The sequence below is a fragment of the Neodiprion lecontei genome, chromosome 2 (assembly GCF_021901455.1).
Source record: "Neodiprion lecontei isolate iyNeoLeco1 chromosome 2, iyNeoLeco1.1, whole genome shotgun sequence".
Taxonomy (NCBI): Eukaryota; Metazoa; Arthropoda; class Insecta; order Hymenoptera; family Diprionidae; genus Neodiprion; species Neodiprion lecontei.
In genome coordinates this window covers 25,018,198-25,162,376 of record NC_060261.1, presented here as the reverse complement: position 1 = coordinate 25,162,376, position 144,179 = coordinate 25,018,198, and the positions used below count along the sequence as shown (strand labels likewise).

The 144,179-nt window shown below is 37.5% G+C and overlaps 3 protein-coding genes and 1 long non-coding RNA gene across 16 annotated transcripts in view; 1 reads left to right on the top strand and 3 right to left on the bottom strand.

Annotated features, from left to right (window-relative positions):
- The window catches only part of LOC124292776, a 4,153-nt gene extending 961 nt beyond the window's left edge, over window positions 1-3,192 (bottom strand). Inside the window, exons 1-3 of one of the 2 annotated variants that reach the window (XR_006902688.1) lie at window positions 3,054-3,176; window positions 1,489-1,569; window positions 991-1,086 (exon numbers count right to left, since the gene is read on the bottom strand). This is a non-coding gene — a long non-coding RNA (uncharacterized LOC124292776). Of the gene's footprint in view, window positions 1-990; window positions 1,087-1,488; window positions 1,570-3,053 lie in introns of both variants that reach the window. The other variant, XR_006902687.1, reaches the window with a different exon arrangement.
- LOC107223797 (BRCA1-associated protein) overlaps window positions 1-4,761 on the top strand; it is a 7,215-nt gene extending 2,454 nt beyond the window's left edge. For both annotated transcript variants that reach the window (XM_015663604.2, XM_046730657.1), the window contains 2 exons: window positions 2,324-2,742; window positions 2,834-4,761. In XM_015663604.2, the coding sequence (XP_015519090.2) occupies window positions 2,324-2,742; window positions 2,834-3,223 (809 nt within the window). In that variant the 3' untranslated portion in view covers window positions 3,224-4,761. The remainder of the gene's footprint in view (window positions 1-2,323; window positions 2,743-2,833) is intronic.
- Window positions 4,762-8,902: 4,141 nt separating this feature from the next.
- On the bottom strand, window positions 8,903-11,505 carry LOC107223795. 2 transcript variants are annotated; one of them, XM_046730656.1, is made up of 5 exons: window positions 11,230-11,505; window positions 10,934-11,140; window positions 10,620-10,859; window positions 10,444-10,539; window positions 8,903-10,274 (listed from the first exon to the last, which is right to left on the bottom strand). In XM_046730656.1, the coding sequence occupies exons 1-5, from the start codon at window positions 11,304-11,306 to the stop codon at window positions 10,049-10,051; spliced, it is 846 nt and encodes a 281-aa protein (XP_046586612.1). In that variant the 5' UTR covers window positions 11,307-11,505; the 3' UTR covers window positions 8,903-10,048. The 2 variants fall into 2 exon arrangements, with proteins under 2 accessions (XP_046586612.1, XP_015519088.2); XM_015663602.2 differs by having other exon boundaries at window positions 8,904-10,274; window positions 10,620-10,847; window positions 11,230-11,499.
- A 17,590-nt stretch (window positions 11,506-29,095) lies between these two features.
- LOC107223796 (potassium voltage-gated channel subfamily B member 2) lies at window positions 29,096-143,105 on the bottom strand. 10 transcript variants are annotated; one of them, XR_006902691.1, is made up of 10 exons: window positions 142,564-143,105; window positions 123,964-124,936; window positions 93,443-94,289; window positions 91,254-91,549; window positions 57,104-57,187; window positions 54,668-55,174; window positions 42,498-42,723; window positions 41,104-41,496; window positions 32,951-33,680; window positions 29,098-32,768 (listed from the first exon to the last, which is right to left on the bottom strand). XR_006902691.1 is itself a non-coding variant. In XM_046730659.1 (10 exons), the coding sequence occupies exons 3-10, from the start codon at window positions 124,807-124,809 to the stop codon at window positions 33,412-33,414; spliced, it is 3,468 nt and encodes a 1,155-aa protein (XP_046586615.1). In that variant the 5' UTR covers window positions 124,810-124,936; window positions 142,564-142,853; window positions 142,975-143,105; the 3' UTR covers window positions 29,098-33,411. The 10 variants fall into 10 exon arrangements, 5 of the variants coding, with proteins under 5 accessions (XP_046586618.1, XP_046586615.1, XP_046586614.1 ...); XM_046730659.1 differs by having other exon boundaries at window positions 29,098-33,680; window positions 142,564-142,853; window positions 142,975-143,105; XR_006902692.1 differs by having other exon boundaries at window positions 29,104-29,997; window positions 32,500-33,680.
- Window positions 143,106-144,179: the final 1,074 nt, after the last annotated feature.

Sequence of the window (144,179 nt, the reverse complement as noted above, 5' to 3'; positions counted from 1 at the left end):
GAAATGGTTTCCAAGAATTTCACGTAGAGGTTAATTATTAAAGATGTGTGAAAAGTAAACTCAAGTCAAAGATGTGTCGAATCAAAAGTTTAAAAAGCGTTTCATATGGCTTATCTTGATAGGACAGCCTACGAACTTCCTACTCGAACGCGTTTTGAGCTCACAAAATATTAGTTATTATACACGGACACTAACACCCTGTTACAAAGATGGCAAAATCATAAAATTGCCACAACAACAAAGAAAGACTTCAGAATTACGACAAGTGGCACAGAATAGGTCTAGTAATAATAGAATGCATACTGGATTAATGGAAAGTCAAAGGTGCTTTTTGCACCAACTATTTAAAGGCAGATGTGCAAACAATATTGAGGAAATGCAAATTGTCATATGCCAGCATACCTAAGGGAGAACATGGAAATAGACCGCCAGAAAAATGAGAAATATGTGGATTTCGGGAATTTTTATCTCCAAAACTGTTTTAAATCGATTTTCGATTAAATTAAATTAAAATTAAATCGTTTATTTTTTCCCGATTAATCTAGTATAATCGATTATTTGTCAAAAAAAGATTAGTCGACCAACTCGATTATTTTTCCTCACGATCGGTTATTGTATTTTACTTCCATGAACAATCGAATACAATATTATTTTATGTGATTAAAGTATCAATTATTATCATTGTCTTACTTACTAAGTACCTATCTGATATAATAAATGAAAGATAAATGAAAATTTTCACCCAAAATTGAAAAGTATTTTGAATGAAATTACAAATTATCAAAAAACTTTTCTGCTATTAAGACTACATACTGAAATTTACAAAATTTCGGTTTGAAATGCAACGTTTGAAAAAATACGAAATAATTGATTAATCTATTAATTTTTACCAATTCAGTCGAGTCGTATTCGATTATTTTTTTGAACTTGATTAATCGATGCATTTTCTTTAGCATAGTGGCCATTACTAGTATATATATGCACATTTACCATTTTTTTCATGGGGATTAAATCTGTCGAAGCGTTGTTGTTCTGACTGGTGTAAAACGTGTTCCTCGCAGACATGGTTTGTGGTTCCCAGAATATCTGTAAAATGGCTAGAGCCATGAGCTTCACATTTTCACGAAATGTTTTTAGACAGTTTTTTCTCGTGGTGTCAGAGCCTGTTTTTAGACATTTTTTTGAAGTTGATGTACGTTTTTTGTCTAAAATTTTCGACCTTTCTCAATCAATTAATAGAAAACTAGTTCAATAAAAAAAAAACCCCGTCATGTGAACGAGGATAACTAACCAAAAACATTTCATGGAAATTTTTAGCAAGTCGGATGTGTCGTTTTCAAAATATTTTGTAAACCACAAATTGTACACAAAGCACACCTTTAACTCCGGTCATGAATAACAATGTTTCATTAGAATGAATCATCATCAAAAAAATTTCTACACATGCCTGAATGTATACATAAAAAAATACTATTCTGATCGAATTACAAAATTGTTCCAGTATAAGTCAACTCCTAATTCTGCGACAGTATTTCAAGGTGTATAAGACGAGGATGAGTTTGGTAGGTGCTGTGAACAACAAAAAAATACCTCTGCTTATATTCTGAACAATACGGTAATAGTTTTTGAAATAAAAATTCCCAACATTCACCTATTTTACTTGCTGTCTAAGTATGTGTTCCCCCCTTAGTGATTTATAACTGAGGGGGTTGAATTCAATCCCCCCACTAATCCCTTGGCATCAACTAGGTTGCTAAAACTATTAAACAAGCGAAATAAATCCTGGTAATCCCTAAAGGACTTCAGTGGGCACACATTGAATGCCCTTGCGTCTTTCTGATAGTTGCGGTCAAAATGCCATATGTGAGGACTAAATCTAAATGCCAGATATCGTATATATCAGTGCTGAATAGCTGCAATCTACTTAAACGGCAATTGCTGATTAGGTGACCAAATTACTGAAGCACAAATTAGTTTGGACCTACCCAGCATATGATATAAAATGCATAGCGATTCAAGGAGCTTGTTTGTACAATAATTTTGGATAGGATGGGTTTGTGTAGTATCGGTGCATACTTCATAAAATGAACTAATTCATTAGAATCAGGCAAGCAGTATAGATTTTTCAATGAAAAAATTGTAGAATAACGTTATTTCTCTAATATTGGTAATATAATGAGATGCTTACAGTTCACATACAATGTTTTTAAATTTTTTCCTGTGCCACAGAGATGTTTTTAATTCAAACCTTTGTATTATCACGTCGACTACAGATATTTCCTGCACAAATTTATCAAAGGGTATTAGCCTGTACGTTTTTTAGGTGCGTGCAGTGATGCTCTTTGGATTTGCCTGATATGCGGCCACGTTGGCTGTTCTCGATATCACCAAGGACATGCTTTCGAACATTACCGAGATACGCACCATTGCTATGCAATGCAGTTGGGAAACAATCGCGTCTGGGACTACGTAGGAGATAATTTTGTCCACCGATTGCTGCAGGATAAAGATGGTAAAATGGTTGAAGGTAGTCGTGAAGGAGCCAAAAGTGAAGGAGCTGCCGTAGATGAGAAAGTTGACTCTGTTCAACTAGAATTCACGTATTTACTCACATCCCAGTTGGAAAGCCAGCGACAGTTCTTTGAGGAAAAACTCGGCCGACTGGAGCAACGCACAGTGAGCGAGAATTCAGAACTGCGCGAGAAGCTGGGTCAAATGTCTGACGAGAATGTCAAGTTCAAGGTAAAAGACAGGAATTTTTGCGTTATTTGTATAGGTTATCATTGCAATATTTTTGCTAAATTACTTCGTATTACTTGGCATTGCATTCCAGGAACAACTGAGTCTCGCAATCAAAGAAAAGCAATCATTGGAAAAACGTCTGCACCATTCGAGTACGAAGTTAACTCAGGCACTTTCTGAGCTGTCGGAAGAAAAGCAACTGAGCAAAGCACTTCAAACAAATCTTTCCTCGTGGCAAACCAAGCATAAGCAGTTACAATTGGAGTTTAACCAATACAAAGGAGCTCAGGAATTAGAAATGACTGATTTACGAGAGCAGCTTAGAGATGTGATGTTCTTCTTTGAAGCTCAGAAACAGATTGAAAACTCCGCTGACAAAGAGGAAATTGCCAGTGGACGTATAATCATTGGTCAAACTTCGAGTGCTCCAACCCCAGCCGCTAACACTCGAACCACGCGAAGACAACAGAAGAAACATTAATGTGGTCTTTACTGTGGCCAGTGGGATACCGATGACAAATTAAACTCCTAGGATAAACAAATGTTTCAATTATTGCGTTTTGAACGTAAAAATATCACAATTAACGAATCACACTGTCACGGTAAAATAATAACAAACATTAAATGGAAAAAACATTATCAGGAAATGAAATAGGAAAAAGCACGGTGTAAGAATAATAGGTGGTCCGACTGCCCTATCCCCACAATGCTAAGGCTTGTGATTATTTTAGCATAATTCGTTGCACGCCCACCAGACGGCTACGGAGCTGTAAGACCATTGTAAACACTAATGGCGGAACACAGTGTTCGAAACAAATCAATAACATAATATCTATAAAGTATAAAAAGAAACATTATTTAAATATGAGCAGGAGTTGTGTTTGTCACTGATGGTCACAAGACGAATGTGCGGAAAATATATCTTTTCACCGTTCCCAAAACAATTGATCTATACAGTAAATGGAGAGATACAATTGCTCTTACTGGGATAGTTTTAGAAAAGAATCAATACGTTTGCCAAAAAAATTTCAACTCTGATCAAATACTGCTGTAAGCACATAGAATCTGAGAATCGCTTTGTATACGAATCTACTGTGTCTGATATGATACAGAACTACAGCTTTTCATTTCCTTGCGAACAGCACAATGATGAAATTGTATCATACATCATGCACTACTATATGACTATGAGAATGCGACAATGGGCGAAAATTTATTCTCAGGATGTTCTGAAGCAGAGCTGTGAGGAGAGAAAATTATCTAGGTTGATGAAAACTTAACGTTTAGCAGCTTGAAATTCATAGTGTTGATGCAATAGGATACTCGGAAAAAGCAGTTTTTTTTACCCGAATATTGTTAGAATTGCAAAATAAGCGAAACACAATGTTTTAACCAACCTCGAAAATTACGTAGTGTGGTTTACTGTTTTTGAAAGGTTCGACTCCTCAAAATTGAAACTTTTTTTGATTATTCTGTTGCGTCAATGTGATGAACCTCAACCTCATAGGTTTATTATGACTTCTATTTATTTTATATTGCTTTATATGTTTCATGTATTTCATAATTTGATATTATATTCGTATTTTATGTTTTAGACTGCAACTTCTCATATTTTTGTAAATATGACACGCTCATCTCATGATTAACCTTAAATTACCCTCCTCTCTTTCGAACACTGCATGCCGCCATTATTGTTTACACTGGTCTTACAGACCCGTAGCTGTCTGGTAGAGAAGTATGGAATTGCGCAAAAATAATCACAGCCTCCGAGCCGCAGCCGAACCACCTATTATTCTTAAACCGTGGGAAGAAGCAATGCCAATAGTCAAGAGATGGAATAATACGAGTGACATAGTACTATGCATAATAAATCGTACAAAATAAGTATAAAGTATTTGATATATAGACATCAACATTATTTTCTTATATTCAACACTACGCAGTTTTATTTTTAAATTCTAATTACCCAGCTTGTATAGACTGTACCCCCTATAAATAAATTATTTGTTTTTTAAAGTAGTTTGCATCGTTGATTTATTTTAGTTGATTTTCTTTTTCATTTATAAAATACCGATAATGTAATGGGGATATACATAAATAATAGGAAGAAGTCAATAAGAAATTTAAACATAACACTTGAATTTTCTAGTCGCTATTATAACGTTTTTGCAAAAGAAAAGGTCAGATAGAGACATTGAATTATTGAATATCTCATCATCATGCTTTTATCGAGCCAATAACGATAAGTTTTTTACTTAACCGTTGCTGCCAATCCATTCTACCGAGGAATCATTCTGCGCACCATTGTAATTCAAGCATTATTATTGACCAGCATTGTTTTTCAAACTTTATACCATTTAATTTGGTATCTTATTTTGAAGCTTACTTTTACTCTCTTTGGCATTAAATTCAGATAAATAGTTTTTCAAGTCCTCAATTAGATTGTAGGGTTGAATTTCGCTAGGCAAACTGAATTAATCTAAATCTAGAATTGTTAAATAACTTCAGTTAAAAATGTCTTTAAATTTAATTTTAGTTGACGGTGTCATCTGGCTAGCTAGTTGCACGATAACTTAAAACCAAATTCTATTTTACACTGTTTATAGGGTCCTACGCTAAGACTGAAAGCTTGTGAATCTCCATTTACCTCAATTATTTCTGCATTTCATAATAGCATTGTCTGGAGCAAAAAAAATCTCATTTTGAAATTGGAAAATTATTTGGAAAAAAATCTTCATGAACTTGATTAAAAATTAGATATTCAGTTATTTTGATGGAACAAGGGACACAATCTTGAATCCAATCAGTCAATGACATTACTCTAAAACATGATTGTCCTTGAAGCTAATTGTGACGTTAAGGCGCATTTTGAGAAAGTTGATTTTCAACTTGTGTCTACGTTCCTGAGTTCTACGCTTCTGATTAGATTTTCTTTGTTTCGAACCGCACTAACATGAAATACAGAAATCATTTTAACAAATCTAATATTACTTGAATTTTCAATTTGAGTATTAGGTTCCTTTCATTTATTTAATCGATCATCATTGAAAATTTGTGAAATGAACTCTGATAATCATTGAAAAATTTTTAATAGTAGTAGCAATAACTTATTGATCGGAAAAAATACATTGACTGTCAACTATTTGTAAACTTTGTTGAACTATATTCGAGAAAAAAAAGATTCACAGTTCTATTACAGATATTGAGATATTTAAATTTCTTGAACGCTCGGTTTAATGTCTCATTTTCAAAAGTGATAAAATTTAATATTATTGCCTTAAATCACAAGAGAGTGAGTTGCTTAGATGCTTGAAAGTGGCAATGATCTTTGTACGTGTGATAAATTGAATAGGCAGATAACAGTGAATATTAGAGATGTAATTATTTTGTCTGTATCACCTGTTGATGGAAAAAAATTTCATTGTTATTTCTAATGTACGAAATAATAAAAGTGATCAAATAAAGTGTTCCCATCTACCTGCTGCGTTTCTTCCAAGCACCCAACATTTAAACAGATTTCTCATTTCAGTCGAATAAAGCCAATTTTCAAAGAGTATTAGCATCAACTTTCCGAGTCACTACCTCGACTGTTTGAGATTCTAACCTCAAAAGTTCGTACGAACTACACATGTGACTTATAAAGATAGACTGATTGTGAGCGCTCTTATGAGCTGCTTGAACAAACATTGAAAGGACAGAAATATGCCGCGAGTACTCCTTTCTCTGACGATATTTGTGGCGGGGATTGAGGCGGTAGAGGAGAATGAGGCGAAATTATGCGCCTATATCTATAGCTGTTCCACTTCCACTGCTCCGTTGTCTCCCACCATGAGGCCGATTGAAAAGAGAGCAGTACTCCCGCTATATTTCTGTCCTTTATAGGTATGTAATTCTCTGTGCCTCTTATGGGAGCGCTCAGTCTATCTTTATAAGTCTATGGAACACCTATGGAACTACATCGCCGCCAGAAACAGAGTTTGACAGCTGAAACTCGGAGTGGCCAGTCTGCCCGAGCAGCCGATAAAACTCGCGCATGCGCATTGTATGTATAGTTTCAAGGTCTATGTGACGTCGGAACGGTACCTAGTGGAAATCTCCAGATGTTAGACACCGGAAACATTCACACACAGCTACTGCTAGACTCACATCAGTAGTTTGGGTCACCAATTACCGATTAAGTATTGAAATACACTGGACAACGGGCATTCTGTCGCTCTAGTCGAACGAACCGAAGAGGGAGAAATTGTTGGATAAAAGATTTAATTTGGCTTACCTTTTTGAGAGTATTCTGGATGCGATGACTTGTAGATTGGTGAGAGGTTTTAGCGGAATAACTGACTTTAATATATTTGGATATTTTGACTAAGTATGGTTTATTTTATAAGTTTTGATATTTAAAAGTCACAAACGCAAAGTTACACAGTGTAAGATCTTAGACTTAGTAAAAATGGAGTTGAAGCTCGCTGAACTTTTGGGCAGAGTAACGTTGTATGAAAGTTTTAATGCAAAAGGCTAAAGGATTTTACCGCGAGACTGTACCGGAACTAGATGACGAATCTGGAGGTAGAAACACAAGAGAGCGATCGAGTGATCGGTCGCCCTTTTTATAGGGGTCGATCGTTGCGCAGAACGATCCCCCTCTCTAGTTTTTTGGTCGCCTTTGCGCACCTCCCCTCTTTTCTAGGAATTCTAATTAGGGCACGACATCTTCGCCGCATGCACGCCTGTGATCTTAGTTCTTTAGCTATTACTATATTGTAGGTTTTTACGTATGGTATATCGCTGCTTGGTGCGGTGGTGTAGGTGCGTGGACTTGGTTCCGTAGTTCTCCGAACTGCGTGAGCTTTTCGTTGTGTCGCCAGCCCCCTTTGTGGCGCCAGCCCCCTTTGTGGCGCCAGCCCCCTTTCTGGCGCCCCTCAGCCACTTAACTACCTGTCTATCTCTTAATGTTTTTGCTATCTTGCTCGTTACAAAAGCCCATATTTCATTTTGGTTACCTGTCGTTTGTTAGTTTTATAGTTATATCTATATAGAATTGTATATGTATTAAAGTCGACTACTGTCGTTGTTAACCTGGAGTACAATAGCAATTGTTTATGAACATAGTTTGTTATTTGTTTAACATTATTAGAATCACGCTGCTGCGAATATCTTTAGTTGTTTGTGTTATAACTATCTTAACAGATTTAGAGTACTTAGTAATTTGATGATTCATAGCTTTAGAGCAGGTTTACATGTGTGCTTTTGTATATGATTCCCTTCTGTAGTTGTTAATTCTTATATTGATATAAATCGGCTTGGAAGCTTCTAGAACGTTTTCGTTTCGTCGGTAAGTTTCCTAATGTATTCTCTAGGTAAGGCTCTGTATGGCTCCACATTGGAGATCTGCATTGCCTTCAAAACGTTGCGCGTGTTGCCTACAATACGGCGTTGCGGAAGAAGGTATAGTTCATGCTGGGTAATTAGCATTCACGGTTTGATGGTTTTGCAGTCTCCGGTTTTATGGGTTATTGCAGCAGTGCTATCTTTACATTATATTGGTTATGCATTTATCTATGGTTTTACAGTCTTCTATACTCCAGGCTATATAGTAAAGCGTATGTTGCTTAAGTATAGCTCTCAGCTCCGAATGCACAAATGGCATTGCTGAGTGCTATATAATAATTGGGTATAATTGTGTTAATTAATTATAGTGTTAATGTGATAGTGATATATAATAACGCATAATAGTATTATAGTTCTCTGTGGTACGAAGATCTCGTAACATGGTTTTTAAGCCTTGGCTAGTGAATTTCATAGTTATTTCCATCTAGGGATATTCCAAATAGTTAGACAGTTGTTTTTATTTCTTATGGTTACAAGATTCTCGTACTTCGAGTTTGGTTAGTTGATAAAAGTGACATGCAGTAATAATAGTCGATAAAACATACGGACGTTCCGGTCGGATGTTACAGTCTATTACATTGGTTGATTGGCATGGAGGCAATGATTGGAGACAATATATTATCCATATATTATCATAGCCCAAGTCCTGAGAAGGTTAATGTGATGAGTGGTTTTTACGCAGTCGATACAAATTGTTAGCAGTAAATTGTTAAGTCTGAGAATGTAGATTTATAATAAATACCAACTATTGAAGACAAACGACTATGATTGAATAGGTGAAGTGAAAATAGTTTATTCACGTTTATTTGAAGTATTACTCAACGCTATTAAATATCAATATGGGATATAATTATTATGACTAGGAGAATAAGAAAATGGGGAAGCTTTAGTTATAAGCTCTGCTTCGTTAAAAACGTGCTGCATATTAGAGTCAACGGATATTAGTAAATAAAATATTAAATAAATCATATTCCACTCATTCTTATTCAGAATCGGCATTGTTAAGATCCTTCTCATACTTTTTCTAGATTGTCTCTTCTCATTCTTTTGGTGCTTAGCTCTTATACGTAAATAAATCTTAACAATCATCTGTAGTAACTCTGCTCTATGTTTCTTAGAGTTTGAAGTATGATTGAAAGGCAGCAGATTATCTAGTATTTGTAATAAACTATTCATGTATATTTTAATAATAATACCTCTAGTCGAAGTGTACAAACTTCTGAAGTTCCTTTTAACAATTTTACAAATGTCAACGACATCTTCGCAAGCTTTGACTAGAGATAGACTATCTCTGTCTTTTTTCAGTAGTAAAGTAGATTTACTAACTGTGTGTGTCAACAGTACAAGGCAATTGTAATATTTGTACCTTTTTAGCAATAATCTGGTTAAGAAACCAGTCAAATATTCATCAATGTCTTCAATATATTTCTTATTAGTTCCTGTACCATAAAAATTCATTTATTGACAAATTGTAATCCGTATTTCTAATAATACCTTCAGCCTTCCATTGTAAATTAGTTTCATCGTTTGATTGACTAGATAAGTTCTCAGGAGGTATATGAACAAGTTCAGTTTTATGCAAACAAGTACAATAATGCCTTTTGTGACTTTTATTGCAAGATTTCCCAAAACCTACTCTATTTGAGTATTCGTTGAAATAGAAAATAAACATTCAAATGTTTTCATTCATTTGGTATAACTGAAAATTCAATTAAGAATAATTACATGATTTTAACTTCTGTTGACTTACAGAGTTTATATTAAGAAAAATATATAGAATAATGTACAGTTTCAAAGTAGGTATACAGAGTAAAATCCACATATTTGACAGACATTTTTCAAGTTTCATCACTTTTCACATACAAAGATACAATCACTTACTTCCAAAATATTTGACACTTTTTGTGTGATATACTTCTTGTTAGTCATACTTATGAGCAAAGTCTTTAAATTTTTTTTTACTCCTACAATAACGAGCATTTTTCAATCTCAGATTCCTATTCTTCTTGTGTAATTGTCTTATCTCTAATTGAGCTTTCAACACCAGTTGTTGTAGAAGAAAATTATTCGAAGTATTTATTGCACCAAGGTCAATGTTAGCTACTGACCTCTTTAGTACAGTGTTTGCGATGAGAGTCGCATCATTTCTGAAATGGCAAGTAATTTTTATGTAAGAAATATACATCAATGAAATTCATGTTAATTCTCTCAAGATATTAAGTTAAAATGCAAGAATCTTGAAAATCTTTTCTTAGTTACTGCAGATACACTATCCTACAAACATCTACTAATTGACTATCATATCAGAGCACTTACTTTCCAATAATGAATGAGTCACATTCATATTGTGTGCATTTCGAACATTTTGGTAGAGGCTCAGTTTGTTTATTCACATTTTCATTGGAACTGGTACTGAAAATAATTTAGATCATATGTGTATTTTTAAGCATCGTATAAAACTTCATAATAATTACAAAAAATTTTATACTTACTTCATACAATTCATAGCTTGTGGACATTCATTGCCACTTTCAGAATCTCCTGCATTTATTGGTTCTTGTTGTTCTTCGTCATTAATTGAACTGACTGGATTGGGTCGAGATGTGGTTAAACGATGTGATGAATTATGTGAGATTTGCAAGTTAGCACTCCAATCGATTGAGTTGCCAGGTACATCATTTTGCTGTTCCGTTTGACAGTCTTGATGGTTTGGTAGATTTCTAGAAAAATTCCTTACATTGACATTTAATTTTTTATGAATACTTCTTTGTATCAACAGAAAGGATGTAACCAATGTAAAATATACCTTGCATGCTTCTTCACTGTGTCAAATATACTTGGATAATGATCTTTTTTAATTCTCTTCAGTTTGCATAAACCACTGTAATAGAAAGCTTCTAGTTTGAAGTGCAAACTACAAACATACATAAATTTCTTTGGGTCTAATTTTACATTCTCAGCATTATTTATACTTTCTAACCATTTTCTTTGAATATCCTGATCCTTAGGCAATCTGGAACAAATTAAAGTAAAATTTTTTTTCTACAATGTGAATTAACCTCAAACTGTCATCATTCTATACATAATGTTGGTCGTATTTACTTATGAAAACTAGCTTGGAACCCTTCTGGGTCATCACTCTGCAATTTACAACTAGGAACACAACATTTATGTGGCATTGTTAATAAATTTCTATTCTCACGAGTGCCAAAGATTCAAACCGGACGGGCAATTTATGTCTGAAAACAATCTGCTACTCAACGTATCAACAGCTGATTCGGTAGGAAAGGGAATCAGCCAATAAAATGCAGAGTGAGAGAGACAGAGTAGACCTAATATCACTGAGACTAGAGACAGGAGCACGAACTGCTACGCTAAATGGAAAGTGAAATACGTCATTAAAGATTGGGCGCTGGATGACGCTGGAGGGCGCAAAAGGCTACAGTCGAGTGCTCGTCTATGGCGTCGTCCCAGCCGCCGGCATCGTCTAAATCATGGAGACTAGAGTAAAGGAGTCCGAACGGATATGGCTACCACTGCGGGCTCCGTCAGCGCGGTGATTTTGAATCGTCGATCCTCCCGTATGTATCCTATTCGTAACCGGGCGCTGGTATCGCTTGCGGATACATCCCGAACTACAAGATCTTTCATCGCTTTCACGATCCACTTTTCGACGATACCCCCATATGATTTCGGCCTCCTTTCCTCCAGTCTCCATGGCTACGGCGCTAGACGTCCGGATAGTTTTGCCCTCGTGCCTTTGTGAATTGTGCCTTGTCACGGTCCGCTCCCACCTCACACCAGCTCGAACTGGAGCTGTTTGAGCCCACTGGCGCTGCCTCGTGACCACGGTCTGACATACAGGTCCTAAAACTCATCGAAATTTACGTGGTGGGGGAAATACGCTTATGCTGCATTTTTTGTTTTTCGACGCTGCCGCTAGTTCGCACTGTCGTAAAGTAATGTTTGCAAACACAACCTCTAAATTTCCCAAATTTTTCGAATGTACGTAAAAATGGTGAAAATCGCATAAATCGTAATAAGACAATAAGTGGTGTGCGACGACGAATTATGCCAAAGCCATGTGTTATCCCGAAATGTAGAATGGGTTACAAGAGCGAAAAAGCCGAATGCTTAGTTTTCTGGGTTGTTTCATCAAAATCTTATTCAAATTCATTTGAACCGATAATACGGTTAGACAGAGATGATAGACCTGTTTCTACCTCTTTCCCAAACAACCTTACTCTACCGTCCCGCCTCTAGCGGCCCTAACGGGAATTAAATGCTATTTCATAAGCGTTCAGCCCACACCACTAGAGTTTCCAGACCTGCATGTATGACCGTGCTCGTGACTATACATTTATGTTCACTCAACTGAACCGCAGTTCGTGCTCCTGTCTCTAGTCTCCATGCCTAATATATATTTCTCTTTCTTTCGTCAGTTCGCTTTACATTCGTGTGACGTCGAGCGGCCATTCTTGAAATTTCCAGAAGTTAGTCAGTGGAGTTCGTTGACAAAAATATAGCTAGACGCACAATCAGTAGTTTTGGTTCACCAAATTCCGATTAAGCATTGAAATAGACTGAGCAACTCGATTCAATCGCCCGATTCAGATAAACCAAGATTAATTCCTAATAGGTGATTAATAATTGGGATTACTTACTTTTGAAACGTCGATTTCCGCTGAGGTGTAGCTCCGTCGCGATCAGAACGCGAGAGGAAATAGGAGCTTGAATGCAACTAATTTTATTTAGAATTATTTGAAACATATTTTAAGGTATTTATTCTCTCAATAAACCGTTTACAGTGTACTAAATGTTGGATAATAATTATTTAAAAGTTACGATGGAGAAACGCTGGTTGTTCGGCCAGAACTAAGTCCTAAACAAAATGGAATATCTAATTGCTGGACAAAGAATAGTGGTTCAGAATTTCTAAAATGGCTTTTGAAAACGTAGCGTTATATACAAATGCTGGGTACCGAAAGACTAGGTACAGGAGGAGTCTACAGGTGGGACCTGTGGCACAAACTAAGAGAGCGTTATACAAAATCGAAGTTTATAAGTCGTTAGAAAGGAATGTTAAATCCAGAAAAGCAACCGGATTATATCACGAGACTGAATCGAGAACAAGATGTCAAGTCTGGGGGTACGATCCAAGAGAGCGTTATGACGCGTGGAGGCCTTATTTATTATATGTTCTTCTAATCCTCGTTTTTTTGTGGTACAGTAATGCTTCTTCTGTCGACTCCAATACCTAAGGCTAGAGCAGATCTACAGGGTTGTAGTGGTGTAGCCGTCGGAATGTGTGTGAGTTTCGATATTCATACTATGTTGTGTTAGTCTTATTTTGTAGCGTAGGCTTTCTCAAGGTCGCTGGGCTTCAATACGTTTTAAGTCTAGAATAAACTAGTTTACTTAGGTGTAATTGAATATTTGTATGTTTCATCAACTAACTGGAAAGACAATGACTTATCTATTGAATGTAATTGTTGCGTAATTAATATTTATATCAATTCTAAAATTGCATTATTGTAATTTTTACAAAGCTATTTTACTTATAATTCTCATCGGAATCAATATTGCCAGATGGCTAGAAGAATTAGGTGTTAAATATTTAATGGTTGTTGTTCTAGGATTTATTCGTGTGTGCACAGGCATTTGGAATAGTTCTCTTTTACAATCAGTATTTCTTGTTGGAATTATTGACCTTGGGGGATTTCTGAGGATCATTCTAGCGAGTTGGTTGCTGGTTATTCAGCGTTGCTACGTATGCAATTTAGATTCCTTTTTTGGAATTCTTACTGGTTTTGTAAAGAGTTGACCTTTTTGTACGTTGTTATGTTTAGTTCCCAAAATTGGTACAGATGCTATTGACCTAAAGGGTTTAAAGTTATTATAATGATGTATTCATCATCATACCTTTTGGATCAATGTTCAATTGCTTCCCGATACAGACTCACCCGGTGAATTCGTTTATATTCAGTGGTTTCGGTGTTGTGTCCCTGATATACTCTGTAGGCGTTCTGTGTGGTTCCATACGTTCCACATTAGAGATCTACATTGCATTCCAAACGTTACGTGTGCGATGCCCACAATACGGCGTTTCGGAAAGGATTCTATAGTTCATGCTAGATGGTTTGTATTCACGGTTCTGGAGGTTGTGTAGTCACAGGTTGTATAGATTATTCAGCAATGCGTTTAGCTTTACATTATATCGATTATATATCTATTGTAACGTGCAATATGTATATTGTATTGTAGAGTCTCATCTGCTACCAAAGCTATATGATGTAGCGTGAGTTGCCTGTAGTGCGGCTCAAAACTGGGTGTTCACGAATGGTATTGTCAAGTATTATATAATGGTTGGATGTAATGGGGCTAGTCAATTATAGTACCAAAAAGATGATATTATAGTTTTGGGTAGTGCGAGGATCTCGTAATATGGTTTTACACTCGTATTAATGGTTATTATTGTTACATACCATCTAGGGGCATTTTGGATAGTTAGACGGTTCTTCAAATGATCTGGTTACAGGATTCTCACACTTGGAGTTGAGTTAGCTGGATTAGTGATATAGAACAGTAATAAGGAATAAAATATATGAGCGTTTCAATCGGATGTTACATTCGGTTGCATTAGGCTGCGTTTCCATGACACGGAATTCACGGTGACGGAACGCTCAGTCGCGAATCAGAGCGTTTCTGTTTCTACCAGGAAATTTAAAAACTATCATTCTGGTTGGCTGCTGCTCCTTCCGCTCTTAATAATTCCGGTCCATGGGAACCAAGGACTTAACAGCAACGGAATCCGCGTACTCACACAACTGTGCAGTTAACTTATAAACACTATGCAAACAAATATTTTATTAGTACCGGAAGATAAGATATTCATAAAGCTGAAGCTGGAAGCCAAAATTAGCAGCCAAACATGCTTAATTTCTCTCGAATAGGGTTATGCAATACAAATTTATATCCATAATTGTAGAAAAGTGTTACCTCTTTCTATGACATTAATCAATTTTCTCGATTTTTGGGCTTTAATGCCTCATTTTCATCAATGTCAGCACGCTTGGCTGCTAGTTTTTGCCTCATAAAATATTTTTGTATTCGATAATAATCAGTTGTAATAATGGATTCTCAAACGACTTTAATATCCATCTCCATATTAATTGTGAAATGGAAAAGAACAGGCCGAATATAGGTTATCAGTTGTAAACAAGTACAATTAATTAAATTTAATTGTGTACATAAAGACAGAATAATTGATGGACCGATAAGGGATTATCTCAATACCCAGTAAATCTGTGAATATTATCAATTTATTCAATTGTTAAATATGTACATACTTACGGGATCAACAGGACGACTTATTGTCCGCTACAAATTGTTTATAATACTTGATAATAATCATCAATACTGTCCTCGCTTGGTTTTACACACAGATACACAAATAAGGTAATCCGTTGGTATTGTTGACATATGACAAATGCCCGCAATGCACACGGAACGAAGGCCTATGCATGGAAATCTGAATATTGCACTTACGAAAATACGTCACACCTGAGATGGGCATCGTAATAGTAAAAGGTGAAATAACACAATGAACTACATGCAATTTTGATGAGTATAGGAAAAGGAATTGTACTCACGGCACAGTGGTGTTATTTATTACGAAAAATCAATAATCAATACCGCAATTATTGATAGTGAATAACCTATGTGAAGTTGGCTTGCGACCTTCGAATTTTTCAAAATTTTGACGCTAAAAATTGCTTCCGAATTAAGCTTAATTGCTCTCTATTTTTTATTTCTTGCTTCCACACAGTTTTCGAGAAAATCCGAAAGCACCTTTCGGGTACTTGAGGCCCGCGAAATGGTGCCAAGTTCAACCAAATATTCGATCATTCAATTTTTTTTTATATTACTTCCGCATAGTTTTTAACTAAATCGAGAAAAAAAATACACCAAGGGGGTTTTCGCGAGGCGCACTGTGATCGAATTCAAATTGATATGTCGCTTAGACTGATGAAGATATGGAAAATCGAATAATTGCTACTAATTGCTCCTGAGTCGCTGTTAATTGCTTCATGAATCTCGTAATTTACTCTCTCATAGTTTTCGAGAAAACTGGGAAAACCCGGAATATCTCATTTTTAGGTTATGTCAACGAGAGGTAAATTTGAAATTGCATCCGAAACAAAAAAGTGGCGATTCGGTCCAAGTGACAATCGCTCCCAATCGCTCTTCGATTCTTGATAAGCACTTTTGCAATTTAAATATTTTCTTCTGCCTAATTATCAAAAAAATTGGAAAAAAGTAAAGCGTCTGCTCTGTAGGTCATATAGACGAGCGGTGAATTCGAAATTGTATCAGAAACAAAAAATATCAATTCAGTGCAAATGAAACAGCTTTTGTTCGCTCCTCGATTTCTTTTCAATTATCTACCGATTTTGACATTTGCCCCCTTGTAGTTTCTGAGAAAATTGGGAAAAATGACACGAACTCGCTGCGTAGCGGAAGGTTGAGTATCGGTAATTTGAACTCTTAAACCTGATGGAAAAATTATAATTCGGTACAAGTGCACATTGCTTTGACTTACTCTTCGATTTCTTAGCAATTATCCACAAGTTTCGTCATTTGCTAGCACATAGTTTCCGAGAAAACTGGGAAAAACGACACCACCATTTCGTTGCGTAGCAGAGGTTCGAGCAGCCGCAGATCCGAACTCGTATTGGTATCAAAAAATTATATTTCAGCCCAACTGCTGTATGCTCGCAGTTGCTTCTCGAATGGTTACGAGCATTCTTTCGATTTAGTGATTAGCTCCTACCTAATTATCGAGAAAACTGGAAAATCAACCAGGGCGTCTGATTTGTAGGTTATGTCGATGAGTGGCGAAACAAAAAAGTGTCCATTAGGTCCAAGTGACAATTGCTTTTCATCGCTCCTCGATCTCTTTTCGATTATCCAACGAATTCGCAATTTGCGTTGTCTTAGTTTTTAACAAAATTGGGAAAAACGAAACGAACTCGGTGCTAGGTGCAGGGTCCGACACATTGAACACATGTTCCTCATGAAAAAATGGTGATTCGACACAAAAGCTTACCGCTTCTAAATCCTCGTGGATTTCTTGACAACTGTCTAGCTACCAACTTTGAAATTTGCTTCATCATACTTAGAAATTTGTAAAGAAATTGAGGCGTAATCAGAAGCAATTTTCATTTCGACTGAACTGACATTTTTCAATTTCGAATCCAATTTCGAATTCGCTGCTTGTCGACATAACCTACAAATCAGATGCTCTCATGTTTTCCTCGATTGTATTCTCGATAATTAGTCAGGTGAAAATGACTAAATCTAAAAAACGCTCATATACAATTGACAAGTAATTACGAGCATATTGAAGTTGGACGGAATAATCATTTCTTCAATACCGACACGAGTTCGAATCTGCGTCTCCTTGAACCGCTGCCACGCAACAAGTTCGGGTCGTTTTTCCCAGTGTTTTTAATAACTTTGACGGAACAAATGACGACTTAGATGAACGATCGAATAGAGATCGAGGAGCAATGAGAAGCAATTGTCACTAGGATCAAATTGAGATTTTTTCGTTTCCGATACAATTTCGAATTTGCCACTCGCGGACATAATCTAATGACTATACGCTTTTATTTTTTCCAGTTTTTTCTATAATTAGGCAGGAGAAAATTTTTAAATTGTATGAATGCTCTTAAACAATCGAGGAGCAATTAGAAGCGATTGTTAGGTCTAAAGATGGAGCCTTATGGGGCTTTTCGTAATCGAAAATAGACGAGATGAATTCATAGTCTAACGGCGCCCTCTGCGTCCCTGCTTAAACGCGCAAGCTCCATTTACTCAGCCCCTCATTCATACCCGGGTGAGTTGAATTTTTTTTCGTTCGTTAGTTGGTCATTTGTTGGTGTTTGATAGTGAGTTCCCGACGTTTGATAGTCAATATTTAAGTCGTTATTGATAAAACAACATCGGTTAGGGAATTCAAGTGACATTAGCTCCTCGTAGTTGTATTTTGGGATCGAATTGAGTTTTGCTCATGCGGAATCGTAGTTGGTCGATTGTCAGCGTTTATTAGTAAAAATTGAAAAACATAGATCTCCCCCCGAACCCGCCAAAAAAAAAAAAAAAGATTCTAGTTTGGCAATAGTTCCGGGAGTTGGTCCAATCCAGCACGTCTAACTTACGACAGCTCGTCGTTAAAATAAATTGCAGTAAAGTTCAATTTCCCATACGGGAAATCTTTTGCTGGTCGTTTGCTGGTGTTTGGTAACGAAATCCCGTAAAACATTGGTAAAGAATCATCACACAATCACCTGTACAGAAAATCAAATTTTAATGCAATTTATGGTTAATGACGAGCATCTCATAATGGTTAAAAGGCCCGTGTCCGGTTAGGGCTTGCGGGAGTTGATAGCTACCTTCTTCATGCTTCCGCTTCAACCATGGTTCCAGGTTTCCTATTAGTCGCTTCGTCCACTGGCTGGTGGTAGTGATGCTTGCCCATCCGTTCTTCCATTGTTGCAAGGTCCATGTCGCAGCGTTCTTTCCCTCATGTTTGTGAATAGCTTTACGCTCTGTCCTTGGTAGGTCGTTGCCCGCAGTTGCCCGCCTTCAAGATCCTCCTCTCGCACTCCCATTGCCGGCTCCTCTGTTGCGCGGTTAGCTCCAGGGGCTGTATTCTTGCAACCACCGCCAAGGCTGTGTTTGACACCGTCCTGTAGGCTGAGGACACTCTCTTCGCGCAGACCCTGTGTACGTCACGGAGTTTTTTGGCCCTCGCATCCTTGATCGTCTCTTTGCCCCATATCTGTGCGCCATAAAAGGCGATTGACTCCCCTACCCGCGCCAAGAGTCGTCTCCTGGTCTGTCGTGGTTCGCCGATGTTAGGCATTATTCTTCCGATTTTTTTCATGGTCCCTATGGTCTTGTTCGTACTCTTCTCCAGATGTGTCGAGAAACTCAGCTTGCTATCGAGATATATTCCTAATTAACGAAATACTTTACTCGTGTGTATGTCGTGTCCTTTAATGTTTACGGTTTCCGGTGCTGAGGTTTTTTTCCTCGTGAAAAATATGATTTCCGTTTTTTCGATCGCTATTTCCAAACCAAGTGACTCAATTTGATCGATCACCTCCTTCGCCGCCCGTGTTACCTTCCTTGCGGTTTCCTGGGCCGTTTTGCCCTCTACCAGGATAAGTGTATCGTCCGCATAGCAGGCCAGCGTCATGTCCGTTGTCTCGTATTTCTTCGTCAGTAATTCGTTGAATGTTAAGTGCCATAAGGTCGGGCCTAGAATGGAACCCTGTGGGACGCCTCTGGTTAAATTGGCGATGGTAGTTTCCCCGCTGGCACTGATATTAATTAACTAGTCTTTCGCTCAAATATGACTGAATTAGCCTAATTATGTGCTCGGGTAGTTCAGCCAGCCTTGCTGCTCTGATGATTTCAGGCCACGGGACTGTGCCAAAAGCGTTTTTTATATCTATACGCATACCCCTGGGACCCACCTCTTACCTTCCGTGCCCTGCCTGATGCAGTTCGTTACCTTGTCAACCGCATCTATTGTGAAGAGACCTTCTCTAAATAAATGAAGAAGACTTTTTTAAAGAAGATATCTAATTATTGCGAAAAAATTAATATATCGATTAATATGAGCTCGTTGGCGCAAATATGATTTTCTTTACAACGAAAAACTCGTATAGGTGATCTGAGAGATGTGATTGACTGTTCTTTTTTTTTTGCATTAAAAAGCAAGTTCAAAAACATCGAGTTTTTTCGTTCTAATACTTTGTCTAAAATCTGATAGTTTTCGAGACACAACAACTCAACCCTCACGGAAAAAAACCCCAAATTGGGTGTAAATTCGTACCCCTAACTTTTTTCTTATGGGAAATTAGGATTATCTATGAGTTGGAGGTACGAATATACACCCAAGTGGGGTTTTTTTTCCGTGAGGGAACTAACGTCGATTCTCCAAATTCTAACCAAGGAAATTGCCCCTCCACTCACCAGAATCCCGACCTATATTTATAAAAATTCTTTTTATTTCATAAATATAATTCCAACTCCTCCAGTGTAAATCTATGCAACTTTTTACGCTCTTGACATTTTCTTTGAACCCCCCTAGTTATTGAATTACAGCTTTTTTTTTTAAACATGTATTTTTTAGCTAAAAATACAATATTGGGGCGAAAAAAAATCGTAACAAGCTATCTAAAAAACGAAAATTTAGGTTTTGATATCCTTTTTACGTTTACCACAGAAAAAAGTGAGGAAAATTTTTTCTTTATGATTCGGAGTTAATTTCTGGCGGCTAAAAAATAGCCGAAAAACGGTCATATTCAAAAATACGTACCAGGGCAAAAAAAAACTTTTAGAAAATTTACCAAAATAGTAAAATAAAGGTAGATATGTCTTCTTTAATGTGCTGTTTGGAACGTTGAATTATCTTTATTTTTGAGTCCGTTATCTAACTTTTAGTGCGGCAAGAAATTTCGCCTGGTGTACCCAAACTTTTGGCTGGCAGTGTATACATACTCATATAGGTATCTCCAAATATCGAAGTCGACGTATCTCAAACGCGAAAAAGAACTAGACAGCCCCATTGTACACGCAACTCGGAATCAAACCACCCTAAAATATTTTCATTTGACACAGAAATAAAGAAATGGCATGAATTCTTTGATTTACTATTGCGATTTCGTAGAATCCGTGCCATTTCTGTTTGTCTGCCTTACATAAAAATGCATTAGAGTATTTGTGTTCAAAATTGTGTATAAATTAACGCTACTGAGCCCGTTTTGGCGTTTGAGATGCATCGACTTTGATATTTGGAGATATATACGTCAACGTCGAAATTGACCAGGTCACCTCCTTAAATCAGTGCTGACTAACCCAATTTTATCAGGCTTTGATCCGACTCGGTGTCCTTAGTCAGTTGGTTGGCGTGGTTGTGCGGTAAATGACGGTAGTAATTATTATTACATGATATATTATGTTTTTTATTACATAATTATATTATATTATTTATTATGTTATATATTATACTAATACCTAATGACGAATATACGGAACTGATGATGTCAGAGACTCAGGTACTTCCGCCAAAGCGATGAAACATCTGCTAGGTATTTTACATTGACAGCATCTCGGCACACAATTGAGCTTTGTGCCCCGTTTTTAAGCTGAATATAGACGCTACGGTAGTAAGACCAGTGCAACAGCGCACAGATAATCGTAGTATCTCAGCCTTTCTTCCTCTTTTGGCGACGTTGACTTCTTGCAGAATGCTCGTGGAAAACTTTGGTTGGATGGAATACAGGAACAAATATATATAGAACTAAGAGATGTGAAATATTCTTTATAAGTTTAGTTTTGACCGTACAGTGAGTCCTTACCTCTCCATGCTACCACTCGGGATTTGCGATAGGATGGAGGTATTGGTCCATAACACAGATGCTTAAATAAAACGTAACGTTAAAACCGACACTTTGATAATCGGAAGGTGGAGTTTTGTTTAGATATATGTATATTGAAATTATTCTCATGGTTTTTAACGTTTTATTGAACAATTTTCAGTAGAATCACAACTAACAATATACGCAACTATTGCTAGCGAAATTATTGAAAATTTCTTCTACTCATCTATACAAGAATGCTGTGAAACATGTGGGTGGCTAGCCTATTTTAATTACCACCATTGGCAAATATCCCAAAGACTGGTAGAAACAACAGTTTTGTGCACAATTTGGAGGGTTTCAATGGGAGAAGATAATGTTTTAAGGCGGTGCATCAGTCCAATTGGGATTTAGAAGGGCTAGCTTCATACCTAAAATACCGGTCCAATTGAATTATCCTTCAACATATGTATTCGTTTAGTTTAGCGGAAGACCGCTCTTCTTCAAAAATGGTTAAAATCGCTTAATAATAATAACTTTATTTCGACATTTCGCTTACGTATAAAAATCGAAACCGCTGATGCGCTGAGCGAGTGCCCGGCCGGCACATGTTTGGAGGATATCCTGCGAGAAAAGTTTCCGAAACGGCTGGCTTACTTACAATATATTATTGCAAAAAAGTCGTATTTTAAATAGCTAGTGCCATATGATACAAAACAGTATACGGACTTTTAAATAAACAAATAATCTCATCTGGTTTATGAGATATTCACCTATGGCAATTAAGATGGACCACCCTGTATGTCATATTTGTATATTCAACTATATTTTTTCAGATTGATTTACTGATTAGTTTTGAATGCCCAATGATATTAAACTCTGCGATATTTATTTATTCCTTAGCCAATACTTTAGAACAGTGTGCAAGAGCGTGAAAGAATAACTGAAGTCAAATTCAACACTGTGTCCGCACCCAACACGCGATTGGTGTAAAATTTGAACAGCCTGCCTCTTAGAACTATACATATACCCTACCTATTTACATACATGATAAATCTGCCAAAATTCCAAACGTAAAACTAACCTGTAGAATTTCAACCATGTGTCCCTGCTCTATCTTTAGTTAAAAGTTTACAAATTACGTAAGCCAATTGTTAAGGCTTCTGAGCAACGGATTACTTGACTGATTCAAGAGTACTCATGAGAATCGGTTTAATTTTTCCTCAAATCTTCAAATCAGTTTGGAATTGCTTGCAGAATGATTGTGCTATCGTCAAAAAGTATGCTCTGTTCAGCATGGACTGGATAAATATCGGACAGGTTCTTAATCTATTTACTTCGTACCGAGACGAGATTTCAGGTTATATTTCGCAATTTAATAGGTTTTTAATTCATGTGATAATTCATTGGCGCTGGCTGACCAGAGCGCACTCCTTAAAATTTGAATGACCTTCACCAAAAATTTCAGCTCAACCGATGTTTTATGGTGAAATGATATCGAATCTCATAAAGACTCTTAAATCGGTTAAGTGACTCCGTGTTTAACCCTAGTCATATATGAGGTCTAGTTGGCCCCAACACCGATTTTAACGTATAATTTTAAAGTTAGCACGCTTGAATCAGGGTTGTTTGTGCAAGTAATATAAAAAGTTATTTAAAAAATGGGGTCTTAGAGACCCCTGGCATGTACAGTAGAATCTTGCTTATCCGACCTTCGATTAACCGAGTTTCCGTATAATCCGAGACGCCCATCTCATCCGAGCACTCTGCGTTAGAACTTTGGAATATGCATAAATTTGTAAAAGTTTCTTGCGATGTTTGCGAGTTATCAACGCGACAGTTCCGATTTTGGAATCAAGGGTAAAACGTCGTAATCGCTTGGATTGTATATGTTTTCCGTATTATCTGAGATTTCACTCATCCGAGGTATACTCTCCTCATATGTCTTCAGATAAACGAGGTTCTACTGTATTGCGTATTTTATCACTTCTTTTTCCTTGAAGAATTTTTCCCACATCCTCGATCGTTTTTTTTTACTATAAATAACATTGTAGTCTATTTTGAGTTATTACATGTAGTCTCAGAATTTTCTTCGAGTTGTAACTGTGCATACCGTAATGTTTTCTAAGGTAATAACGTTTCAAAGTTGGCTGGGTCTGAGTGACCCTGTGTAAGCAACGTGAAAATTTCCATAGGTGTATGTGACTAGGGTTAAAACAGCTTACTGGGATGCGATAGCTAAATTATACGAAACAATTTTTTTTTCAAGAATTATTCCGAAATGATGTTAATGAATCAATTTATCCTGTGGAATTTGATGATTTACGGAGAATAGGTTCGCGCTAGCCTGTGATATTCACCGATATTGAGAATAATTTACTTTTTGTACATCCTGTAGCCAAGTGATTTATTCTTACTATTATCAAAGCCTACCCAGATAGCCCACTTATTAGAATGTCGACTATGGGTTAACAAAATTAAAGTGGTATAATGTGGTCGACTGGAAACTTGACTTGGAGTTGTCAGGACGTCGGCAAGTTCGCCTGAGGTATGGTAGTAACTGTCAATAAACCAAAAGTCGAAGCTGTGCCACCCATACGTCAAAGAATGCTCTGAAAAATATCCAGATCAAGACAAACCCAAAACGAAAATTAAACATTGTATAAAACACGTCACGTCACAGTGAATGTAATGGAATCAAAAATTCTGGTAAGTATCGAAACTTCGCAGTTTTGCTTGACTACTTTTCTTGACGACAATTCAATTTACAGTCGATTTGTACACCATTAACTGTAAATTCACAACCTACCGAACATTCCTGGAGATATGGTTGATACGTAGTACATTACTGGATTCAAATACGCCTTTTTTATCGTTCTCCAATTAGATGACCTCATTTTGTACTGGATTTTTCGTCATAGTACCGGAGTACAAGTTCAATATTTTTCTCTTATAGCATTTTCAAAGTCCGTATAAAATCGATAAGTGACCCCGGACCCCAAAATGCGAGTATCAGGTACTTTGTACGCAGTGTCTGACCTGATCGCTTTTTCGAAGTGTACTTGAATGATGGCCTTAAAAGATATTGAAAACGCGTGTTTGAGACACCGATAGCGCAGTGTCTACCCAGGACACCGTGTTGAAAAAAATTTGTTCAGAAAATTATAGTGTTCCGTGTGAAAAATAGATGCAGAAAAAATTGATATCAAACAAATGGAGTGCAATATCACTTTTTACCAGTATTTTGGTAATCTTGTCTACGATAAATCTTTAGTGTAATCTAGGGCTTAAAGGATTAAAGGAAAACGTCGGTATGTTCACTCCATGTTTGTGAGCTCTACTACGGCTGGACAGCACTACGCAAAGCAGCACTGGCTTCCGCCACTGATATCTATACTAACAGGATGCGGTATCCCGAGTTATTTTCTTGTGAAGGATTGAAGCTACGAGGCGGTCATGCTGCTTGTTTTCAATTTGTCAAATGTCGCGGGAAATTCAATTGATTATTGAAATAGTTTCGTGGGAATCGGTGAAAATTGCTTTAAAAGTAGATAGTATTAGAACAATTTTCTGTCTCAAATATTTTACTCAAGTTTTAATTTTATTTCCTATGAATTTTCAATAGAAAAAAAAGGAAATGTGAAAGATTCAACTGTTGAGTGAACGTATCACTATAAGTCGTTTTAAAATTTGTAACTAGAATAACTACAAAATAATGTAATTTTCACCAGATTTGTAAAATTTACGTATGATCGATATATAACTGTAAATATTGGCTCTGTTTCGGATGTTCATTTGGTATAAGTGTAAATATACCTACTTCATACTTCTTTGGTGTAAATTGATTCATTAAATATCGAAGGTGAGTATTCCAAATGGATGTTCAATTGATACTCGTATTCTATGTTTTCTTGGACGTATTATGAGGCTTATTCTGATCTAATATACTTTTAATCCGGTGGATTTGCGACAAGTTACATTTATTTTTGTAGTTTACTGTAGATTGAGATTGGGGGGGGGGGGGGGGGGGGATAACTCAAATGGCTTGTTGCGTACCAGTTAGGGCATATTTCAGTGATTCACGCACTGAACGCTCTGTCAAGTATGCGAGAACCGCCGATTAGCACGGTTTCTGAGCTATACGCAATCACCTATTTTCATGAATTGCAATTTTTCACATTTCGATGTTACTTTAGCATAAAACTAAGATATTTTCAGTCGGCTCTATTTGAAATTCTTTGCAGGACACGACTGTTAAATGTTTATTTAACATCAATGGGGTGTAACTTTGATAATAGTTAAAACGAGTCACATGGCTACTGTTTGCGGTGGATGAAAAAATAATTTTTGCAGATTTGGCGAATTTCGTGTGCCACTTTGCGTCTATTCCATATAAATTATCAAATGACGAAAGGACAATTGGTTCAGCAGATCTCTTTCGCCGAATTTCGAAGAAATCATTCCTGTTAGTAAACATGGACAATATCGTTCCTCAAGGGAGGACCCTGGTGAAACTGGGGTATTTCATAGACTTTTCAGAAATTCAAATGATTTTTCAGGTTTTATTTGAGTGATGTCTGTAAAGAAAAAAGTCACAGGTTATATCGACAATACGTAGATAAGACCACTTTTAAGTCTTAGGAGTTAAAAGTGGTCTTCCTCTACTGCGCGCATGCGTTGTCGCGAACAAATCTGACATTGTGTGACCGTAACCTCAATTTTGTGCTTCGTGAAAAAACCCGTGACATACTCTTGTTCACGGTCTTACATACAGGTCTGGAAACTCTTATTGAAGCACCGGCCGTTTCGCCTAGTGACCACGAGTGTCGCTGCGATAGAGGGATTCAGGCTGTGCGAGAGAGATGGAAACATTGTTGACCGTCCGTGGCATGGAGACTAGAGTACAGGAGTCCGGTCTTCGTACCATGGAGACTAGAGACAGGAACACGAACTGCGGTTCAGTTGAGTGAACATAAATGTATAGTCACGAGGCAGCGCTAGTGGGCTCAAACGGTTCCAGTTCGAGCAGGTGTGAGATGGGAGCGGACCGGGACGAGGCACAATTCACAAAGCCACGAGGGGGGAACCACGGGGGGAACCATGGAGACTAGGTATATAAAGTATACACAAGCAATATGGCGGCGAGAATTTAGATGACGCCGGCGACCGGGACGACGCCAGAGACGAGCACTCGACTGAAGCTTTTTGAGCCCTCCAGCGCCATCGAGCGACTAATTTTTAATGACGTATTTCACTTTCCATTTAGCATAGCAGTTCGGGCTTCTATCTCTGGTCTCCATGCTTCGTACGTTTGATCTAGCATCAAAAATCCGTACAATAAGTCTTGCGCTGGCTGACGCTGAACGCCCCTGATATCGCAAAGATCCGACGAGTGGTGGGGAGACCAGACCCAAGAATATTCCCTTTCAGTTAAGGGGCAATTTCATTTTGGTCACGATCGATGTTTATATACACATATATAGTCAATTGTTACCAACTTCACTTCGGAACTTTACAATGACAGCGATGCTTTGGATTAAATCTAGAACTACTAAACGACAAATTTTCGAGGACGATTTTTTCGTATGCTTCCCAATGGAGATCGGACTCCTGTACTCTAGTCTCCATAGTCCGTGGTTTTGAAATCTGTTTCCGTCTCTCCCACACATCCTGAATCCCTCAATAGCAACGACACTCGTGGTCACTACGCGGAACGGCCGGTGCTTCAATAAGAGGACACCCTCACCACTGAAATTTTGAGCGAGTTTCCAGACTTGTATGTAAAACGGTGCTCTTGTTTTGTAAAGAATCGTGTGCAACAAAGAAGAAACGGTCTTTTCGCCTCGCGTATTTGCAATATTTGTCTTTAGCCACTTACGACTCATATTGTACACCATAGTTCGGCCCGAAAAGATCAAGTTTGTCTCCTTGTTACACAATATACTATTGTCTGTCAAAAGTTCTCGTCTTTGTTTATCTGTATTATAGTTGACGCGGGATATCACTCCGTTGCTACCTTGTGCAGACTCGGGTGTATTGGCTTGTCGTCCGTGTCTCTATGCAGATGAAGGCGGTTACTCCGCTGCTGTCCAGAAAATGAGTTTTGACTTGCCGTGACCGTCGCGTCGCCAACCTAAGGCTAGAGCGCATGAAATGCAGTAAGTTGTGTACCGTCGCGGCGTCGACAGATGAGCTGGGAACGCGCTGTTCGTGCACCAATACATAGCGCCAGTTAATCACAGCGATGTAGTGGTGCACGGACGGCGCGTCTCCGGCTTGTGTGTGTGTAACGGCACAGGGCTTACTGCATTTCCTGTGCTCTGGGCTTAACACTACGTTCACGGACGTAGATTATCAAAACGTTGCCGTAGTCCCTCCGCTAATAGCGGCTTTTTATACCCGTAACGTGTCTAGTTCTTGATTTTACTTCCTGCCTTGTAGACGCGAGATGTAGTCCGTTGCTGCTCCCTGCTCAATTGTTTGATTCTAATGCAATTCACAAAATGTTAGCAAATAAACAAGCAAGCTAGTGTAAAGCAATAAATAATCAAAACAAAAGTTATTCAGATATTTACAAAGTTGTGGCAACAGGGGTGCCGCACGCACATGTAAGAACATAAGGAGAAAAAAATTGATAAAGCAAATCATAAAATACGTAATTTTTCAATTACGCTGCTAAATTCTTATACGACGTTAAATTTTCTACCAAATTATTCATCATCACACGAAGAGACCAATTGATTCAAGTCCTATACTTACTGGAATTTTAGGGATATATCAGCATTTTTTGCAATATTTCTTATGGTGAAAGGAAAAGCTGATATCCGAATACGTCGTTTTACTAGTCGACCAGAGCAACATGTAATGAACGAGCGCTAATGTTTGTAATCCGTAAATAGTAAAAATGAAAGTAGTAGAAGGAAGTACCCGTATTATTAAGTGATACTGAAGAAATGGGAATAATGAACCCGCAATTTAATACTTCTTCGGTAAAATACTGGTGAATTTCCCATACCAAACAGGAATGTAGAGTAGATGCGTTGACTGAAGAATATTCGTCAACGGTATATGTAATACATCTTGGACTGACTGCATCAAAATATAATATAAGTCGAGAACTTGTATTACAAAGATTCCCAGCGAGAATAGCAAATTCATCGCCGAAAATTTTCAAGTACATCCGATAATCGTCGAGCATCGCAGCTTAATCCATGACAACCATTGTTTTTTTTATGAGATTTAAATTTCGCGGGGTTCACTTCGCCTGCGCCGATACAGACTGATACATGGATTCTCGCTAGCGCTGCAAGTTATCATCAGGTAATACCTAACCACATTTATAACATGAATATGTAACTAGAATACGTAAGGTTAAGTTCAGTAAGTCGAAGAACTGAATACGTAACCCAGCCCCCTGACACTCATCACTGCTCGTATACTAAAAAATTGTACGCTTTTTTTCCCCGTTTTTCAGTTCCTCTACGTGGCGCTAGTAGACTTCTGACACGCTTGCTGCCCTCGCTGACCGCGCGCAAGCTTGTCAGACAACTACTAGCGCCACTAGTGGTGGAGATTGGCGGCAGAATCGAGGGAAATTTTGCGAACCACTTTTAGCAGCGTGTGTCAGGGGGCTGACGTAACCCTCTAATTATCAAATGTGATGTAAATATAATATCTACCGTGTAATCCCCATAATATATATATATATAGAAATGAAAAGTTTTGTAGGTTAGATTCCTATAACAATTGGCAACCTTGAGAATTACCACGCAACATAGGAGTTTATGATAAAATGCCGATATGTCCCCAGACTGTGAGAAAGAATAGTAAAATCTGGTCGTGATTTTAATAAATCTTTCTATAAAATGTCTCTCCGTGTATGCATTACTCCCTTTTTATTATTTCTATTGTTACTTCGAAAAGGGGGTTCGCCTATGTATAAATTAAGCTAAATTAGGCTGCAGATTCAGGATGAGCTTTATATAGTTTAACGACGTGAAATAAGTCGAAGAGGCGCTATGCCATCCTACTACTGCACGCCGTTCAAGGTTCAAAGGTTTTTATTGTTTTAAATTCTTGGTTGTTTTACAACGGGTTCTACGTAATTTAGATGCCTGTCCTTTGAACATAACTCAATTTTTGTGAACATGGTATTATTTGTTAAAGTAAGTATAGTTCGTTTTTTTAAAATATCATATACTTAGTATTATATGATATATTGGTTTTTCAGAGAACATGTTTTACAAAAACCCAATTACGTTTGTATCTGCCGGCCGTGTTCGAGGCTTTCCTATTTATACCGATGTCCTGCGGCAGTGGACGATGCCGGAACGACAAAAGGATTAGTCTCGGTGTTGGTTCGTCCGTCATGGGTGTGATCTGTCCTTTGTATGCATTCGTTGCGTTGCGTCGGTTAGTGCGTCGGTGTGGTTAGCTGTAATGTTGATTGCTCAACCAGCCGGTGGAGCGGTCGAACACGTTACAATATATGTGTCCCAACATAGATGAACAAGTAACTCAATACATGAGAACACTTTTCCATAGATAAGAGATACTTCAATTAAATAAAAATGTAAAGTTAACCATTATTTCAATACCAAGTATCACTTTTGAAGATAGGAGTATTTTCTGGCCATATTTTATTATATACCTTTATATATATATATATATATATGCGGAGTTCCATACGAAATATGCAATTAATTGTCCACACCCCTTCCGATTTGTCTCAAACTTGGTCTAGTCCATTTATGGGTTGTAAAAAAAATTCCTCTATATAATAAAAATTCTACCTTTTACAAGTTGCGAGTTACACCAAATCCAAAATTTGTAATTATTTTTTTCACATCGCTGTAGCTCCCAAACTGTATGTCCGGGCCAAAAATTGCACATTTCGTATGGAACTCCCCACATATATATCGGGCATTTACCCTTCATTAGGCGCATCAACTTTCGTAAATCCAGTAAACGTGCGGGGTCTTCGAAGACCCCATTTAACTAATGCAATATGTTCATCTCCAATACTGTTTGGAGAGATAGATAGAGGTTGTAGATTATCGACGTAGGATCCGCGAATTAACGATAAAGAACTGTAGCGAATGAACCGGGTTGATAATTAACGATAAATGGTGATTATTAACTTCGTTGGGAACTCTGGGTCATTTTAACCTGGACGAATTTTTCATTGAATGCTCACTTTTTCATAAACTAAAATCCCACGAAAGGGTTGTTAATGACAGGTGGATGAAGCACCATCCGAGGCAAATTGATCCGGCGTGTCAAAATCGTGGCCAGAAGTAAGTGCGCCAAAGAAGAGTTAAAATAATGATACAAAGTACTTTATTCGATACAGCGATACGATCTGTATCCCGAGATATCAGTACAACAACGGAGGGTTTACAAAATCGAGATAATACACATAGATAATATACAGACATGATTTTACGAAAGTAAATACACATGCGACCAACTGATCTGTGTGAAGTGCGACATGGGCAAGCAGGATTCGAGGTAGAGACAGGCAGGCAAATACTGCACGCGACTGTGCGAACTACATTAGGACCATTTGAACTAGCAAGTGAAATAAGAACGCAATGAGTACGAACTACAAATTCTCACCCGATTGTCGCGATTTTGCTACTTTGCCGAAACAAATAAATAAAAACGTTTTATTCTGGAAATTGTGCCTGTGAGGATTGACGGGTTGCACGTTTCAAATTCATTGATAATTATAAATAAACAATATTTCATCTCAGAAGTCAAAAAACCCGAAAATTCGACTACTATGGACGATAACGCAAAAAGATACTATTCCTTTGCACAAAACTGCTTCTTTATAAGCTTGCTGACTGAAATGAAGATATAAATAATCAAAATAGTTCATGGCGTACCATATTTAATAAATGTTTACAGTTTTTATTAATTTAGAAAAAGCACTTTTTTGGCCAACGAAAAAGTACACGTACTGAGAAAATAAATATTTATAATTCCCCAATTTTATAATAACATAATCTTCAACTTTTGTTAAAATTCAAGCTGACATAGACAAAGACATTGTTGTGTGTTTAGTTCTGTGTCACAAATAATACTTACTCCTGTTATACACCCCGATCAGTAATGCCGGTGCGAGAAGGTATCGTTTCTACAAGTGAACAGTTCTGCAAGTTCGTTTTTACATGTGGCGATCCTATTAGTTCGTTCTCCTGTTTGGTTCCAAAAGGTTGGTTCCTACAAGTGGTGGTCCTACAAGTTCATTTCTACAAGTGGCGATCCTACAAATTCGTTTTTATAAGTTGCAGTCCTACAAGTTCGTTTCTCATACATTAGACGCCACTTGTAGGAATGAACTTGTAGGACCACCATTTGTTGAAACGCACTTATAGGATCACCATTTGTAGAAACGAACTTGTAGGATCGGCATTTATAGAAACGATTTTGTTCAACCGCCACTTGTAGAAACGATTTTGTTCAACCGCCACTTGTAGAAACGAACTTGTAGGTCCGTGGAGACCCTGACGGAGTTTAATGACTTATTGTTGCGGAATAAACGGCGAAAACAGGACGCTAACATAGAGAATGGCTTTATTGAAAGGTTTCTGAAAGGTACTGAAAATAGCAACACCGTAAATTTTTTTTTGTAGCAGCGGAAACAAGTAATATACCTGGGATTTCTACGTCCCCATGCGCCTAATGAAGGGTTAACTATACGAATCACCGTTAACCCTAGCAATATTTTTCGTGTAAAGATTAAGAAAATGAACTCAACATTTAAAATTGAGTAGAAGTTTCAAGAATTGACATTCTCAGAAAAATATAATTGAATTTACCATATTTTAACTCTGAAATAGGGTGATTGGAGGTGACTGCTACATTTTATTGTTGAAAATCATTATGGTATCATAGTACAGATAACCGTAACATTATTGTTGGAACCTACGATTTGTATATTGTAGAGGCAACTAGGTGCCAACGGATGGTCCGTTGAACGATAAAAGACCCCGCAGAATCCTTACGCAAATTGGATCCCGGTCGAATTGGCTGGATTTTCAGTATGTTATAGGACATATCCTCCCAATCAAAAGTTCTCATGGACACAATTCCCAAAAATCAGTAGTTTCTGAGATACAGGCTTCGAAAGAAAGGTGTCGAGATTTTTTGATATCTATGGATTTCGTGATTTCTTTGAATGATAAAGTTTCACGGGGACTGGAAATCAAACAAATCATTTAAAAAACTATACGGTTGATTCTCAATTATTCACAACCCTCTTATATGAAGCTCTTTAATTATGTCAGTAATATTGTTATTATTATGATTTATTGCAGTGTAGCTTTGAATGTTACTGGGATTATTTATACACGAATTCACTAATGAATAATTATGAGTACCTGCACACACTTGATACTGCAACTGTGAAGTTGTGGATAATGGAATTACATTTATAGGTCTCATACGATGATGATGTTACAGTTGACCTGTCAAGGATGCCTAGTTAATCTTACTATGTGTGGATAGTTTCGTGTAAAACAATATATATAGTAATCTTGATCTTGTTCCAAGTTATCTTACTATAAATTTACAACCACGCGAAAATCATTTGCATTTCTCTCTTTTACTTTTACTTGACTTTTATTCTGAATCTTTGAAGATAATAATAATAATAATAATAATAACTGGTGACGCCACAACCATATTTTACCAAAGTGCTCCGGATTTACCCATCCAAAATGTTAGAAAGTCGAATTTTCAAATTTCACTAGGGTCTTGCCTTAAGGAGATATCAGAACTTCCAGTCTCCCTTGTAGATTAATTCCATTCTTTATTACACATATACGTAACGACTTCTCTGCTACGTAGCGAAGCTACAACAGTTTGAATTTGTGTTCAAACGAATAGCGGTGGTTTGATTCGTGTTCGGTTTATTCGGTGTCGGCTTCTTCCTTTCACGATGGATGCTATTTTCCCTAATATTTTCATCGTTTGACTGCGGCGGACAAATCAGCAGAGTATTGTGTTGACTTTTCCCTGTCGCACTTTCGCTTTTTTTGTAATCCTCTTGTGCACTATCGTCGTTACACTCTTTGACTTTGTTGTCTGTGACCATTTCGTCTCGTGCATCTATAAATATATCATTCATTAATTCTTTGTGGGGATTATGATGACAGAAAACGATGAAACTCAGCAGACTGAGCTCTAAGAATGTCGAATTGAAAGGGGATACATTTTTTCATCGGATTTGATGTAAAATCTCATACGCGTTCTGTATTCAAATGAAACGGTAAACAAGTGACAGAGCTCAATGTTTTTGAATTATATAATATTTTTAAATTCCATTCAAGGCGTGGAACAACCTCGACCATTGAAAATCAGAACAAGCAAATAATGACAAAAGTTTTTTAAACTGATTTACCTTTTTATTTTATGGATCAATAATAATTGTTCATGGGATACAGTAACATAATTGCTGAAATTTGACGCAATGAAACATTCATAGGGTGATAAATTCCTGATGTCTACTACGGAACATTTTGAAGGGACCACAAAAAAAATTTCAAAATATTCAAAAATTCAAGGCAAATTTACGTTGACAAGGCTGAGAGGATGCCGTGAGCATGTAAAGGTGCTAACTAACCAAAAAACATTAAGCTCTGTTACTTATATCACCGTTTCATCGTAACACAAGCGATAAAATTTCAGGATAAGGGTCAAGGTGAATAGTAACCGTTTTTCCGACTTCCTGGGGTCTAATACTGACTTATTTTTCACTCGTGAAAAGAAGATTTTCCGTTTAAAGCTGTGTTCTGATTAGTCTAGATGGCGCTTGGTACCGCTTCCACTAGTGAAAAATAAGTCACAATCAGGGTCCGGCTAACCTTAAGAGGATGCTATAATTAGTCTTTACCAACTACATTAAATGTCACTTATTTTGCCTATTTCCGGGAAAAAATAATCAGATACGATCGTATACCAGGACAATGCCTTGCAACTTGAAAATCAACCGCGCATGCGCGAGTTTTATCGGCCGTTCGTGCAGGCTGGCCATTCAGAGTTTTAGCTGTCAAACTGTTTCTTGTCACGATCGAGCTTATACGCTACCTAGCGGTCACGCCTGGGACCAGTCACACAAAGAAAGATGGCTGTAGGCCTAACGCACGACAAAAGCATCCTCCACATTTATAAAGTATTTACCGTAAATTAAGTACATTAAACACCACAAGAGTACATTTATTACATGGCGCAGTCTGGACTCGACACTACTAGTGATTTCGAAGACGCCATAGACGTCACGGTAACCCTAGAAGAATCGACGAACGACGAGAATCGCTCAGTCGACGAAGCACTTGCTGGAAGAGAAAGTGACGAAGAAAACATGGCGCAGCACTCGCTCAACCTGAAGCCGCCAGAACATCTCTCATTTAGTGGGAATATTTCAGAAAACTAGAAGAAGTGGTTCAAAAAGTTCGGTATATACCTGCTAGCCACGGAATCGAATAACAAAACCGCTGAAGTGAAAATAGCTATCTTGCTTCACGCTATCGGAGAAGAGGCACAAGAAAAATACGACACGTTCGAGCTCAGTGTAGCAGACGCGAAGAACTACGACAAAGTCGTGGATGCATTCGAAAACTTTTGTGTGCCAAAGAAGAATGAAAGTGTGTGCCGACATGTGTTTTTCCAGCGAAATCAAAAACCGGATGAATCGTTCGAGGATTTCTTGACGGACCTGAAAAAATTGAGTCAAGATTGTTCGTTTGGGGCCTTGAAAGATAGCCTGATCAAAGATCGCATCATCAGTGGCATAAGAAACACACAGCTAAAGGATCGGCTCCTCCGAGAAAAAAACCTGAGTTTCGACAGGTGTACGCAGTTGTGTAGAGCAGCCGAGCTAGCCAATCAGCGAATTGAAACATTAAAAACGACCGAGAAAATAGATGTCGTCCAAACAAAACAAAAAGAAAAACAGCAACCGTCCAGTAGAGGACGCAACCAGCCGCGTGGCAACAGAGGCAGAGGGCAGCAGAGACAACCGCAGCAGTACCAACAGCAGAGTAGCAGCGAAGGCCAGCCACGCAGACGACAACAAAACTATACGCAGCAGCAGAACAACGGACAGCCAAATCAGCAGCAGCAGAATCAATCGTCCTGTAAACGATGCGGGTATCGACATCAAGCGAATAGATGTCCAGCCTTCAATAAGCAATGCAAAGCGTGGAATGGGTACAATCACTTTGCGCAGGTATGTCGAAGCCGTCAAAAGATAAACGCGGTAACCGAAGATCCAGATACAATTTTCTTAGGAAATGTAGCAGGTAATGATCCCGCAACTTCGGATTGGTACGAGAAAATAGTATTCGCTGAAACCGGGAAAGCAATATCGTTCAAATTAGACACGGGTGCCGGAGCAAATGTGATCGGATTAAACGAGTATCGGAAAGTTGGTCCGAAAAAACAGTTCGAAGCTACCGGCCAAAAATTGTCAAACTTCGACGGATCTAAACTCACGTTCGTAGGTGAAGTAGAATTGGCGTGCGAAGTTAAAGGTAAAACAGAAAATCTTATATTCTACGTAGTTGATTGCGAAAAAGCGACACCGCTCATGGGGTTACCGAGCATTGTAAAGTTGAAACTGTTACCTCGAGTAGCGAAAATAAGCTTAAATAAGGCTCAGGGAACAAAGGGTTTAATTCAGGAAAATAAAGACCTGTTCGAAGGCATCGGCAAACTCAGGTACGTTTACGATTTCAAAATGAAGCCAGGATATGTAGGAAACATCGAACCTTGCAGGAAGGTACTTTTCAAAGTATTAGAGGCTTATCGATTTGAACTTGAGAGTATGGAACGGGACAAAATTATCAGGCGAATAGACGAGCCAACAGAGTTCGAGAATCCGGTTGAACTCGTGCCTGCTCAGAGAACATTACAAATTACCGACTTTCGAAGAAATAGCTTCAAAGATGACAAACGCGAAGATTTTTACAGTTCTAGACGCGTCCAAGGCTTTTTGGCAGGTTGAGTTATTGAAAGCGAGTTCAAAACTTACCACTTTACAAACATCTTTTGGTAATATTGCTTCCTGCGTATGCCTTACGGTATTAAAACGGCTCCCGAGATCTTCCACAGACTTTACAAACAGATTTTTAGTGACGTTCCGAATGTCGAAGTTTACATCGATGACATTATAATCTGGGCACAAAACAAAGAAGAGCATAACAAAATCTTGCAGCAAGTTTTCACAAAAGCTCGTGAAAACGGTGTCAAGATCAATCTCGGGAAATGTAAAATCGGTAAAAGTGACGTAAAGTTTTTGGGTTACGTTTTCACAAACGAAGGTATCAGAATAGATACTGATAGAATTCAAGCCGTCACGGAAATGAAGAAACCGACTGACACAAAAGGGGTCGAAAGATTGTTAGGCATGATAACATACGTAGCTAAATTCATCCCGAATTTATCCGACGTAACAGCCCCACTCAGAGAACTGATAAAAAAAAGGAGTGGAATTTCATTGGGTAGAAGAACCCGAAGTCGCGTTTAAAAAGATCAAGGAGAGACTAACAAGCAATCCCGTGTTACAGTATTATGATACAAATGCCGATTGCAAGCTGAGCGTAGACGCGAGTGGAACAGGAGTAGGAGCAGTTGTCTTGCAAAATAACCTACCGATAGCTTATGCTTCAAAAGCGTTCACGACGTGCCAAAAAGCCTGGGCACAAATCGAAAAAGAAATGTACGCGATTGTGTATGGGTGTGAGCGATTTCGCCAATATATAATAGGAAAGTCTATATTTGTAGAGAGCGATCATAAGCCTCTGGTACCCATCTCGAAAAAACCGATAGCAGACATTCCTGTAAGGCTCCAAAAAATGCGTTTGCGGTTACAACCGTACGATGCTAAGATCATCTATAAACCCGGCAAAGATTTGTTAATCGCAGACAGCCTTTCGCGTACGCATTTGACAAGAATGAACGACGACGATGATATAAACACGCACATTTTGAATATTGTGTTCTCCGAAAGCATGAGCGACAAGAAAAAGCTAGAGTTCGTAGCTGAAACTGAAAGTGATAACCAGTTACAAACAGTAATTAAACTGATCCGAACGACTTGGCCGAAAGAAATCAAAGACGTACCTGAGATTGCCTAGCCGTACCACACTTACCATCCAGAACTTTTCGAGTCAGATGGGTTAATATTCAAGAATAACTAGTAAATAAAATAGTACCTGGTCGAATGCATAAAGAAGTCCTCAGCAAGCTACACTACAATCATATGGGCATCGAAAAGACAAAGAGCAGAGCTCGCGATATCGGTTTCTGGCCGGGAATGAACAAACAAATTCAAGACACGATCATGGACTGTGCAGTTTGCCAAAAATTCCAAAAAAGTCACCAGAACGAATCATTAATTTCGAGCGAAGTACCGAGTAATGTCTGGGAGAAAATAGCCGTCGACTTATTCTATTTGAAGGACAACCGTATCTAATAATGGTCGATTATTACTCTAAGTATGTAGAGATAGGATTACTGACAAATGAATCGAGCGAAACGACGATAGTAATGATAAAATCTCTGTTCGCGAGACACGGAATACCAAAGATAGTCAGGTCCGACAACGGACCGCAGTTTAGTAGCCACAAATTCAAGGAATTTGCTAAAGCTTGGGGTTTTGAACACACGATGTCGAGCCCTACTTATCCGAAACGTAACGAGCTAGTCGAACGTTTTGTACAAACGGTGAAAAAAATGCTGAAAAAAGCGAAAGAGGATAGGAAGGATCCGTATTTAGCGTTACTGGAGCTCCGTAACACACCGATCTCTAATTGTATCGAGTCTCCCAATAGATTAATGTTAACAGAAATTTAATGTAACAGAAGTGTACACGGAGTGCTACCTGATTTCTTAGAGCATCGACGTCCCGAAAACGAACCGATCAGAGCCAAGATAGTCGAAAAACAAACATCACAAAAATACTTCCACGATAACCGATCACGAAATCTCCCAGAACTATTGACAGGCGAAACTGTAAGAATATAGAACAAAGACAAGACTTGGGAACCCGGATTAGTCATTCATAAAAGCGACAACCGCGCGCGTACGAAGTTATGAAAGAGTCTGGAACAATCCTAACCCGAAACAGGAAGTACCTCAATCGAGACCAAAACGGAAACTTTCGAGTCAAACACCCTCCAGACTATTTCGACGAACTCCCTCACAATGAGGAGACGAATCGCGAAAACGAGAACACCTTCGGCAAAACTCGTGAAGTAGAACAACAGCTTCCTACCGAGATTGCAGCAAATCCCGAAGCACCGAAAAAACACGCTCCACCGCCTCGAGCAACTACTCGTAGTGGACGTGCAATTACCCGACCCGGCTATCTTAAAGATTATATTACTTAAACATTGTATCCGTATTCTTATACTTCAAATTATTTTATATTGTTTTAAAAAAAGAGAAGATGTCACGGTCGAGCTTATACGCCACCTAGCGGTCGCGCCTGGGACCAGTCACACAAAGAAAGATGGCTGTAGGCCTAACGCACGACAAAAGCGTCCTCCACATTTATAAAGTATTTACCGTAAATAAAGTACATTAAACACCACAAGAGTATATTTATTAATTTCTGGCGGCGATGTAGTTGATACGAATTTTCAAGGTAATAATCTTAAATTTTTGAGGTAGCGACTCGGAAAGGTTTGGGAAGCATTTGTTATTGGGTCGGAAAGTTGATTTTTCGAAGAACGGTCGGAATTTAATGCTTATGCTCTTTGAAAATTGAAATGTTCACATTTTGTGTCCGTTGGCCCCCTGCATCGCAGACAAAAATATCGCTGCGGGAAGATTTTGCCGACCAATGAGATTGAATTATTTGGCGCATACGCAGTTAATTTTCAAGTTTCAAGAGATTGTCCCGGTATGTACACTTGGGGACAATGAATCTGAGACGGCTAATTTTTGACACCAGACAGTTATGTTGGCAATACAGAGAAGTCTACAGCGCTATAGTGGGCCAAGCGCGAAACAAACTCAATCTCAATAAACATAACTATGTGGCAGGATTTGTCGGAGAGGGTCAGAGAATTTGACCATGCGTGGTTGCATGTTTATATTTTCATTTGCAACCACGCACGGTCAAATTCTCTGACCCTCTCCGACGAATCCTTCCATATATTTAAAAAAATTCAAGGGTCACGAAATCTTCACATAATAAACATAACATAACCCATAACATCATCCCCGCGGTATTCTAATGTTAGATTCGACGGCCATGGGTTATGTTATGTTTATTGAGATTGAATTTGTTTTGCGCTCGGCCGACTATGGCGCTGTAGGTTTCTTTGTGTTGCCAACATAACTGTCTAGTGTAAAAAATTAGCCGTCTCATTATAGTCCCCAAGTGTACATTGTGTATTAAGACAGTAAGATCACATGTAAACAGTGCTTTCACAATAATTTTCAAATCTCGGGGCTGAGAATTTCGAGAAGTAGGAAATTAAGCAGGTGCTGTTTCACCCTGCCGCCCAAGGCGTAGCTTAGAAAGAAATAACTGTATATAGGTATAAATCTAAATAACAGTTCAACCTCAATTCGCTAATTAATACGTGAAAGTTTCACAGTTCTTGTCACATTTCAGTCAAGTTGGCTTTCTGCCTCGAAGATAAAAATATCGCCGCAGGACGATTTTGCCGACTATTAAGATTGAATTATTTAGTGCATGTGCAGTTGATTCTTATGTTTAATAGATGCTTCCGTTATGGTTAAAATTTAAGCATAGATTCTTCACTTTAGAGATAGCGATTGAATGTGTAGTTTTCCATTGATCGGTGTGCGATTAGGGAAAACTGGAGTTTTCAACAGTGTGTATCATTTTGTCGATAATACGTACCCAATAACTGAAAAAGAATAGAATTTTCAATATGATCTATCCCGATTTCTTTATCCGACAATTCGAATAAAAACGAATTTGAAAAAGGACGATGGGAATACACAACAACTGATAAAGAATAGAAACGGAACGATTAGCAGAATTATGGATCCCGTTTTTGTAGGTTAACGAATTAAGCATATTTTATTTTAATGAGAAACTGTTCGTTTTAATCTGTTTATTCGTTTATATTCGATTTTATCTGTTCTTTCCTATCCCGTCGTATCCGCGACAATGCCACCTTTCACAGCCTATTGAATCGAATTGATTCGGATGGAAAGAACAGAATCGGATTGGAAATTGCAATCCCCTATTCTAAATGAATAATTGAACCGAATAGGCTGTGAGAGGTTCTTGCGGATAGGACGGGATAGGAAAGAACAGATAACATCGAATATAAACGAATAAACAGGTAAAACGAACAGGTTCTCATTGGAATAAAACATGCTTAATTCTGTAACCTAAAGAGACGAAATCCGTAATTCTGCTAATCGTTCCGTTTCTATTCTTTTTCAGTTGTAGAGTAAACAATACTTATTTTCAACAGGATTTCAAACAACACATCATAAGCTGATCGACAATACTAATCATGCTATTGTACGAAGTAAAAATTACCTTTATGTGAGTCAAAAAGAGTTTTCGATAATGCAGCTGTAAAGTTTTTTGTACTGATATGATCTGAAACGTCGTTTCGATTGCTTTCATTCTTCGTCTGGAAAATTATCCCAGAAGATTGTTGTTCAGATGACTGCGACAGCTTGAGGACTGGACCTTTTATCAGTAACAAATCTGTCCGAATATCACCTTCGCTGTCATACACGCTGGTAGCAGACGTATTTTCTGATATCAGTTTTTCCTTATCTGAGTCCCAGCCGTTGTTGTATCGAACATTGCTGATATCTGATTTTTTTAGAATTGATTTGGAAACACGGTGCCGGTCTAAAAACGGCATTGTTTCACTATCTATCGAGTTGCTGGATAAGGACAGCTTACTTCCAATAGATTTCCCTAGAATTCATATACGTACACTTATTAAATAAATCATTGGTATACACTTGGGGACAATGAATCTGAGACGGCTAATTTTTTACACTAGACAGTTACGTTGGTAACACTGCAGTGCCACAGTCGGCCGAGCGCGAAACAAACTCAATATCAATAAACATAGCATAACCCATGACCGCCGAATCCAACCTTAGAATACCGCAGGGATAGCGACTTGTTGGATTGACACGTATTCTAAGGTTCGATGCGACGGTCATGGGTTATGCTATGTTTATTGAGATTCAGTTTGTTTCGCGCTCGGTCGACTGTGGCGCTGGAGGTTTTTCTGTGTTGGCAACATGACTGTCTAGAGTAAAACACAGATTTTACAGATTTTTCCACTAATATACAAGTAATTTTTAAGAATTTAAGAAGATAAGAATTAATCTCTGAAGAGGAAAAGTCGCCAATGGCCAATGCTGCTTATTTTACGGTACTTCAAATTTGGTAGTTTTATGGAGACAAATGCTTGTGGACAACGTTGTTATTTATAAAATGATTTCACAGTTTCAAGTTTTTTGAACAATGATGCGGTAAAGCTTGCAAATGTTATAAGAGTGATTGCACGGCAAGTTTGTTTGCAATCTTCGAATTTGAGAAGATGTCGTATAGCTTTTGACCAGTGGATCAAACTCTGCGCTAAAAATATGGCACAGTCTTCACAAATAGCACTGAATCGAGTACTATTACCATGGCTTATAAAATTTCGAATTTTCCATTAATGTGTATAAAGAATATAAATACATGTAATATACAATGCTGCATTCGTAAAATGCCATCAAAGATGAATTCTTGTTGTATTGTGTGTTGTAGACACATGTAAATGGGTTTTGGACTCACATATTCGAGGACTCGAAAATTGAAAAAAAAAAGAATTATTGCCTCGTTTTTAGGGCACCAAGAGATTTTGTTTGACCACGATAGCTGCAATTATAAGCAGTATTAATCATTATGATATCAATTACCAGAGTAGGAATGTTTCAAGCCACCAACATTTCCAAACAAATGATGGTTAATCACTCGGGATGGAGAGGCAAAGTAATCTGCTGGTGTCAGGATGCCATTTCTGAGGCTGTCGATCAGTCCGTATTGGTTATTGTTATCTCCAGTGATAGTATTTTCCGTCGAGACTCCAACAATACTCGATAAAGAATCAGGATTAACGCCAAAATGGGTGCGTTGCTTTCCGCTCTGTAATTATTTGTAGGGTAGAAAAGCAAACGTCCAGTTAAAATATGCGATTGCAAGTCAAAGGTACAATTCACTGTCAACTATTACCTGAACGTATAATACAGATATGTTATGCAATTCTATCTTTGTCGTCAAAATTTCACCGAGATATAAAATCTATGTCATTGAGGAAATGTCAGACATCCATCAAAATATGACAAATCGTATTGATCAATAGGGGTTAGGTTAGGTTAGTACTTTGTTTTTTCAAGTAATGAAATCTCTTCAAACTTAGGGAAATCATAGGGCTCATAATTGTGACTGTGGGTTGCCTAGCAGAAGATTGCCAAATTGGTGGAAGCAATAAGTATTTGCAGCTAGTTTTTACTCGATTTGACATGCGATGATATGGTACACATAGGGTTAGTAACATTGATACGGCTTATTTTTTCAACAAGTCGGTTATGTTAGCAATGCAGATTCAGCCTGTAGCAGAGTAACAGATTTGTCAAATCTACTGTAGCTAAATCTGATATTTTTTTTGATTTTATCTCCCATTTTCCGGATTTGACGGGAGTCTAACGTCCTCTTAATCTTCGTACGTATTCTTACATTCCATTTCCGGTAATTGTAAGATAACAAAAATAATTGTAGGAAACTATGAAGCTAATTTCTGACCCGCATAGTACAACATGTTACATACAATGCAACAGAAACATTACAATTATAATTTTAATCTGTCAAAAAATCAAATAAAATTTTCAACGTCTAATAATATTTTTTCTGTAATATTTCATTTAGTATTTATTTTTATAAGGTATTAGAAACAGTTCAGCTCTCACTAAATTGTTTGACCGTAAGGGAGAATGTTTCAATTTCAATATTTCTAAAGTATTGTAATTACATCACCTCGACAATAGTAATTCTACCATGTTATGTGTGTCATCTTATCACGCGATGATCGAAATATTCCAACTGTTTGGTGTCGAAAATATTTCCATTTTAGTTAATTTAGTTTCCTATAATAGAAATATATTCGCTCTATATTTTTCGGGAATCTTAATATTCAGAAATGGATTATCATGAAACACATCTTGTTTGGCAACGTAAAACTTATAATCGTTACTTAAACGATAAACTTATCCAGACAATGATGAGTCGTGCGCTAAGCACAGGCAATTCCAGACTCATTCGCCGGCATAATTTGTCCTGAATTCGCTAAGTATTCATGATTCAATCACAAAAAATTCATAAAATGACTCCTTTATCTGGATTTCAATTCTTCATTTTAGTACAAATTATAGCCGGCGGCTCATAAGCCTCATTGTTTCTCGTTAGTCAACAAATGCTGGAGTACCAAGACGAGAAATTATCGCATTTAAGGTTCGAGGCCTCCACATCCAAAAAATAAATTTGATTTTTCATTGAGCAACAACTTCAAATATGACACCAGAAATAATAATATGCTTATGATTTCTAAATCAGAATTACCCTGTCGAGTTTTTTCAAACATTCATTTTGTTTAACCCGTATGTTGCACCGATGCATAGTAAAAACGTTAAAACATTACTGCAACTGGCACTTCTCTCGACGAGAATTATGAGTTTTTTTTATGATGTTGCAAAAGCATAGCGAGAATCATCACAGGAACGTCAAAAATTATAGTTTAGTGAAACTACCCAATAGTGGTGCCTTCGGCACCGGAAATCTTGTCCGCTATTGACAAGTGTCCGTTATACAGAAAATGGCTCATTTATTATTGCACAAATATGTCGTACTTTATTGCGGATAAACATATACATACACACGAAATATGTAATATTTTGATGGCCAAAAGTACATAAACGAATAAATGAATGTAAGTATTCGAAATAGAAATATTGTGATAAACAAAAAAACAAAATGACATTTTCTTTATGAGAAATTAAAGAATGAAATATACGTATAATAAACGCAAAAAGAAACTATTTTGGTAAAGGTAGATATGTAGCAGGCTCCAGCGTTTGGAAAACAATGACCAAATTGAAAATTTTGCTAATGTATCCATTTATTAAGAAGTTTTTGCAAGGAAAAATACAACCGTGGCAGTGTCCGTGTTTGTTCTTTTTTACCACACCCTGACAGAAAGTTCGTTTTTTTGCTCCGTTTAGTGGGAAGGAAGTGGCGTTTTTTCCCCTGTGGAGGAGGTTCGAATTTGTTGTGCGCATAGGCTTAACTACCGCGGATGTGTCAACCTTCCCCCACACAATAAAAATACAAAACGAAGAAGAAAATGATTTCCCTCCCTAACTGCTCACTATAGATTGTTTGATTTCCAAAAACGGATTACCAAATACATATGATTAGTCATTATACTTTTTGAATAGGTTATTATTTTGAATGTTTGAAACAGGTATTATATAATATACATATTTTGCACAAAATTAATTTGATTAAATTCATGTTGTTATTCTTTCTGTGTATAAATGTGTACCTATGCGAAGAGGGGGAAGTGTGGATGCATGCGCGTACGATGCCTTCTCACTTCTGATGTAAATACATTTTCCACAAAATCTAACGTTTTATATCGAACTTTTTATAAGGCCTTCATGCAAAGGTCGACTTTGTGCACCAAAAAGGAAGCGCGAAGCGCCCGATTCCCCTACATTTCAAAAACTGTTAGGTAATGTTGAAAACTGTTAGGTGATATTCATTACGATACAGTTTTCAGTTAGATAATGTTCATTACCTAACAGTTTTTGGTATAACCTAACAATTTTATGACATTACCTAATAGTTTGGGAACTGTTGGCGAATCGGCCGCCTTGCGCATCCTTCGGTGCACAGGGTGGAACGTCCCATTACAGGTGTTACAAAAAATAGAACACGATGCGCGTATACGTATGTGAGCCTTGCACTCGTTCTCTGTAACCCTCGCTTCGCTCGGCCCACAAACTACAGGAAGTATAGGAATCACATACTTCGCGCACTTGTATCGTGACATACTATTCCTTTACAGATGTAGTAAAAAGTACTATGCGTAACACGAGAAGGAAATAGCCTACTTTCCTCCCTAGTTGCGTAATATACTATAGAATTTCTATTATTCAGAGGTATATTTTCCCCTCCGAGGCAATGCTTTTCTGCCAAGGACTTCTAACATGTCTGTTATAAAGAGATGTCTGTTAAAAACGTTTCACTATTATTCGTAACTTGAAAGTTCCTACGTTTTAAAAAAATGTTTACTACCTAAAAATCGAAAATTATTACCATGACCTTCTTCATCTCATAAAAGACACTTAAAGTGAATACCCAAAAAAAAATTTAAATCAAAATATTAAGTTGCTTCGGTGCATGACCCAAGGAGCTAGCAATATTATACCAGACAAAGGCGCTAGCTAAAATTTAAAATGGTAAAATAGTCGGAAACTTCGATTCTTTGTGGATCCTGCATTACTTTTGCATACAAACAGCGTCACGACCTGAACTAGGACGAAGACCGATGCTGACATCCCGCACTCAATCGCTGACCAATGTTAAATTGCATCTTATCATGGGCTGTGAGTCCGTATGAAATTTTGGCGATTTGGGATAGGAATGCACGATTTCTTCGAAGGAATCGATACATGATCGATCGGTTTCTCAATCATTTTCAGCATAAGAGATTGATCCCACCAAGATCCAAGTACTTTTAAATTCTTAAAAAATACACGAAATGATGCGCAAAATTCCTCAAATATACATATACCATCGATAATCTAGAAATTGACAACGCCCCTAAAACGATATACCATCACCAATCATTACAATCTGTAGGAAGTATAGATTATAAAGCGCAGATATTTCCCTCTTTGAAACACATATGGTATCAAACAACACTACCAGTCTTTCAGGACTTTCGTGCTACATACGTGTATTCTATCTTATCACGCTCTGAAGTTGCTTCGAAACTATCTTAAGCGTAGAGGATCAATTCATACAATTAATTGAAAGCACAGAATCGATAAAAACTATCGGTAATTACTTGCTAAAAATTGATTCTCAATATAATCGATTCAGATCGCAGCATCCCTAATTTGAGAACAGGCGGAAGACAGGGTTTTCGGAGAGTAATGCAGATGTGTTTGTAGGTAAAACTTGACGAGTATATTCTGAACCGTGAGTTAACCTTAAAACTAAATAACAATTACGTGGATTCCCTGGGGCGATCGGTCACGCTTTGGTCGGTAGCGTGATACTTACGTTAACTTAACCTAGACGCGTGTGTGCATGCGTACTCGCGCTCGGTCTCTATAGCGATATCAAGTTCACAATAACGTTTCACGATGACAAAAGACGTTTGCAAAGGTTTTAGTATCATCCAAAATTATAACAACTTTGTAGGATTGGATAGATCTCAAATTTTGAATAAATCACTAACTCTGGAAAATTTCCTAACAGGGGAAGATAGAAACAGTGATATTGATCGTGGAAAGCTTGCCCAAGAACTGGAATCCCTAAAGAGTTACTCTGCAACATCTAAAATGTCCAACCCGAGTGCACTCATGAGTGCACATTATTACCAAAGGTTTTGATGAAATATATCCAAACGTTATCGTGGCTTCAAGGATTTTTTTAACATCATCCGTAACTTCCGCGTTGGGAGAAAGGAAATTCTTACAACTTAAGTTAATAGAAACTTGTTTGCTTTCCACTATGTGCCAAGGCAGGCTGAATAGCTTAGCTGCAGTGTCAATTAAACATGAAATTGGCAGAAAGTTAGATTTTGCAGATATTATTTTAATTTTTGCAAACAAAAAATCTCGCAGAGTTCTATTTTGAAATTTGAGTAGTCGGAAAATTTTTGCTAGGGGGCCCGCTTTTCAAGCCTTGCACGGGGCCTACCGCGAGCTAGCGCTAGCACTGGGGGAAGGCATTTTTCAGAGTCATCTTACGGTATAAATTTCAATTCCCGTGAGCTCATCTGACTAAAGCCTTGCATGGCACCTGGGGTTACCGGGGTACTTGTCCATAACTCTCTAAATATTACCTTACTCTGCGGAACGAAATTCAAGCGTACGTGCCAGCCAAATTTGGGCCGGTTTTTGGCGTAAAGTTAGTCATACCGATTTCCTTAACTCACTACGTTCGTGTTCTTCGGTCGTTGGAAATATGTAAACCAAATAGCTGTCAACACCTGGTCAGCACTCAATAATTTTATATACTTACTGATTCATTATTTTTATAAATATATTCATTATTAATTTTATATATTTTGTAACGTGGCATTTTAGACAGACATGCCCATTACAAGATACTCCCTGAATCTTGGGCGGAATCCAGGAATAAGGGTTTCGGAGATCGAGTCGCGAGATAATAATAGAGAGCGCCAGAACTGGAGTCACGCATCCGGGCTTCGACAGGGACGAAATAGCGAATTACGAATAAGATGTTGCAGGCTTTTGTTTTTATTTTTTTTTCGAGTACACCGGCCACAAGCCAGCGACCAACTCCGACTCCGAAGATATTTCGAGGCAAGGCGAGACCGCGGAGATCTCGCGGGAAGGATACCGAGGCTGCGGAGGAGGAGACAACGCAGATCCCTGCAGCGCGGGAATCCAAGGCGGACGCGATTCCCGCTGGCGGCCGGCGCGCCGCAGCCTCCCCGCTCACCCCGCCTAAACCCAACCGAGGCAACCGCGAGAGACCAGCTAGCGACGAGGGAGCACCACCCCGCCCAACCCCAGGACCCCGTAGAGCTGCGCGGAAGACGACATCGCGATCTAGCGTTAAGTTCTGCGCCGCGCCGCGTCGCGACGACAGGTGCGCGTCAAGTTGCGCAATCTCCGAAATCGATGACACATCGATTGTTGCGCATTCTTAGGGTGATGACGTCACGAAGGATTAGCGTGACGAAATCGGCGTTGCGGCCGATCGGCCATCTGAGATCACTCTAGTTCTGGCGATTGATCAGGGAGGTGACGTTGCGTTTGATTAGTTAAAGGGGTTGAGTTGTTGCGCGAAAACGTTCGTTGCGTTGCGAGGCATGATGGACGGACACCGACATGAGGGAGTGGGAAGCTTCGTGAGCTGGATGTGGAGCGGTAAGCGTTGCTGATATCCTAGCGATCGAATTTCGAGAGTAATTGAGCGAGGGCTTGTCCGAGAAAGGATAGCCGTTTGTAATTTGCGTGTCGAAAAATCCTTGAAATTCGTTTGCCGATTATTTCGTTTGGTGACCGTAGCCTGAGTTGCGCGTACTAACGTCGAGCCACGGTTAAGCGACCGGGAAGGTTGAGTAGAGTCCCGGGATTGAGTCGCGGCAAACCTACGGTAATTTGAGTGTAACCAAATTCCGTTACACTGGGTCACGTCGAATCAGTACGACAAAGTATAACTTCTCGAGTAGGTCGCGAGTCGTCAAAAGGGAAGCGTTCGAACTCGCGAACCGTGTTCCGACGTCACCGAGGAAGTTGAGCTCGGATGCGTGATAACAAGATTGTTTTTTTTTGGTAGAGGACGGTCGCGGGCAGCGCGACGAGTCCCCTTTTTCGTTTGGGGTTTTGCATTATTGGTTAATAGTAAAGTGGCGATTAGCGCCCGTAGGCATAAGGAATTTTCTAGATTTGTTACCGATCGCGGTTAGTGCGTCGATCGAGATTTCAGTTTAATTTTTGTCGAGTCGTTTATTATTAAGTTGGCGATTAGCGCCGTAGTTGGTAGAGGACGGTCGCGGCTAGCGCGTCGAGTCACCCGTTGTCTTTAGTTTTGAATTATCGTTTATTTTTTTCAGACCGCGACTAGCGTGAGAAGGCATAAGAGGCCGTTTAGATTTAGTCCCGTTTTCTTTCTTCTTTTCTGGTATGTCATTCTTATTTTCTTTAGTTTGTTAACTCTAAGTAATTGAGTATGAATCGCGAATAGCGAATTACGATTTATTATTTTTATTGCTTGGTATTTTGAATCACGAAGAGCGACTGTTGGATGATTATTTCTCTTGTTCGGTATGTGGAATCGCGAAGAGCGACTTTTGAAGCATTATTTTTTTGGTTTTGTATTACCGCTGGCTGGAAATATATTATTTGAATTTTATATTAACTTGACAAAATAACGTGTTGACGTACGTGTTTCGTATCTCTCTCTACCCAAAAATTACCCCTCCCCTCTCCGCCGTACTGAGGTACCGAGTATATGGTCGCGTTATATCGCATTACCGATTTCAAGGCGTGTTGATCACGCCAGGCGCCCAACAAATTTCGCGATATTGTTTTAGGTCCAGGGTACATCATGGACGCCAAATTATTGTGCACGTGGTAAGTTCTCGGTCATTTTCTCCGAGTGAACCGTGAGCAAGAAAAATCCACGTCACAATTTGTAAAAGAGAAATCCGTTCACTTCACGGCTGCTTATGGTAAGAGCCTGCACTGCCATACCGACTGCTACCCCGCTCGACTTTTAGTGGGGAAGGACGGTAGGCAGAGGGCCGGAGAGAAATGGAGAACGAGTATTACTTTCTATTCCTGTTTATAGGATAGGAACGAAATATGTTATATTATCATTCTGTTTATAATTTCACGTATCGTAAATAAAATCCCTGTTTATAGGCAGCGAACAACTCGATCTCACTTTACTCAACCTGATGCGAATACCGTCCTACATATTTCATAATATTTGAACGACCAAAGAACACGGGCGTAATAAGTGGCAAAAATCGGTACTACTAACTCTTGGCTGAAATCTGCCCCAACTTTGAATTTCGGTATTTCGTCTCCTTCTCTCTTATTTCTTGGGCGGTACGGCAAGTGTACGGGACGAACGTGAACCCCAAATTCGAGTGCCCTAGGCCAGTTCCCCAACATGGACAGGCCAGACCCGTGAAGAAAGGCAGATGTGAGTGGGTATGCAAGTGATGTTGCAGTTCTGGCAGGAGTGTAACTGAAACGGAGCCCGTGGGCTAATCTTGAGTACTGCAGTGGAGGGTCGCTGTCTTTCGCTCGCTCGTCTTTTTCTACCCACGTCGTCTTCGAAAAACTGTTATCACTCAATGGTGTTTCGTGTACAAATGGCGTTCCTCGCACGGTAGCGCCGAGCAAGGCCAGATTTTCTCGTGTCTTCTCGACCCTATTCAGCTTCGCTACGCAGGTTCGGGGTTTATTGTGACCACGGTCGTATACACAGATCTGGGCACTCCAGCTGTAAAACCGTGCTCGAAAATGAAGCCGATGTTGTGAATTTTCGCCGCTAGCGCTAGTGAGGGAGAGGCCTACTTAGGCCATGTTCGTAAATTGACTGCCAGTACTAAAAATTCCCTAGGACAGAGACAGAGCTGTCCATGAACTCGGCAGCGCAAAAGAGATAAAAGATTACTGACAGTACTGTCAGTCAGTTTTCGAATACGGCCTTAGCACGCAAGCGAACGGATAAAAAGACGGCTGCCCTATATTCCTCTCTTTGTTTCACACCGGCCTCGGAAATTGCAGCGCTCCGGTCTTTGGTGCACAAGTTGAAAAACACAGGCTTTAAGACGGTCACGCTGCGTTATATAGAAAGAGGCTTGGAGTGCCCAGACCTGTCTATAAGACCGTAATTGTGACGCATGACGTGTGCATGGTGGTGCAACGTCACAATCTATCTTCGTTGGAAATATACAACGCTTGACTTTTGCTCAAATATTCTTCAGCCGATTGCATGTTTGATATACTACAGGCAGATCAGTGGTATGAATTAGTTTAATTTCACTGGATTTTTTTGTGACCAGGTAAAGCTTTCAGATACTATTGCCAACCTGTTCCATGAGACACCATATTTGAATTGCATAATTGCACTTTTATACCGGCCGCACAACCAAATCAGTTTAACAGATGCAAACAAGCTAATAAATTCATTACACCTACCTATTCTCCATCGAATCAGGGCATAGATTTACATTGGGTAATAACCTCTTACATGAAAGAAATTGAAGTAGCGGTAACTAAAACAGGTGTAATAAAATCAAAAAGAGTTGTGTGTGTTGTCTTAAAACCATGTTCATAGCTAGTTAGGTGCAGTATGTGAATTTGTATTTTATATGGTGCAACGTGAGGGAGACGCGCAAAAACTGAGTTTTTAGTGTATGGCAAAATATTTTATGGCAGTGCATTCAAAGAAAGCAATTACTGCAATAATGACGAATAGGAAAACGATGTTGGAACTTCGACAAGCAGAAAATGTTTATCAACGTTCGGCGAAAGTATCTCAGACGAGCAGCAAAGAGCAGAAGAAATTCATCATTTTTTTGAAGCTTAAGATGATGGAAGTCAGTCAATCTAACGTATTTCCTATGCCTGATCATAATAGAATTCAGTGACATAAAATAGATACGTGCCACTAGCTTACTTGTAGTATATCAGTTTTGCAATTAAGTCCCGAGTATTTGGGAAAAAATCATAATATCTCGATAACTGCGTGAATTCCTGCGATGAAGATCTTTGGAGACAGTTTTTAACTTAGTTCAGATCGAGACGGTGTTTGTATGCTAAAGTAATGCAGGATCCACAAAGAATCGAAGTCTTCGACTACTTTACCATTTTAATGAAGCCATTTGCGATCCAACTCACTGTAAACTAATCATGTTCAAATTTATTAGATTCGATGATGCAGCATTACCATCACAGTTTTGAACACTTTTCCGAAATCGTGTAATCGTAGAGCGCGTTTTACAAATCTCAATTTATGACAGCAAACGCTAATCTGTTAGTAGAATCGTGTGAGGTGCGACAGTTGCTATCTAAGTCAGGCAGGCTTCTGGCATTATAGAGATATTATAAATAGCGTGGCAAATCTGCAGGGGTAAGCATAAGTGGAAAGTTCGTGTAAATAGAAAGTGAGAGAGAATCGAGAGAATTTCATACGTTACTGTAAAACTTAGCTAGTTATATTCAAAAGTAATTAAATGCTTATGCTGTTGAAAAATGTTATATTGAGAGCGGGCAAGAGGGCGATAACATGACCTCTACGCAGTAACACACTGCCCACAGTGCGCAGGACTGTGTAGAAGATGATACATAGCATCTCTCGATTTTCTCTTTCATTTTATGGGCAAATCGGCTATACCTGGTGCCATTGCCATACTTGCTTACTGTATTTATTTATAATATCTCTACGTGTGGCATACGCCATGCACGGTTCCATGTGAAACTCCACAAAAAATTATATGTAACTCCGGTTGTTTATCTACCGGCGCGCTGTCGTTCGCATTGTTTCCCTTCCCTCTGTATCCTCTCTGTATGTAATTTCGGCTCCTTCGTTTCCCTATGTACACTTTGTTTCATATCTAGAACGGTTCTAGGACTAAATCCCCTGGATTGATTCTCCCCGGACTGAATTTACCGAACAAATTTTCCCCGGAAAAAATCCCTTCGGACAAAAACTCCTCAGTCCGAATGACTCTCAGATTAAGTCTCCCTCGGAATGAATTACCCCCGAGAAAAATTTAAATTTCGTAAGTTTTTTCGAACACCGGGTATATTTATTTATTTATTTTTATTAATTTGTTTATTTTAATTAATTATTAATTTAATTTATTTTTAATTTATCATCATGGAGATTTTACTAAGGAGACATTTTTTTGGGAGAGATTTTAGCTGTGGGGAAATTTTGTTCAGGGGATTTTCACCCGAACAATGTAGCCGGGCAAAATTTAGTTCACGGAGATATAGACCGGACAGAAAATCTCCCTGGAAATAACCCCCCTGCACAGAATCCCTCTTGAAAAGATCAGGACATGACCGCCCGAGTAGAAATCCCTTCTGCACAAAATTTCCCCGGAGAAAATTCCCGTCTAGCAATATTTTTTCTGCGCTTATTAGATCAATCATTACATTAATCAAATCATATATATTAAATCAAATTGTATGTGTACTAGATCTTATGTATCAACTCATTTGTACGATTAATTTTATTTAATGTATCAATAAATGGATAAATGAATGAGAAATGTATGTATAATAATATTCGAGCGGAGGAATAGTTAATGAAATTGTGAAAAGAAATTTCATCCAGGCGGAATTTTCGCCGGGAGAGTTTTGTGCTGAAGATCTTATTGGGGAGATTTTGTCAGGGGTGATTTCCTGCAGTGGGAGGGGGGCGGGTGGTGTCATAGGAGATTTTGTTCCGCAGGGATTTTGTACGGGGTAATTTTGTGACTGGGATATTTGACCGACCGCCATTTCAAATCATGTATCAAATCATGAATACAAGACAAGAAAGTTTACTGTACATTTGGGGTCAATGAAACTGAGACGATTCATTTTTTACACTAGACAGTTATGTTGGCAATACAGAGAAACCTACAGCGCTACAAACTCAATCTCAATAAACATAACATAACCCATGACCGTCGAATCTAACCTTGGAATACTGAGGGGATAATGACTTGTTGGATTGACACGTATTCTAAGGTTAGATTCGACGGTCATGGGTTATGTTATGTTTATTGAGATTGAGTTTGTTTTTCTCTCGGCCGATTGTGGCGCTGTAGGTTTTATTGTGTTGCCAACATAACTGCCTAGTATAAAAATTTAGCCTCCTCAGATTCATTGTCCCCCAAGTGTACTTTGCGGCTCTATACTGACAACGAAATATGCAATATCAGGCTTTCTCTAACATGATTTGTTCAAATGTAAGTATTACATGTAAGTTCTGGAATATCATCTCAGTTTAAGAAATGTGAAATCATTCAAGCACACTCTTGCTTCGATATTTGGGGTGCGTTTCGATATTAGCTCCCAATGCTGTCAGCAAACTTTTATCTGTTTTGTGCTGCCGAGTTCATGAGTAGCTTTGCCTCTGTCCTAGGGAGTTTTTAGTGCAGGCACCTAATTTCGGAATGCACCTCTAGATATTTTCAACGTCACGTACAAGTAGTAAGGTTTAAGGTCAGAACCTGGGCGAAAACACACACATTGCATGTGACATGCGGTAAATTCGAAAATTTTTGGTGTCTTGAAAATGTTATGCATATACTTACTTGTTGAATCCGAGTTTTCTTATGCTTAGGTACAGAGGTATCGCTGAAATTTTCTTTGCCATCTTCATTCGGTGGATTTAATGTCTGCGCGGGCTGCTCGGAAGATTGTACATTGGATATGTGTAGCAGAACGCCTGTTGTCGTAGACTTCGTCGTGTTCGTTGAAGTGGACTGTTGACGATGACAGCTGTTGCACTTGTCTGTACTTTCCAATGGGTTTATGTACAAGTTACTATCACCTTCCTCCGTGAGGTCACCTTGAGAATTGAAAAAATGTGTGTGGCAACTGGCAAAGGTATCCGTGCTGTCCGCGCTGCATGACTCGTTATTATTTTTAAAACATGAATTCGAGTAATTGTCTTGATTTGGTGAATTCTGATTGTATCCGAAACTGTTTGATTCTGCATTGCTGTCGCGCAGGGCTCTCAGTTCCTGGCAAACTGGATTCCGGAAATCACTTGTAGCCAAAGGCATGAGATTCTCAGCATCTCTAAAATCCTTATACGCCTAGAAAGACAGAAGAACAATTCGTATGTTAGAAAATTGCCACGTTTTACATTCAGAATCAATACTATTTCATTTAATGTAGATAATGTATACATCGCGTATCTAATGACATCAGGTCGTAACCGCAGAGAATTTGATTTTAGTGGCAAAAGGGTGTATAATTTTTTTGGTTTCGCCATTCGCTCTGAAAATTATCAAGACTCATAATTCAATCGAAATTAAACGATTGAAAATATAAACGCAAAGGGTCGTACGTAAGGCAGATACGACCTTTGTCCGTTACTAAGTACATGAAAAAGAGATTAAAACAGATGATCGTAACAAACATTTTGTTTTCTTCAATCGTTCTAGCAATCATTGAAATGCATAGATAAATTGAAATATGCAAAAATTCAGAAATCTTATAAAAAAAATTCTCGAAGACAAAAACAGAAGGGCATGATCGCCAATTTTTTGTTTTGCTTTTGCAAATGTTCTAAAGACTACTGAAACGCATAAACAATTAAAACTGACAAATTTGTACAATGAGAATGTAGATTTTCTGAACGTCGATTATCCAAATCGTCAATTATCAGAATGACAGGAATAACAATAATAATTTTTTACCCCCTTATGCAATTACCGTAGTAGATTATTTTTTCAATTTCATCAGGACCAAAAGATTGTATCTGTTAGTATATACAACCTTTTGCTTTTAGTTGATGAATTTATACTCGAACCCAAAAAAGTTTAAAAAGAATTTTTTTTAGTAGATATGACCTTATGAAAGGAATGGACATAGGTTTTTATGATTGAATTAGTAGCGGAAGGTCGTATTACTAGTACATTCGACCTTTTGCTCTTAATCAAACTTGTTCACTTTCAACGTTTCTGACGATACTTTCACGTTTTAAGCCTAGATACGATATCAAAAATACACACTCTTTTGTCTTTTTCAACAGTTAAAGGTCATAAGGTGAAGCTTACGACCTTGTACCATTAGATCCGCGAAATGTAAACATGTATGTACATGAACTTATTAAGAATCGAGCGAAAACCTTTAAACTAATAAATTAGACGATCCATAGTAAACTAAACTAAATTAAACTATTGGTGAGCTAAAAGGTGTAAATTGCTGCCACAAATATTTTTAGGTAAATATACAGATCATCGTAACTCGTGTTTCGTTGTTCTAGACAATTACTTGAGGGTACTATGAGGTACATGTGAAACTATGCCATGCCGTTAATGGACTGGATTTTATATGATTAAGCATATCCTCCACGACATAAAAACGTAGCAAACGTGTCTTAATAATTTATCGGACTTGTTATACAGCTAAAGTATTATGTCATTGCACAAATTTCCTCTGAGATGGAAGAAATCAAGGCGATTGTGTGGTCAAATCGGCAATCTGCGAAGTAAAATACCATGTATTTATAGACTACTATACAAAGCTGAGCGAAGTCAACGAAAGCCTGTAAAATGGAAAGTAAAAACGAATTAGAATATGTATAATATATAATCAATAGTACATTACTTGTTTCGAGATTTGTTCTTTTATTAATCGGTGAAATAACAAAAATTTCAGCGATATTGTGGCGGGCTTATTAGTTATAATACTTGTAAGCTATACGATTATACTTAAACTGAATTGTATCAAATAATCACGTGATTAAACAATCGAAGAGAAGCGGTAGGCGCGTATAACGCAAAGTAAGCCAAGGATACCTGCAGAGTTCGTTATTTTTTCAATCTATTTTTGTGTCTGGCTAATTGCCGACGAACAGAAAATAGGTGAAAATGACCCATTACAGTTACGACCCCACTTTTTGGCCAATTAGTAATCCCTGCGATTAGCTAAAACATAATATTCTTGTAATGATTGAATTACGTTTTGTTTTGTAAGTATACTGGCAATGAGTAAACTATACGGATGGATATGCATACCTTAGTAGTACAGAAACAGCATTCGAATTCACTAGGCAGTTCTTCAATTTTGTCAAATTTTCTGGAATCCTTCTTCTCTTCATCCTGCAACACCAAATAGTCGTCAGCTTTTTTTCAAAGACGTGTTATTGGACAGAGGAGGATCGATTTTACAGAAATCAGTTCTACAGGGTAAATGTTCTACAGCCTCGTTTCTACAGAATATTTTTGTACAGAGTAGTTTTCTGGTTTCATACGTCCAACACAATATCCGTTCCACACAAGGCATATTCAACACATACATAAATTCAACACAAATAATTTAAAATAAATTACATTATAAAATTGATAATTAAATTTATGATTCCATGATTACTGTAAATGTATGTTGTGTCAAACACAATCTATAGAAAATATTATGTAAAAAAATTTAGGCAGAAAAATATTCTGTGGAGAGATATTCTGTACAATAATATTCTACGGAACAATTTGTCTGTAGAACTAGGTATATTCTGTAGAAAAATGTTCTGTAGAAAAATTATCCTACAGAATAATTTATACAGGATTATTTCTGATTTGAATGTCGAATTTCTTTCGGCAGGAAAATATTTCCGAAGAAGATATTCTGCAGACCATTTACGTGGTAAAATTAATTTCTGTAGAATTGAACCGCATTCTTTGGACAACTGTGGTTGGATTAATTTGAAGGTAAAGCATACAATATAAACAACTAAGCAAGAAAGGATAAATAATCACAGTATGTGCGTTTTGAAGGTAGCGATTTTATTACCTGTTGCTTTTACACATGGAGAGGTTGATTGAAAAACAATTTTACCGTCACAGCTAATTAGCTCGCTAATCATTCAGTTTTTAATTAGCATGAGTTAGACGAGGAGATACTGCACATAAAAGTTACGCGGTGACTACATGTTACCAATTTGTGGCAGGTACTATTACTATCTGATCGTCTTCGAATATTATTTCCGTCATGTGCCTACACGCCGTTATAATGATATAAAAATAGTCGGTTCCTAGGTATCTAAGTTTATGATAAATCGTTAAAATAGTATAAGAGAGTTGTTTCGTGTGACGCACCGAAACATAACAGTCTCCACAAGGTCAGAAGAAGTGGTCAGGCGTTTTAGCACCTAGAATAAAAATGCAAATAGAAATATAACACGGATTAGAGACGCCCTGAGATTCCAGATAAAATATATATGCATGGTATTGGGATTGTCACATTGCAATGCCTCATCTGGTGGAAAAAAGTCAAACTAATGCAACCAGACTGACAGCTGACAGTGTTTTTTCGCGTGTGGATAGCAGAACAGATATATTATTGATTATGTTTCATTACCTTATGTGACATGAGTAATTTGAAACCCCAAAAATCACAACTTGCCTCCATTAAAATTAACCCTACAACTCATGAGTGGGGTGCGAATGCACCCCACGCGAAATTTGAACTACGCTCCTGAAGTAGCGAGCGATATTATCGACTCCTGATCAGAACCATAATTTGAACAAATGAAGGTCTGTGAGTAGTGTCAGGCTGTCACGCAGTGTGGTCTAAAACCGTGCGTGGGGTGTGTACAAACTGTCCTCAGTTTACGTTCAACTTTTGTGGCGGTAAGTTAATTTCATATTTTGTATTAAAATCAACATATTGTATACATTATTACGTAATCTGAGTATAATATTCAAACATATTATTTAAGGATTGGAATAAAGAATAACCATTTTAAAAAATTATACAGATAAGAGGTAGCAGAGGTTGTCGATACACTGCAAGAAAGAGAGGGTATTGAAGCACCGGATATTCCTTCTGACGACGAAGAAGATCGCAAAAGCCATAGACATTGCGTTAAGTACCGCCGAGCCATGCGCGATTGTGCGGCAATTGATTAAATTCTCGTACAGTATTTCGTCTTTTCAAGTTAGTTTAACTTTTTATACGAATTTATGCCAAAAGAAACTCTGGAAACACAATTTTTGGTTTTTGAATTTTCGCAATTTTCAATGGCCCAAATAAATATACTTTTTCAAAGTGCATAAACCGACAATAATTAGTTTTTAATAATCTGATGTCTCCCCTTCAAATCATCGCTTAAAATTTTGAGTGCGGTTGAACAGTTGAAAAATTACAAATTTCCATGTAAAAAATGAGCCTTTTGCTGATTTTTCGCGCTTAAAGTATTCAAATAGGTTTTTCATTCGCTAAATGTAAACAATATCAGATTTATCACACAGTATTCTCTTCCTTATGAAAAAACGATAAAACCATGTATGAGAGTCTGTTCATCAGCATAGGGCCGATTTTATGATCAAGAAAAGCGTGAGTTGCGTTCGAACCCCAGTCATGCAGTTGAAGGTAAAAAAATATATTCATGAGGTGTAGGGTTGAAAACTTAGGTTATGTGGTGATAAAATGGCGCCGACAACCAGGCTCTGACGTCATGTGGACATTTTCCAATACATGTAGATAGATTTGTCGCAAATAAATTGATTGATACGGTTAAATTAATAATTAAAAAAAAAAATTGTACTTGTATAAGTTTTGCAATACCACCTCATGTACACACTTTTGGTGAAGGGTAGTCACTGTATCCTACAGTGTTCTTTTCGACAATATTTGACATAGAATCCACCTATTTTGATGAAGTCTTGTCATTTTCATGTTTTCTAGAGGTTCTCTAAATAAATTGAGAGAGCTATTCTTAGATAGAGCTCAAATTAAGCGTTTCAGATTAGTTCCTGCCTGTAGAACAACGTTCTTTTTCCGTGTGTACCTTCTAAACTATGAAATATATGTATTGTTCTTATACATGTTTTTACCCCCAAACTTGTTTTGTCTCGTATTATTATAGCTGCCTGCAAGACTACGGTTGGCTTCAATTTGAAATTTTTCCCTTATCAAGAAAATCCGTCATTGACACTGAATCTTATGTTCTAGGAATAGCAAGATGAATATGTCTAACGTTCAAACTTATTTGTATGACTAAGTAATTAATAGAAGTATCTTCGAATCATTCGACCGCGACCGGTTTTTCAGTATTTATCACTTCTTGGCCCATGTGACGTTTTTCTGGTGAACTTTGAAGTCAAGTAAGTACGAGAAAGAAAGTAGCTGCCATAGTTATTTATTCTTCAATAATGTTCTGTCAGATTTCTATTAGTCCTCTTTGAATTCGGCTAAAGGAGTTTGAGAGTAAACTTAATCATGTCATACAAGCAGTACAGTTGATCTAATGAGAACGCATTGGGGCTGGTAGATGAATTCGTCTTTAAGGGAGTTCTATCGGTACGTAGGTAGTCAAAACAAAAACTGTCTTACATTTGACTTTTCAAAAATCATAATTTCTGAAAATTATTTATTTAGTCTTCAATTCACAGGAATCCTTTGAAAAATATTAATCGTTAAAAATGTTCGTTAGATATTCTTTGCACTATTAACCCTTTGAGTCACACATTATTGTGCTGAGTCAACTTTTATAACAGGATAGTATTCTGTGTTTAGGACGCTGATTACGAATCTGAAATCAGATTTTTTAAATTTAAGATAGTGTACCCCATATGTTGGATGAAAATTTCAAATCTAATTAAATCTAGTCAAAAAACTCGATGCAGTGGTTTTCGGGGTCGTTGAGTACAAATCTGAAATCGAATTTAAAACATTCAAGATGGTGGATCCAATATAGTACATCTAATATGGCGGGAGAAAATTTCAAATTTGATCGCATAGGTCGAAAAACTCTACGCAGGAGTTTTCGGGGTTGCTAATTGGATTCGCCATACTGAATTTTCAAAATCTGATTCCAGATTCATAATCAGCGAACCCAAAAACAACTGAACAGAGTTCAGTTCGATCGAATTTGAAATTTTTGTCCGCCATATGGACTCCGCCATCTCAAATTTCAAAATCTGAATTCGGATTCGTAATTAGTGATCCCAAAATCTTAAAATTCACGTAAAACATGTATACATATATATAAAGGGGTAAGTTTACCGGAAATGAATTAATCCTTCAATATTCACGATTTTTTTCAATCAATTTGTTTGTAACCGTAATAATTTACATTATATTATAATAATTACTCTCGAGTATTAAATACCTATAAGCGCACCATCAGAAATAACGAAAAAAACAGCAAAGAAATATTTTAAAAAAATTTCGAAATGTACAAAAAATGGATATAACATAGGCGGTAAGAATACTTACCACTATGACTCAAAGGGTTAAAAATGGTTTCATCGAAATCTAACCGTCAATTATTGGGTGCCAAGCGATTGAACGCGATGAAAAAGTAGTTTGCCACGAGTAAATGTTGAATGATGCAGAATATGTATAATGTATCTTGGCCCACACGCACCCTCGAATCACAAAAATTGAACCGATTTATCTTTACTTTATTTCTTGTAGCTACCCGTGTTTCAATTTTTATCCTTTTCTAACCGTCAATTCATTTTGGGATAAAACTCCCTCAACTGTTTAAACATTAGGACAGATTTATAGTTAATACGACACTGCAAGCAATTGCGTAAGTTAAAAAACAAGTTTGTAATATTTGAGCATATGCTGCACACGTACAAGCGTTTATGCTGTTAAATTGTTTGTATTGTTAATAAGCTGCTGAATAGATGAAATTTACTTACGATGATTAACTATAATAAGCTTACTAAAAATTAGTATCATTTGAACGCATTGCATTTATTACAAACAAGTAAATAGTGTATTTGAACATTTTTAACAACTATTAAAGCGCATTCATATTATTAGGCGGCCGTTCTTCTCTTTCAGGATCACGTGAAACAATTGTTGCGCTTGATCATCTGCAACAGAATAAAAATTGACCAAAATTTAATTCCAAGTCAAATATTTTCTCAATAAAATTTGGTGAAGCAATAGTAATTAGAGATTTACTTATTCACTAATTTAATAATATAACCTGTAAGTAGCAAGATATGGATACACACGTGTGGTTATATTCATTCATTTGCGAACTCCATTGTCCATTTCATGAAATCGTTGTCCAATTTATGATCTATTCTTAACGAACGTAATTTTTTTTCATATGTTCTGCAGATAGAACTTGCACTTTATTCATCAAATGGAGGATATTCTTCTACTTGATGATGTTGGTAACTATAGTACATATACGTGGTGGGACTTCGCCAGACACATTTTTGGTAACTTCAGGTTGGATGATTACCAAAATGTACCCTGCGAAGTTTTTAGCGCGCCTAAAGATTCAGAAAACACAAATGAATTTGAAAATTTATTTCTTCCGAATACGTAAAGTTGAACTATAATTTATTACTATGAGAAATACTTTAAGCTTCCCCACAAATATTTAGCAGATCCGATTGAAGTTCAGAACACTACTGAAACTCGTGAGTGATTGTATGGACCTATTTCACGTGCCCCGGTGTTTGAGTATCAATATAAGTAAATCTTTAATTTTTACTGGATTTTCAAAGTAAGGTGGATGACTGTCCATTATATAATATAATTATATAATATATAACCATTTGAGTACCAAGGCGTCATGGCGGCGTCAAGCGCGCTCGTGCTGCAATTGCCAAAATCGGGAAATAGCGTCATAAAGTAATTCAATGTTCTTGGAGTCTTAGGTAAAAGTTTACTTTTTATTAGTGCAGGAATTTGTCGTACGTTGGTATCGGCAAAGTCAAGTGACTCTTTCAGCATACAGAACACGAAAAAGTCACTCAAGCGTTGTCGGGAAAGTGCGAGTGCTGCGAGGCGTCTCTGCAAGAGCGCTGTCTCGGATGCGCAGTGTCGTGCAAACCATAAGATTAGCAACTGCGATTAGCTGTACGCGTGAAAAAAAAATCGATAAAGACAATTGAAGGTGAGTCAGCCATATTTTCTGTAATAAACTCAATCGTATTTTATTTATTGAACCCATCCTTTCCCCACACAATTTATATTCATAAAGGCTCAGAACTCAGGTGTAAAAACTTTTGAAAGTATGGGTTCTAAGTATTTTTGAGGTCTAGGAATTCGATTATGAACATAAAAAGTTATTTTTGACTGCGCATTTATATGGTTTCGAGCCCTCGAAACTGACGAATTTTTGATCATTTTCTGAAATGGCGTCATAGAACTAACTATTATCTTCTTTCGGCGGGCTGAATTTTTCTATTGAAAAACATTGAATGATAATATTTTTGAGTTCAAATACACAATTTCAAATATTACCGAGTAATTTTTGTTGTATGAGCTTCAGTTATACTATATAATAAAACGCATTTATTCTGTAATTCTTGAAATTTCTTGCTTGTACTAAAAAATTGTATTATTCAGTGTTTAAAGGAAACGAAAATTCCATCCCGAAAAAAGAAAAGGATAGTTTATTCTATGACGCCGTTTGAGAAAATGACAAAAATTTTGTCGACTTCGAGGGCTCAAAAGTGCAATGAAAAAAATGGTTCGGGATTTACAATAATACTGTTATTGTTGGCAAGTTATAGGTATATTTGTGAAAACATATTCCTTACACAGGAAATACAATAGCTCTTTTAGAAAACTCTGATTCCTGTAAAGTTCATACTAACATGACTAGTGAAGTATTTCTAATCTAACAATCATATAGCTAGTTAAGGTAGAACAGTTTTTTCCATGTAAGCGTACTGCGTTTTTGTGAACGAAACTCAATCGTCTAGCTAGCTTAGCCACTCTAACATAAGTACAGTAGACGCTCGATATATGGCCCTGCCGCGGGGCCCGAGGAGAGGTAAATTCTCCGAAATGGATAGTTGCTAATCGCTCCCACTGCTGGCGTCGAAAACAAGAGCCGTGCGCGGTGGGGGGTGACAATGCAGCGCATTGGAAGATGGACGCGCTAAGGTGGGGGCTGCATTATTTGTGTGAATAGCCATTTATCTAGCGCCTACTGTAGCTGGAAATGTATCGCTTTCGACGCGACCTCACTGCACGCAAAAATCTTTTGCGATGGAAGAGTTTGTGCAGCATAAAGTTGGCGAATGGAATATTGGTGATCTAATACCACCATTTGAAATTAAGTCTGTTCTCACTTGTTTACAGTTTGTGAAACATGAGTTTTTTTCCTGTATAAGCACACCTCAATCGTACATAACAATAAGCGAATGTATGTAGGTTAGGACGATCATCATTTTCTTGAATATTTACTCAGTGACGTAAATATAATATTTTGATATCGATAACACATAATTGAAATAAATATTGGCGATTATGAAACATATTGGTTGACAATGTCCTGTGATCCGAATATCTCCTGCTGACACCAAACCCGTTTTTTAATCAAGTAACTAGCTTTACGAGCATGGGTCGGTTCAATGTCCTGTAATCTATCTATATAAAATGAATTTCTAATTGAGACAAATTCCTTGGGCTTGTACATACTTATGAAAATCTCTACTTTACCTAAACGTATATTTTTACAAATAATTATCCCTATACTGAGAAAACTGTTTTCTACCAAACAACATTATATGTATATGCTTGCTTCGACTGTACTAGTATGGCTGGTGTTCGTCTACCTCGCGTGCTAGTACTTATAAGACAACTATACTAGATGGTTGGTATACTCATAACTCGTGATCGTGAACTCAGCTATACTACAGTATTGCTGATGAAGAGATACTTGTCAGACTCACGGAGCTGTTGGCTATACTCGTATGTCTGTCATGACATAGTGGTAAGCTTACGCCAATGGTATTTTGTCAGTCATATTTTCATGGCTTTGTTGCCTAGATGGCATCACAGTATCATATTTTCAAATACAACATTGCCGTAACAATACTAATTATAGCTAGAATCGGTACATTTTATATTCAGTGTGTATGAATACGCCGAGAAAATATCTTTTTATGGTCATAATAGGATTCCTTGACCGCAAAATTATTTAAAACCTATGCTTTCAAAAGTAAATATTCACTTGAGATACCATAAACATTGAATTACTTTATGACGCCATTTAGCGAATTTAGCACTTACGGCACGGGCGCGCTTGACTCCACTATGTTCATCTATCAACTTGGAGACATTTTTTTTCAGACAAAATATGGTGGACACACGTCGGATATCGCAAACGCTATCAACAAAAACACGTCCCAGGGAAACGACAGCAATTTTTTTACCGTCGGAAATTTTTCAACCAAATTTTCACCCAATATAGGTAAAATATCATACTTTCAAAGATATATGAGGGATTCTCCGTCAACTCGGCCACTTTTTTTTCGACCATCTCAGATCTGCCCCATAATTCGTTACATCAAAGTACTACTAAAAGATACTATATGTGAATTTTTTCAGATTTTTTAATTCATTATTTCAGAAATTGCCGGTTTTTTTAAAATGAATACACCTCGGAATCTTGAAGTATTGAAAAAAAATGACTCTCCATAAAAGTTGTAGTTTTTTGTTAGCTTTCGAGAGGAATTTATTCAAAAATTTTAAGTTCCGGTAACGCTGATTTTTTACCAAAAAAGGAAGAAATTATTTTTTTTATTCAAAAAGGACCCTTTTTTTTGCTGAAAAAATTACAGTCTTCTAATATGTGTGACAATATCGCCAAAAAAGCGCCAGAGTGGCACGGGTCGAGGTTCTAGGGTAAAAAAAATGAAGCCACACAAATTAATTTTTTTATGCCGGAACCTCGACCGAATTTATGTGGCTTCATTTTTTTTACCCCAGAACCTCGATCCGTGCCACTCTGGCGATTTTTTGGCGATATTCTCACACATATTAGAAGACTGTAATTTTTTCAGCAAAAAAAAGGGTCCTTTTTGAATAAAAAAAATAATTTCTTCCTTTTTGGCTAGACCCATTAGTCATCCGTTATGGGATGCAAAATTGTGTAGGCTTTCAAACAAATACCTTATTTAGCAGTTTGTGTCAATATGTGATTGACAAGCGATCGTATAATATTTCGTAGTATTAAAGAAAAAAATTACTATGTATGCGCCGATGACACCTGTTAGTAAACTGACAGATTTAATCCATTCTGGGTAAAAACTAGATCAATTTGTGAAAAGAGTTTGAAAACTTTATATAATTAGGTTGCTTATCGTTATCATTTATTTTGAATCTGCTTAATCGAATGATCTCGAATTAATAATCAACATTGGCGAATTTGGAGCTCGCAAATGAATAAAAATAGAATGTAATTATTGAATAGGGGACGTTCAGGTTTCTCTAATGCCAATATTCCCTTCTCTGCAATACTGTATGTGTGTATATACCAGGAGAATTCCTTGAGGTTTAACGATGTAAATGATGCTTCGCCAGCCGATAGGCAATCATGGACTTATAGGCTGAGCGCAAGGTGAGTCTGACAATGAGTTTCAGCAGTATAAATCAGCGGGGTGACACAAGTTTCCCCTTCCACTTTCTTATTTGAAACCTTAGACGAAATTCTATTACCACAACAAGAAAAATAAATGTTACCACGTAAATTGACTAGTATAGCATTGATATAATAATAACGAATAAAGGAAATTTATCTGCTTTTCTATCTCGAGAGTGCGGTGTGATAAAATTGTGTTACTAACAAACGTGAGGGAAAACTCAAAACTACTAACCTTTGGTTACTTCGTCACCCAGCTCGATTCAGGTGGTAATGCTTTGTAATACATTATCGAATAAGGGTCCGATCCTAAAACATTGAGTGTCACCCCGCTGGTATGAATCTTCGGAAGAGTACGTGAGGTAACATATTGGCCATATTGACGAACACTGTTTGCACGCGTGTGCGAGACGAAAACGAACATTGTAAATATGCGAGGTAGAAAAAACTTTGGCTCTATGATGCACACGGTATTTTATGTAACAGAAGTATAGTTTACAAGTTTGTTTAGGGTTCCGTACTTCAGAAGGAAAAAACGGAACCCTTATAGGATCACTTTGTTGTCGGTCCGCCTGTCAAGACCCTTTTTCTCAGGAACGGGTAGAGGTATCAAGTGGAAATTAATATCAAACACTAAGGTTTACGTTTACACCCCTAGAGGTGTAAAAAATTCAAGCTTCTAAGTCACCGTAATCAAAAGATACGCCCATTTAACTCACATATTTTTATATTCGCAAACTCACCCATCAAAACCTGTAGGGTACTTCCCGTTGACTTGGAATCATGAAATTTGAAGAAAAGCAAGGTCTCACAGCACAAGTAAAGGAAAAAGTCCGAAATAGTTAATTTGTAGTTATATAAAAAAAATATAAAAAAAAAAATTAATTTTGTACGGAACTCTCAGGGCGCGAGTCCTATTCGCACTCGTCTGGTTTTGTTCATAGTAGAGTACAAAGAAGTTTATTTTTATTTCCTGTATTAAAAAGATGGTCCTTTTGTGCACTGTCATAAAAACAATAACTTTATGTGTAGAACGCAGGCAAAAAAGATACGTAAACCACATTTCCGTTACATAAATTATTTTAAAATACCTATTTCTTTTCGCATGAAACTGCTTTATTTATTATTACGGATTTGTTGTGTCGTTTTGATTGAATTGTCTGATACATTATTTGCAAGCATGATATTGGATCTAATGTTCATCTGAAAGAATAATGCATTTTGTACTTTTCAAATCAAATTATGAATTAACTTATTGTTGATATGCAGAACTAATATTATATGAGGTAGACTGTTCATGAAGTGTAAAACCATTTCGTAAAAAGAAAGTAAATTAGATAAAGTGGGTACGGTATAGATGTGCATCTAGGAGCTTTAGTTGTACTGCGAGTTCGTTCCAAGGTGTTTTTGAGGATAACGGTGGAGAACGGAAAAAGTGAAATATAGAGAATTAATGCACATTTAGCATGTGTAAGTATATAAGTTTTATTATAAGATATGTGATGGTCGAGTGTTAAATAATGCATTACAAATAATTCTTCATTTGTAACTAAGTAATACTACACTACAGTGGATACAAAATAAACATGTGCTTTTTTAATTACTTTTCTGCGGAATAAGCATGTAGGTATGCACTATTTTTCTGAGTACAATATATCTAGAGGAAACGGTGAAAATTGGTGTATTAAGTGTCCGACTACGTATGCACGACTTTCGATGAATTTTCATGAAGGCTGATCACGTGATTACCTCAAGTTTTTCTGCCAAACTCGGTTTATGGAGATTATGGTAGATGATGCTAATTTGTTTGGTTCAAGTAGATCTGAAGTAGTTGATACAGTGATTCCGGAATGCTCGGAAAAATTTTATTGTTAACTGATTCATCGCTTATAACTGCCACGGGTCATCGTGAAAACATAATTTAAATTTACCTCTTGTCGCGGGAGAGTTTATTTTCTGGCACTGCATGTCCCGTTTTGAGTAAGGTGGCTCCCTTGCCTTGTAGCGTCGACTGAAGATATGTAAAAATAGCAAGCTTTGGGTTATTTTTCGTAATGGTTTGCCAGGTGTGGCCGCGTTTGAGGGTAATTCTACTACCCTACACTTACCAACTCGTCTTATAAGTTCGCTGATCTATATACTAACTGGATGCGTTATGGTATAGGCAGCCTTGTAATTATTAGAAGCCATGTTGCTTGTAGTCAATTTGTCAAGTACACTCTGACGACTCACCCGTCTCGTATATGTAATATGTGGCTAAATCAAGAAGTAAGATTAAAGAGAAGACTGATGTTGGTTATGAAGTACTGTGGTTCAGTACGCGCCACTCGCAGCGTCGCGATACCCGTAAAGATTCAAGAATTATGGGCAGTTCCCTGAACTTAGACCATATAGTGGAGACCGGGACACGACGGAGCCCCAAAAAATTTGGAAAAACAAGTTTCTGTTTAATATGTGTTGAATTAAAGTATGTAACATTCTTTTAGGGAAATAAAAAATTTTTTCAGAAGTTTTTAATAAAATTATATTTTTGATAAAGGTAATTTGTTCCGGAATATAATTTTTTTTGCAATATATATTGATAGATAATCGATGATTAATTCAATACAGGTAGAATTAAAGGATACGGATACATTAAAAAAAAAAGTACAAAATTTTGTTCAATTTTTGAAAGGGGTCCGTCGTGCCCCGTATTTAATTTTTTTTTTTTTAAATATGGCTAATAATGATGAATTTATTCGAGATCGATCAAAACAACTTGTATCCGGTGCTCATAAGCCACAAAAAATAATTAGCGGCTTAGGGGGTTCGTCGTGATCCGGTCTCCTCTACTCCTGGACCGCGCATCGCCTATGCTCTGGCACTGAAGTGTTGTGATAAGTTACCGATGCAACAGAGAGATTGTAGATATAAGGAAAATAACGTTGTCACATCTACTTGCAATGTTATCGGATCTGTTATTATAATCGAGCTATAATCTGTGTGAAATAAATTTGCTGTCGCGTGACGTTCAGGGTTGCCACTTTTCCGAGTTTGACCCAGAGCAGCCCCCTGACACTCACCACTGCTCGTATACTAAAAAATTGTACGCGTTTTCTCCCCGTTTTTTAGTTCCTCTGCGTGGCGCTAGTAGACTTTTGACATGCTCGCTGCCCTCGCTGACCGCGCGCAAGCTCGTCAGGTAACTACTAGCGCCACTAGTGGTGGAAATTGACGGCAGAATTGAGGGACATTTTGCGAACCACTTTTAGCAGCGTGTGTCAGGGGGCTGACCCAGAGACTCCGGGTTTTGGCTACTTTACTCCGGGTTCCGGGTGGAAAATTAAATCTCCAGGTAAAACGTATGACATTTGCATTTTCCGTTTTATTTTCACCGTTAACGGCCGTAAGACCCATAAGTCGCAAAATATGATTTACACTTGTTGGTAAAATTATAATTTATGATTGAGAGTTGGCAGCATTGGTGTATGCGCAGGCGCAAAATATATACATATATTACTGGAACATTCCAGAACGTGCGTCACTTCCTTCAGAGAGGTTAAAAATGTCTGTGTAACACCACATGCTGCTGAGAGCAAAAAAGAGATTAAATAATAGAAGGCTTGAAACTAAAAATATATCCAAAGATATCTTGCGCATCCTTGCTCAGTGCGAAGCGTAATTGCATTAATCTACATTATTATCAACTACTTATATCTGTGTACATATATAAATACACTATTCTTAGGTATTTTCTAAATATCTCGTGTCTCGTGTCCACTTATTCTCCACACAGCCCTCTCCGAATTCAACAGCACTATTAACAGTAATAACAATTCAAACCCCCCTCCTCCTCGATCCCCGGGTCAGCAGTTGGCGTGAGCTGGCAACCCTGGAACCCTGGTCACGTTGATAGACATTTATGAGCTCAGACTACGAAAACAATAAACAATGGAATTTAAATTTGTTTCAATCATTTAAAGGTAATGACTCGGTCTTGTTGGGTTCATCATTGGGGGCGGGGGCGTCTGATAATAAATGTTTTCAAGTATCATTTCACAGGTATATGTATAAATGGTTTAAAGTAGCAGAGGACGTCTCTAACCGACGATTCTATAAGGTCAACACAAATAGAGCATTGTTTACGGGTTCGTTATCCTTGGCTGGCAACGCATATCTCGAGCGGGATGGCAATGCGCAATCCAAGAGTATATGGCCCAACCCTCTAACCTTAGAGCATGTATAAGCGTCTAACACTAAACCCAATTTACCGTAAAGGAAAATGGCCACCAAATGTTGCTGCCGCTACGCGGCGCTCAGAGTCGTGCTGATAGTGTGCTTCCTAACCTTGACACGTTTTTAAGATACGTAATGTATAACCGATGAATAGTTATTTGAATTTTTTATCTTGCCAACTCTACCATATTCCTTTGCATTGAATATTTCGATCCGTTGTAACAGTTTCGTCCTGGTCGGTTCGAGTTATTCTTAGCAGTGGTTGCAGCCCCTTCTAGCCGGATGCTCAGATTCGACCAGGGTTCAGTTTCAGGTGAAGAGAAAAAAGGGTAATCCAATAATTGAACACAATGATATTCGATTAAGACGGTAGCAGCAATTTATTTAACTCGTCATTTGGATTTCTATGAGGCAACAGAAATACTGTGCAGGTGCTTCAGTCATCTTCGCGATAATATTTTATATCTAACTATAGCTACGAACTTTTAACGAAACCATGTCAGGAGATATTTTATTACGTGGATACGGGACATACGAATCAGTCTGAGTAACGTCGAGTTTCGTAGGCACGATGTGAGCAGCAATCTAAACGTCTGAAATTCGGAGCCCTGTTTAGAGTGTACGCCGGTATCCTCCTGGATTGACCATAATTAGTGGTCCTTATATCGCGCCTTTATGCAATGTTCCGTTATTAATAATGAGATAGACCAAACGAAATCGACTTTCGATAATTCCCAATCTCTCTCATCGGCTGCATCGCCAGTCATTGTCACATAATTCATATAGAATTAAGCTCTCATTGTGTATCGGACCGAAAACAAGGTGGCCGAAGGCCTAAGGCATTAAAGCCATATTACTGATCTGAATATGGCACTTCACTAGCCAATGACGATTGACACAGTTATTCCAACTTGAGGCACCTAGGCTGGAAATGGATGTGCTTCACTCGGTCTGGCGATAATTGGAAACTTTTTGATGGCAGTCGGTCGAGCGGCGCTATATCATCCCGCCTGGCGGCATTGGTATCGCGGGCGGCGAGCGCACCTGGCGGATATTCGCAGTGCTTGACCGACAGAGTTCGATCAACTGCAAAGGGATGGCGGAAGCGGTTGGGTTAATTGGGTTCGGTACGATAACGAGCAGGACGGAGATAGCCGGAATAAGAAACGGGCGTATACAGACCAGACTAATATATGACTTTACAAGGGTCTGGAAAGGTCGTGGGCGACTGTCAGAACGCCAATAGTCACGCGTTTGCTTAGTTTGAAAATTGCAACGCCCTGTTCTATGAACACAATTGTCTACGTCTCGGGAAGGAAAACCTAAGTGGTCAAAAACCACCCCCGCACTCGCACATGCCACCCTTATTGAGAGAAACATATGAGAAAACGCTTCTAACGTCAGTTAGCAAGCTACAGTCAGACAGACCACACATATCCTGCATATGCTCTTTAAATAACATTTCTTGTAAAATATTCAAATACATCGTGATTATAGACAACTGCGTCGTGATTATTTTTAACAAGTGTCAGGACCCTTCCGTACATTCCTACACATACAGACAACTACGGAGTCTAACCGGCCAAAGCTACTTCATACAAGAGATATGTGCCAGCGCGGCTGATTGTGGGTAATGCGCCTGATGAACTGGTACCACACCAAGATTTGATATTCTACTTCTTCATTATACCCGTATCCTTCTTCTTGCGGTGCATTACCTACAATTCTCGAATCTTTCTTGCTGCCAGTAGTGTTTTTGGAACTGTCAAATTTCGCAACCAAAATTATTCCTATTCGTATGAGACAAGTTCACTCCCTAATCTTACTTCCTGGGCTCTATATACCTGAGTACAATAAATTTTTCGTAAGGTGCTTGTGCTACCAAACAAAAAAGTGATTTATAACATACTTGAAATATGACAATGGTGCTGGTTTTTTCATATGGGCAAGTCCACCAATTATTAACAAATGAACGGGACGTCTAAAAATCGATTTGTCTGAAATTATTACCTCTAGTAGTATCTACTAAGATTGAAAAGTTCACCAAGTTTGAGCCTTCTAGGGCTTACTGTTCGCGAGAAATGCCACATCCAAGTTTATTATTTTGACTCAATTGAGGTTTAAGCGTGAATTGTTTTCGTATCGTTATCGAAAGAAAATAAAATTATGAGAATATAGGTATCTTATGTGATAAATTCTCACCTTTCCGAATGTGTTATTCATTTCTGGATAACTTTTCAAAATTAATCTCAAAAACACGTTATGCGGCAAAATGCCGCTTTTTTCATGCGCCACCTAAATTTAGGTATTTCACTTTTGAGTTCTTCATGTGAAAGCTGAGATTTTTTCAGTAAGGTGCTCAAATTTTTAGAGTGAGACGGCCGTAGGATCTCGCATGAGCTACGTCCAATTGCTAAAGGTCTATTAATAATATGTTCTTTCTTTTTGGAATTCAATGGAATGTTTTTATTTCTTTCTTTCAGATATCTGTTTATTAGTGTAGCGCGAGAAAACGGTGAAACTTAGCATGTTCAGCGAAAGACTGCGCAGACGCGAGTTTGTCGTCTACTCATTCTTTGGCGAACGAAAAAATCGCCATAGTACGACCGATGAGAGTCAATCTATTTAGCGCCTACGCAGTCGGTCGCTGAGCTTGCTAAGTTTTACTGTTTTCTCGTGGTATACTAATAAACAGAAATCTGAGAGATGATGATGCAGTTGCCTCATCAACTACCGCTAGATACATCTGGTGGTCCACAATTCAAAGAAACAAAAACATTCCGCTGAATTTTAAAAGGAGAGTACATATTATTACTAGACCTTTATCAATTGAACGTAGCTCACGTGAGATCCTACAACAATCCCACTCTAAAAATTTCAGTTTCGTACTGAAAATATCTCAAAACTCAAAAGTAAGATAAATTTAGGTGGCGCATAAAAGAAAGCGGTTTATTTGCCGCACAACGTGTTTTTGAGACTGTTTTCGAAAAGTTATTCAGAAATGAATAACATACTCGGAAAGGTAAGAATTTATCACATAAGATACCCGTATATTCATAATATTTTTTTCTGCCGAAAACGATACGAAAACAATTCGCGTTTAACCTCAATTAGGTTGAAACAAGAAACTGGAATGTGGCACTTCTCACGAACGGTAAGTCGTAGAAAGTTCAAACTTGGTGAACTGTTGAATCTTACAAGGTACCCTAGGTAGGTCAACCCCTTCGATTTTGATCTACTGCCTATATGTTGTAGTGGATCGAAAACTAAGAAACACGTATATTTTTTTATCTGCTCATAACCGGTTTAGATGGATGAGAACGACCCGCTAAGATGGGCACCCAACGGGATGATTTCTTGATGCGCTTGATGGATTTGAATGAAACCAAGCTGAAATTTTTCTATCGATGAATGAAACCCCATCTTTGGACGTTGTTTGCACCCCTCTAAACCGTTTATTAGCAGATAAAAAAATATACGTGTCTCTTAGTTTCCGATGCACTAGAACATATATGAACTGTTATATATCTATAGGTATGTATACATATAGGAGCGGGAAGGGAGTAAAGCAAAGAGACACACGATGTGATAGCTTGTGTTCCTTTATTTCGACTGCCTCATCGTTCCGATCACCGATGCCTCCTGTGCTACAGGTCGACATACACATACAAGCGTGGCAACCTCGCACTTATCAATTATCTCTCTCTATCCTAATATCGACTTCTACATGAACTGAATCAAAATCAGAGGGGTTAACCTACCTAGGGATTCTTGTTAGCACACAAAGGGTAAAAATTTCAGATAGATCAAATTTTTGTCGTCCCGTTCATTTTTTGATAGTTGGTGGACTTGCCCATGTATTTGTTATTAAAAATATAATACAAACGTGTTTTCTTTATAAGTTAGATTTATAAAATTTCATCTATACTCGTATCATGATAAAAAATAATGGCAAAAGTATTACAAAAATATTACTGTGAAAATGGATAATACTTACTTGAAGAGTTGAAGGGAAGATATTTAGAAAAAATTAAGGTTTTGGTTAAAAAAAACTATAGGTTAATGCCCTTGACACTATCAATATGTCGAGCGGAAGATGGTTTCTCTGATATCAGCTGACAGTTAGATACGAGGACCGGTCAGCATCTCGCGATCAGTCAAGCGTTCACTTTACCCTGTCCACATTGCCTCGTAGGTTACACGAGAACAATGTGACTAAAAACTTTCACCAAATCGTATGACAAAAAAGTAAATTGTATCAGAAACCAGATATCACAACGAATCAACAACAGTAACTAAAAGCATGTTAAACAGAATTGTTAGCGACGCCGGGTACGTGACAAACTCTGGCGTAACCCATAGTCTACGAGTTGAACTAATGACTGCCACTACGATAGACTCTCGCTAGGGGAGGGGTGCACCGGGTACGCAAATGATTTGATTAAATGCGACGATTTCTTTTCAAAGGAGTTTATTGTTCACATATCGGTAAAAGACAGTCTCAGTGATATGTACGCGAATGTACCGATCGATCATATCGTCCCGGCAGGCGCCATTTCGCGAGACTGTCATAACCCTGGCTTTTCCAGGGCGGAAACCATCTCCTTGAGATGGTCAGCCTCGGGGACCTCCCGGCCCAATCGATCGATAACCCTCAAAACAGGTACAAGTGTCACTTCTCGCATAACGATCTCTTTTCGGCGATGTTCCAAATCCAACTGAACGTGCTCGGACTCATGTGATCGGTATTCGCGTAAGCCTCGCCCCCTTTATTGGTCAATCCATACATCCAAGGTATGACAAGCTCTCTACCGTTACAACCACAGTTTCGCTTCTTTCAAACTTGGTAGCATTTTCACTGATTTAACCACACTTGCCAACAACAATTGTTGGATTTATTTCTAAATAGGGCATGCGTCATGCTGCTAAAGTATTTCCTTTTGTGAAGTAGTTCAAGACAAATTCTCACGGCCATCTCAATATCGCTCGATTAAAAAATATTTGAGAAGTTTATTTTGCCCCGCTGGTCCACATTACTCCTCGTTTCCCTGCTTGGCAGTAATATGGGGCCGTTCATAAAACATGTAATGCTATTAGAGGAGGGCGGCAGGGATTGTACTATTGTCGCGATTGATCACGAGCGTAAGGCATATTCTGTAACTGAGTGTCACGGGGGGAGCGGCACATATCCCAAAAATGAGTGTCGCGTGTTTTATGAACGGTCCTTAACAATTATTTACATAAACTTTAACTTTTTATACGTGTTTCCACATCGCACAGGTAATTATAGGTTGAGACCCGCTCATACACCGTATGTTTGATTGACAGATGTCTCATTAAATAATTATCGTTCTGAGGAGGGTCCACACTCGGCCCGAAACGTCAAAACCTTCTCGTTTTCACTGACCTGTTTATCGAAGAGTCCTTCTGTTCACAAAACCTTTTTTTTTAGAAGTGAAGTTATGGCGCACTGATCCTAGCCTATCCTATATCATATTATTACTAGGTTTAAAATTAGAACATCGTGCCGAAGTCACTACAAGCTCCGTCGAGCGTTCTGTGATACGTTCATGCGACGTTCAAGAGGGCTTTAAAATCGGGACATAGGAAGACCTAGAGACGTTGCCGCGACTTTTTTAAGACCAATCACGGGGCCTCACAAACATGTTTGTGAGCTTCTTACGACGTTCAGTGAACGACCTGTTGGCGTGTGGGTTCAATATCCCACGACATTTGACTACAAGCTGCGTGGTCGCCTCATAGCTTCAATTCTTTACAAAAAAAAATAACTCGGGATACTGCATCCAGATAGTATAGAGATCGGTATATGGGATCCTGACGTAAAATCGATTTCGAATAAAAAAAATACTATGATCTTCTCCCCCGCCCTTTTGGATTCCTCATAAGGGTAATCTATACATCTTCAGTCAACGCTTACAGATAAAAATATTGTCGCAGCACAATCCTGCTTATCGATAGAGTTCAATCATTCTTATAAGCATGCGGGGTCTGTCGCTCAAAGTACAAAGTTTCACCGTTCCCTTTCGACAAATGTTCGTTGCTTATACTAGCTGCAGTGGGAGATACGTTGTTCTCTATTTAATGATTGGTCAACTTGTTATTATATACCTATTTATATTATATTGCTGAAGCTGATGGTAGCAGAATTGCTTTCAATTCATTATATTTCACTCATAGATCCAGAGTTATTCACGAAAAAAAAATACTGACACTTATCTGATATGCATGTATCAATCTCGAAACAAGAAACTTACTCTTTCGCTACAAATATGCGATCGCTGTGTTATGTTTCATTCTCTTTAGTTCGATTTTGATAGGTGACACTAATTTGTTGTATACATGAGAAATTTGTCTCAGGTTCAAAAGAGGAGTGAACCTCATTTGGACCTCATTCGATAACACACGAGATTGATTAGATACAGACTGATTGAATACCAAGCATTGAAACGATTTCAAAAAGTCTGATTGAACATAGCCCGATTTAACACGGCACATTAATTAAACTCTGATGGTCCACAGAATTAAATAAATAATCGAGCACTTGATGGAAATACAAAATTAGATGTGGGAAAGTAATAGGTACCTAAGTCGTATTTTCAGACCGATTGTGGAAAACAGAAGCTTCCGTATACATATTTTACCAGTACACGCATGAAAAAACTTGTATACGCCATCCATGTTCGATTGGTAATGTGCTACTTTGTACGGTAAATCTCAGAATTACGCTAAAAAGTCTTTAGACTGTAGTTAGGAATGTACACATTCACGATCGAAAATAGGTAACGCAATGCGACTTATTATGTGCCTGCCGGAAAACATAAAATGGGGCACGCCTGTAAACTGTTTTCGGCTCGAATGATGTTTGGACTAAGATGACTAGAGGCCAGGAGACCGAACTCCAATCCAAGCACGTAGTTTAAGGTGGTCCAATATATAGCAGCCGCTTAGCGGCATGGCTAACAATAAGCGTAGAATACTTGCGCAACCCGATACTACGCCTCTGTTTTAAGGTAGTGGGAGATTCTCGAAATATTTTAAATTATTTGATTGCGCAGTACCGCATTGAGCAAGTATTTTACGCTTAGCGGAGCTGCCATGGTGTAAGAAGTAAAGTGTGCTCGATAGAGAAACAATTTTCATACAAGGTCGCGGATTCCACCAGTTGACGTCACTAAAGTCATCGTAAGCCTACAGCGCATGCGCATGCGCACCTAAAAATTACAACATAACCGCAATTATAACTTCAATAAACGAATAAACAAACGTGGTGTGTCACGCAGCGCGTTGACGCGCATCGTTTAATGAATTCAATCAAAACAATTCAACTGTTCGGTTAAGGGCTGTAAGAATCGTGGTAGGACCAGCAGAGGTAAAAGTATTCACATTTCCGCTATGCGTGGACTGAAGAATTCAGTCAACGTCTCATGTGTAACATTCTAATTTACCTTGGAATCTTTCAACAGTTTTGAATTGACCGCCTGTTGTGACGTCAACTGGTGGACCTTTTCTATTGGTCCGTCCGAAAAGCTGCGCGGAAGCACACCTTAGTTCTTAGGGGGCATCCATTAATCACGTGATGCCTTTATAATCAATTTTAGACCCCCCCCCCCCCCTCCCCCTCCGTGATCACACGTGAGGTTTTGGTGAACCTCCTCCCCCCCCCTGCCCCCCTTTACCCGCTATCACGTGATTTTTCTCGCCGATCGACTACTCGCGTGCATGGAATAACAATGGGATAAAACCAACAGAAATCTCTAAATATACTCGGTATTTTTAGAAAAAATGCACCATAAAATACACGTGATATTGCCCGTGACCCCTCCCTCCCCCCGTGTGATCAATCGTGATAATTTCAAGTACCCCTCCCCCCAATCGTAAGTCTCACGTGATTAATGGATGCCCCCTTACACCATGGGAGCTGCCAGGCGGCTGCCATATACAGGCCTACCCCCACCACCTAAGTGGTATTTCTAGTCTTCTTGGTCTGGAGTATGAGCCGTGGCGGTCCGCACTGCCATGGGTTCTGTCTTCGGCTCGCACGCAACACTTTATCCTCGCCTAAAACACTGAATTTATGGACTTACCACGTAAAGTGGCAATGTACTATTATACGGCAGTGCATATTTAGATTAAAGAAGACGAGGTGTGCAATTCAAGGCCGACGAGAACACTTAGGATATCTTTTCTCCACTGCAGCATCAGTAACCACCCTATTTCATGACTGAAATCACCTTTATAGCATGGTTAACTGAATATTTCGAGTGCACACTAAAGATGAAGCTCCCATTTTCCGCAATCCATCTGAAAATGGGACTTGAACATTACTTTTCCACATCTGACAAAGGGTACCCTTTATTGAGATAGGTGAAATGCCCGACTTCCCGTATGTTGAAATGAACTTAGGCTAACATTTTCAGAAGTATTTCAGATGAGGCTTAGCAATATTAGTACCTTCCGAGATCTTGGCAGAACTTGTACATGGTCTAAAATCCATCATTTTCATAAATCATTTTTTTTCCTCTGGAAATAAGAATGATATCTTCATGAAATAAATCAAGCTTATACAACATGTCAGGACTATTATGTGTGAATTTCTTAAAGCCATAATATGCAGTTTGTTTACTTTTAAAAAAATCCCAAAATATTCAAAATGCGATAACTGCTTATTAAAGGCGGTACAAGAAATTTTTTTTCCAGTCACATCTTTTCTCATGACAAATACAATGGTTCAATAGAAGAATTGGATTTCGGTTGGGGTCCTCTCGCAAGAGGCAGAGAATTGATTTTTTTGGGCGTTTTTCATGATTTTTGGCCGTTAACTTTTCGTAGATAATTCATACAGTAAAATTAATAACACCATCGAATTCCACAGTAAAAAATACGTTGAAAACATGTATGATACCTTTAGGAATAATGTTGGATCGTCGTTGAAAAATACAGCAAATAAAATAATTCCGGCAAAATCGGCCCAGCTCGTGATATACATTCCAAAATCTAGTCCATCGAATCCAAAACACTTTTTAAATTGTTTGACGAATAAAGTTATCAGAAATACATTCAAAGAGTATGGTACGGGATAAACGTTGAACATGGACATTTTCGGTCAAGACCGTTAATCATATCTAAGCAAAAATATCTGTAATGTAAAATAACACAGATCCACAAAAAAAAAGAAACAAAAAAGAGTCTGAACTCGGCATGCGAAACATGTTTTCTTGCGTACTTTTTATGGCTGAATCCGAATATGAAGTCAAAATGGGGGGTCTTCTGGGCCGATTTTCAGTAAATGCCTGTTGCAAGTAAGAAAATAGTGATACACAGTCGTATGAGTTTTCGAAATTACCATCATTATAACTATACGTTTTTAGGGTCACTGAATCCGAATCTCGGGTCAGAATGGGGTATCCTCAGGTTCGATTTTCAGTAGATGGCTGTTGAAGATGAGAAAATTACGAAATTCAGGTGTAAACACCTAATCTGTGATTTAAATTTGAATTCCCCAGATTCGGATTTAGCGACCCCAAAAACGTATAGTTATGGTGATTGTCTATGCTTTAACAGTTGTTTCTCGTTTTGACCTTGAAATGACCTTGATTTTAACTTGATAGGGTCAAACCAACCCTAGATTCGGATTCAGCGACCCCAGAAACGTATACTTGTAATGATTGTAATTTCGAAAACTCACATGACTGTGTATTGTTATTTTTTTACTTTCAACAGCCATTTACTGAAAATCGTCCCGGAAGACCCCCCATTCTGACTTCAGATTCGGATTCAGCGATAAAAAGTACGTAAAAAACATGTTTCGCATGACGAGTTCAGGCACGTTTTTTTTTTGTGGGCCTGTGTAAATTCATCAAGTTACCAAAATCACACCACAATAAAAGTACAAGAACAATTTAGGTACCGCTTTTTCACGATCTTGTTGAATATGAGTATACTTTTCTTATACATTAAATAAATACTTACTAATTAGAAATATATGTAACGATAATAAACATTTCGAAGAGAGGATTAGTTCAGTATGAAACCAGAATCAGCCATATAGTTATATATATTGCGATTTTTGTCTATGGGGCAGCGTCAGGTTCATAGCGCGAGTATCGAAAGATTAATAAGCAAATTTCAAACAAGTTATTTAATGTTCGGTATCCAATATCGCTGGTGTCTAATCGGACATTTTGAAATCGTTCTATTTTGGTGTTCTATCAGGTGATGTCCAAACGGGCCTTTCCCTGAAAGAGCATAAACGTATCACGTGTCCATGGGATCCTAACTGTCGTAAATAATTTGTTAACAGATCTAACCCTTAGTCATAAGTTGGTAGACTACATTCTTCTTCTCAAGAATATTTATTAGAGAGACTCCGGTATGTACAAGGAGTTTGCCATTATTTAGCAATTATTTTATGTGTATGTAAATTATCACATCAGAGCACAGCGGATCAGAAATCCAGACAATACAGCCAAAAATGAAAATGTGGTTTATTTTTTATGAATATGACTGAGTTAGGGGTTTTTTCTACACGATCGTACACTTATGTCCGCTGAATTTGATAAGAAAAAGTTGAATATGAGAACAACCTATAAATATTAGCATGTGGCAATTCATAATACTACTCTCGGAACAAGATTATTTTATTTCTCTTATCACCATCCTCAGAATCGAATTATCTTAGTGTTGGACTAGGCAACTAAAATTATAATTAAGGCTTGTACTGTCATTTTTGGAAAATCCTGACTTGGAAGCTGATGCGGAATACATCAGTCAGTTAGGGGCATCTTTTCAGAAATAATAGTACTTATATAAAACATATAGATTCGATTACCGATTTACTAGCGCTGCGAATGAGCGGTGAGTTTCACAGAAAACTCCTTAGATTTGGGTGTGATGTATAGGGCGTTTTTATGCGAAGACTGTTGCAATTAAAATTCCATACAATTGCCTGTATACATATATGTCATTATCTGCTTTATCACAAGAAAGGTGTAGTCTGGATTCTATGATTTAATGTGCAGCTTTTTCTTAATGCTCTTTCACTAGTAGAAAAATTAAATGATAACACCGATATGTGGGTGACTTCACGAATTATTCACAGGATATACGTTTTTAAATTGACATATTTAGTTTTATAATTGACAGTTTTATAAATCAGCAGATCAGTCTAGTTCAAGACTGTGGACCATGCCAATGTTTGACGACATTGGCAACATTTTCATCGACAATAAATGACAAAAATAACAGAACTGTGTTTTTCAACACCATACAATTAATAAAACGTTGCCGGATAAATGAAAAAAACCACCAAATTTCGGTTTTCGTTAACGTCACAGTGGTGTGACTGGGCGTGGGGTGCCAATTCGGCAACCTTTCCCTCAACTGCTATTCAAATGCACGGAAGATTGATCTTACGCTGTGTACTTCCAATTAAAATTATTTTTACCAATCGTCTTGAGCAATCCGACTTGGAACGAGGGCATGTTTCAGTTTACAGTGCTTTTGATATCGGTGGCTGTCCGAGCTATGAGGGGAATACTGGTATTGTGCGATGCATACTGATCGGTAGTCGTTATTATGGTGCAGTTGAGAAGTGTATTAGTATTACTTTAAATAAATATTTATCTTCAAGATTTATTATTAGGTAGCTCTTGTTAATTTTCACATAGTAATTAATTAGTCTAGAGAATAGTCTAAGAACTCTAATTATACCTTGGATTGTACTCAACTCTCTACTGGTGAATGGAATCGTGTGAATCACAATTTGCATAATTCTCTTCAGCTAGTAGCGCCGATCGTGGTTCATCGCATATGTTAACTTTTAATGTCTCGGGTGTAAATAATTGGGATTATTAGACTTTTAATTTATATTTCTAATGTTTCATAGAATATTTTTCAAAGTTTTAATTTATCTTAGAAGGTCTTGAATCGTATTTGGTGTGACAGCCACAATTCGAAACGTTGCACTTGAATGTTGATGATTAATAGTACCTATAAGCATGAATTTTCGGAGTAGTTTGTTAGATGCGAGTTCTGAAGCTGGTGCGTGACAATAATTGATGACCTTATAATACTCCACAAAATGTGTTGGTGACCTGTAACATTTTATATTATTATTGATTCAAACTATATTTATTAAAATATTTACTCACGTGAAACTTCTGTACTTGCTTCTTCCAATCGGTGCTTACATAAGTTTTGGCAAACCCGCGATGTCGTCACTTTAATTTGGTTCTTTTTCTATTTTGCTTTAATGAATCAACCACAAGCCGCTAAATATATTTCATATCTACAATTAATAAGCGTCGTTACTTTACGTTATCCGATACAAATTGTAAATCGCTTTCAAGTTTATCACATTGAGCTGTTCCAATGCTCTATGTCAAAACTCAACTATTGCAAATGATAACGCTACTGCAAAGTATCATCAGTAATAGTAGCGCGACCTTTTCATGAAAGGTGCAGGCGTAAACGTAAATCGAGTTTTGAAATAAGGTTTCAGTGACTATAGTTAAAACATAGATTAATACCAAGAATAAGGAGTTGTTCTATAGATACTTGACATATTGTGATGACCCATGAAGAGTTTGCCGACACTGGTAATACGGACTAAGCCTGGCAAGTACCGTTATTCAAGCGTTCTTTACCAACGCTAGGTCGCATATCTTGGGTACCAGTACTAGCAAAAACACAAGTACTGGCCCAGACGGCCAGCTGGCCGTATCCAACCTTTGATTGCCGATACGCAGCTAACACTGATTCATGTTTTCACCACCAGTGCTAGAGCAAAAACACTAGCACCAGCCCAGACCCGGTATTCAAACATTGTTCGCCAATGTTAAGCTCGTGCTGTACCATGTTTTCAGCGTCAGTACTAGTAAAATCACAGTCACCAGCTTAATTTCGATAACGAGGTGCCGAAATTAGACGCTGTGCCAGCAGAGCTGCGAAATACAGAGTTACGCACAATTCGTTTTTCATCGATTCACCAACTTTGCCTTCTGTCTACACTTTACAGTAACATGCAGTTGGATGACAGCCGAGCGTAACTGGATGGATGTCTAACCCTTCTGTTAAATCTCGGGCTGAATTTCGCTTTTTCATGGTAGTTCGGTTTCTAATATTCTGTATAAATGACGTTTGCTACTGCTTCTTTATAATGCTTTGTACAATAAATGTGCCCACTGTTCTCTAAAATGTTTCGACTGTTGAAATTCTCAATATTTGAACCACAAATTTCGATGCTGAAAGAGAATTCAGATTCAACTTGACACAACTGCAAATTGTTCTTGCGTACTTATGATTTTAGCAAAACTTGTGTGTTGGTAAAACAAAGATGAACGGAAATTGATTCATTAAACATCAATTTTTGAGGTCACCGATTATATGGAACATTCGGTTTGTTTATAGCACATGTACGTTTCGGCTGAGTGGACTGCGTACTGAATTCGTAACCCAAAGATCACGGGTTCGAATTCTGAGTAGATGCTGGAAAATTTTTATTTCTGAATAAATGACAGGTATGTACCTGTGTATATATTATACTAGTTAAAACGAAATGATATTCTCTGTTTGAAACTGATTTTCGACGTAATTTTTAATTAAAAAGCATCGCAACGTCCGTTAGGAGTTTGCGGTGCTTTGTTTTGTGGTTCGAGGATCGGGCGACCATACATTATATTTTAATTTTCATTGACCATCTAATACAATTTCGATTTAAAAAACAATACTAGCATCGTGATGGTCAGCAACATGGGCAAAGCGATGGTTAAGAATACTGGTGAAGTGGCAGCACTGGCGTAGCGATGGCCAGCAATATTAACTGGTCAAGAGGTTAGAAGCAGTCACGATTTTCACAAAAACGATTTCTTCTTCCAGCTTCTCAAAGTATAATGTTTCGAAAATATTCTGTGAAAATTTTAAGGTGATCTAATGGATGGTTCTAGAGATATCCTATAATATCCGTAGTTCCCTCTTACTATTGACGGCAGATGGCTGACGGCAGCTGTACTGACCGGTTTATAACAGGATACTAAATATATCTAAATAATAAATATAATTTAAGCTTGGACTTGGAGTCAGTATATCTGTTGCCGTGAAACTGAGTAGTCGATAGTTGTACTCATCGAACTTCCGCCGGATGTCACGTGACCCCGAATTGTGTAGTTTTGTGGCTGCTCAAGAGCTAACCAGTGCCCGATGTTGCAACGTGAGCTGGTGACATACTTATCGTATAACCTCTGTTTCCTTTGGGGAGTAATGCAGCACGAGTCGTCGGTGATGGATTTATGATACGGTGCCTTATATTCGACGAATACCGTGTTTATAGAAACCATACGATTGATATAACGATGGTGTGTACGTGCAGCTTAGTACACCTGCGTTAGAACGGCGATAGAGTGTACGCACCTCAGCTCGGTTGCACCTCAAATGGCTTAGGGCCGAGAATATATTGGGTTATATACCCCTCGCTGGATCTGTAACCGTGAAGATTAGGCGAGGGAAGAGGAAATAGTGGGCCTCGGTCCGTTAAATGGTCAAAACTCGCCTCTGTCAATGAGGCTGCTAGTGCGGTAGTATTTGCGGAGTAGAAATACGGATAGCTCAATGCGCCAAGAATAACGGAAATATAACAGGCTCGTATGCTTGAATGAATGGAAATATAAATTACTTCTATACCTAGGTAAACGGAAGTACGGATGGTCAGAACGTCAATTAACCGCAAGTACGGCTGACTCAGAACACCAAATAAACGGAAATACGGATGGCTAAGGACGCCGAGAAACGGAAAGCTCGATGCGCTTTTGAGAAGTTGATACCACGTGAGGTTGAATGCACTTGCGACAATGCTGCATAAAACGTTATGCAATTCGTTTGACTCAGAGCGGCATACATCCTGGTTGTGCGGTGTCGGTGGATTAACTGCTTGCTACTGGCTGAAGCACCGGCCCTTCTGAAACCCCCGCGAGGCGTGAGGTCACAGCTCGGGAGCTGTGGCTAGCTCTGCGCTGCCACCGCATTATGAACGCCATCTTAAGGCGAGGGTGGCCGTGGAAACTCGTAGAACCGAGCGTAAATATATGTTCGGTTACAAGTTGTACAAACATATAAGATTATTGTACAAAATTTATCCCGGGACGTAATAGGAGTTTAAGAGAACTTCGAAAATCTGTTAGTATTCATAAAACATGTACCACCAAAAGGAAAAATTTTATCAATTCAAAATTGAATTCTCAAACTTGGAGTTCATTTTTATAATCAGTGACCTCGAAAACCCCCAAGTTTCGAGTCTTACGCAAATCAAGTGACTTCTTGGGTTTACGTCTGCCATATTCGATCTGCCATTTCGAATTTCGAAAATCTAATTCCATATTGATTATCAGCGACCCTAAAAATTCTCTATTCAGATTATGTTAGAAAAATTAGTTGTACAGGAAAATTCGTGCATAAAAGGGTCAAGTGTAAAACTTTGAATGCATTTTCGTCCAAACAAAGTTGTCAAAGATTGTGACCACTATATTTTAAAAATTAATCGACGGATTAAAATGAAATTCCTACAGCGTAATTTAGGCGTAAAAAACTAGTTTGGTGAAAATATTTTTTTGAAGAATTGTGATCTCAAGTCGATTATAAAACTTCGTACGAAAAATTCAATGGGATCGAAAGTTATGTGTATTAGAATATTACATATACCCTAGTAGCATTCTGAGGTAAGCCTGCCTACAGGCTGTAATTGCAGACTTTATGTGTCTACTTCCACATTTGACTGCGGGTCTGAGATCAGAATCTGCATTATTCGAAATCTTGCAGAAGTCTGTTGTCAGGTAGCAAAATGTCGCTGTCAGGGAAGATTCTGTATTGACCTGGTAGAAAGACTTCCCACAGAGTCTTCTCAAATTTTTGCAACTGAAGGCAACGCTACTAGGGTAGGTATGTGATATGTATTAGATAACTAAATGTGATGGGAATTTCAATTTGTTTTCCATGTGACTACTAAATATGAAGATAGGTAGTATTATACAGCTTTTATTGAGATACTAAGTAGTCTTACTAACTGCTCAAAGCTTCGGTATGAAGAACAACGCTCTTCAGCTACGAAAAGTTACCATGATCCAACACGTCAGATCGCAATTCAAGAAATCACTTCTTATGACGATGGATATAATGAGATTTTTGAGGTTAAAGATGTTGTGGTAAGCTTCGAACTCTTCTTTAAAACATCACCAACGCGTTTTCTTCACTAAATTATACTTTTCTCAAAGTTCTCCACATTATCATGAATCATTGTATTTCAAATACAAGTGAAGTTTAAATAAGTTAATTACTTCGAATTATCGACCATTTTTATTTTGCATCACCAATGGTGATATAGGAAAAGTATTGGTTTCGATTGAAAGTGACTTTTTCACATTCTTCCATTCGCTTGTTCGGACTTACCGAATGATGAACCGAGTGGTTCGAAAATTGGATACATGAAGTGATTCGACATCAGTAATATCTACCCCTACTATCGGAAAAACCGAGCTGTAATCAAAGACCACGTAACACCGACCAGTCAGTCGAATTTGTTGAGCAAGATATCAAAGTGATCTTTACCAGGAAGACGTGCGGAGTGCACCTTACTACTTGATATCAGCTCCCATCCAAGGCCTGCAGATCACTGTAGATTACTGCAGGACACCAGTTTCGACAAGCATCTCTGCGGAAATTCAACGGTCCAGTTATATACCGGGACAATCTCTTGAAACTTGAAAATCAACTGCGCATGCACCAAGTAATTCAATCTCATTGGTCGGCGAAATCTTCCGTCAGCGATATTCATGTCTGTGATGCAGAGGCCAACGTATACAAAATGCATACGTTTGAATTTTCAAAGAGCATAGGCATTAAATTCCGAGCATTCTTTGAAGAATCAACTGTCCTACTCAACAACAAATGCTAAGTTCGAAAATTCGTATCTACTACGGTGTCGCCAAAAATAGTTTGACGGCTGAAAATCTGGATAGCCAGCCTGCATGAATAGCCGATAAAACTCGCGCATGCGCAGTTGATTTTCAAGTTTCAAGAGATTGTCCCGGTATATTATATATTGTAATTGGCCAGATTAGACGATATTGCATCCTTTACGATGATTCTGGGACTCAGGTTAAAGATACAGCTCGGTACCGGTGATAGGTTCCAAAAGATAACTCCCGCTCCATCCTGTGAAATCTCCCAAGTTCATCCTCCCTTCTAACTATAACTCTGATCTCTATAACTCAACTAGAAATCTAGACTATTGATCCAACATTTTGTTAACTTATGGTATTCGTTAGCTCGTTTCATAGTTTTCAACCTTTCATATCTTAAAACCATCGAATTTATTCATAATTACCTATCAGCATTGTTTTGTTCAGTTCAAAAGTTTTATATTCAAATCATTCGTATTATAGTTTTCTCTGATTCTTAAACTCTTTTATATTGTATGACAAACATTTGATTGGTTTAAGTGGAATTATTCGATTCAAATTCTAATTCAGCCTCACCATATCTTACCACTAAAATCCCAATTTTTTAGACAGCAATGTTTCAGCATAGCAAGTGTGCTTTTATCGGGAAAAGTTGAAATTGGAACAATTCGAAGTCTTCCGACACAGTCCATTCGACGTTGATGGAAAATATTATATAAATTGCTATACAAGCATAAAATAATACCATAGAAAGCAATTTTATGAAAACTAAAGAAAGCATTAATGAAAAAAGAGGGTATTAATGGCAAATGATTTTAATCGCACTTGATGGTATTTCCAGTAATTGAATTAGTTTATGAAGTGATGAAGACTCCCGCGAAAAATACTGTTTTTCTTATAAAAGTTGAGCCACTGCGTGGTGCTAAAGATATTTGGCGTGGTTCACTTTTAAGTATGGGAAACAACTCTTCGGGACTTACGTTAATCTACGGACCATTTCTATAGCCACGCAAGAGTTGATCACAAAACTCATTCATGTTTGCTACCGTCATCTGATCCTCCATTTCATAGTCGAAAAAATTGAAGCTACTGAAGAATAAATGGTTTAAAGGATGCTGTTCACAGCTGGAGTCTAAACATCAAACGATAAAGATAATTGGAGAAAAAAAAATGTTTTCATATCTGAAGCTGACGAAGAAATTGGAAAATGCTGCACTGATGATAAAATCATAACAATGTAACATTAATGAAAAAATGTCGAATAGAACATATTATTCTGAATTTTGTTTTCGTTGATTAACGGCAGTATAATACATAATACCAAAATTATATAATAAATTTTTTTTGGAAACCGCGCCTTCCGCGTTCGTTAGAGAAATCAACAAATGGGAGAGTTCACGTTTATTCACAGACTCGATTGTATTTTGCTGATGATGAATGAGTCTGTAACTGAACATTTAATTGTGATAAGCATATATTTATATCACGGTCTCCTCAATTGGGCCTGTTGCGGAAAAGTATGCTCGTCAGTAGGTGCATGACTGCGTCAGAGACTATCCTTTCATTCCAGCCCGTATACGCATGAGCAATTTCTTCGAATAATATTATATCTAATTGAACTGAATCTACGTAAAAAGTAATTAATTGGCTGTTAAGCCTTTAGTAGATGAAGATGCACTGGATCGCCATAATTATTGTGTATAGTCCGTAGCAGCGGGCGTTGCACTCGTGGCTGGTAATCTAACGATACTCGGATCGAGACATCTTTTTTTTTTTTTTTGACGAGCATACTTTTCCGCAACAGGCCCAATTGAGGAGACCGTGATATAAATATATGCTTATCACAATTAAATGTTCGGTTACAGACTCATTCATCATCAGCAAAATACAATCGAGTCTGTGAATAAACGTGAACTCTCGCACTTGTTGATTTCTCCAACGAATGCGGAAGGCGCGGTTTCCAAACAAAAAGGTTCACCCGATAGATACGCTCGAGGCACGTGCACGCCGCCGTTCAGTCAGCTCTGCAGTCACTCTGCATTACCCAGGTAGCTGATGTACACGCAGGTGCAGCAGCGATCTTCCAAAATCTGACGTATCGGCCAAGCCAATATGCACGCGAACTACTCCCACCACGTCCAAATCCCCCCGCAGCTTGGTTCACCCGCAGGGCGAGCATTGGCAATCTCTCTACTAGCCATTGCTATCCGAGTCCGTGAACCACGAATTAACTCATTAAACAGGGTGGTTTGCGTAGACATAGGTTATGACCTTTCTTCCCAATCAAAAGAGGAGTTCTTTTTATTTTTTATCAATTTAAATCGTTTTAATCAAAGATAAAGACTACTCACATTAACGAGGTTGCACGATCCGGTGGCTCTAGAAAAACCGCGAACGTTACAATATATGTATAACAATCATTGCCATTTCCCGCCATACGTAGTAAAGTATGTATGTCCTCAGAAGTCTATAGGAGATTTGTGCAGAGCAAGGGAAGGGATGGATTAGTGATCATCATTTTGCGGCTGCAGCGTCTTAAGATGTTCGATAGAAAAATCCACATTCAAGGGATAAGGAAAACTGCAGAAGATCTTATCGAGGTGTAGCCGGACCGAGTTCAAACCTCAACCCGCCAATTTAGCGTCGGAGAGACGTGACCCGTCTTACAATTTTTGCGAGCTGCCGCTCAGGTCCTCCTTGACAGGCGGGGATTTGAACTCAGGTCCTACCTCCGGTTCCGCAGTCTCGCATTGTAAATAATTTTAATTAAAATTTTTCTTTAATTGAGAGATATTGCTGATTTACTTAGAATTAAATAAAATTAAAATATAAGGGATAGCCCATCGAAATGCGTTGAAACCTATGTTACGGACCGCCCTAAGAGATACGGCTTCAATATTTTATTTTTTTTCGGAATGGTCCACGAATCAAGCGATCACGAGTCGCACTTAGCAAGAATTGTTACATTATCTAAATTCAACGACCATTATCACATAGTCGTAAGTACGCATAACGTAACAAATTGTTTTACATAGTGGTGTTGCCGCCATTAGAATTTGGTATCGTAATTAGTATCTCCAAACAATCATTATATTTGCTAAGATTCAAGAAATATTCTAGGATTGTTTTTTTTTCAGAGTGAAACAATAATGGTTATTTAATTATTTAAGTAGATATTACCGTTTTGAAATATCCATTCCATCTTTTTCCCTACGAAAATCTTTAGACCTCACGATTTTATAAACTGTGATAGCTGCTACGCTGCACTGAAGGAAGCGCCTGAACTATTGACATCAGGGTCACGCTGCGACATTATTATTGTTAGTTTTAAATTTCTCAATGCGGTACACATCAAGGTGCAGACTACTTCCAGCCCTGATTTTCCATGATTTATGTAAGCTATGTCTTGAGATAAAAATTGTTTTTAGCTTAGCTATTGCATTTTATTCTTCGGACGATTTCTATTTTAGCTCTGAGATTGGCTATGCTACGTCCCTAATGATTCACTGAAAAACAAGGAATGATTGGCGTTTGCTCGTTCTGTATTACGCGCGTTCTGTTTTATCGGACTACATCATAGACGTTCGTAAGTCGATAGGAGTAATAACGAATAAGATAAACATGTAAAACTCAGCTTACACTAGGAGTGGTATTCCCTTGAGTTGATGGCTGGATTGGAATATCATCTTGGAAATAGTGATCGTTCCTATTAGGTGATGAACTGGTGGCAAAGTCAAGCAGACGATGGTTCGGACTCTCCGGGGTTGACAGATCATTCGGCAATGTTGGCAAGCACGTTGAGGCGCTTCGGCGATGAGTAGATATGCTGCAATGCTCGTAGTTACGGTAGCATCCCGCACCAGTCTGCGCAGGGCCTCGACCACACGCGGATTCACCCTCCGTGCTGTTTCCATCTATTCCCGACATGTTCTGACCTAAAACACCAGTCGGAATGACACCTTAGTGTTTCATACATGAAAGAACAATTATATACCTACTTGTTGAAGATGTGAGCAGCTATTCTTTAACATGACCTCGCGATTTATTCCAATCCCGTGGAAAACTTTGTAGGTAGAAATTGCATTGATTGATCGGTTTACTTAAGTTTCATCATGAGCTAAACTCTAGTTAATGCCATGTGGTATTTCTACCTTTACCGTCCGAGAAAACTCACCGTTTTTCTTGGTATATTAAATAAACAAACAAACCGAAATGTTTGAAATTTCGACGGTGCATCGCTCTTTTCTAGCGGAATTTCGGAAAGCTACTCATATCCCGAAAATCGTCAAAAAATGTGTAGTTTTTTGATACGTCTTACCATTCCCACATTTCCCGTTTTATTTCTAGAGTAACTTTCCTGAATTCCGCTTCAAAAGAGTGCTGCGCCGTCGAAATTTGAATGCTTTAAGTTCGTTTGTTTCTTTAATATAGGAAGAAAAAGAGTGAGTTTGCTCAGTAGGAGTACTACATCACCTCAAGAACAGCTCAAGTTAGAAATCGTGATTCAATATCATGCATAGTATACCTCAAAATTTGCAAAAAAAAAGATGAGACTAATGATCGGAAAATATCGCAGAGTAAGTGTTCGAAGAAATATGTTGTTATAAATTTAAGGGATCTGTCGGAAATATCAAATTTACGACATCGGTATGTCGATTTAATTGCGTTCATCGATTGATCATCAAATTCAATTGGTACCCTTAGCATTTGCAAGCTAGACATTAAAAACCATTGTTTTTATTTTACATAATCGTCAGTTTGGCAGAAGGGGACGTGGGGAATTGTACAATGGTTAAAAAGCAAGTGGGGCGGAGTAAGAAAACAAGCATAATGTATTTTATTAATTTGATTATGGCTTAATTTAAAATGTAAGTATGTATAGCCGGTTGTCCTTTATGTAGGTGTGGAAAAACAGTTGGTATTCCACCTAAAATTAGAATCGAAACTCAGGTAAAGCGTTTGCACATTCTGGCAAATAAAGTTGACAACAACAGCAACTATACCTCATCCTCCTTCACTGTAAAACAAACGATAAATGAATTGCGCCTTAATAAACTCAACAGTGCAGCATACATATAGAATTAGCCTTTTTTTTATCAATGAGATTCTCTGAAATACGCGGTTCATCATTTTGGATCTATAGAAACGCTATTTTACAGAATTATTTGATATCTCTAAATCCACAGCGTACTCTCTCTCTCTAATTATTGGAAATACTTGTCATTACTTAAAGTGTATTTACGTTTGAAATATTTTACAATCGTTGGTAATGGTTAATCATAAATGATCTCAGAACTTGATTCTTCATCGCGATGAGAAATTCTTGACGTGATTTAGGACGCTATTGTAACATGGCGACCAAATATAAAATCGAAAATCTCTTGCACGGACTACATTTCTCAAATGCTGTGACTGCGACTCGAGTATTCGTACATGTTTATGACGTGCGTGCTAGAATATGATAGTTTGCTGAATTTGTGTTGGACAAGTCAAATAAAGTATACAATCGGGTAATATGAGATAAAAATATTTTTAAGTGAAAGAAAAGGCAAGAAATTTTGAAGATTGATATAACGCAAAGAATGAACGATCAATAAATCCAACCAAAAAAAGGTCTGAATATACTAAAATCATGAAAGTTGTGTTTAGTAATAATGTGTACGCAAGCTGCAGTGGCAATAAATGTGTGTAAGAGAATGGTGCGGTTGTTATGATGAAAAATAAGATATTTCGTAAAGCAATTTATCTGTTTAACCAGTTACCGTAATATCTCGTTAAATGATGATTGACTTTTTTGGTAAATTCAACAGTGAGTGAACACTTCTTACCCGTGTCAGCGATGACGTCGATGAGATCTATACTCTTAGCGAAGGCGTCCCTCAGGTTGATGTGGTGGAAGGAAACAATGCTTCCTTCTCGCTTCGCCCTTTCCAAAGCCTCTCGGCGCTTCAGTGCTTTTTCGCGCCTCATCTGATTCTTGTAGAACTCGGCAAAATTATTGACGATAATTGGAATGGGTAACGCAATTACCAGGACACCACATATACAACATACACTTCCAATCACTTTGCCGAGGGGAGTAGTTGGGTAAATATCTCCATAGCCTACGGTTGTCATGGTGATTCCTGCCCACCAAAATGTCTCGGGAATGCTTATGAATTTAGTTCCAGGTTCTTCCTTTTCGGCAAAATAAGCGAGACTTGAGAATATCAAGACGCCCATTGCAAGAAATAGCATCAACAGGCCGAGCTCTTTGTATGAATTACGTAACGTAAAGCCCAAGCTTTGGAGCCCGGTTGAATGGCGTGCAAGCTTCAGTATCCTCAAAATGCGCATTATACGAAATATCTGAACTACACGACGCACATCCTGGAATTGGTCCGTTGCGTTCTTGTTTGTTTCGACGAGGAATAGAGACACGAAGTAAGGAAGTATTGCGAGAAGGTCTATTACGTTTAGGCCTCCCTTAAAGAACTTCCACTTGTCAGGGGAGGCACTGAACCTAAGTACATACTCAAGTGTAAACCAAGTGATGCAAACCGCTTCCACCATTGCAAGTTGTGGATTGTCTTGAAAGTTTCCTTTTTCGTCATTCACTTGCATACTAGGAATGGTGTTGAGAGTTAATGCGATGGTTGATAGCACAATAAAGAGTATTGATATCACAGCTATCACCTGCAATTTTAAGTAACCCAAATCGATCACTCATCTCTAAATACAGTTTATCAAGTCTATTAAAATAACATTGACATATTATTTATATGTGCCTTCCAGTTCCAATTCTTGTATCGCTATTTTTCATCGACTGGTGTAACATGTGCATTTTATAACATAAGCCCGAAGAATAAAAGGAATATATCTATCTTCTATATTTATGTTAACAGAATAACTGCATCCCTCAATAAATGGCACCAAAGGTAATTCCGTCAAAAGAGAAATTGACAGAAATCATTGTATGATGCTCATTGTCGAGGAAATATATTTGAATATTTTTACTATATGCATATAAATTTTTCAATCTTTTGACAGCAGAATGCGTGGAATAGATACTTCTCTCTTATTTTCAATTCGAGCTATAAGGGCTAATTTTCTGAGTGTTCTATTATTGCAAAATTGTAGCTTATTATATTTGAGTCACGAAGTTTCAGCGGGATATGAAACTATACAATTTGTTAAAGCGAGGTAATTAAAAGGTTTCAAAGAATACTCGACCCATGCATCAAACTGACCTGATTAGATTTCAACAATACTTGATCCGAACAAAAAATTTGGAAGAATTTTATGAGAACATTTGTCAGTACGAGATATGATGTGAAGTTGCAATTCCAAGTTGGGAGAAATTTTGAAATAACATATTTTCCTAAATTGGGTCTATTTTTGAAAAAATGTGCAATATATTCAGACTTTAGACGAGTCAAAAACAAAGTCATCTCTGAAAAACATACAAAATACATTTTCTTAAACTTATTCATGATGAATTTTTAAACAAGGCTTGATCTTTTGCATGACACAAATTATTGACATTCTGAAAATTTGGATGATCGTATACGGTTTTGCTTTGCCTAGTACGCCAAAAATTAGTAAAGTACAGAAAACTACAGGTTTTTTAGTCGAAATCAGCGACGTTCTACCAAATTTGATTGTTAACTTTTCTCAAGTCTTTTGGGGAGTGTTGCAGAGAAATTTTCGGTGAAACGTTTTTACCTTGAAATTTTAACAGATCTGGAATCTACTACTATATAGGAGTTGAAAGAATTAATTTTGCTTCTGGAGACGTTGATCTTTCAAGAGACAAGTATCAACGTACCTGTAAATTTCGTGGGTTAAATTCCCAAAAATTGGAACTCTGTTGAAGGTGTAATGGTTCTTCGATTTCTCTATGCGTCATTTCGTACGACGTAAAATAACATAACACACCTAAATATCGCCGAAATAAAATAACAAGTGTATCTAACAGCATATTGATTTTGCAGCAAACTGTAAACCCACTTAGCAAATATTGTGACGAACAATGTCTTCTAGAACAGTGCGAACCGAGAATTCTCAGATTCTATTTCATGCGAAATATTTTTATAAAATGAATAATTTTGTATCCTATATTCAATAAATTCTATCTTCTTTTCGTTATAACGAAAAGAAATAGGTACGGTCGGTTCATAAAACGAATCTTCGGCGAAAGTGGTAATATTTTTATTTCCGTTAGAAATAGGTCTAACCAAAAATTTCTGGTACAAATTATTATATTATGGTAAGACCCGATTCCTAAATAAAACTTTGATATTATTGAAATCTCCGCTTGGTTGATTAACAAATCGTCGCGTTCATAGAAACCTTTCTAAGAGTTAGAATAAAACAACGTTGAGATCTGAATAGTGTGATGACAATAAAGTTTTTCGTTCGTCGGTGCATTTATTGAGACACCTAAATTACTTGTTATTATAAAAATAACATAATACTGCGAATGCCGGTACAAGAAACACGGCAAAGAGGTAAAACCTGTAAATGTGTGTATGGCGCAACAGTTGCATGTACAAAATAAAATAGTGAAATCAATTATAATAAACTGGAATTGAATTAAAATTAGGAGAAATACAAACGTTAAATGGTGGTGTACAACATTACATCTAATCATTGATACTACACATTTCACTTTAACACAAATTAAGCACACCACGATAAAAACGGTGTAGGTATATAGTTCTGCATATGTATCCTGGTTTCAACATGTGAATTATTGCATTAACTGAAGGTGCCATCCCATTGAATGCTTTCAAGTTCATTTGCTTGTCAGTATTTATATGTATATGTAATATGTATCCTTAGTGGAAATTTTGTCCAATATGCTTGAACGTACTAACTGACCGGTGTTCAGAGTTTTGTTTCTGCCAGCAGAATTGGACTAACAAGGAGAGTGTCAGATCTCTGGAATACAGATTTTACTGAAACTCCTAAGTGTGTTTCTTTGGTTCAAAATATGAAGCTTCTGATGTCTAATTTCATCTATTAGGTCTTCTTTTGCTGGATCGACAATATATCAGGTTGTCGAAATTCATACATGATATTTTATAATGACTCTGAAATAATAATATATCTGTTTACGTAGAATATATGAGAACCTCTCTATGAGGACAATAAAAATGAATATTTTACCAAAAAATACAAAACAGGATTGGTTTATTAGGGCATTTCACTTATCAAATTATTGATGAATCAATTTTAAGCGGAGTGAAGAACGGCTCAAGAGATGAAACCTCACTCGAAAAGGTCCATATTTTGAGGCAAAGAAACATCCCCAGAAGTTTTAGTAGATCCATGTTAAACTAGCGTACAAAAGCCCATAAAGCTGGTCTTTATTAAAGTCTTTATATCTATATTTATCGCCAACGCCACGTGCAAGGGCACCAATCGGAATCAAGTCTCGTAAATAGAAATGTATTACATATTTCATACGACGTATCGATCGAGTGATTCGAGAATTTGGTCCTAGGCCACAACGCATGCTACTTATGTGGGCGCGTTTTCAATATTATTTTCTAAGTGAACTCCAGAAATTATATTTCCCATCTCGTTCTCAAGATTATAAACACGTAGTACCGTACCGGTAGCCAGGAAGTGTCACATTTCAGAATTTGAACACTTAAGATGGGGGTTCGCAGTTGCCCCACACGGACTTACTTGATCATAATGTTCTTTGTGCTTCGCATCGTCATAAGTTCAACAGTGACCCTTGTTACACCTTTTTTTCTTAAAAATATGGGGAAATCGAAAAGAAAATATCGAATATACCAGCCAACAGAGGAGCTAGGCAGCCTGATGAAAAAAGTCCAGAGAATGGAAAAACTATTGGAAGAAGAAATGCATCGACAAAGCGTGACCCAAAACCGAGCCATCTTGCATAGTAGTTCATCACAAGAATTTCGAAGTTTCGTTTTCTCTGAACGTTGACTGAAGGTTGCTGAAGACAGCCAACCATGGGTATTATTTTGAAGCAAGCAAAAGAGCACAGCGAGTGCGAGGGTAATGGAAGTGCCCCACATTTACCAACTGGCTTATAGTGCTCACAATAAAAACTGTATTTGGTAGAAAACCTTTGTGCCGAAGCTCCCTTCACCGTGCCGTAACAATTGCGCTAAGCTTCAAAATTTTCCACTTAGCTGGCCGTCTTCAGCAATTGTCACTTAACGCACTGGAGGACAGCTTCCCTGGTTCCGTTGTTTATTTCGGGAACCAAATAGTGTCCGTGGTGCTTAGTTTTGCGCACCATCACTGGAATACGCGGTGAGCGCCATGTTAACACTTTATATCGTTTTCTGTGGTAAACAGTATGATACTGCAATGGAAAATGTCGTCGAGTGATAAGGTGTGAGAGTGGAAAGCTTTCATAGGGTGTAATTACTAGTTTGAGGGTTTGTCTTAAAGCGAGACGATCACTTTAACCACTTACAAAGCTTTACAGGGACTGCGTTGTCCCCCTAGGTTCAGAAATATCGATACCGTTATTGCAGAATGCGGAAGGTCGACAAATTAGTATTATTAGAATTTCTATTAGATGCAGAAAACTTTTTGATCGAAATTCGTTACATTCAAGCAATAGCCAGGAAGACCTTTATTCTTCTAAGGTTGGACTGTTGGACAGAATATTAAGAGAAGTTTTAGAAGAAAAAAAACATTACGGATTTGTTTTTGATGGTGAAAACCTTGGTGGAAGAGTCAAGGAAGCTCGATCAATGGAGAAGATGGATGAGTAATTGGATTCTCCATTAACATTCACTAAATGTACGGTCATCACATCAGCCGAGATACAGTTTAAACCCCAAAAGCTCGTCTGGAAGAGCCAAGAAGGCAAACGAGATGAACATCAGATTCAAGCCTTGAGTACCAGGTGAACTTACCATTTACCACAGAAGATGCCCTCACGAAAGATAAATTTCTTTTGCAATGTATTAGGAAATACAGAATACTATTTGTTACCGTTTCGACACAGCTCTCCCTGCATAGGACCCTCGCAAGTAGTCTGTCCTCGAACACAGTTCTGTTATCAACAGATCAGAAATTGATAATCTACTCAACATTCGGGCAGTTGAACGATGGGGAATCAATTTGTATCATCATATTTTCTTATAGAAACGCTTAATAAGTCAAACCGCTTTATTATCAATATCAAAAAGCTTAATTTATTTATGAATGCCCCACATTTTAAGCTACTGTATTTGGTGGCTGCAACTGACCTGTTATCAAACGACAACTACATCTATGTGTCACTTAAGCCTGAAAAATGCCTGCTTTGCGATACCGTTACATAAAAATGGTCAAAAATTTATTAAACTTCTTTTCGACAATGAACCTTTTCATTTTACCTGTTTACGCATTGGGTTGGATATAAGACCTTATGTTTCCATGAGAATATAAGTGCAGTTGCAAAAGATCTGACAGAAAAATGGTTCCGATCGATAGTTTAGCTTGAGGATATTTTGATTTTGGGTAGCTTATTTGATAAATGGCTGTTGCATTTGAAAACCTTGATATCAACGCTAGAATCTTTATAGTTCGTAATAAACTATGAAAAATGTAACGACACGCCAAAAGCACAGTAGATTTTTAGGATTTATTCTGAATTCAGACAAAATGAGCCCTGAAATAGCTGAAATCGAAAAGAGAAATTTGACAGACAATATCATGAACTCCCCTTCACTAAGACAGAATTGTAAAATTCGCTAGCTTGCACAACTGGTATGTCAAATCATTGCTTACTTACTGCCCCGTGTTGAGTTTGATTGGGGCTACGCCAAAAAATGTGAAAAAAAATGGCTAACGACGAGTACGGCCCGACAATGACAATACCGAGTTACATTCAGAAGGAGTTGGAGTGACGGACTAATAAATTACCCACGGCATATAATTTAAACAGGAGGTACACCTGCAAGACGGAAAATTGGTTAGATGCCTTAGGATCTGGATGGAAAGTATGTTGCTGGTTATAAACTACAAAGGAGTACAAACGGACTTTCATTGAGTCCGAAAAAAGTTTGCTATATTAATTATTTGATGCTATTAGCTGCTTTTTGGGTACTAAGGTGCTTTGTTTCGGATGTCAATGATTGTGAAATTGTACTGTGCATGGGCAACACAACCGCAGTAACTTATACGAATAATGGGAGAATTCAATACAACACCTAAATCACTGATAATTAGCGAGTGAGGTCTACAGGTGGTGTAAAAATAGAAAAATTTTCACATTTAGTACCTATATTGTTTCCAAAGACAAGGCATTCCCTTAAGAGCATCTCAGGTGCAAAGACCTTGCGCTAAGTTCACCAAAGTGGTGAACAGCTATAAAAATTCCTTCTCTATCTCAAAATCCACAAAAAAGCAATCCATAGAAATGCTTTCTTGGTGTACCAAGAATTTTAAAATCAATATTTATTGCCAAGTTCATCGGTCAATCATAAAGTAATATGTACGTACACACACGCCGTTTTGTAAAAATTTAAATAAACGTAAAAAATAAAGAACTAGCCACCCTGAAATAAAAAATTTTTAGTGACTGGTCATGAGCCTTTGTGACCAAGGAAAAATTTCATAAAAGGATGAATTGGATTATGTAATTATGTTGTTACACATGCATCAACTTCTGTTCAATGTACATATGTATGAAACACATATACCCGTTCATATGAATCTTGTTTGTAAAATTATTGGAAGAAATGATATACTTCAAGCTTTTGGTATAGAACGCGGGCATCATGGTTTCTAAAGGTGCTAATTTAACAACGAGGCTCATGATCATGAAATAATGTTGAAACTGACACACTAATGCATACGTAGTTTGATATGACTTTGCCTATAAATAACCATTAAAGCAATGACTAGTTAGGTCCTAGACTATTGATTTTCTCGACTGCAGGTGCAGCTCCAAAATCGAATTTTCCTTTTATTTTATGAAAATTTCCGGTAAGTAGTACCAGTCACTGCAGGTTTTTCATTTCAGGCCTGCTAGTTCGTTGAAATTACGGAAAAGGGTTTCTATATGCATATTAATTTATGTTTCAATTATGTACTTGGCAATAAAGATTGTTTTTCATATGTATTTGCACATCAAAAAAGCGTTTGTACGTAGTGTTTTTTCTGATTTATGCAGAAAATTCAAGATGGCGTATCGATACATTCATTCTGTTGCCGGACCACAGTATCGAATATCTCTTGTTGCCTAATAATATTACTGCTTTGTGTTATATTGCGTATAGTAATCAAGAAATTATTATTGCTGGTTTTGCCCTAAATATTTTAGTATTAGGTGAGTTGGTTTGGTGTCTTTTGACTGATAAAGTGTCTTGTAACCTAATCGTCGTGTGTGCTTAGTCGGTTACGGTGCCTTTGTTTAGTTGACTGTTCTGAACTTAAACACCATGTGTTTCACTGATCTGGATTTTATTTTATTTTTTCTCTTCCCTGCTATTATTATAATGCTTGATATGAAGTGCGTGGTTTGCCCTAATAAGTCGGGTCCAATTTTGATAAAAGATGCGGTCGAATATCCACACTGCAATGTGCCGTATCACTTGTCTTGCAAAAAGAGAGTCTATTCCAGATACGAAAGTTTACTCTGTTGCGGTGCTGGAATACAACGGGCTGATACTTTATCGCAGCCCTCCTCTGGAAGCAGTCAGACTACTCGCGCTGCTCATAGAAATGCAGAGCTTGACAATAACTCGGAGCCACTCGGGGACAGGATGAAATCAGAGTGTATTATGATCAATAAAAAGATGGATCACATTGTTGGCAGTATTAATGATGCCCACACCAGGATTGACGAGGTGGAAGGAAGAATTGACAGCATTGAAGGGCTAGTTACTTCTTCTAGTGAATGTGTCATAAATGAAATCCGTGACAGGTAGTTCAGGGAAAAGAGTATTATTGCTTTCAACCTGACAGATTCTCTTAGTACCGGCGGAAACGTTCTACGTGTTATGAAGAATGTTGTGCTTGCTAGTGATGCTAATCAGCTTCCTTTCGATGTCAATAAAATTAGAGTGGTTCGACTGGGGAAGAACGCTGTGAGTGTTAAAAGTCAGACCTTTAAAGATAATTCTGACTTCTTCTGAGCACTGTACACTGGATCTGTGCACTGGATTTTTAAGAACAAGAGAAGGTTTGTTGAGAATCAAGTCGTGTTCAAGAGCGACCTAACGAAATCTTAACTTGCCCATTACAATAAGTTGCGTGTAGAACTTGGCAATCGCAAGAATAACGGCGAAAGTAAAGTGTTCATTATGTATATTCGACGTGTTCTAGTCATAACTCTAAATAAAGATCAGAAGCAGCATCAGAATTTACTATCAGAACATTCGTGGCATCAAAGAACGCATCACCGAATTTAGACTTGCACAGGATTGAACGAAGAATACAATATCGTTATTCTGACGGAGAGCTGGCTGGATGACAGTGTATGCAACGGATTAAATCAATTTAATGTTACCAGATGCGACAGATCATGGTAAAAAAACGGTTGAAGCAATCTGTTGTTTCTCTTACAGATAACGCGTTTGAACAGGTTATAGTCAGTGTTACAGTTAATAATGTGAGTTTTATAATTGGATTATTACTCTCAGTATATTGAATGTGTGCAAAGCTCATTTCTAGAAGCTACCTGCGGATCAAGTAGTGACAACTTGATCTTACTTAATGACTAGAACATTCCAGGCTGTAATTGGATTAGGGAGACCAGAAATTCTGTGGCCAGCGGTTATCATAGTGATACTGATATTAGATTTGCGGTGAACTCACTGACTAACTTGTGTGAATCTTATGGAATCTTTCAGTTCAACAATCGCGCAAATATCTTAGGAAATATTATAGATCTATTATTTACGAGCGCTATGAATGCTTAGTGCCAAGCGTACGTGGATGCCATATTTGATTGTGATCCCTTCCAGTCGGTCCTTGATATCGAGCTGCAGGTAATCGAGATGAATATCACAGGGCATAAGAAATATTGTTACGATTTTAAGAGGGCTGACTATAATGCTATATCTTTGGAGCTGTCTAGGTGAATTGGTCAGATTCTTCTACGGAAATATAATAAGTAGTGTGGGTAATAGAGTCAATATCATAAACGGTGCTACTGTTAATGTTATTAGTAAGCATGTACCAAAGATTGTTGCTAGGGTTATCACCATTCCAAAATGGTCTTCCAGAGAGATAACCTATAATATCAAGGAGAAAAAAAGATGCATAAGCGTTATAAGCTATATAATTCTCATCATTACTATGGTCTATTTAGGAAGTTGAGAGCATTGTGTAGTTCTCTCTAGATGAGACGAGTCGAATCTTCTCAACGAAACTAAGGCAGGGCTGACCGTTGACTGTAGAAAATTCTTTGGTATGTTAGTTCCATAAACGTTGAGGATGCTATATACCGGCAATTATGCATTGTGGGAATGAAACAGCCGACAGTTGGCAAAACATAGCTAATCTGTTTGCATCTAAGTTTGGTTGTGTTTATAGGGATGATAATCTGAGTGGTACTGTGTTGCACTTTGACCATAACAAATGTATGGAAAATATTTACTTAACTGAAAATAATGTATTGACAAGTATTAAAAATTAGAGAAAGGAATCCAGTCCGGGACCTGATTGTATTCAACCATTGCTTGTAAAAAACTGCTCTCTAACTTTCTGCAAGGTTCTCATAGATTCATTCAATTACTCTCTCAGTATGGGCGTTTGTTTTAAACAATGGAAAATGACCTGTATCTCCCTTCTTCATAAAGGTGGTGATGTCACTGATGTGAATAATTATCGCCCATATGCACAGCAAATGTGTTTGCTAAAATTTTTGATCTTCTGGTGTGTGATAAGCTGTAAAAATATATAAGAAAATTTATTATCCCGGAACAACACGAGTTCCTGAGTAGTCGATCAACTATGTCTAATTTTTGCATTTATGTTGATTTTTTGGTTGTGAATATTGCAAATAAGAATACTATCGATGTTATTTGCACTGATTTTACAAAGGCTTTTGATATGCTCAATATGAATCTATTAATTAGGAAATTAAGTTGTTATGGCGTGTCTGGGAGTCTGCTTAAGTGGTTAGAGTCGTCTCTTTGTGGTAGAACTCATTACGTTAGAATTCAAAATTTTGTCTCTGAAGCTATGACTGTTCGATCTGGTATTGAACAGGGTTCACATTTAGAAACCTTGCCATTTCTTGTTTTTAAAAACGATGTCAAGTTTAGAATAAAGCATTTAAATTCCTGTTATTTGGTGACAACATGAAGATTTACCATGTTGATTCATTCTCCCAGTGGCGCGGACTTAATGATCTGAGCTGAGTTGTAATGTTAATAAATATTTTAGTATACGTTTTGGTGAAACTGGGCTGCCAACGACTATTTCTTCTTTGAATGGTATTCATTTTGCAAATGTTGAGCATATTAAAGATTTGGGTATTGTCTTTGATAGGAAACTGTCGTTTAATAATCACATGTATTATATCAAGATTGTCACGCTGAAGAAGGTAAATTTTTTGAAGAGAGTTACTAAAAAATGGGCGTCAAAATTCCTTTTGAACCTTCTACTACAGCTTTACAAGTACAAGTACAAGGTACAAGTTTTTATGAGCTTGGAACGGTAAATGGAGAAATTCTGTACACGTTTTCAGAAATACGATTAGTCCTAAGTCTGTGGAAGATGATGAAAAATGGAATAGGGCGATGCCCAAGGTAGAAATATGGATGATGCCACGTAGTTTACGCAATTATCTGTCCGAAACCTGTTACAATGCCGTCCGGTACGTCCTTGGGAACTTTGAGATGAATTAAAGGACTTGAGGGGCTATTCTGGTCTACAAATTTGGAAAAATGGATTCATTTTTTTGCATATTATTACACCTATATCTTTTAAGAATATTTTGGCCTAAGGCCGATGGCGAATTTTCAAAAATTGAGAAAGTTATGAGCACTTGTGAAACTATGCACAATTGCTCGATGCACACCTCAACAAATCTATTGGCTTCAAGGCCAGAAAGATCAGCTTCTAAGGAAGTTGCGAATACGGTAAAAGGCCTCCTATATGCCCCAAGAATCGCCGATTAACGGTAAGAAGAATTCCTGTTTTATACAGTATACATTTCTTTAAAGCCCCTGCCTCGGGCATTGCTAAATTATTATTACTAGTTATAAAAAATTGAAAAGCACCTAGAAAAATAAAGATAAAAAATAAATAATTTTGCCTTCAAACAGTTGCCATTTTCATAATTTTTTTTTTTGGTACGAGTTATAGCGACATTCCTATTGATCAAGAAAATTTGTTTTTTTTCTGTTTCGGATGAACGGGAGCACTAGAATCGTGTCAACCACTTCAACCGGTTTCTTTTGTAACAGCCGTATTTAGAGATCCATCATTTTTTTTTATTTCCACTTTTTTTCTTAAGAAAAATTTAAATGTACGTTCTTCAAATACCAATAAGGATTCTGTGAAATAATGGATGGTGAAAATGTTTTTATTTTTAGACTAGAATACTCCCTTAAGGGGCAGTCAGAAGCGTGAAAAAAAGGCACTTTAAAGATTTTTCTTTCATCATTGTATGTTTTATATTTTACGTATAATACCAAATTTTTACCCGATATTTTGAGTAAACTTGACGAAAATTTTAAGTCAAAGTATTAATTCTGGACCAAGTTGTCTGCTGGATTGTTGAACCCTCTCTTACAAATAGTGTCTTGCCGTGACCATCAGTATCAGTATCAGTATCAATATTTATTAATGTCCATGGCAATATTGGACGACCTCGAATTATTTGTCTACAACAAATTCAACAAATACGAAAGAAACATGTCAAACAGGAGAAAGCCAAAAATACCGCTTCAGAAAATAAATTACAATCAAAAAACCTTAAATTAATCTAACACAAACCAGCAATATTTATACCAATAGAAACTAACAAACAATTCACATAAGTGCAGTGATAAAAAATAAGAAGTACAGAGTAGTAAAGGAGAGGAAAGCATGGTAAAAGTATAGAGACGTAGGTCAGGTTACATAAAAAAATGAATAAAACGAAAAATGAAAGAAAATGAAAATTAAAGTAAAATAAAATAAATAAACATAACTACACAGCTAACAGACTCAAATTAAAGTCATAAATAATTAGAAAATACATCAGATGACAAGGAAAAGCAAAGTCAGATCGCACGCCATCGCGCATCCTCAGCGGCTAACAGGTGATTAAAAAGATCCTGTTTGTAGCCCTGCAAAGAACTGGACTCCCTCAACTCGCCTGGAAGGGATTCCCATAAACGCAACCCTTTAACCGTGAAATATCGTAGATACGATTCACTTGCAAACCGCGAAGTAACAAAATTACTCACGTGGAGCCTGGTCATGTCACGAATTGCAAGTTCCCGATTGGTAAAAAGGCTTCTTAGGTAACCTGGACTCCCAGATCGAAAAATTATGAAGAGTACAGTGCCCGGAAGATAAAGCCTGTGATCCTGGACAGAAAGCCAGCCAAGTCCTCGATAGTAAAGAGTAATATGATCTCTCCTTACCACACCGCAGACGCAGATGCGTTCTGCACCCCAGAGAGATCGTTATAGACGATAGCGCAATAGTCAGAAATGGGGAAAATCAGTGATGGAAACTTACGGAGAGCAAAAGATAGCATAGGACGTGAGGGAGAAAGTTGCCTGAGCAGACAATGCACCCGGTTATAGATGGAGTACAGCTGAAGGGACCAGGTCAAACCGCTGTCAATGAGCAGTCCGAGATTCTGTACACAGTGAGAGAAGGCTATGGAGTACCCATTGAGACAGATATTCGGGAGCTCGAGACTCTTGAGTCTGGCGATTATCATAGTGTTACCGAGAAAGATGGCTTGGGTCTTAGTAACATTTAACTTCAAGGCGTTGGCCGATAGCATTCGCCAGGCCACAAACAGGAGTCGACAGATAAATTTGCAGATCGTCCGCATAAATGAGATGGTCTGAGAAACGCAAGACACGGGAATAGTGGTTAATAAAAACCAAAAATATAAGGGGGCCCAGTACCGAACTTCGAGACACACCTTGATCGAGACTTTTTTAAGAAGGCAATTTCCCGTTGCTACCAGCCACCGCCTGCGATATACCCTGTAAATAACTGGCTATCCAGTTCAAGGCGCTCCGAGAAAAGCTCATATCGTGTAGTTTTCTGAGTAGGATAGAATAAGGGATAGAATCAAAAGCTTTTCGAAAATCAACTAGAACGAATAAGGTTACTTTACGGTTATCAAGTCCTATGCGAATGTGTTTGGTGAGCCTCAGTAGCGCCGACTATGTGTCAAATCCAGGGCGAAAACCTGACTGATGGGGGTCATGCAAGCCACAGCTGTCGGGAAAAACCATGATCTGATCCAGAACAATGCGCTCGAATACCTTAGAAACGATGCAGAGATTAGAGATTGGCTAGTAATGCTCGAGAGAGGACGGAAAAGGTATGGTGGTGGTTTAAGTAATTATAATTACGCTTTATTAAATCTTTCCCGACTCTCTCTTGAGAATTTTGTTACCAATGATTGCCGAAAGACCCCAACACCGAACAACGTGACCCGGTACCAAAACAACCCACGACCTAAGTCGGTTACATGGACAAGGTAAGGTGGGAGTAATAAAATCACCATGGCATCCAATTCACAATTATTCACCATTAAATGATTGGTACTATTTCAGTGAGATAAATGGCACCTATTTGTCCGGGTCACGAATTTAGCTTATAGCTGTAGGAAATCTTGACGATCCATGTTACAATTGGTTCACACTATAGACTCATAGAAATAGTCTGCGCAATCTTACGGGCCGCTGAAGCCAAGACCGCAGGACAGAGCTAGTCCTGCCCTTGGTGTAAGTATATAAAGTGTGTTTGTGTCAGACCAAACCTGCGCAAGGTCAATTTATTAGTATTATTTACGTGCTTGTAGAGTCGCCTTAGTTAATTGTTATTTAATGGTCAGAGGACCACTTAATTTCGCGTTAGTCGCTTGTGCACAGTGATATTTATTTGTTTATACTTGCTTCACCGCTATTGTCGTGTGTTTAGTGCATAAATGCACAGTTGGAACGTAAAAATATGTATATGTAAAATGTACAAATAACAAGAAAATATAAGTCGTCAAACGCAAAAGACTGACCTGTCACATAGGGTGACCAAAAAGGGTCGTCCGCCATATATAGTGGCTGCAAAGACGGATCTGTCACATAGCGTGACCAAAAGGGGTCGTCAGCCATATAGGGTGGTGGCAAGTTGATTTGATGGTAAAAGAAAAGGGGTAAGAGACCATACAGATGACGGTAATATGCGCCCGCGGCATGAGGCGACTGAGTTAAGAGGTTCAACGTGTAGAGACATCGGCTGGTAGCGAAAGCAGAAAACTGAGCGCCTGCGCCGACGATAGTCAAACGCTTCTAGAACCAAAGGAGAGGGGAGAAGATTCTAAGGCCAGCAGTGGCAGACTTTCGCGCGGAGAGTCAATCGCAACTCGAATGTACTATTAAGCAGCCTGAAAATAAAATCTCTCTCTATATTATAAAGATATCTCACCGCCGCCGCCGTGTCAGGAATTCAGACCTTTCTTCGACTACCCGCCCTTCCCCTCACTACCTCACCTCCTCCTTTTCACGCCCCGGCCCTTTCCTCTGCCGTCAGGCTCTTCACCAGGAAGACCGCCTTTCTTTTTACCTTTCGTATATGTTCTCAGATCTTGACAGACTTATCCTCGAACCCACGTATATGCCCTTATACTTGGACAGGTTTAATCTCGAACCTATATATGTGCTCCCATTCTTTTACAGATCTAACCCTTTACTCCACATATGTGCCCTCATACCTTCACAGATTTAACCTTTTACCCCAGATATATGCCTTCATACCTTGCCAGATTTAATCCTTTACCTCACATACATGCCCTCATACCCTTACAGATTTAATACTGTACCCACACATATACAATATACATCCATCTTAGAATCAGGGAACCCTTGACCCGAAATATACCTTTATACTTACACAGATTGAACCCTTTACTCTGAATACACACCCTTATACCTATAGAGTCAAATAACCCTATATGTATATTGTAACGTGGCGTTTCAAAGTCGCGCGTCACAAGGGCACACAACCGTTATTATTTCTAGTTTACGCGTCCTCAGCAGGGTACTCCAACCGAACTCGATACAAAATAGGCAATAACTACTTTTATCCAATTCTTTCTTTGTAAATTCTGTATTTCGCACTTCGGCGCACGATAATAAGGTACTTGGACGACAACGATCCTGACCACCGAGGGACCGATATCTATCGTTTCCAGCTTTCGACGACTTCGCCGACCGACGGTCTAATCAGATTAGAGGTGTGTTCAAAAAGTAAGGTGACTTTTCTAATTTCGCGGGCTATGTCCGTTCGATCTTCGATTTTTTTTTATGTTATGTTGGTACACTTGTCCCGAACATCTGTACACAGTTTCAAGTGTATAGCATGTTTAGTTTGTTTTTGACAGATACAAAGGTGAGACGTATTTTGGTGTGCTCGGCGATTTTTTGCTATCAAGAAAAATGGATCAAAGAATTTGCATCAAATTTTGTGTAAAAAATGGAATTAAGTGCTCCAAAACACTTGAAATGTTGACAGTGGCATACGGTGAGTCTACTCTTAGTAAAAAAAACGTTTATAAGTGGTACAAGCTCTTCCAAGATGGCCGAGAAGATGCCAATGACGAACCTCGCTCTGGACGCCCCAGCACGTCAACAACAGATGAAAACGTTGAAGCAGTGAAGAAAATTGTTTTGGAAAATCGTCGAATCACTATCAGAGAAGTTGCTGAGGATGTTGGCATATCGGTTGGCTCGTGCCATGAAATTTTTTCGGATGTTTTGGGTATGAGACGTGTGTCAGCGAAGTTTGTTCCGAAACTGCTTAATTTTCACCAGAAGAATCGTCGCATGAGCATCGCTCAGGAGCTGTTGAATGACGTCAATGATGATCCTGATTTACTCAAAAGGGTCATAACTGGTGACGAATCATGGGTATATGGTTATGACATCGAAACCAAAGTCCAATCGTCCCAGTGGAAGAGCCCAGGAGAGCCAAGACCGAAAAAAGCACGCCAAGTTCGATCAAATGTCAAGGTTTTGCTCACTGTTTTCTTCGATTACCGTGGCGTAGTGTATCAGGAGTTCTTACCAAAAGGTCGTACGGTCAATAAAGAGTATTACCTTGAAGTTATGCGCCGTTTGCGAGAAGCAATACGAAGGAAACGTCCGGAATTGTGGAAAAACAATTCGTGGCTTTTGCATCACGATAATGCACCTGCTCACTCATCGTTGCTTGTGAGAGGTTTTTTGACCAAAAACAACACCACAATCATGCCTCAGCCACCATATTCACCGGATTTGGCCCCATGCGACTTTTTCCTGTTCCCAAAACTGAAGAGACCTATGAAAGGACGGAGATTTGCAACGATTGAGGAGATAAAGACTGCATCGCTGGAAGAGCTCAAAGCTATACCAGAAAGTGCTTATCAGAAGTGCTTTGAGGATTGGAAAAAGCGTTGGCACAAGTGTTTTATATCTGAGGGGGATTACTTTGAAGGGGACAACATAAATATTGATGAATAAATAAATAGTTTTTCATAAAAATATAAAGTCACCTTACTTTTTGAACACACCTCTATACTGGCTACTAGTGATGCCGTCGAGACGAGACATTTCTCGGCGAGACGAGACGAGATCGAGAAATTTCTTGTCTCGTCTCGAAAAACTCTCGTCTCGAAGTCTCGAGACGAGACGAGAAATTTTTCTCGACTGACGAGATTCTCGACCGAGATTCTCGACATCTCGAGATTTCTCGAATTTCTCGAGATTTCTCGGAATTTTCGAGATTTCTCGGATTTCTCGAGATTTCTCGAGATATCTCGAGATTTCTTGTCAATTTCGAGATTCCTGGAATCTCTCAGTCTACGTTTGATTTCTGGGGCACCGAACGAGAAAAATAAATAGTAACTAGGTGAGGCCTTGCCTCGTGAGGCCCGCGAGCGTTCTCAATTAATCAGGTTGCAGGGCTTCGCGAGGCTTCGCGAGAACTCGCGAGGCTCCGTGAAGCCGCGAGCTAGCGACAGGGAGCTCGTGAGGACCCCGTAGCGCTTCGCTTCGCCGGCGGACTCGCGAGGCACGCACGGCGTCCCTCAAATTTTCATCGTTTTCGAGGATATTTCTGACGATTTTCGCAATCAAAGTTTTTACGTCGAACCGGCTCCGTGAAGAACGACTCTTAGATGTTTCTGGACCTCGTCGGCACCTTCTTTTCGTGTTGTTGAACACTGAAAAAGCGATCAAGTGAGTCCTTCGTTTTTCACCGGGCGTGCGACGCCATTACCAAGCCAATTATTTCCTTTTCGTCCCAATGATCAAGAAATCCCCGTTTTCTGTCTCTTCTCGAATTAATCATTCGAGAAAGAGTTTTTCGTAGGTCAATTCGACGTGACGAGTGTTGAGCCGCGAGTCGTTTCCCCAAAAATCCCTTCGAAGTCATTGAGCTCCTTTTTTTGAGAATTGCCCCCTTGTTTTGGAGCCGATAAGTTATCGAGCCATTAGATCATAGTTTCAACCCCTTTCTTAGTGTTTTTGTTGAGCCCTGTCGTCGATTAACAGCCCTGTGTCTCTTTCCATATCGAAATTGCCCCGGTTTTTGTGTGTTTTGCGATGCTGGCGAGCGAGAACTTTGTTTCGTTCGATCAATCGGGTCTCGCCGGGGAAACCCGATTGGACGTCCGCGTGGTTCGCTCGGCCGCGAGGTTCGCTCACCGAGTGTTGCCCCTTTGTCATCACGTATTAAATTATCGCTGTTAAATTGTTTATTGTTGTTTTCTTTGATCTTTTAAGTCCATTTTGAAACGGTTGCTGGACCGTCTGATCGTGGGATTTCCATAATTACTATTTTTTCGATTTTTGAAAATGATTTTTTTTTTCATAAACCATTATGAATACCCATTTTTGTTACTGTATAGTATTTTTTTGGATACTCGGATTTTATTTTAACACTTTTTGCTTCCTCATAGGGGAAGCTATGTGACGGTGAAAATATTTTTTCCAGTTTCCAATGCCAATATGTTTAAAATGTCCTAAAACGTCGAAAAATCATATCTAAAAATATGTCCGGGTGTGTGTGTGTGTGTGTGTGTGTGTTTTAAAATTATTGCTAACAGGTTTTTAAAATTAACGATTATCATTATAGATCTGAGTATAAAGTGGTGGACTCTCGTGGAAAATGAAGCGTTCCAACATAGTGGAGATTTCTAGCCACGGCAAAAAGAAAAACAAACGCCAACACGCTTCAATCAGATCCAATGAAAGTGAAGAAGATGATTTGACGACCGGTGAACTTGAAAAAAATTCTGGCGACGTCGGGCAGCTGGAAATCATAGTAACTCAAAATTTACCGTCTACTTCATCGAATAAAGATGATTGTATTGTACAGACAACGTCCAAAACACAGCAAAAATACTCTGCATTTTTTGAAGTGTGCTCGGTCGATAAAGAAAAATATGGAAAGTGCTTACTGTGTCTCAAGTCCGAAATTGATCATCGAATTAAAATGAAGGATTCGAATACTTCGGGGCTTCAAAGACATTTGCGAAATGCACATGACGGCGATTCATCAGTGAAAAACTTTGTCGATCCCAGCACACCATCTGCTACTCGACAAAAAGATACAAGGACATTCGAGCAAAGAATTGTCGAATGGATGGCAATTAAGTATTTACCGTTTTCGTTTTTCGATGACAATGCCACTCAAGCCTTTTTCACTTTCCTTAATGGAAACTTTGCATATCCGAAACGCACGAGTTTGCAAGAAAAAGTCATCAATCACTTCGTGATCATGAAAGGAGCTGTTTTTAAAACAGTGAAGAAAGTTGATTCAAAATTTTCTTTGACAGTCGATGGATGGACATCGATTGCTAATCGATCGTATTACGGCATAACGATGCATTACATCGATAATGACTGGAAATTGCAATCTCTACCGCTGGATTTTATTCCATCGAATGGAGCTCACACAGGCAAGGATATGGCTAATCTCGTGCTCGATGTGTTAGAGGAGTTCAAGATTAATTAAATCAAAAATTCAAGGCATCACTCTCGACAATGCGGCTGCAAATACATCATTCATAGCCGAACTCTCCGATCTCTTATGTCGGGAAGGCATCGAATTCGACGCAAGTGATTCACACTTCCGTTGTTTCGCTCACATTTTGAATTTGGGAGTACAAGATGCATTGAACGCTCTGAATCCGGTACACCCAAATTTCGAGTTGTCTACCGATATTGGCAGCTCTGACCAAGAGACCGTATTATCTGTATGGGAACAATCGAAAGAAACGAATGTCATTAATAAATTGAGAAAACTTCTTGCAAAACTGAAAAGGGCCGAGCAGTGGATGAGTAAATTGCACGCATATTGTGACGCCGCCAACGAAAAAAAAATAGCGATAACGATGGACGTGTCAACTCGATGGAATTCGACTTACGTAATGTTGCGAACAGCACTGAGTGTCAAGTCGGCTCTTAACGCACTAATGCACAGCTATGGAGAACTTCGCGAGATGATAATCAACCCTGAAGAATGGGAAATCATCGAGGCTGTGTGCGCGTATTTAAAACCATTCCATCATCTGTCGACGGTTCTCGGTGGTCAAACGTACATTACGTTGCCGTTGGTAATTGTGGGGTTCAATATGCTTCTTGACAAAATCGAGACGGTAACTCACCAACTTGATGCGAAGCCATCGCGAAGTTGCGTCGACGAGGAATTTATCGAAGCTTTCCAAGCTGGAAGAGATAAGATGCTCAAACACTACAAGAAAACGAATTGGATATATGGAGTTGTTCTCATCCTCGATCCTCGGCACAAAGTTGAAACGTTTCAACTCACATCTTGGGGTCGTGACATAGAGAAGGCATCAATGGCTAAGTTTCAAAAAAATTTTCGCGAACAATATTGCGCAAATTCCACCGTCGAGATGATAGCATCTCAGGGTAAAAGTTTATCGGATGAAGGAAGTCAGGGATCCTTCGATTTATATAAACTTTATGAGGCCTCCACGCAGATTTTTCACGAAGACTGTAGTGAACCACAGCGAGAATTCGAGCGCTATTGCAAACTCAAACGGGCGAGCCGGATCGAAAATATTTTAGAGTGGTGGCGAAACAATTCGAATTCATTTCCGAATTTGGCAAAAATGGCGCGAGATTTCTTAAGCATCCCGGCGACAAGCGTCCCGGCTGAACGTTTGTTTTCGAAGGCCGGTTTGATCCTAAGGAAACACCGAAATAGGATGTCCAATGAATCAGCGAGAAGTCTGCTGTGTTTAAACGGATGGCTGACGTGCAGCCTCAAATCAACGATTCAAAAAAATCTTAATCCGTCCGAATAATAAAAGTGCATTTGAATGCGTTTTATTTGTATTTAAATTATTCCAGCCCAGTCCATACCCAAGCCCAAGGGCGCCGAGATTATCAAGAATTTCGAGAGTCTCGAAATTCGAGACGAGAAATTTTTCTCGGAATTCGAGTCGAGAAATATTTCTTGAAATTTTTTCGAAACGAGAAATCCGAAATTCTCGTCTCGTCTCGCTCGACGGCATCACTAATCACCGCATCCACTATATTCTGTATTCGACTGGGTAACGATGAGAAGTTAAGACTCACGATACGACCCGTACTAGAAGAATCCAAAATATTTCTTATCGTTTTTCGTTTTGTATTTTTTTTCTGTGTCCCGACCAGCCTAACCTTCCAACGAGCGGTCCGGAAGAAGATAGTGTCGCTGAGAGATAAGGCGGAGACGATATCGTTGCCTAGGCACTGTCGTACTACCAAGACTAGCGAAACGTTTGTATCCAGCTTGGGAACCACAGAATGTAAAGTCTACGAGTATCATTACTGAGATGCTGGCACATTCCTGGCAGGTGCCTGAAAGTGTCGGTGAGAATACTTGTGTCTCTGTAGTAATCGTTTACCGCATCTCGCCACCTACGTACGACTTGAACTGTCAACAACGTGGGTCCGCTAACAGGAGTGAGCAACTGGGTTGAAAATTCATTAAAATGAGTTAGTTGGTACTAATTACGAAACCTCTGAACTTTAGTATCCGATCTGTGAAGTATCAGCTCCAACAATCGCGCTTACCACTCCATATACTGCTGGTAATTATTAAGGAGTTACGTACACCTGGCTACGTCAAAAAATCGATTTTTCATAAATTTGTTCATTCGAAAGTACTATCCTTCGAGTGACTATCCTGCAGGCCAGGTGAGCAGCGACAAGGCCATCAAAAGAAGGAACAATGAGGTTAACACAGCAAAAAAAAAGATCTAATGGAAGCGTCGACATTTCAGAAAGATTCGTCATGTATATAGAGATCTAGTTTTGCATAGTTATATTTCACACAATAATTTAGCACTTGTTCGCCGTTTTTTTGATACTTCGCATAGTTTTTTTTCGTTATGAGTAGTGAAAAATTTGGAGGTGAAAAATCGGCTTTTTTGTTCCAAAGACTGCGAGGATCCGAAAAAATTTAATTTTTAAATCCCGGTTTACTGAGTACTAGTTTTATCTATCTACTTTAGGACATTTTTTTTTTTTTTCTTAATATAAGAAATAGTGAAGGCACGTCCGGTACCACAAACGCTATCAACAAAAACATGTCTCAGGAAAACGACTGTAACTTTTTTACCGTTTGAAATTTTTCAACCAAATTTTCACACAATATGGATAATATGTCAGACTTTAAATTATAAATAATAATTGTTCAATAAAATTCAGTTTTAAGTACGGAAAAAAATCTTAAACATAATCTTAGTTTTAGCCGCCCCAGTTGTATGTAACCCCTTATCTCTTTTTTGATAACATGAAAAGCAGCTTCATTTATTGGCACGACACCGCAGTATTCTACGATTTGACGATATTCAACCTGATGACTCACTGCCCTACCAAATTTGACAGAAACACTTCAAATCCGCTGAGCGCCACGGTCTCTGCCAGGCCACCTAACGGCAGTCCACTCGTCAAGTTCGTACATCAGTGCCATCTATTTCTCGTCCTTTCTATGAACCCTGCGCGGGAAAAAACGGTTCTAACTTTGCCACTTCTCGTTAAACTACCGATGCGCTTAGAATTATTTGTAACAACTTTTCGTTCTACCTTCGTAACGACTTGGCGTGTTTTTCGTATCGTTGAAAGTACCTTTTGGGCAATACCTTAGTACCTTTTGTTGTAACTCTCGATTTCGGATTATCGTTACATTTTAGATTTCGTAAATAAGCTTTCGTTATCACACAACTCCCTGTGTTATGATTTTCGATTTTTGCTGAGCAAATAGTTCTTACTGGTTATTGCATAACAACCCGACGAGGTCATTCTTCGGCGTTCGGCTTCTTGCCCTTCTCCGGTTTTCGTGCCAATGTCATTTTATCTTGACTATCACGTATTTTGTATTCAATATTTTGAGTTTGTCAATTTGATACCGAATTTAGTTTTTGTCCTAGTTATTACTGTTTTATACGCTCTACGCTCCACTCCCTGGCGTGTGTGAGTGAGCACATATGCGAGTGTCTGTGTGCGAACAATGTCATATCTTGCTTCGTCTCTGTACCGATGATTTTGGGACTTATTACTGATCTATCGTGTTGTCTCCACATCAATTTCAGGTTGGGATATAGTGTGTAAATTTTCATTTCGCGTACTAAGCCAGTGTGTTACTTTTGCCCCTATTTTACCGTGTTATATCGTGTAACTATTCTACCCTGATTTAATCTTTTGATTAATAATTAAAATATTGTGTTTCTACTTTATTGTATCAACTCGTATACCATTATATTGATTCGTGTAGGGTAATTTCTTCACAATTATATCATAAGTTGTGCTACAATTTTTGTTGTACCATTCACATCTCCGGTAATTTTATTCTGAAATCTGTTGTATTTTTTTTATATCCTATTTCTTTGGTCTATCCCCACTCTTTCCGCCGCCTTCTGCAACGTGGACGACGTAGTATGTCGGGTTCTGTATTACCGACCTTTCCGGGAATGCCTGTACGAGGCAGTCTAACTGAAGTCTCCTTATCCACCCCAAATAAGTTTCTACCTTACTTACTAACTCTTTTGTTCCGTTTGTGTGTATCCTTTTCACTCCTTGCCCCCACGTTCCTTTCCTCCAATTACTGACAGCAGAGCTTATCGTTTGATTCAGGTAATTTCCTTGATTCAACTTTGTTTTCTTTGCTGACATTTTATTTTGTCGATTCTTCATTTTGTTGACACTTAGTGCCTGGCGCTTGATATTTGTTCCTAATCTTGTTTTCCGATATTTCTTGCTCTTCTAATTACTCCGTTATTTTGGTTTATTGTTTTAAATTTACTTTGGGCGTTTGCTAGCTTGCTCGTCTGAACACTAACTTTTCGTAGGATGAAAGTGACACGGTTACGTTGTTTCAAAAAAAAGTAGACCGTATGAAAAAGTCGTCAAAATAATTTAAAAAAATTAATTGTATAAAGATTTTCATGCACTTTTATTTTTTCAAATAAACAATTGTTCTAAAAAAATGGGAGTTTTTTTTTAGAAATATTTTAACTCGTCTAACGCCAAGGTATGAAAAAAAGCATTTACAAAGCATGACAAGAAATTTTGTTTTTCGTAGACCAATGTTGTTATGCATGGTGTATATGACTAATAAAGTTGATGGCGGTGATAACAATAAAGATGAAATACAGATAGCGATACAATGATAGCAATATCAATAACGATGATGATGACGATAACGATAACGATAACGATAACGATAACGATAACGATAACGATAACGATAACGATAACGATTGCGATAGCGATAGCGATAACGATGTCGATGAAAGTGATAATGACAATAATAGTAGTGTTATAGTACTAATAGATCAAGTTTTCTAATCGTGCGTATACGCTATATCGCTAAATATTACCTCAATCTGACGAATGGAAAAAATTGTGGAAAATGATACAAATGTAGGCGGTGCAATCGTTGATACCAATCTGTTTAATAATAATGAAAATGATAGTAATCACCACCAAGCCCACAATACGCTTTCGGCTAAGTCCCCATAAGCGATCAGCTTGTGCGGGGCGAGGAAGAGAGAGGTTAGTGACCACTTTTATACGTCTGCAGCTATCTTGACGTTTAATAAAAGCACCCGAATTTAAACAGGCGGCAATGAAAACTGCAAAACACCTTACGCAGATGCAACCGGACTAAATTGCACTACTACGGAAGTAGGCGGTAGCAGTAGTATTTTTGTCTATCCTACAGATGTTTCACCTAACTCGTACAAATTAGGTAGACTAGCAGATATTTACTTCAGACACTTGCACTTGCACTAAATTACGTCTATGGATAGCTGATATACTTTCTTTCGCATTCATTGCGTCCTATCCAAGCCCCGCTCCCTTAACTCACGTACCGTGATATATAGAACTGGTGAAAATCTTGAAAAGCACACTCACTACATATTCTTTTTTTCAAGACATTACAATCTTTGTTCACAGGTAAATTATGTGCCCATTTTAGTTTTAAAAGTACAGCAAAATGGGATTTCGATAGAATTTCCTAATGAATGTTACGGTATTATGAAATTGTAAATAGCTCACATTCTTCCATTCGTAATATAAAACGGTTATAATTGCTCATAAGGATATTCAAAATAGAAACTGCTGTTGGCCATTTTGAATACCAAATCGATGGCCCCTAATAAAATTCACTCAACCTTAGAGAGGCTGTTTGTAAAAAACTTTGGCGTGATAATTATAATCCAAGTAACTCTACAGACGGCGTTAATAAAACAATTATCGTCTATGCTTACAGACAGGAATGAACTGTTTTTTCATCCCGGTCCGTAGAGTTGCTTGACTTATAATCGTCACACCAAAGTGAGGTCTTTCATAATCAGCCTCTTTAAAGTTAAGTGAATTTTATTAAGGGCCGACGAAATACATATTTGAAGTGACATCATTTCCAATATTACCCAACCCTTTGAACTATATATGGTGTATTTTCTGTTAGATTTTCGATGGACAGTTAATTTTGGAATACATGTCTGCTTGTGGCTAATCGTCTTGTATTTTATTTTCTTTTGTCAATTTCATCCTCTTTGCACCACTATTTCCATAGTTATAAATCTGAGACGTTTCTTTTTATTCTATCTACCGATGGTACTATACTGCATAGAGGGAGCGGTGCCGAGACTGGAGCTACATGATGCCTGGTAATCACGTGTTAACCCTTCCATCACAATCTGCTTTCATATATTCTTATATTGACGTAATATGAAAATAATGATTAGCAGTACGTAGTCAATCTATCTACATGACATAAAGGGGGATAGATTTATATTATGTATGTACAAAAATAGCGTTGTCACACCACCTAGAAATAATAAATTCGATTATAATAACTCTTTATTACTATACATATTCTACTTTGTCTACTCCTATTCAGAGCTGATACTAATTTTATTATTATCTCTTGTTTTTCATAAACCTTCTTTTCTACTTCCTTTTAACAATGTGAATAAATTTATGGAAAAAAAAACAACAATGATTCAGGAAAATTGTCACAAGTATTCACACAAATGATTTCCGGACTTTTCTAGATACATGATTTGATGTATTGGTACGATAATAGTAAAATTTATTCACATTATAATATGCAATAAAGTAATGCAAAGCGAAGTTCACTTACAACTAAATAATGATACACGGAGAAAAAAGATATACGAGTGAATACGGTTATCTGGAAATGACAGTTATGGTTGGAGAAATGTTTTCAATTCTAAAATATTTTATCCCTAAAAAAATAATACTATTTATCACTTCAACAAGCCGACTTAGAAAAAGCAGCCATACGCATAAGTGGTCAAGTGAATATGGCTAGTATGAGAAATCGGTAATGGTATTTTAAATAGTGATATGGTTGTGCAAGCGATACTCGCCATAATTTTTTCTCCAAAGACTATCGTGTATACTCAAATCTACCGTAATCTGGAATATACCCGGCTAATTTAAGTTTTTCTCTCCGTGTAATGGCACCAATAATAATGATAACAACAAATAAATTGTCAAAATAGTGCATTGGCTTACCCAAACTTTGAATAATCTACTTAAGGGGGGTGCGCCATTTTTTTATTTTTTTTGCCTCGTTTTGTGCTTCAAGGTGTTAAGAATAAGTGTGCCAAATTTCATTCCAAAATCCGCAAAATTGAATTAAATTAGCATATGAACACTGCAAGTACTCCATATCCTTGTAAATTGTACTCAAGTTTAAACGCGTTTTTCGCGGAACAGCTGTTTTGCAACTAGTGTGCACGATATTTGAAAAACCAGTAGAGCGATCGACTACAAATTTTAACAGCATGCAGAGCCATACATCCTCTTATCGTTTGATGAACGAAAAAAGCGATGTGTAGTCAGTTCTTTTCATCAGTAGTCATTTCATAAAAAAATAATTTTGTAATTCATCAAACGGCAGCTACATGTTTACAAACTGGGGAAGGGTTGAAATTCCGAATTTGAAAAGTTCCGAAAGTCCCGAATTCCGAATATTTTGGTGGCGAAATTTAAAGTCAAGAAATAAAATTTTGACGAAACATCAAAGTATTGAATGGTCCGAAACCCGACGCTTAAAGTTCCGAAAATGCAAAGTTCGGAAAGGGAAAAATTCCGAACGAGCACAACTTCGACAACTCAAAGTTCTGAAAGTGCGAAAATCAAAAAATCTGATACATGGAAATTCCGAATGATCGCAGATTTTCAGGTCTGTAAATTTCTGGCTTGGTGAAATTTCACCCCTTTGATCTTTCTTTGTATTGGATTTTCGATATTCTTAAGTTCGCAATCCTGGTAATTCTGATTTTCGGTTTTTCTCATTTTTTGTCACCCACTCGTTGGGTAAACTACGCTATGCGAGTATATTTCAATTTTCGGTATTGTAATTTACCGAATCTTTATTTTTCGGAATTTTTTTCGATCGGTAATTTACTTTTCGGAACTTTACTCTACTGTAATTTGAATTTTAGCAATCTAGCATTTGGGAACTTTGAGTAGTCGAGTTCTCGACCATTCGAAACTTTGTTGTTTCGTAAAAATTTGATTTCTTTACTTCAAGTTTCGCCACAGAATAATTTGGAATAAGGCGTTTTCGGAACTTTTTAAACTCGGAACTTCAACCTCGCCCCTAGAAACTAAAATTCCGTTCGGTTTTCTCATTCAGACTACCAGAAGTGAAGAAACCCTGCACCCCTGCGGCTGCGAAACTGCGTCCGGGGGTCACGGATGAGGAAGATGTGAACATGTAAAATATCAATTAATACAAGCTGCAAATTTTGGAAGTAATTAATTGAACAGTTTTATATTTATTGAATCCAAAAAAAACTCATTTTAGCGGAAGAAATGGGACACCTTCCATAAGGGAAACTTCGGTGAAATTTTTAAAACCGTTACTAGAAGTCGTATAAAAAATCCTTCCACTAATTTTTATATTATGGTAATATAGGCTTTCAAACAAAGTTTCATTACAGGAGATTGAAACTTTTTTTCAATGCATATAATACCATAACCTAAAAATTGGTTGAAAGTTTTTTTTATGACTGGTTTTAATCGTAGAGGAATTAAAAAATCGATTTTTCTCCAAAGTTTCATTGAAGTCTTCTCTTAAAGAAGTCCGTGTTGCCGGAAATGACTAATTTAAATTCATTCCTATCATTGTGCCCTGAATTTACGTGTCAGTGTACAGTAATTTTCAAAAAACAGTATGAATTTAACAGAAATATTCGTGGCAGAAAAGCATTGGACAATATATATTTCATGCGTGACTAAATGATATATACCTACATTACGAGTGAATTGCGAAACAGCAAAGTTTTGTACAACGTATGAAGCGAATTAGAAATCAGCTATTGATGTGTATAATGTCTGTATATGATAACTTATCTTGTTACACCTACTATAAAAAGTATGCGAATTGGTAAAATAATACTGTATGTTTATCACAATAAAAGTGTGGCACATTTTTCTTTTTGTATTATATAAGTTAGTGGATTCACGTCAGCTAACCTCAGACAAAAACGGTTCTGAAATTTGACACTTTTGTAGTGCTAACGAAGAAAAAAGTCTCCACTAGTTTGTAAAATTTGTTAATATGGCTATCTCAAAAACAGCAATTTCAAATAGAAAAACTTTTGTCATTATTAATTTTAAAGAGGTCACATTTTTATTGTATTTTTTTAGTGCCAAACTCCTGTGTAATTTAAATAAGTAATTAGGCTCAATTTAGTCGTGACGAGATACTACATACAGATAGTCTGAATTTGAAAGAGTGTTAGCAAATGTTTTTCAATAGAGTTTAAGTTTACTAATTATGACCTTGAATGATTTTGAATACAAAGATATTGTGAGAAGTTGAGGTTCAACAGAAAAAACTCGTCTCATTTATCAATAAATAAACAAATGATACGATATTGGCCGACCGGAACAAAAATATAACCATTTAAAAATCAGTAATAAATAAATTTTAGTCGATTAAATGCGGATTTTTTGATTTACTGTTCTGTTGAGAACAGGCTATTTTAATAAATTCAACGCAATCAACTTAACTTCATCTTTATAATTTTTGATGCTACTATTTTCTTAGTTTTCGAATACGCTTGATTGCAGTGATTTTTTGTTGCTCCAATTTTATTAAAATAGACTTTTCGAGATCAAAAATCCCATATGTATAAGTCAATCTTATTATATAATTTTTGATCACATGTTACTTTATTTGAAATGCAAGAGTTAGAGACGTTCGTGAATTTTTTAAACCTAGTTCTTGTATCGTATAATAAAAAGCCCACTTCCTGCGGATAAAAGTGAAATATAATCATTCGGTAATTTGGATATGTATAGAGACATGAATTTTTAAACGTTATAAAATTCAAATATCCGTATATTCGTTATTTTTTCCAAACTTTCAAAACACTATATTGATATTGTTTATTCTCGGTAGCGCTATAGGTACATTACATTATAAAAATCTATTACTCTGCTTACCTGTCTTTTTTTAAGTGGCATGGCATGAGCACGCTCGTGATATCTTATACTTACTACCAATTTATAAATATAATTGATTTCAACGAGTTCTAAAAGAAACAAATCTGATCTTGGCGATCGGCCAAACTGGTCTTGTGTACAGAAACTTTTTTTCTGACTTGTATTCGTATACTGCTTTATTATTCACAGAAAATACAATTGCGATTTTCTAGCATATGAGAAAACGATTGCTACTTATGTATGATACGTATGTATGCATGCGATGTACAGGGGATTCAATAGCATCAGATTTTCATCCAATTAATTGTGAATGAATACTGCGGTTGTCTCATTTCCCCTTACTACATCACTGTCGAATGTAGTAATTTTTCCATAATTTTAAGCATTCAAACCTTAAAAGTCTCTTGATGCTGTCTAGATACATTTTAATGAACATATAGTTGTAATATCTCAAAAACTATATTATTTTGTTGCATAATTTAGAACAAAAAACAGCTGAAGTTACCAAACTTGTAACTAATACGAACAAATTATTTTTCCCAGCAATATATCCTTCATTTTTAGCTAGATTAGTTATATAAACATGCAAACTAAACGTGATATGGTTATGGGCAAATGAATATTATACACCTAACAAGGAACACCAATTTGGTGTCCCCCTTTTTTTATCGACAGAAAAACGATTTAAAGCGGTGAAATCCATTCCCAAAGATGGGCACACAGCGGGATGATTTCTTGATGCACTTGTTGCATTAGAATGAAGCGAACGCTGAAATGTTTTATTAATGAATAGAAACATTGCAGCGTTGGTTTCATTCAAATCCATAAAGTGCTTCTATCCAAAATTGAGAAACCACCTCATCGAATGCACATTTTTGGGAGCAATATTCACCCAGTTAAACAGTTTTTCTGCCGATAAATAATAATACGAGTCTTTTAGTTTTCAATGTTCTACAATATACGTGAGGTGCAACGACAAAATGGGGGGGGGGGGGGGGGAGACACCAAACTGATGCTCCTTGTAAGGCATATTTGGAAAACGCGTTTAACTAAATGATGCAACGTTGAATATTATTGATTGTTAATTATACAGTATCTTCACCATTTCACTGATGCTAACAAGTATTTGTAGAGTGATATACGATCCATGTGCATGCCTCCGCGCTACAAACATTTGTAAACGTATATTATAAGAAAACATGACTCACCCTGGCAGCTATAGAGGTTGTTGGTTTTTCGAGAAGATCCCAGAGACATTTTTGATATTGCGCACATTTTCCTTCCCCGAATTCCTCCTCCTCTCGTTGCCGAAGAGACTCGGCCTCCTTTCTCATTTCCTCGTGAACGTGCTCCTTCCGTTGGTGGTATTTGTGCTGGCAGCAGCTTTCGAGATAAAGCTCGTCGATACCCCAGTACTCTAAGTCATCGCTGAATGCTAGAACGCACATCTCGTCAACTAAATGGAGTTTCCCAGTCCTGTAGAAATTTAATATTGAGCTAAACGACTTGGGATGTCGATCGAAAAAAAATTCGTTGTCTATAAGCGAGTAATCGTCACAAAGCTCAGTTATTGCTTCGTGAGTATTGCAGTCTCGGAGACGTCCGAGACGAGTGTGAGGCAGTCTTTCCAGAGTACGCCAAAGAACTTCGTGTTTAACACCACCGACATTAATGCAGACTCTTCTGTTCAAAGCTTTTGAACGCATCAGCATGAAAGGCTCCGGTGGTAAGGATGTCATGGAACGCGAATAAATGCGTTGTTGCATGTGAAGAGGAAGAGGTGGTGGGGGTGGTGGCAACGGTGGCGGAAGCATCGATGGTAGCGAAGCTGGAACTGTTGAGAATGAAGCATAACGAACTTCTTTATTGCCCAGGCTACCAAGGTTCCCAAGGTTCGACATGTTTCCAACCGTGACAAGCGATGGGTCATATGTGAAAGAGTCCATCGTTGACTCAAGATGAGGGACCTGAGTATAAATCGAAGTAGGAACTCCATTTCCGTTGCGTTCTGGGTCGGCACCCGTTTCATCATCAAACCTTCTGTCGTTCAGCATGAGATTAACTTTAGCTTGAATGTCAATCTATGCTTGACGATCAGTCGCCTTTCAGTTTCATCCGCCAGTGGAACTCTGGTCCTCTTTTACTAACCTCCCACCAGTTGGCCACATCTTAATGTTAGTCCTAAAACAAAAAACAGTGTTCGTGGTCAGTTGATCTAACACAACTTTACTGCATCTTTGTGTATAATCGATGTATCTACAACGCTTTGATCCTACGATGTTATACATCTCAGTTTAGAGATCCAAGTACTAGAACTTTTCACGCTACAATCCATACCTATAGAGAGAAAAGAAATCAATCGCAGTTGAAATTACTCGAATTACTCAACATCTTTGAAATAGAAATGATCTAAAATAGCTTGAGATCGAATGCAATTGACAGAAATCTTCGAAATCTTACAATCATTCTTGAACTAATCTGTAAATGAATATCCACTTGTAAAAAAATTACTAGAGTTAGCATCTTATAGTTCACTAAGGAACTCTGTGCTAGGTGCCTCCCTCTTTCACGATTAACGGGTTGTAATAGGATGAAGCAAACGGCGTTTTTATCGACCGGACCGCAATATAACAAATTCACCTGTCACTCCACGACAGGGGCACAGAACGGACTTTATTGAATTGAAAATCGATGTTTAAGGATGCTTTATATTGACAATTCTGGGCACTGTTTTAATTAATTACATTTTAATTAAAAATTACGAATGTGTTTATTAATTTAAAAAAATTTTAGTGACATTCCTAATTTATAATTGCAAAAAAAAATCGATACCAATTACATTTATAATTTGTAATTAGAATGAAAACCGTCACTGATTACATTTGTAATTTGTAATCAAAATTTTTCTATTTAGAAATTATAATCGTAGTATTTTTGTTTTTTACTCAATTACAAATTACGAATGTAATTGGTAATTTCAACATAATTCATTACACAAAGTGATTAGTGGTGGTCAACATTGACCAGTATTTCCTCCAAAATTGATTGTTATATGTTTTATGTCCTCTACTTGTATCCTGTTTAGGTTATGTGGAGAATGTACTCGAGAATTGAATTACGAAAATCCAACAGATGGTGGATGGCGGGAAGAACGCGTGTAGGATGAGTGATCCGTAATCATATTCGACGGTGTGTATTAATTCCTTTATCCAATACTATTTTCCTTATGCCAAATAAACATCTTGAAATCGTTAAACAAGTTGATGCCATGATTATCCTATACTTAGTAATGTATGCAACTCCAAGTCCATTGATATCACATTAAAATTCCCTTTTTATCCATTTTTTGAAGAATTTGTGACGAGTAAATGTGTATTTCATCGTAAGAATGCTTGTTTGTATAAATAGATCGGTCATGACGTACATCATTGCAAGAAAGATCGAGCGAGTGAGACTTCAAGTTGAAAATAAAATAAAGAAATACGGTATAAGTAGTGCCTGGTAGAAATAATTTTACAGAAGAGAGAGAAGCAAACACTGAAAACAAACATTAACTATAACTATAGTGGGGCGTCCGACGCAAATACAGAGGATATAGTAACAACAATGTGAGTAAAGTTGGATTTGGACAAACAGATTGTATATGTATATCGTGCGTTGCGTCAATCACGTAGGTGTGGCCACACGAATCCATGGCGCATCACGTCTGAGAGAATCTCACCAGATAACAGGCAGAGGAGTAGTAACTGTTAACGCATAAAAACTGTTCAAGTGCCGAAATATTGAAATAAATATACCAAGACTGAGAGTTGAGATGAGCTAAAACATAGAAGTGTATACAAAAAGTAAACTATAACAAAACAGGTTGGAAGCCTTGCAAATCAGTGTGCAGAGGAAGTATATTGTCTATCCAGAACTTCTAACAACCATTTATTTATTCATCTCAGACAAATGAATATAAATAAAGAAAAGAAAAGGAGAAAAATGATAATAAATAAAGACAGCCTCTCTATCAGAAGCCAGAAGCATATCCGTATAAAGCGTATAATTGGAAGTTATATGGAAAATAACTAGAAATTTTTTCAATTAACGATATTAAGGGAGTGCCCTGATCGATTTCAACGTTAACGTATATATATCTCCAAATATCGTAGTTCATGTATCTCATTGACAAACGTGAAAAAGGGCTTAATCCTTTCATGCATGCATTTTTCTTACATGCGATTCCCTTGAAATTTTGCATACATGGGCTTTCGGGGTCGCAAATTGTGAATCCGAATTCTAAATTTAAAAAGTCAAAATAGTGGATCTAACATAGTGGACAAACAAAAACAATAAATCGAAAAATTTTGATTTAATTTTGTAAAATTTTTTGGTGTGTAATAAGTTTGAGTAAAAATTGGCATTCAGAATTTCATGGTAGATTAGGAGAGAATGCTTTTTTTCATGGAAAAGTAGAGATTTCCACCATTTGTTTACATGTGCACTAAATAAATAAATAAATTTTCTTTTTTTTTAGACGTATTGTTAGAAATATTTCAGTGACCACGTGGGACCAAATAATTCGAGAGTTGTTACCAAAAAAGTAGCTTAATAAGTAGAAGGTAGGTTAAAAAATTTTTTAAATTTGCAATATATAAATAAAAGAATTTGTTTTTTAGACTCAGAAATATTTCAGGAACCACGTGGAATCAAAAAATTCGAGAGTTGTTACCAAAAAGTAGCTTAATAAATAAAAAGCTACACAAAAAGGTGGGACGCTGAGCGTCCCAGAGTGAGTTAAAGAGTTATCTGGGTTAACAGCCACATTCTATATGCAATTCTCAACAAACATACTCCGAAATCACAGTAGTAAATTTGCAGAATTCATGACATTTCTTTAATTCTGCGTCTAAGGAAACAAATTGCAGTATTTTTGTTCAGAATTGCATATGGGGCATTCCCAACATATAGAATGGGGCCTTTAAGCGTTTTTCCGCGTTTGAGATACGTGGACTTTGAGATTTGTAGATGTACACATTAATGTCGAAATCGACCAGGGTACCTCCTTAAGTGTTTCAGCAGTGGCCAATTAAAACTGTTTATTTGTTAACGATAGAAAAAGAGAGTATGTGAAACACTATCAATGATAAATGTCTCATAAAGTACTAAGGAAATAATCTAAGCAATTCCCAAATATATATAGTGTCGGAGAAGGATGTGCAATAGCCATAAAACAAGCTTGACTAAGTGAACGTTGTTGTGTCCCGAACGAGAAGCCATACAATTATGTGTTTATTTATGCAGAGAATACTTTATGGTTGTGTGCAAGAATAACGTGTTCAACATTATATACATTCATTCAGACGAAGGTAATAAATTATTTGAACGACCAAACGATAGTTTCGTACAGTTCGATGGTTACGAAGGAGAGTTTTCCGAGAATACAAAGAGTTCTTTTATCGCCACTTGCAGAGTCGAATAAAAATTTTGGTGACATTATATTGGTACAATTCCATAACAACATGAACACTTTACATACGGGTAATATTATGTATACTTATTTTGAGCACCGTTACACGGTCATATTGCATTGCAAACAATTGAAAAACCTTAACAGGAAAAAGAAACACAAGATTCAAATCAGTAACGTTACAATACAACAAAATATTGAAACAAAAGATACTGTTTCGCAACTCTAAAATGAATTTGAAGGAGTCGAATTTGCAAAATATGAATATGTTTTGTTTCGTTAGAGTTAACTGAAATTTCATACTCAATCTTCATGTTGTGAAATAACGATTTTTCCTAAAAATGTATTGTCATACTTTAACATTATGAATTAAGTTCTCCCAAAAAATAGGTTGTACAATATGAATATAGAGCAACAGTAGAAGATAATTTACATAAACGAAAAAATAAACACGGGTAGATCAAATATGCAAATAAGTAAACAAATAAATGTACGACGAGACATCAAATACGACATGCAGATTGCAAATGAAGTGTAAAATAGTTTTTTAGAATTACGTAAAATGCATAGATTGAAACTGAGATTGTGATCTTTATACCTCATGTAGTGACTTGATGATCATTTATGTCATGTCGACCCTCCACCGTTAAATAGCCCGGTCAATCTAGACATTTAAAATAGCCAAAATTGGGGGCAAAGCTGAATTTTTGTGGAGAGCTTGGGTTCACTATGAGAAAGAAAGTTTCAAAAGTCCCCATTAATCCCATGTGCGCTACAAAAGTTATTCGGGGTCAAAGGTCAAAATTTAAGGTTTTTCGGATTTTTTTCGGAAACGGTGAGTTTTATCGAAAAAGTACCTTCGACCAAAGTTGTAGATCCTCAAATTATCTACAAAAATGGCTTTCATAATTTTTTTTCCAAGAGTCACCATTTCTGAGATATCGCGATTGTAAGAGTCACGTTATACATGATATGCACACATTTCCACGCCACCTATGAGGTAGTGTACTCGACGTGTTTTTTTTTACGTGGTTTCGCCAGTAAGCCTATTCCACGAACTATTATAATGTAATTTTCAAGGACAATACTTTTTTAAATGCAAAAGATTTTAAATGCAGATTGACCGGGCTATAAAGATGAGTATGAAAATCACAATCAACTGCGGAAATCAAGTCTAAGCCAACCACGTGTAAGAGCATCGATGGAAACCAAGTATCGTAAGTGGTTAAATTATGTTATTATATACGACATATCGATCAAGTGATTTAAGAATTCGATCACAGGTCTAAGGTCTACATGCTATTTATGCGGGCGGGTCTTCGAAATTATTTTTTAAACAAACTCCAGAAATTGGTTATTATCGATATGGGACAATGTATTACTATACATATGGGATATTGTTCAAGATCGGAAGTTGCGATCTTAGATCTGCTTCGCAATTTTGCATGCAGAAGTAGTAGTCGACAAACATACCCCGAGTTCTTTAAAATTTTTGGCACCAACTCTATCTGTACATTTAACTTGCTATTTCCAACGCGCCAATTCTCTAAAATCAGAAAATGTTTAGAACAATCTAGTAAAATACAAATACATTTTGAGCCTCTGTCAGAAATGAAGTTTCAAACGGAGGGAAAGGACATTTCGAAGCAACAAAACAGATTTTGTTGGAGTTCATTCACTTCAATCTAGTATCCCTTATTTGTTCCAAATACGATAACTTTAATTCAACACTTTCGATATAGTTAGTTTGTCAAAATGATTTATTCAAACGCATTCCTTGAGTCAAAAGTCTTTTCTTGTTGTATCGAATGGAGTATTGGTTCGAGTGAACCTTTCGATGTATTTTCGAAATTGAGTCAACTAAATATTATTTCATTTCAAGTTTATGCACCGTTTCTCTAAGTCGCATGTTAGTTGACGGAAACAATTATGTACTTTAAATAAAATAAGCACATAAATCTAACCGACAAAAAATTTACATCGATTGAAAGCCAAACTTCATCAATCTAACCGGAACTTGTTTGGTGTAACTGGTTGAATCAGTTGCACTAATTTGTTGACGAGGTGAAAGAAACACCACATGCTTTGAAGCAAGTAGAGTATATGTAAGTATATTCATCGTAAATATCAGTATACCAGTACAATAAACGGGCACTAGGTGGTGAACTATCTCGCTACGGAAATAGCTTTAAATAAAATCTATTGATACATGTTCTATTTATACTTCGACATATCCAAGAATAATTTTTCGGGCTTTATGCTACGAGTACGGAGCTCTTGGATTGATGTTTCGGTAACACTATACGAATCAGCGAGGTCTGACTTCGCGATGACTTGCTAAGAGATCCTAGGGCTTGATGTTTTTTCCTAATTTCATGACGGAAACTGGCAATACCTAAGTCGTTCTTGTATCTTTAATTTGATGTGGTTTTGGTAACTTGGCAGATTTTTTTATATTTTCGATACATTTACCTAGACTTTATTACTTTTTGTAAGTATGCGGCAATGATACTGTTGTACCCAAGTAACCGATCAAATAATTGTCAGTAAACCACAACTTTTATACTTGTTGCCATTCATAGTTGATATCGCCACTAAGATCACCACGATGAGAACGCAAAATACCAGTACTGCTGATCCGATTGGCGCACCTATACGTACATACGACTATTTCAATTTTCTAACAAATAATCAATATATTTATCCCTTTTTTTTTTTTGAAAAACACTTCATTCAACCGTCAAGTACAATAAGTATAACTCAAAGGGTATTCCTGGTTAAGAGGGGCCAAATGCGCCTGTTTCGGGATTTTTAAATTACCTGTGCAGAAAAGTTTCTTAAGTCAGAAAAACAGGTTCCCAGTGGTTCATAACCACTGAAATAGAGATATGCCTATTTCAGTGTTCATAATTCAATAACGTCCTCCACTCTCTCCAGGGGGTGAAAAATTACATTTAATGCATTTCATTTTCTATCCCAAAACTCGATTGACGGATACGTATGAAAAAAATTATTAATATCTATTACCAAAAGACCCTTTAGGTGAATTAATTTGCGCGTGAAGGGCCACTCCCAAAGTACCGAAAAAAATCAATTTGAGTTAAAAATCGTTATATTTCGAAATCAAGTCGATGTAACAAATCTTTTTTTTCCTTCATTTCATTGCTTTAGGTGTATAGTACCTCTATGAATTATTTCAGAGTTTTGCGAGTGGTGCGCCACGTCGAAAATTGCGATTTATGCACATTTTTACCATTCTTTTACTATTTTGACCATGTCTTAAGGAAAAGTTGACTGAATATCCTTGGAATTTCCAAATTATCAACAACTCAAAATCAGACTTTTAAAATAAAATAAGATATTGGTGATAAATATGATACTATCTAAAATTGAAAAAAGATTTTACATTTGTAGAACCGACGTTCTAGTCTTCTATATGAATTAATTATCTAGTCTTCGTCACTATCCTCATCAATAATGGGACAAACATTTTCCACGTCAAATAATTTTGATAACATTTGCACGGGTTGAACTATTTTTGATAAACACCGGCGGTAAAACAAATGGTACACAAGAGCAGCCACATGAGAGCAACATCCAATTGTTCGCAGACCATTTGCACAGCTGCAACAGTATTCTTTGATTGTGTCGATATCAACAAAATTTTCGTCATAATGTATATAACATTTGTACATTTTTCTATTAATATGCCTTAATTTGACTTGAAATCTTATAATTCGAAATGTTAGATAGAATATAGCCTGAGAAAGTTGGTAGGATCAAGTGAAAAACAATTCCAAATCTTCAAATGTGATTTTCGGAAAACCGTTTAAATCCGCAGATGATATTTCACTAAAGGGCATACTCTTTCTGTTATAATTGGCTGCAGCAACTTTTTCGACGAGGACATTATTCTCGTACCTTTTTAATTTCATTCTGTCGATTATGATATTTAGTTTTCCAACATATGAATTGAGACGTTTACCAGTTAGATTGTGAAGAAAACGTGAGAACTGATAGTACGCCTTAGCAACGGCTGAAAGTTTATTCCGGAACTGATGATGCAAGAGTCTGTATTTCTGTCCTATAATTTCCATGAACAGCTTCAGTTAGCCACCGAATTTTGCTAACAAAACGTGATTCATTGGATTCATCTGTCGTAAGTTGGTTCCGATTCCCTTTCAATGCAGGTATGAGTACACGATAACCTTTATTTTTTTAAATATCTATAACATCACGAAAACCCGTATCTAGAATGAAATTATCTCCTGGTTTCAAAATACTGCTGAGTCCATGTTCCTTTTTCAAGACATATTTTAAGATGTGCGCATCATTTTTGTTTGCTTCAAAAGATCTTGCAATACCTACAACAAACGCATTCGTGGTACAGATTGTGAACGGTTTGCATAAAGACGTTTTTTTTTTTGTCCCGAATAGGATTTTCTTTGATAAATCTTATTCATATTGGATCGATTTCACAAGGAGCGGGTACACGTAAGGAAAAGCTGTTGCGATTAACGGTGTCCATAAGTGCAAGTAGAAAAGGAATATCGGTATTCCCATCTCAATTTACTATGGGCGAGAATGAATTGGAAGAAAAATGTTAAATTGTCACGATTCAATATTTTCAGCCCTGAAATAAGACATTTCACCGACTCAAAGCTCTCACATACAAGATGGCGAGGCTGGATGTTAGGGATATTATGACTTGAAAGTGTAATCTCGCAATTTCAAGGATATTCAATTAACTTTTCCTTAAGACATGGTCAAAATCGTAAAAGAATGGTAAAAATGTGCATAAATCGTAATTTTCGACGTGGCGCACCACTCGCAAAAATCTGAAATAATTCATAGGGGTACTATACACCTAAAGCAATGAAATGAAGGAAAAAAAAGTTTTGTTACATCGTCTTGATTAAGAAATATAACGATTTTTAACTCAAATTAACTTTTTTCGGCACCTTAGGAGTGGTCCTTCGCGCCCAAATTAATTCACCTAAAGGGTCTTTTGGTAATGGATATTAATAATTTTTTTCATACGGTTCCGTCAATCGAGTTTTGAGATAAAAAATGAAATGCATTAAATGTCGTTTTTCACCCCCTGGAGCGGGTGGAGGGGGTTATTGAATTATGAACACTGAAATAGGTATATCTCTATTTCAGTGGTTATGAACCACTGGGCTTCTGTTTTTCTGACCTAAGAAACATTTCTGAACAGGTAATTTAAAAATCCCGAAACAGGGGCATTTGGCCCCTCTTAACCAGGGATACCCTTTGTCAATCTAAATATAAAACTTTATTTTACACACTTTTATACTCTTAACACCAAATTACCAATTAATAATCCATGCCACATGCTCACAATCAGACCTACGTTGCAAGATCTCAAAATACATATGTTATTTTGGGGAATTTGCACACACTTGAAAGTAAAAAGTAAAGTGCATTCATTTTCATGTTGACTTTTTTTGAATAAGATTTGTTCAAAATATTACAGTTTGATTTCGAGCGTACGACGCGTTCTGTCAAAGGAATGAAAAGGAATAGTAAATAACTATAATTAACGTTAGATTATTCATAAGATGTTTATGAACCTTACCGATTTGTGATCACGTTGCTGGTGAATCAGAAATTTAGAACAATCGCTTCAAAAATTACATAAAATGTAATTCTAATGAATGTATTGTTGACATATGTTAATGTGACGTTAGGTTTGTGTTAACTACGCTAAGTTTTTTTTTAATTAATACCATTTTTATACAATGAAATGGAGATTGTTACTCTTTTTTTCTGCAATTGAAAACATTTTGAGAAATGAAATAACAATTAACAGAACTATATTTACTCGAGTAATTCAAATTCTCCGGCGATTTATAAATAATTTACATTGGACGAAAATTTTTCTTCTTTCTGAGCTGATAGAATGCTTCTGTGTATTCTGTCTATTTATTCCTATTGCTACGCTATATACAAAACTGTTTTGTTAACGTTGGTTTAATGTGATATTTGCCCAGTTTTGCTTGTAACTTTTTTTTCCAATCTTTTTTCCAACAGACTTTGTAGATTACATTATTGTTTTATTTGCAGTTGGAAGTAGTCACTTCATCTCAATTAAAAATGTTATTTTCTCTTCTTATCAGTCATGATCTGGTAAATGAGTCCTTGTTTCATGGTATGTTGACCTATACGTATAGTTGGCAGTGATTCCAGTTCATATTTCAGGTATTTTCACTGGTTCAAGTTTTGCATATTGTTTATTTTGAATGTTCCTGAAACAGATATCATCATATTCAACCTTGGAGTTTACAGTCTGAGTTGCCTAAAATAGCTATTTTCAAGTTGTGCTCTGTAAGTTAATGATTTCTCATATCGAGTGGGTAGTATATAATCCAGGACATCCATTCTATATCGTAAGTGACTAATCCCTTGGTTCTGAAGCATTCATCAAGCTCACATCCTGATTTTGACTGTCATTAAGACTGACAATGAGTATAATTCCTGTCAATGGACTGATAATAAGAAAAATTTAGATTTCTGTAGAAAAATATACAAAACATCGATCACATACAAAACGAGAAACATGCAACTGGTCACTATACATTTATACTGTTGCATTTATACTGTAATTGAATGGTTATAAAGTTTGTAGTCTGCTTTATATGATTACAGGTGATTTAGGAATAGTATTGTGCTCAGTGCATACCATTTAAAGTAAGGTATTGGGATTATATCAGACATACTGTTGGAAAAGTTAGTGGTGCTGAAAAATAGGCAAATTCAAGTTAGTGGTTGGTAGGCCAGTGAAAGTTGGTTCAGGACAATGCGAGATACGTAGAGTGACAACTTCCGAGCAGCTGTAGACCATCTTTTGTGTCACAAATTTAATTTTTGTCTGTTCCAACGGATTCATAATCGAATAAGGATGATCCAGGTGATTGTGAAATGAAATAAAAACAATCATGGTATTATTATGTACGTAGTTGGATGAAACAAACAAGCAATGACGACTTATCACTGCGTTTGTACATGTGATATGAAGTAACGTGATTTATTGAATACGTAAACGTACAGCATGCCATTTGCTTACATGTGTTATTTTTGCAATGAATAGATAAATAAATTACAATTTTTTTAGACTTAAAAATACTTTAAGGTCCACGTGCAACCCATAAATTCAGCAAATGTTACTAGAAAAATAGTTTGATGAATAAAAAAACTGCAAAAAAAAGCTGGGTACTGAGCGTCCCAGTGTGAATAAAAGAGTTAATAGATCAGATTAGTTTGTTAGATGTTCGAAGAGAAGTGATCAGGATAAACTACCATCCGCGAAAAATTTCCGAGTGGCGGACGATACCGATGCAGAAACACATACATCTGAATTAAAAACGAAAGGTCGTGTACCAAATTTTATATCAATTGGTGTGAAAAGTCTTAGAATTCTGATTTTTTTTCAAATTCTGGGCTACCATGTGGTCACCAAATGGTCGAAGTTCATACTTTTCGACGAAAAAAAGCATTTTCTGCGGATCTACCATGAAAATCCAAATGCCAATTATTACACAAACTTAATACGAGTACACACCAAAAAATTTTTCTTGTTTTTTTTTGTTCGTAAGCCATATTAGATTCGCCATTACGAATTTTTGAATTTCTAGTTCAGGTTCGTAATCAGCGACCCCAAAAGTCCACGTATGCCAAATTTCAAGAGAACCGTGTATGTAAGGAAAAATGTATGCATGAAAGGATTAAAGACTAGAAACGCGAACATCCGATCGTCCTTATTGCAAAAAAGTTGAGCATTTTTGTTCATTCAGCTGATGATAATTAATCTTTGAACCCAATGGAAGGGTGTTTCCATTTTTCATGTAAAGTAATGGGTACCCGGTGTACGCTGACAGCTGCGAGCTGCCAAATCACGTATCAGTATGGCAGAAAAGTTGAGCGTTTGGAACATACGATGATCTGCTTGTGCTTTAATTTTGATCTCGATTGCATAGTTACAATTTACTCTTACTTTTATTCGCTTGACGTCATCCGTTTTTGCCACGCTATTAACGCAACTTTTGCAAAGAACTTACTGCTCACCACTATAGTTGAGCGACCATTTTTATAGTCAAAAGTTGAAAATAAAAGATTTATTTCGCAAACACAAGTTATACTTTGAGCGGGGTACATTTTCGTGCCCTTTTGTCGTCGCCTGGCGGTATTTTGGTCCTATCCAAAGAATCTGGCATTATTAATTTCGTAATCAAAACATTATTACCTACTAAAAAACGTAAGATCAGCCTTGGTAATTTCACATGAATTTATTCATTCTTTTTACCCTTTTCAGCCCCGCCTACAAGCTAAAGGTTACGCCGAAGGGCAGCCAGACTTAGAAATCGATTATAACCTATATTTAGAGAGTATAATAAGATAGAGCATTTGCATGGTCAAATGACGTGACTTTACTGGCCACTGCCTCTTAGACTTTTACTTTAGTATCCATTGTTTCGGGTAGATTCAAATAAGGGGGCTCCAACGACCAAAACAGCTATACATGAAGCCTAGGTCGCAGATAGCTGTCGATTTTTTTTTTAAATGTATTTTTGCGCTCAGAAAAACATGCCATGGAGTTCGAAGCGGTAAGAAAGTATTTATACCCCGCCGATTTTCTATATTCGATATAAAGCATGATATCAAAAATCTGAAACTATTGTTTGTTCGCATAAGTGAACTGAATGTACACAACAAACTTCAACCAATAATATTAAAAACTGAAGAAGGAAGTGCACTGCGAAGGATCGAAAATGTCGTCTTTTAACGATTTTTTAATACTAGGCGAGGCAGGCGAGGCCGGGGCTAGTTGTCACCATAAACTTACGGAGATATACTGCGCGGTCCGTGCACTGAGCTGAAGCCCTAATTAAAAAAAGAAAGCAGCAGCGGGAGACCCACCTCTCTGTTGCACGGTCGGAAGAGTGGGGAGCGGCCACGGGGTAAGCAAATAAGGCAAGCACGCATGCTTGTACAAGCTATGTGTTTCCCCTACCAAGTTACCGATTAGAGTGAGAAGTCGGCTCCCGCTGTTGCTTTCTCTTTCTGATTAGGGCTTCAACTCGGTGCACGGACCGCGCTGACGGAGCGTAAGCTAGGCTTGACGGCGAGGGATATGCACCTTGGGGAGAGTACATGTGGTAGCACGTCGGCCATATTGATGAGCTAAGTTTTCGGGCGCCACGTTTAAACGATTCACTTTAGGTAGCATTAGTTTTTCGGACAGATCGTTGTGATAAACTATTTCCTCGAACTGTGTAGGTATGTACGAACACAGCTTCAATTCTTTTTGTATAAGAAACAGTGCAGGTAAGCACATTTTTTTTAAATCCAATTTTAATTCCGGCGTACATTTTATAAAGGTGGAAAGTACCTGACATAGAACCAGAATATTACTGAGTATCAATGTAAGCAAAGAAAAAACTAAAAAAAAAAACAATATAATACAATGACAGAATGAACAGAAAACATCGCGTTGAATAATTCGTAAATTATTATATATGTATATAACCTATATAAATAAATGATTTATATTCACATGCGGAAATATATTTGTATTCAAAAACTATAAATTGAAATCACATTTGGAATAGCATCGTCTTTTAGCCTAACTTTGAAAGCAGATGTTCGATCGAATGTTTCCGGTGAAAGATAACATGAACATAAATAAGCATACTTTGGCACACTTGTGTTCGTCAACCCTATCGTAATAAGCCATATCCTACACCTCTCAATATTTTTCGAAAAACTTGAAGGAATATAGATACAAATACATTACTTGGAATCACAGCATTCACATTATTTACAGTTCCAGAAGCGTTACTTATACTTACAGGTGAAATGTAGCCTTATTCTCTACTTCGACTTCACATTGTTTTTGTCAATTTGAGAAAGATCTGTTTTTGCAGTTAGGCGCTACACAATAAGGCCTGTTGTATTATTCTGAATTCTCAGTCCGTGACCGGCTACCTTCTGACCTAACCTATACAATAATAACAAACAACTGCACGTGCGTACACATCCGTGTGCATCCTTTCGCTGCATCCCCGCAGGGAAAGGCTCCGTCCATAAGTCCGTGGACCGCGCAGTCTATCTCTAAGTCTATGGTTGTCACACGGGTTAATTGTCAGAAAATTCATAACTCCATCGCTAGATGCTGCGATGAGCGGCGTTATAGATTAAAGTTGTAGTTCAATCACGGAATAGCAAGAAGGAGACAACAGTCAAGCAGCGTTCGGTCAGAGGTAGGTTCGGTTTTTGGGGTAATGTAAGTATGCATGTAAAGGCGCACAAAGTGGCTTTTTCTCGACCGGTGACAAATGAGCGGGTGCAAAATGAAGTGGTGTACCGCTTCTCTGGTGCACTCAAGGCAAACTTTCGGTACAGATTGTGGACAAAAAGTATCATGTGCACCATGGGTGGAAAGCGATATACGCTCGTGCGAGTTTGGGCTGAGCCTCGCACTCGCGTCAATCGCTCACTTTCCGCCCTAGATACACAATGTACTATTTTATGTTACCTCAAGACTGGGGACAAGTTTTATAGCAGAGTGGTATCTCCTTCCTACTACTCCGTGACATCAATGTTTGAAACAAATGAATGTTGTTAACTAGAATATCGCTACATATGCGGCCTTACAATGATTGAAACATTGAAATTAGACCTGGTAAGTAATTATATTCCATCTTCTAAATATATTTGTTTCTCATATTCTTGGCTGCCTTGGGATATTTCGCAATAGGATGATCGGAAAGGTGATTCTTGTCGTTTTTATTTGATATATATATTTTTGATATTTGAATAGCGGATCATCAAGATATGCACTTTTTTAAATATAAATTCGGGTTGGGGCAAGTTGCCGCATGTAAAAATAATTTCGCGACAACTTGCCCCATTTCGATTTTTCCGTAGTTTTCTCAATTCGGGTCAAGTTTTTCGGGATTTTTCGAGTCTAGGACGACTGTTTCGTGATTTCCAAAAAAAAATACAACGGAGATAAGAATTATTACTTAAAAATACACATTGAAAACCCGAGTTTCTTATATCAAAACAAAAACAATAAAACAAAGAACCAAAAAATTTATTCACCAGTTTTTATTCACTTTTGTCATTTAACATGCCTGGGACAATTTACCCCGCCTCATGGGAAGTTGTCACCCTCCGAAACTTTTTTTAAAAATTCGACAAACCCTATTCAAACTTGCTTTGGAACAACTACTAATCAACTCTAGGTGTGCAATGGATGCATTTACAATACCCCATGTTTCAAATTGAAAAAAATTTTATACAAAAAAATTCTAATAATCAGAGAGTAAATAGTGTGACAACTAGCCTTGGTCTCCTCCACTTTTTTTTTCGTAAACTGTAGTTAATTTCATGCAAAAAGATTCTACAATGTTGGTACTTACGGTGAATAGTTTCAGGGGTATGAATTATTGAAAATAGATTATGCAATTACGAGTTGTAACTCGTAAACCGATTTATAAATCGGTCTTTTTACTTCATTAGAAAAAAACTAAGAAAGAATGGTACTTTATTTACTTTAATTTTAATTTATTTGAAATTATTCACTTATTTCTCGATATTTGTGTCATTTCAACACGTTTATGATGTGATATAGCGAATAAATATGTTGCTTTAAAACTCAACTTTCAACTTGAACATTTTTTTCGTTCAGCAATATAATTTGAAAATAACAGAATTGATATGAAAATTTCAGTGGCCCGACTGGAATTTTTTTTTTATTCACCGCGGAGTGAAGATTGGTTAGTAAACAATGTTTACTACAGGTATATGTATTGCAATACATTCAGCAGAGTAAATATAGATCTCCACAATTATTCACGGCAAGTACTAACATTGTAACACCTTTCTTTTGACATGAAATTTTCTACAGTTTAAAAAAAAGGTAGCATTAAAAAATCTTCGAAAAATGACATTTTTCATCCTTTAAAGTACATCTCGACAGCTTTAAATATTTTGGGCTAAAATTTGTAGTGCACGTTCAGTGTACTATTCCGAACAAACAGTATTTTCATATTTTTGTTGTCTTACTTTATGTCCAATACAGAAAATCGGCGGCGTACAAATATTTTTTTACCACTTCGAACTCCGTGGCATGTTTTCCAGAGTACAAAAATACACTTAGAAAAAAATCGGCAGCTGTCTGCGACTTATGTTCATGTAGCTGCTTTGGTCGATGGAGCCTCCCCTTTAAACTATCAAAGTAATGCGTAAGATGTGGATATACGTGATAATACTACTTCATAAACATTGACGTACGAGGCTGTAGGAATAATGGTGTTTCACGATTACACCCTAATTAGTTTAAAACAAATAGTAAACAAACAACTTTATAGTACTGCTGATACGTGATCGATGATCAGGAAGTAGCGACTAGTTTATAACATAACGGCAGAATTTCTAATATTTTGACCGGAATCAGCAAACGTAAATATTCCTGCAATGTTTCTGAGTTGTTTTGAATGCATACGTAAAACAGCATTGTGCGGTAATATGTTAAGATTCGTTTCAATCGAAGGAAAACTTGTATGCAAAAATTTTTGGGGTGATTAAGTAAAATTTCATAGTGAAAATTTGCTAATTTTGAATCGTGTACCAGATTATTTAATAACAGTTCGAGTTGTATGAGAGATAGTGTGCCAAGATTTTCGAGGTCACAAATCCCGAAAACGGCAAACAAAAATAGTTGCATGGTTGACCTGTAGGAACTATTGGATTGAGACGAATGTATTTTTTATTGGATGTATAATAGTGAGGGGGAAATAAAAAACTTGGTCAACAATTGAGTAATCAAAAAATGGTTTTCAACCCTAGGCATATAATAATTCGCACAGTAATACTCACAAACGTAATCTGAGCTAATTCGTTTTACTGTGAAGTCAAGGCACCACCGGAAGAATTCGTTTATCACAGTAATTTTGCACTAATTTTAGTCGCCATACTCAAACAATTGTATTAAATCTAAGCAGCGTCGAACAGCCATAAAATCTGTATTTTAATTGCTGCATTCTACGGGTATACATGTATTATTATATACTGGCTTGCGACGTAAATTATTTCCTTACAACGAGCAGTGATGGGTTGACGATAGTAACAACGAGGTGAGAGTTAGGTATAAATAAATTGCCTGGCATCGAATGTAACTCTATAACTTTAACTCACTTGCAAAGAGAACGACATGAAAATAGTCTGAGCATGACAGAAACAGCATATGACGAACTAAGAATACCCGCAAAACACATAAGTATAAGGAAAAAAGCAGCAGCAACTTTGCGTAAATCGCACAAATCATTTGAATGTCAACGGTCCGACCTACTCACACTTACGCTGTGACCTGAATAACACAAATTCACAACCCTCGTATCGATTGCCCTCGGCGAACCGGGGCGCCTTGCCAGGCGTACGGAAAAATATAAAAAGAGAACCGAAATGAATTTTGACAAGCCTTGACCTTGATGATCATAACGCGAAGATTAGTGTGATTGCATCAAAAATTTATAATTATATGAATAAAATATCATGCAATTCCCCAACGAAATATTAACAATAGCTGTATAGCTCTCTGCTGTACGTCAATGTACTATCTGAATAAAGTACATCAACTTTTCTAAAGCAAAACCGACTGCTTTAACGATCGCATGACATTAATACAGCAGCTGGGTTTATACATGTATAAAGAGCAAACAGTAATGTCAATGTGCAGGGTATGGACTGAGTATATATGTTACACTTGTAATAAAATATACCCTGGTTTGGCCCCTTTAACGGACGGACGCTCTGCCTCGCCCGGTTACCCACGAAATCGATCCCGTTCAGAAGCAACTTTGTAGCAGCATTATCCTGAAAAATATTGACCATTTCCTGAAGATTCAAATGACTTTTCAAATTTTTACGCCCTTCGCAGTTTTATTTTAAAATACTTTTCCATGTTTCTTCCAAAAAACTTTATGCATATTATACTTCAGGTAATGTCAAACGATGAGTCGCGCTTTGAAATACACATCATATAATCGATGTTACGTTCGAGTGACATTATTATTAGAATTGTCGCTATTGCTACTATTCTTGCCAGGGGTGAATAACCAATACGTATAATTATAAGCTTACGTATCAAGTGCACATAACTATAATGCACGTAATCCATTCATAAATAGGTCTCATACATACGTGCGTATATTATACCTATACAGTGAAGCCTTTGCATGGGTGGATATACTTATTCTATATGTATATACACACACACATATATATATATATATATATACGTTACAAGTTGAATGTAACGATTTATATTTACCTTCCTCTTGAATACTGCTGGGAATGTTTGCAGAGTTATAAAAAAATTCACTTGTTCACATTTCACATTATTCCAAAGGACAAGGGCGAATACCGCAAAAACTTCTTTCACTATGATTCGTCATATGCAATATCGACAATCCACTGAACAGTTATCGATTAGTTACCGTCCTAATGTATAAATCGAGTGATCTACCTTCAGTCTCCACCATTAACATATCGTGTATAACAATACGACTCGCATCGCCACTTCTATTATTAACTACTACCACTACTGCTATTGACTAGCTGCTGTAAACAATAACAATTTCAACATTTAAATGATTAGCAATAACAATATTAACAATAACAACACCAATAACAACGGCGAAAACGTGACTGAGACACTATGCCGCGCGAGGCAGATCGATACACCAAATGATTGTTAAATGACTGCAGAAATTCCGACAGCAGCAGCGGGTAAATGCACGATTGAGACACTCAGCTGCTCGTGCTGCTACTGCTTCTGCGAGTACTGCTGCTGCTGCTGCTGCTGCTTTGTGGTTGCTGCCGTTGCTGCTCCTGGCTCTGCGTTGACGTCGAGGCGGTACTTGGAATCGGGCCAGCTGCGCCTGCCTGATTCGCCTGACTCGACCACCCTAAATTTTGATACGCAAACCCGTCGCAGCTCCGCTTTATTTCGCGGTCACGAAATTTATGCTCACAATAAGAGAATTTTTTTTTACATGTATATTGTAGAAGAAACGGAGTCCAGTGTTCAGGTAGCGAAATTTGATCTCACTACTTGACTTCAGTTGTGTGTTGCCGTTCAGAAAAGGTCCTTTTTTTAGACTTCGCTCTTTTCCGAGATTTTTGCACTTTTACGCTAAAAACTAGCTCACGCGAAAGGAATGGGTTGAAAAAAATATTTTTACTACTGCTTCAACGACGTTGAAATTTCGAAAAAGGCTACTTCGGGAATTTTAACATTCAGATATCCTTAAATACTTTGGTGGCTGTGTTTTGTATGACGAAACGAAATGTTTTGGGAAACCTGAGATGCGTGCTATTTTTTTTTAGTAACGAAAAATCTATGTTGAAATCCATGAAAACTGATTTTATTAACATTCATGTATAAAATATTTCACTGCTTTTTATTTTTCTCATTGCTTTATGGCAAATAAACGCTTAAAAGCGTTGTGTAGTGTGAAAGCTGATTTTTCAAAGTTTCTTAGGTATTTTGTTAGGTCAAACCATTGATATGAAATTTCTCATAATTTTTATGTTACATTTATTGACATTCCCGTAAACTTTGTGAATTTTTTAGAGATGAAATAGTGAATATAACCTAATAATGTATACAGCCCGATAGGAACGTATGTAAAAAAAGAGTAGACACGATGCCTCAAAAAGCAGTAGACCGATCCTGCTCAAATTTTTACAGCACTTTATTAAACCTACACCGATTGTGTGAACTAGGGTAATCATGATTGCTTTGGTAGTTTTTATTTTACAATTTAAACATGGAAAAAAATGCAAATTTCAATTTTTTTTTTCGCAAAACAAAAACCTCTAAAGCAATCATGATCATCCTAGTTCACGCGATAGATATAGGTATAATAAAGATGCTGTAGAAAT

What these genes read in the sequence shown, in the direction of transcription:
- LOC107223795 (XM_046730656.1), bottom strand. Translation starts at nt 11,306, where the DNA reads ATGCCACATAAATGTTGTGTTCCTAGTTGTAAATTGCAGAGTGATGAC. An exon ending in CAAGCTATGAATTGTATGAA is followed by an intron (nt 10,540 to 10,619) that starts GTAAGTATAAAA and finishes AATTATTTTCAG; the next exon opens with TACCAGTTCCAATGAAAATG. An exon ending in GACTCATTCATTATTGGAAA is followed by an intron (nt 10,275 to 10,443) that starts GTAAGTGCTCTG and finishes TTGCCATTTCAG; the next exon opens with AAATGATGCGACTCTCATCG.
- LOC107223796 (XM_046730658.1), bottom strand. Translation starts at nt 124,809, where the DNA reads ATGCTGAACGACAGAAGGTTTGATGATGAAACGGGTGCCGACCCAGAA. An exon ending in CAACCTCTATAGCTGCCAGG is followed by an intron (nt 94,290 to 123,963) that starts GTGAGTCATGTT and finishes TTAAAATTGCAG; the next exon opens with GTGATAGCTGTGATATCAAT. An exon ending in CTTGAAACATTCCTACTCTG is followed by an intron (nt 41,497 to 42,497) that starts GTAATTGATATC and finishes TATGAATTCTAG; the next exon opens with GGAAATCTATTGGAAGTAAG.